We start from the raw sequence: 144,179 nt of genomic DNA, 5'->3' as shown, positions 1-144,179 counted from the left end.
GAGGTTTCTTCCTGTTAAAAGGGAGTTTTTCCTTCCACTGTGGCCAAGTGCTTGCTCATAGGGGGTCGTTTTGACCGTTGGGGTTTTTCATAATTATTGTATGGCCTTGCCTTACAATATGGAGCGCCTTGGGGCAACTGTTTGTTGTGATTTGGCGCTATATAAGAAAAAAGTTGATTGATTGATTGATTGATCAGGGAGACAGACACCCTCTCTACTTTTAAGATTAGGCTTAAAACTTTCCTTTTTGCTAAAGCTTATAGTTAGGGCTGGATCAGGTGACCCTGAACCATCCCTTAGTTATGCTGCTATAGACGTAGACTGCTGGGGGGTTCCCATGATGCACTGTTTCTTTCTCTTTTTGCTCTGTATGCACCACTCTGCATTTAATCATTAGTGATCGATCTCTGCTCCCCTCCACAGCATGTCTTTTTCCTGGTTCTCTCCCTCAGCCCCAACCAGTCCCAGCAGAAGACTGCCCCTCCCTGAGCCTGGTTCTGCTGGAGGTTTCTTCCTGTTAAAAGGGAGTTTTTCCTTCCCACTGTAGCCAAGTGCTTGCTCACAGGGGGTCGTTTTGACCGTTGGGGTTTTACATAATTATTGTATGGCCTTGCCTTACAATATAAAGCGCCTTGGGGCAACTGTTTGTTGTGATTTGGCGCTATATAAAAAAATTGATTGATTGATTGATTGATCTTAGGGACCTCATAGTACCATATCACCCCAATAGAGCGCTTCGCTCTCAGACTGCAGGCTTACTTGTAGTTCCTAGGGTTTGTAAGAGTAGAATGGGAGGCAGAGCCTTCAGCTTTCAGGCTCCTCTCCTGTGGAACCAGCTCCCAATTCAGATCAGGGAGACAGACACCCTCTCTACTTTTAAGATTAGGCTTAAAGCTTTCCTTTTTACTAAAGCTTATAGTTAGGGCTGGATCAGGTGACCCTGAACCATCCCTTAGTTATGCTGCTATAGACTTAGACTGCTGGGGGGTTCCCATGATGCACTGAGTGTTTCTTTCTCTTTTTGCTCTGTATGCACCACTCTGCATTTAATCATTGGTGATTGATCTCTGCTCCCCTCCATAGCATGTCTTTTTCCTGGTTCTCTCCCTCAGCCCCAACCAGTCCCAGCAGAAGACTGCCCCTCCCTGAGCCTGGTTCTGCTGGAGGTTTCTTCCTGTTAAGAGGGAGTTTTTCCTTCCCACTGTCACCAAGTGCTTGCTCACAGGGGGTTGTTTTGACCGTTGGGGTTTTACGTAATTATTGTATGGCCTTGCCTTACAATATAAAGCGCCTTGGGGCAACTGTTTGTTGTGATTTGGCGCTATATAAATAAAATTGATTTGATTTGAATTTCTAGGCGCAGCCAGGGTGTAGAGGGGGTCTGGTTTGGGAACCACAGAATCTCGTCTCTGCTGTTTGCGGACGATATGGTTCTGTTGGCTTCGTCAAATCAGGACCTTAAGCGTGCACTGGGGCAGTTTGCAGCCGAGTGTGAAGCGTCCGGGATGAAAATCAGCACCTCCAAATCCGAGGCCATGGTTCTCGACCGGAAAAAGGTGCTTTGCCCTCTTCAGGTCGGTGGAGTGTCCTTGCCTCAAGTGGAGGAGTTTAAGTATCTCGGGGTCTTGTTCACGAGTGAGGGACGGATGGAGCGTGAGATCGATAGACGGATCGGTGCAGCATCTGCAGTGATGCGTTCGCTGTATCGGACCGTTGTGGTAAAGAGAGAGCTGAGTAGGGGGGCAAGGCTCTTGATTTACCGATCGATCCACGTTCTGATCCTCACCTATGGTCATGAGATTTGGCTCATGACCGAAAGAACGAGATCGCGAGTACAAGCGGCCGAGATGAGTTTCCTCCGCAGGGTGGCTGGGCGCTCCCTTAGGGATAGGGTGAGGGCCTTGGTTACTCGGGAGGAGCTCGGAGTCAAGCCGCTGCTCCTCCACGTTGAAAGGAGTCAGTTGAGGTGGCTCGAGCATCTTTTCCGGATGCCCCCTGGACGCCTCGCTGGAGAGGTGTTCCGGGCACGTCCCACTGGGAGGAGGCCCCGGGGAAGACCCAGGACACGCTGGAGGGGCTACATGTCTCTGCTGGCTTGGGAACGCCTTGGGGTTCCCCCGGAGGAGCTGGGGGAGGTGTGTGTGGATCGGGAGGTCTGAGCGGCTTTGATTGAGCTGCTGCCCCCGCTACCCAACTCTGGATAAAGCGGAAGAAAATGGATGGATGGAAGATGATATCCTTTTCAGCAGCAGTCTCAATTATCTAGCACCTCTAATTGTAAATGAGTCCTGTAGAGGACAGCGCACATCCACAGTGCGCTGTCCTCTACAGGCTTTGGATGAAAAATATATATCAAAAAAATATTTGACCAGGGTTCAAAGATGTTTTTCTTTGAGGTTGTGAACCTCATTTTGCATATACCTAATGTGAAGAACTTACTCATTGTGCTTCATCGTGATCCTCCATCCCACAATAAAAAAAAACACAGACTGCTCTGATCTTCTGTTAGTATCGATATATTCAACACACACTGTTGTAGTATGTTCAGATTAATACAGTCTGCATTGCAGAGTACTCATTAAATGGTTTAATATTTCTTAGGTAACATGTATGATTGACAATGCTGAGCAAAACAGGAAGCACAGCAGATTCTCTGACAAGGGAAGTGTTCATGTCCAGCCTTAACGTGTCCACTGCAGTCTGTAAGGTGTCAAGATTTGTTCCAGTGACAAAATGACAATAAAAGCTCTTCTCTCTCCCTCTCCCTGAAAAATTTTCTCTGCAAACAGGACACTAATTTGAGAAGCAGAATGACGTGTAATTATTAGGGGTGGGCAAACATAAAAAATCTTAATCGCATTAACTCAATGACTTTCTGTGATTAATCATGATTAATCGCATGGTATATGTGAAACCCAAAAATGAATTCAAAAGCTGCTTAAAAGCACAGTTTTATTTGAAAATGTAAATGAACATTGTATAAATTTGAAAATGTAAATTTCAACTGAAACACACTAATGAAATCAAATATAAAACCACTGGCAGGTCATTTGTTATCCTGTTTCATATCAAAATAACAATATTCATGTCCATGACTAAATGATCTAAAACAAATACGTCACAATTGTACACATACCACAATTTGATATGTGTACAATTGTGATGTATTTGTTTTAGTATATTTAGATTTTGTTGTGATTTGGCACTTTATAAGCCGATTAAACTGAATTGAAATTGAACATTTTATTGAGTCTTAAAGTAAATAAATATGAATTTGGTCACTGGATCCTTAAACTTTGTACATAATGAACTCTACATGGTGAATCCTTGATCTCTGGACATAAATAGGAATAAACAAAATCTGTAGTTTTTGTCAAAAGCATTTCTTTCAGACATTGGCATGAATCAATCAATCAATCAATCAATTTTTTTTATATAGCGCCAAATCACAACAAACAGTTGCCCCAAGGCGCTTTATATTGTAAGGCAAGGCCATACAATAATTATGTAAAACCCCAACGGTCAAAACGACCCCCTGTGAGCAAGCACTTGGCTACAGTGGGAAGGAAAAACTCCCTTTTAACAGGAAGAAACCTCCAGCAGAACCAGGCTCAGGGAGGGGCAGTCTTCTGCTGGGACTGGTTGGGGCTGAGGGAGAGAACCAGGAAAAAGACATGCTGTGGAGGGGAGCAGAGATCGATCACTAATGATTAAATGCAGAGTGGTGCATACAGAGCAAAAAGAAAAAGAAACAGTGCATCATGGGAACCCCCCAGCAGTCTACGTCTATAGCAGCATAACTAAGGGATGGTTCAGGGTCACCCGATCCAGCCCTAACTATAAGCTTTAGCAAAAAGGAAAGTTTTAAGCCTAATCTTAAAAGTAGAGAGGGTGTCTGTCTCCCTGATCTGAATTGGGAGCTGGTTCCACAGGAGAGGAGCCTGAAAGCTGAAGGCTCTGCCTCCCATTCTACTCTTACAAACCCTAGGAACTACAAGTAAGCCTGCAGTCTGAGAGCGAAGCGCTCTATTGGGGTAATATGGTACTACGAGGTCCCTAAGATAAGATGGGACCTGATTATTCAAAACCTTATAAGTAAGAAGAAGAATTTTAAATTCTATTCTAGAATTAACAGGAAGCCAATGAAGAGAGGCCAATATGGGTGAGATATGCTCTCTCCTTCTAGTCCCCGTCAGTACTCTAGCTGCAGCATTTTGAATTAACTGAAGGCTTTTTAGGGAACTTTTAGGACAACCTGATAATAATGAATTACAATAGTCCAGCCTAGAGGAAATAAATGCATGAATTAGTTTTTCAGCATCACTCTGAGACAAGACCTTTCTGATTTTAGAGATATTGCGTAAATGCAAAAAAGCAGTCCTACATATTTGTTTAATATGCACTTTGAATGACATATCCTGATCAAAAATGACTCCAAGATTTCTCACAGTATTACTAGAGGTCAGGGTAATGCCATCCAGAGTAAGGATCTGGTTAGACACCATGTTTCTAAGATTTGTGGGGCCAAGTACAATAACTTCAGTTTTATCTGAGTTTAAAAGCAGGAAATTAGAGGTCATCCATGTCTTTATGTCTGTAAGACAATCCTGCAGTTTAGCTAATTGGTGTGTGTCCTCTGGCTTCATGGATAGATAAAGCTGGGTATCATCTGCGTAACAATGAAAATTTAAGCAATACCGTCTAATAATACTGCCTAAGGGAAGCATGTATAAAGTGAATAAAATTGGTCCTAGCACAGAACCTTGTGGAACTCCATAATTAACTTTAGTCTGTGAAGAAGATTCCCCATTTACATGAACAAATTGTAATCTATTAGACAAATATGATTCAAACCACCGCAGCGCAGTGCCTTTAATACCTATGGCATGCTCTAATCTCTGTAATAAAATTTTATGGTCAACAGTATCAAAAGCAGCACTGAGATCTAACAGAACAAGCACAGAGATGAGTCCACTGTCCGAGGCCATAAGAAGATCATTTGTAACCTTCACTAATGCTGTTTCTGTACTATGATGAATTCTAAAACCTGACTGAAACTCTTCAAATAGACCATTCCTCTGCAGATGATCAGTTAGCTGTTTTACAACTACCCTTTCAAGAATTTTTGAGAGAAAAGGAAGGTTGGAGATTGGCCTATAATTAGCTAAGATAGCTGGGTCAAGTGATGGCTTTTTAAGTAATGGTTTAATTACTGCCACCTTAAAAGCCTGTGGTACATAGCCAACTAACAAAGATAGATTGATCATATTTAAGATCGAAGCATTAAATAATGGTAGGGCTTCCTTGAGCAGCCTGGTAGGAATGGGGTCTAATAAACATGTTGATGGTTTGGATGAAGTAACTAATGAGAATAACTCAGACAGAACAATCGGAGAGAAAGAGTCTAACCAAATACCGGCATCACTGAAAGCAGCCAAAGATAACGATACGTCTTTGGGATGGTTATGAGTAATTTTTTCTCTAATAGTTAAAATTTTGTTAGCAAAGAAAGTCATGAAGTCATTACTAGTTAAAGTTAATGGAATACTCAGCTCAATAGAGCTCTGACTCTTTGTCAGCCTGGCTACAGTGCTGAAAAGAAACCTGGGGTTGTTCTTATTTTCTTCAATTAGTGATGAGTAGAAAGATGTCCTAGCTTTACGAAGGGCTTTTTTATAGAGCAACAGACTCTTTTTCCAGGCTAAGTGAAGATCTTCTAAATTAGTGAGACGCCATTTCCTCTCCAACTTACGGGTTATCTGCTTTAAGCTACGAGTTTGTGAGTTATACCACGGAGTCAGACACTTCTGATTTAAAGCTCTCTTTTTCAGAGGAGCTACAGCATCCAAAGTTGTCTTCAATGAGGATGTAAAACTATTGACGAGATACTCTATCTCCCTTACAGAGTTTAGGTAGCTACTCTGCACTGTGTTGGTATATGGCATTAGAGAACATAAAGAAGGAATCATATCCTTAAACCTAGTTACAGCGCTTTCTGAAAGACTTCTAGTGTAATGAAACTTATTCCCCACTGCTGGGTAGTCCATCAGAGTAAATGTAAATGTTATTAAGAAATGATCAGACAGAAGGGAGTTATCAGGGAATACTGTTAAGTCTTCTATTTCCATACCATAAGTCAGAACAAGATCTAAGATATGATTAAAGTGGTGGGTGGACTCATTTACTTTTTGAGCAAAGCCAATAGAGTCTAATAATAGATTAAATGCAGTGTTGAGGCTGTCATTCTCAGCATCTGTGTGGATGTTAAAATCGCCCACTATAATTATCTTATCTGAGCTAAGCACTAAGTCAGACAAAAGGTCTGAAAATTCACAGAGAAACTCACAGTAACGACCAGGTGGACGATAGATAATAACAAATAAAACTGGTTTTTGGGACTTCCAATTTGGATGGACAAGACTAAGAGACAAGCTTTCAAATGAATTAAAGCTCTGTCTGGGTTTTGGATTAATTAATAAGCTGGAATGGAAGATTGCTGCTAATCCTCCACCCCGGCCCGTGCTACGAGCATTCTGACAGTTAGTGTGACTCGGGGGTGTTGACTCATTTAAACTAACATATTCATCCTGCTGTAACCAGGTTTCTGTTAGGCAGAATAAATCAATATGTTGATCAATTATTATATCATTTACCAACAGGGACTTAGAAGAGAGAGACCTAATGTTTAATAGACCACATTTAACTGTTTTAGTCTGTGGTGCAGTTGAAGGTGCTATATTATTTTTTCTTTTTGAATTTTTATGCTTAAATAGATTTTTGCTGGTTATTGGTAGTCTGGGAGCAGGCACCGTCTCTACGGGGATGGGGTAATGAGGGGATGGCAGGGGGAGAGAAGCTGCAGAGAGGTGTGTAAGACTACAACTCTGCTTCCTGGTCCCAACCCTGGATAGTCACGGTTTGGAGGATTTAAGAAAATTGGCCAGATTTCTAGAAATGAGAGCTGCTCCATCCAAAGTGGGATGGCTGCCGTCTCTCCTAACAAGACCAGGTTTTCCCCAGAAGCTTTGCCAATTATCTATGAAGCCCACCTCATTTTTTTTTTTTGGTACAGCTGCTGTGCTGAACTTCAGGATGTAATTTGAAAAGAAAACACAGCACGTTTCATTTTGGGAGGAAAAAAAAACCTTTTAGACGATTGTAGTTTCTTGTCTGTATTACATTTGGAAAGAGGTGTCATTTTATTTAAAGCGGTGATTCATTTTGAAGTTATTAATTCCGACCGGACTCTGTCTCAGCCACGCAGCGTTTCAAGCTGTGTGAACGGAACGGAGGACGATTCTCGTTTCTTGACAGCAATCAATCAATCAATCAATTTTATTTATATAGCGCCAAATCACAACAAACAGTTGCCCCAAGGCACTTAATATTGTAAGGCAAGGCCATACAATAATTACGTAAAAACCCCAACGGTCAAAACGACCCCCTGTGAGCAAGCACTTGGCGACAGTGGGAAGGAAAAACTCCCTTTTAACAGGAAGAAACCTCCAGCAGAACCAGGCTCAGGGAGGGGCAGTCTTCTGCTGGGACTGGTTGGGGCTGAGGGAGAGAACCAGGAAAAAGACATGCTGTGGAGGGGAGCAGAGATCGATCACTAATGATTAAATGCAGAGTGGTGCATACAGAGCAAAAAGAGAAAGAAACAGTGCATCATGGGAACCCCCCAGCAGTCTAAGTCTATAGCAGCATAACTAAGGGATGGTTCAGGGTCACCTGATCCAGCCCTAACTATAAGCTTTAGCAAAAAGGAAAGTTTTAAGCCTAATCTTAAAAGTAGAGAGGGTGTCTGTCTCCCTGATCCGAATTGGGAGCTGGTTCCACAGGAGAGGAGCCTGAAAGCTGAAGGCTCTGCCTCCCATTCTACTCTTAAAAACCCTAGGAACTACAAGTAAGCCTGCAGTCTGAGAGCGAAGCGCTCTATTGGGGTGATATGGTACTATGAGGTCCCTAAGATAAGATGGGACCTGATTATTCAAAACCTTATAAGTAAGAAGAAGAATTTTAAATTCTATTCTAGAATTAACAGGAAGCCAATGAAGAGAGGCCAATATGGGTGAGATATGCTCTCTCCTTCTAGTCCCCCATTAGCAACAAGACAAGAGTCCCAGTGAGTGACTTTAATCCACACAAAAGTGCCTGACGATATTTTAATGGCTTTGCGAGGGGTTAAGAAGCGGCTTGCCGTTTCTGAAGAGCAGTGAATCAAAGAACCAACGAGCTACTGGATCAAAGCATTGCTTCAATGGTTCATGGTTTCAAAGTGGAGCCGCACTGCAAAAATAGTTTATTACCAAACCCTGAATATCCGACTTTATTTGTACATCCGTATGACTCTGAAACTCGGAAAAATCCGTATAATTTACAGACTATAGGTTGACATGAAAACCACCGAAAAGCTGTGTTCACTGCGGGGATACTTTCTGCTATTCAAGATTATTCAAGATTTTTTTTTTTTACCGATAACGAACGATGCGTAAAAAAAAAAATTTGACCGATGCAGCTGCATCGGTCCAAACCGGTCTGGATCCGGGCCTGATCCTGTAGAACTTTGTACCAAAAATGTCCATTCAAAAGTTTGGCGTCTTTCTGCATTTTGTTTTGTTGTGCATTGCATAGCCTGTACTTTTCTCGATCCTCGTGTCATTTTCTGTGTGAAGTCAGCTATCAGCAGGAAGCAGCAGCATAAGCTCGCCCCGACTGACGCTTTCAAAATAAAAGGCAATGAGCAACAGTCATAAAAGGCTAAAAAACAAAACAAAACAAAAAAAAAAACGCAGCGTTAAGGGGAGGAACAAAATTGTCGGCGATAATGACCTCAATAATTAACGCAACGTTAGCACGTTAACGTTGCCCAGCCCTAGTAATTATGTAATGTACAATAAAACAAAGTAGGAAGAATACAATTCAATGAAAATTGTCATGCTTTGTTTTTTGGTTTCCACAAAAACAAAGCTCGTGCAAGGTGAGGATATGGCCCCAGATTAAATTAAAGCAATTTCCCCAGAAATAGGATGATATTTGAAAAAGCTATTGAGAAAAAAGCTGAAATTTGGGCCTCTGGCTCCTTACTGAACCCTGATGTTGGGATTTTTCCCCAAAAAGAAACCTTGTGCAAAGTGAGGATATAGCCCCAGACTGAATTAAAGCAATTTCCCCAGAAATAGGTTGACATTTGAAAAAGCTATTGAGGAAAAACATGAAATTATGGCCACAGCCTGCTAATTTCACCATAATTGTTGTGAAAGTGTAGTGACACGGACCCACAACAGGGGGCGCAAATGAACGGCCAATAGATGAGCCAAAAGGTAACAATTTAATGTTGTGAAATGTGCACAACGAACATACAGACAATCTCAGAATATAATTACAGTCAATCCACAAAGGTGACGTGTGGGCAGGCTCGAGGATAGAAGACGTCTGTCCTGAGAAGAGCCGGAACCACACGATTTCCGCCATCACAGAACCTGGTGAATACTGGAGCCGCCAAGTCCCGAATTCCCAGGTGATCACCGTCCCCGACTGTCGGATCTGGTACTGCTGGCGAGAACAAAGACAGTCAAGTGTGGGTGTGTGTACACCCAGTAACAACAACGGTGGGAATGCCACCTCCACCTCTCACTCAATAACTGCAGAGTACTGTAGATTCCTCAGGGGAAAAGAGTGCCTTCAACGCTCTCTCAGCTTTCACCGACGGAGGTACCAGTACTCCTGCAAACACTCACAATATACAAATATTGCAATCACAAATGGCTGAGGATATTACCTCCTATGAAGTATGATATCTCGGCAACGAGGTGGAGATGACGTCTGGTCTTTATGGAGTGAGATGATGTTGAGTAGATGGGTGACAGCTGTCAAGAGGTAATGAGTGACAGCTGTCACCCCCGGCTGTGTCCATGGCGGCAGCGCCCTCTCGTGCCTGAAGCCCGCACTTCAGGCAGGGTGCCCTCTGATGGTGGGCCAGCAGTACCTCCTCTTCTGGCGGCCCACACACAACAATAATAGGCTTGTTCCCTGGCTCTATTTTGATGGTGAAATATAAGCATATTGCCACCGATAATGAAGATATTGCATGGGCGTTCTGATGAAAACTGGAAAACCTTTTGAAAAAGAAAAAACAAAAAAAACAAGACAATAAAAGTTAGGCCTAGGTTGCACATTTGTCTGCTTTGCAAAGGGTCTGAAATATGAACAGAACCTCGACTTTACCTGCCAGACCTCTGTCATGAAAACTGGAAAAACTTTTGTAAAATTAAAATTATCTCCAAAACATTTTCTGGGCCAAGCTTAATATTTCTACATTCCAATAAGAATTTGTTTTTATCAAATGGTGGGGGTTTTCAACTTTGTTTTTACATTTTAAACACAGCACATGCTTATTTATTGGGCAGTGAATAAAATACAGTTACCAAAACACATTAAAGAAAAATACTCGCTGATTGTTAGATTTACACTTTTTTTGAAGAGTTTCAGTCAGGTTTTAGAATTCATCATAGTACAGAAACAGCATTAGTGAAGGTTACAAATGATGTTCTTATGGCTTCGGACAGTGGACTCATCTCTGTGCTTGTTCTGTTGGACCTCAGTGCTGCTTTTGATACTGTTGACCATAAAATTTTATTACAGAGATTAGAGCATGCCATAGGTATTAAAGGCACTGCGCTGCGGTGGTTTGAATCATATTTGTCTAATAGATTACAGTTTGTTCATGTAAATGGGGAATCTTCTTCACAGACTAAAGTTAATTATGGAGTTCCACAAGGTTCTGTGCTAGGACCAATTTTATTCACTTTATACATGCTTCCCTTGGGCAGTATTATTAGACGGTATTGCTTAAATTTTCATTGTTACGCAGATGATACCCAGCTTTATCTATCCATGAAGCCAGAGGATACACACCAATTAGCTAAACTGCAGGATTGTCTTACAGACATAAAGACATGGATGACCTCTAATTTCCTGCTTTTAAACTCAGATAAAACTGAAGTTATTGTACTTGGCCCCACAAATCTTAGAAGCATGGTGTCTAACCAGATCGTTACTCTGGATGGCATTTCCCTGATCTCTAGTAATACTGTGAGAAATCTTGAAGTTATTTTTGATCAGGATATGTCATTCAAAGCGCATATTAAACAAATATGTAGGACTGCCTTTTTGCATTTACGCAATATCTCTAAAATCAGAAAGGTCTTGTCTCAGAGTGATGCTGAAAAACTAATTCATGCATTTATTTCCTCTAGGCTGGACTATTGTAATTCATTATTATCAGGTTGTCCTAAAAGTTCCCTAAAAAGCCTTCAGTTGGTTCAGAATGCTGCAGCTAGAGTACTGACGGGGACTAGCAGGAGAGAGCATATCTCACCCGTGTTGGCCTCTCTTCATTGGCTTCCTGTTAATTCTAGAATAGAATTTAAAATTCTTCTTCTTACTTATAAGGTTTTGAATAATCAGGTCCCATCTTATCTTAGGGACCTCGTAGTACCATATCACCCCATTAGAGCGCTTCACTCTCAGACTGCGGGCTTACTTGTAGTTCCTAGGGTTTGTAAGAGTAGAATGGGAGGCAGAGCCTTCAGCTTTCAGGCTCCTCTCCTGTGGAACCAGCTCCCAATTCAGATCAGGGAGACAGATACCCTCTCTACTTTTAAGATTAGGCTTAAAACTTTCCTTTTCGCTAAGGCTTATAGTTAGGGCTGGATCGGGTGACCCTGGACCATCCCTTGGTTATGTTGCTTTAGACGTAGACTGTGGGGGGGTTCCCATGATGCACTGTTTCTTTCTCTTTTTGCTCCGTATGCACCACTCTGCATTTAATCATTAGTGATCGATCTCTGCCCCTCTTCTCGGCATGTCTTTTTCCTGGTTCTTTCCCTCAGCCCCAACCAGTCTCAGCAGAAGACTGCCCCTCCCTGAGCCTGGTTCTGCTGGAGGTTTCTTCCTGTTAAAAGGGAGTTTTTCCTTCCCACTGTGGCCAAGTGCTTGCTCATAGGGGGTCGTTTTGACCGTTGGGGTTTTTCATAATTATTGTATGGCCTTGCCTTACAATATGGAGCGCCTTGGGGCAACTGTTTGTTGTGATTTGGCGCTATATAAGAAAAAAGTTGATTGATTGATTGATTGTAGTCACGTACTTTTTCGACGGTCCCTAAATTTGCCGTTGGCTGAATGTCTGAATATCGAATTTCAATCTAACTTCACCGCGGTCTGATTTTGTGCCTTCTGTCTTTGTGTACACCAAACAAAGTCAGAGACCCGAGGCAAAGATTGAAAGGTATGGATAGCCATAACCCCTCTACACGATACTCGAAGTAAGAATATGAAAAAAGTTAATTTTTTCCTTTAATAAAATATTCAAAGTGAAACTAATGTATGATCTTGACACGTGGCATGCACTGCAAGAAGTTTGAAGCCTTATTAAGGCAATCAAAAGTAAAACAAATAAAAGCATCAGATATCTTGCATTGCATGCAGTGATGCCGGCGTTACACTAATCTGACCACTTTTTTTTAGTAACGAGTAATCTAACGCGTTAATCTTTCCAAATCAGTAATCAGATTAAAGTTACTTCTCCATGTCACTGTGCGTTACTATTATTTTTCATTGTGGGTCGATAGCAGCATTAAACTTGGTCTGTGGGCAGGAGGTCGGGGTTCGACTGAACTGCCCACTTTAAGCAGAGCTGTGAGCTTTTCATCCGCGGTTTTTTGCAGCTGCTCGACTCGTCCTCACCTCTTAAAGCGCGGTGATCAGCACACCTGCACTGAGCTTTACAAAGACATTTTTATACTTTTTTCCCTCCTTTATTTAGAATTCTGAGCTGAGCTGCTCCGTATCTGCACGTTAAAACAGCTGATCCTCCGCGACGCGTCAACAACTAACACTATTTTCCACTCAAATGCACCTAAACTCTCTTTCTGAGGACCACATGATGTGAAAACGCAATAAAACTTTCTTACCTGTAATTCTGGTCCTGTTTTCTGCATAAATAAATGTTATCCATTCTTTGTGCTCAAACGTCAAAGCAGGGGCGAATCCAGATGGAATGGGGACGTGGGGCAGGGATGTGCCCCCCTCACAACACCCCTAGATTAAAGGTCCAGTTTTGAAGCCGTTTTTTACTACAACTACTAAAATTGCTTAAAATAATTTCGACAAGTAAAATGTTTAGAGAGAATTTAAATGTTAGAAAAATGTTAGAATTTAATAGTTACATTTATAAACAATGTAGGTTTGAAATGGCAAGTTTTACTGTTACAGTGCTGTCAACAGTTAAATATGAGGTCAAGAAAGAGGTCTTTATTTTACTTTTTATAAAACAAGTATTTATTTTCATTGAAGTCAAGAAAGGGTGACTAAAGTGAGTTTTGGCAAAACAGGTATCATTGTCATGTTGACGTGGGTTGTTGTCGGCAGCTGGGGAAAGTAACTAAAAAAGTAACTAGTAATCTAACTTAGTTACTTTTACAATTGAGTAATCAGTAAAGTAACTAAGTTACTTTTTCAAGGAGTAATCAGTAATTGGATTACTTTTTCAAAGTAACTGTGGCAACACTGATTGCATGTCATGAGTTTTTATTGCATGCTATGTGTTTATACCGAACATTAGTTTTTACTTTGTCACTGTCATTATTTTAGGTACCATTGGAAAAGGAGGAGAGATGACAGGGCAAACAAGCCACCAGTTCAAATTGGTCCCCATGACACTCCAGAAGAACCAGGAGAATCCAGCATGGAACACTGCAATGGTAATAACTTATTTTTCATATAACTAACTGATTGTGAGGGACCTAATGGTTGTGTAATTCCAAGAAAGTTAATGAATTAAATTTAGAATTCCTTTTCTTAAAATGGTTTGGAATTACTGTAACCTATTGTTTAGCAAAAGATGTATTCAATCAGTTGGTTGTACACTCCTTTTGTCCAACTTCATCTAGTCATCTATCTAGATTACTTACTACTATTATCTAGATTGTCTCTAGATTACTATCATCATAGTAATCTGTACTAAAATGTCTCTAGATTGCTATCATCATAGTAATCTAGAAACATTTTAGTACATTTGGCAGTATATATTATGCCAGATAAAGTAAATTATGTCAGGAGTATCTCTTAAATACTAAGATGTCCTACATTCTGCCATATTCAAGACAGCATATTTTTCTGACCCACATCCCCAGATTCATAACAAGACTAATAAGTTAGGACCAATCACAGATCAAGAACAGTACAGAGAGTACAAAGTAGTATGTCCCTCTTTTATGGGATCAAATACTCCATTTTGTACTTTTTTTTTTTTTTTTTCCAGACTCTAACTGTTCCCTTTTATTTTCAAGCACAAGAAGACATCCCCAGTTCCAAGGAAAGAATATGATGATCTCAACATGAGGCACCATCAACTTCAAGAGGAATATGTCAACCTGCAGCAGGACTTCGGCAAACTGCAGACTGAGAATCAAAAGCTTAAAGAGGAGCTGGAAAGATTGACGTTTTCCTATGCAAACGTTAAGTCCAACATAGCAAAACTAATTTTTTTCACAGGACTAACATCTGCTCTGTTTCAGTGGCTGCTAACAATAATATCAGATAGTGTAGAGAGAGTAAGCCAGAAAATTAGTAAGGAGGACCACTTATTGATTGTCCTAATGAAATTACGGTTAGGCTTAAGTAACATTGACTTGGCTTTTAGGTTCAATATATCCAAAACCACCATATCAAATATTTGTACAAGCTGGATACCTGCCATGGCCATTATTCTCAAGCCGCTCATTAAGTGGCCAAGCAAGGGAGCCGTACTTAAAAATATGCCTAAAATCTTCAAGCGTAACTTAAAAGATGTCGGTGCATCATAGATTGTACTGAAATTTTTTATAGCCAGACCCAGTAATTTGACAGCAAGGGTACAGACATGGTCAAATTTTAAACACCACAACACAATCAAATATTTAATTGCCATCACTCCAGCAGGGGCAATTTCTTTTCTGTCTCCTGGTTGGGGTGGGTGGGTATCGGACAAACAAATAACTATGGAATCTGGTTTCTTAAAACTACTGGAGCCCAAGGACGATGTCTTAGCAGATAGGGGCTTTCTCATAAGAGATGAACTTGCAGCTCATGGAGCAAGTCTTCGTATTCCTCACTTCACAAAAGGAAAGAAATGAAATGCAAATGAAGTGGACACATCTCGACAACTTTCTCGTGTTCGGATCCATGTGGAGAGTGTCATTGGTCGGTGGAAAAACTTTAACATTTTGCAAACTGTAATACCATTGTCACAAGTTCATATGTTAGATGATGTTGTTGTATGTGGTACCCTGATAAACCTTTGTAAAACTGTTGTTCCAAAATAAGTTACATCTGAATAAGAAAGAATACAGAATTAACTGTTTGTACAAAGTTAGTTGGAGCCCTGTTACAGTTGTACCTTTCTTCCATGGATTCATGTCTGCATGATGCAAGTGTTTATTGTTAAAGGGATTTCCTGTAAGTTGATTATCTGAACCTGTGATCTGGCATCAGCCATAAGATTCATTATCTTTTTGCTAAAATTCTGTCATATGTATTGTATACATTAATGTAAATTAGTTTACTCCTTCAATATTCTTTTTTTTTTCTTTCTTAAAAATATGTTCTAATTCATAAACATGACTTGGACATGTAGTACATCAATGATTTTATAGTAGTCAATAACATTAAACATAAAATGTAATGAAATTATGTATTTATTTTTCCCCACAGTATAATAGAGGCAGGTCTATAGCACAATATGAATAAAATACATATTGCTACCAGAACATACAAAATTGATAACAGTATGAGGAACAGAAAATATATTTACCAACAGAACTTATGCTATTTGCAGTAGATGAAAGTAACTAATTACCATTACATCACAATAGTGAATAGATTTTTTTTGTGTAATTGTACTTTTGAGAAAACATTTCAGTCTGTACTTGTAATTGAGTAAAAATTTTAGCCTTGTAACTGTACTCTTACTGCAGTTTTACTTGTTCTCTTTCCAGTAGCAAAAACAATAAATAAATACATTTGTAATTTTACCATTGTGATCCATGGTTCTTATTTAGAGCAAAGAAGGCATTTTCTACATCAGCAAAAGAACCAGCAGTAAATTTGTGTTTTACTTAAAGAATATGACTATCATGAAGACACAACTGGGTATAAACAGTCAAAATATTTCAATTATGTTTTTGTGTAACGAACTGATCTAAAGTGCTGCTAAAATTAGGTGGAAAAGTACTAGTACTCAAGTGTAAATTACTTGACAAAATGCCAAAGTACATTTTCAACTGCTGTGCTAATAAGTAAAACATTTGCCATGCAATTGTACTTTTTCTGAGCAGACATTTCTATTCTCTCTCCACTGGGAATTTATCATTCATGTCTCTAGCATCCCCCACAGGACCATGTTACTTACTTTCTTTTGATATTTGTACAGCTATAATGGACGTTGTTGTTGCATTTGGCACAGCTGATCATGTTGCCAAAATCTGGCCTTTCACAAACCTTGCAGACTCTCAGAGATGCCAAGTCAGGGTCATACTGTCTTGTCAAAAGTTCAGGCAACACGTTTGAGATAAAAGTTTTCTGCCTTTAGCAACGTCTCCTGCAGAAACTCTTTGTTTCTGAGGATGCGTTGCACAATCATTTCCTCCTGTGACCATAACACAAAGTCACAATACTCAACATCACACACAAACATGTGGAGCTGTGTCTGATAGTAGTATGGGTGTGATTGTTTTAAAACGTCAGATTTGTCCAAACAAAACATTTTGTCTTCTGCACATCCATGGAAATTGTGACAGTATTTGTATGGGCAATTTATTTCCACCACACCTTTGCCACAGCAGGTGCAGCTTGCTATGCCATCAGGTGATGAGCCTAGGTGTGGCTCAGAAGGCAGCACTACTAAGCCACTGGACCTTACACAGAAATCTGCATGACTCTTGGACATAAAATCTGTGTAACACTGTCGTGCCACTTCCTCCATATTTTGTCCCCACATCACAGCTGGAACATTTAAAGTTTTTTGTTGTAATGCATTATATCCATCAGATACGTTTTGCTAAACTTGTCAGATGTGGCTGGATGATGAAATTTGGTGCTTGTGATCCGACCTGCCCTATGGATGTGCCACTCCCTGGACTTTGACTGTTGCCGGGTACACTGATGGGGCTTTAGTTTACTTTTTAGTCTGTGAAATGTTTTCTTGCTTTTGTCCTGTAATTCCTGAGGTGAGAGGTCCCTGTATGATGCATTAAATAAAGCAGTCAAGGGCTCAGGTAAGCCTGGATGCTCCTCTTCATCATTGCCGGATGAGGCAGTGTCCATGTCACTGTTCTCCAGACTTGTCAACACTGCAGCATCTGGAGCCACAACCTGCAGTTCCTGTATGTCCTCATCTGTCAGCACTGATAGAAGAGCAACAAATAGACTGTTATTATGCTGCATAATATCCACATTTAGAAGTGTGAGAAGAAATGTAAAAGTAGGTTTACAGACAGCCCCTACATAGGATATGTTCTGTCCCTAAATTTTGTGACTGCACATGAAAAATGATGAAACATGGAGGTGGTGTCTCAAAAAGATCTGCAATCTGCCCTTAGAGATAGTTGGTCAATGTATGTGGGGATCATAAAAACATAAATGAACTTTGCTCCTGGTAAAAGCTAGTCTGGAGCCCTAGAATGTTACATACACTGTAGCATATGTATATGACAAGTATCTAGCCTCTGTAATACATGCCTCTGGGTGTGATGATCTTCTGAGCAAATTTTGAAGCTGCTGGAAACTTCCTGGCTAACGTCTTTGGTTTGTGGAAGCTTATCTCCCTCAGTGGAGCTGGTGTGACTTCTTTCCTACTCTGTTTCCACAAGCACACACCAGAAGTAACTGCTGCTTTCTCTGTCTTTCCCATTCTAACACAAAGCTCTATTTTGAATAGTATTGCAGCTGCATGGCTGCAGTATGATGCAAGACTGTAATGTAAAAAGACATAAACAACATAGTATTCTCCATTATATATAATTTAATGTAATAATAAAACCATGGCTTGAAATTAACAAGTTCTTGAGTGTATCCTAACCACATTCAATCAGGTTCACATTGGAATATACACACTTGTTTTTCGTATGCCTTCTAAAATTTTGACAGCTGTTGGCTGGTATAAAGTGTATGAAAATAGTTTCAAACCCTGATTATCACCACGTTATCTGAACAATGATACATGATAATTTTTGTTACAGCAAAGAAAGTGTAATCAGCACAAAAATAATACTTACCCAGCCATACAGGTGCAGTTTGCTGTGTGTATGTAGTTCTCCACTTGGTTGATTATTACCCATGCCTCATACATCTTAGTCTTAGTTTTTTTGCTGGTTTACTAGTGTGCTTGGGGCCATTGTCTTGTTGAAACACCCATTTCAAGGGCATGTCCTCTTCAGCATAAGGCAACATGACCTCTTCAAGTATTCTGACATATCCAAACTGATCCATGATACCTGGTATGCGATATATAGGCCCAACACCATAGTAGGAGAAACCTGCCCATATCATGATGCTTGCACCACCATGCTTCACTGTCTTCACTGTGAACTGTGGCTTGAATTCACAAACTGTTTGTGGCCCTTGGACCCCAAAAGAACAATTTTACTCTCATCAGTCCACAAAATATTCCTCCATTTCTCTTTAGGCCAGTTGATGTGTTCTTTGGCAAATTATAACCTCTTCTGCACATGTCTTTTATTTAACAGAGGGACTTTGCGGGGGATTCTTGCAAATAAATTAGCTTCACACAGGCGTCTTCTAACTGTCACAGCACTTACAGGTAACTCCAGACTGTCTTTGATCATCCTGGAGCTGATCAGTGGGTGAGCCTTTGCCATTCTGGTTATTCTTCTATCCATTTTGATGGTTGTTTTCCGTTTTGTTCCACGTATCCCTGTTTTTTTTTTTTTTTTTGTCCACTTTAAAGCACTGGAGATCATTGTAGATGAACAGCCTATAATGTTTTGCACCTGCGTATAAGTTTTCCCCTCTCCAATCAACTTTTTAATCAAACTACGCTGTTCTTCTGAACAATGTCTTGAACGTGCCATTTTCCTCAGGCTTTCAAAGAGAAAAGCATGTTCAACAGGTGCTAGCTTCATCCTTAAATAGGGGACACCTGATTCACACCTGTTTGTTCCACAAAACTGACGAATTCACTGACTGAATGCCACACTACTATTATTGTGAACACCCCCTTTTCTACTTTTTTTACTAATAGCCCAATTTCATAGCCTTAAGAGTGTGCATATCATCAATGCTTGGTCTTGTTGGATTTGTGAGAATCTACTGAATCTACTGGTACCTTGTTTCCCATGTAACAATAAGAAATATACTCAAAACCTGGATTACTCTTTTTAGTCACATAGCACTACTATTATTCTGAACACTACTGTATAAATACATATATGGAACTACAAAGTACGAAGAAACTGCCAACATTTCTCTGACTCAACACACACACGTGGTTATAGATGTTTGCGGGTTTTGAAGTCAAAAGTTTGGGATATGGGTGATTTTTGTGCTGTGTCCTGTGTGTCAGAAGAGCACACCCACAGGTTCAGTGGAACATCAGCGTGACTGCTGATAACGTACAGTTTGACTGTGTGCTGCTGTCACATGGTCACTGAGTACAGAAAATGAGTCACACACTTAAAGTTCACAAACCATAATTTCCTTGACAGTATAACCAGCAGGTTGTCACACTTTCTCATTTAGAATGGTATTCTGACTTTAGACACATTTGCAGTTTGTTACCTCCACAAAAAGTTCTATTCCACCTTAGTAGAAGAAGAAAATCTTGGACCCATATTTAAGCCTGAACACGCTGTCTAAACCGTGGACTCCTAATGACACCAAACTTATATTGGTGAGTAAGGTAAGTCCCTTCGGCTTGGGACTCCGACGAGGGCAGTCGCATCTGCTCCACTCTCCCTTATCGCTCTGCTTTTAACCTTCAAGTCCCTACTCCACCAGACTGTGAATTCCTCAAAACTATATTGGATTCTGGAACTAGTGGACTACTATTGGATTAAACATGGAATTGATCAGCTGGTCTCTGAACTATTGACACCATTTTTTCTACAAGAAGATCAGGACTGGGGGATCCTGCCTGCCCAGATGGAACGTATCCTGCGGGCTATGTCCTCGACTCCTGGAGTTCCTGGCGTGTGGCATGCTTGGCGCCCTTCTCTGTTGAGGATGTTGAGGATTTATTCATTTTTGGTCTTATGGTAGCAGGGCTGGTACTTTTTGGCTTATGTGCTGCCCTGATCTACCGGAAAATTGGCAAGACGGCGGCATCAAGAACTATGGGCCCTCGCTTGTCCGTCATGATTAACGAGGTTGGCAAGGCAGTGCATTCTCAGACTGCGTTGACTCTTGAACTCAGACGCAAATTGGATGACACCTTGGAGCTGATGTGTGCCTTGCAGTTGAAGCTGAAGGTTTCAGAGGCCAGTGAATATTCTTTTCATAATTGGGAATATTCTTAATTCATAATTGGAATTTGGCTGTGCGAGTGGAAACTGTTAAAAGTGTTTTTCGCTGCTCGGCTGCAACACTACAGGCTATCTAGCATCAAGGTCAATTGCCCACTGTTTACCTCCAGAGGAATTTATCCAGGCTTTGGTGAGATTATTCGGCTCCATTCTTATCTCAACCCACAAGGACAATAAACTGACAGACTTACACATGGACCGAAGCATGCTCCAGTTTTCTCCTCTCACCTGGTCAGGAGGCGCGACTTGACAGTTGCAGCGGCTACAAACACACTCACATCGCCTCAATTGGGAAACGGACTGTTTCAAGTTTAGTGCACATAAACAATGTCAAATGTATATGTGTTGTTCTAATTCTGATGTGTGCCATTATTACGGTAAACAAGTAATAATTGTAGATCAATTGCTGTTGTATCTGGAATGTGAGTGCGGAAATCTCGTTGTTGTAATGACAATGATAATAAAAGCTATCTATCTATCTGTCTATCTATCTATCCCTTGTTTGCACTCGGGGTCCCCACAGCAAATGCAAGGTGGTGCTGCATGTTGAACTGGCATAGGTTTTACGCCGGATGCCCTTCCTGACGCAACTCCACATTACATGGAGAAATGTGGCAGGGGTGGGATTTGAACCTGGAACCTTCTGCACTGAAACCAAGCGCATTAACCACTTGGCACCACCCCTGCCTTATGTGGCGAAGTGGAGCCGGTGAGTAAATGACCATATTTTATGCCAGAAATGAGGTCCAGGTTGTTAAAAGCAGCATTTCACCTTTAATTCGGAGGTCTTATACACATGTTTAAGCTAACAGACAGCAGCTGGTTCATGCTCTGTTGGCTTATTCGTGCAACAGATAACAATCCTTCAAATAGTGATACAATAAAATTCAGCACAAATACACCTTAGACTTAGACACTTTTGAAAAAACCAACTGGCTACTTGAATTTTCAATAGGTAGTTAGGTAGGGGGTCAGAATTTTAAAATGCTCCAATCAAATTGAAAACTACACCACATTACTTGTCTTAATCATAAAGATTCCAAAAAGGTATAGTTTAGACTATATGACTGAATGCTTTGGGGTAAAAACAGCAAGAATGGTGATAAAAGGTCCATTTCAGTTTGTACAGGGGTCAAAAGTTAAAGTGGCTCGACTTCCGGTGAGGCAGCGCCATGTAAAGACGTGTTATGTTGAGCTCCATACAGGGACATTCTCTTTTAACGTCACTTGGCTTTAAAAATTTCAACAACGTTTTGAGCGGAAATCTGAAGCTGTGGTGTATCTATCTGATATACGTTCGTGATGCCTAAAAAACACCAAACAAGCCTGAACAACAAGTTGTGGAGGATGAGCCTCGAGTTGAAGCTAATGCTAACACTAGCATACCTGTCCCAGCCTGCTCGGACCAGGGCACAACGAGCACCAGCGACCATCAAATTCTTAATGCTATTGTCGTACTGAAACAAGAACTGTTCAAGAAAATAGATGAGAAAGCAACTGAAACCCAGGTAGAGCTGTGTAATGTCGTTGAGAAAATCAATACGAGGCTGGATAGCATCGAGAGTCGGACTACTGAGCTGGAAATAGGAGTGAGTGTGCACTCGGACATTATCACAAGCTTGGAATCTGATGTACTAAGAATGAAGAAGGATCTTGCTACACTTAAGGCCAAATGTGAAGATTTGGAAGCCCGTTTTCGCCGCTCGAACCTCCGCGTGACCGGGGTCAGAGAGGGCCGGGAACACAGCAAACATCCGTCCGAATACATAGCCGCCATGCTCAAACAGTCACTGGGTCTGGATAAGCTGCCATGTCTGGACAGAGCACACAGGACCACCCGGGCGAGACCAACTAACGATGACTCCCCTCCGCGTGCTTTCGTGATCAAATGCCACTATTTCACTGAGAAAGAAATGCTTCTGAAGAAGGCCACGGAGGCTGGAGTGATAACGACCGTGGATGGAGATCGCATTCGGGTCCTGCCCGACTTCACTCAGGCCGTGAGTAAACAGCACGCAGCATTCACAGAAGTGAGGAATCTGCTTCGCGGCTGTGTGGGAGTCCGCTACGGCTTAATGTACCCTGCCATACTAAGGATCACTACGTCGGATGGCCGTGAAAGCAGATTCAAAGACCCAAAGACAGCAAAGGAATTTGTCCTGAAAGAATGCAAGACTGCTTGACTGGGACAAAAGGTGAAATTTCCAACTACTTTGGCTTTGTTTTAATGCACCTTAGTTTCCTATTATCCATGGCCAGGTGAAATTGACTGCTGAAGTAATATTTAATGTTGTTGGTTCCCACTGTAGCCAAGTGCTTGCTCACAGGGGGTCGTTTTGACCGTTGGGGTTTTACATAATTATTGTATGGCCTTGCCTTACAATATAAAGTGCCTTGGGGCAACTGTTTGTTGTGATTTGGCGCTATATAAAAAAATTGATTGAATTGATTGATTGGTTGGGCTCTACATGTATGTATAGCAATATATATTTTTATTTAGTGCCCGGTTCCATTAGAGTAGTTATATTTTTATTAGCATTTCACCTTCCTAGTCAAGAAGGATGTCTACCTTTTTATTAACATTATTGTTGTTGTCGAAGTTACATTAAAATTACATTATACATTAATGATTAAAGTAATAGTAATTTAATAATGTAATTATTAATAATATGGCTAATAAGGCTACAATCTGTCCCTGTATAGGGTGACATGGTAAGCATTTTGTTACTTGTTATGGAGTGTGATTTAGAGTTTATACATGGGAAGTATTTCGGTCCATCTCTAGGACTAGACCTGATTCGTTTTTTTTGTTTTTGGGGTGTTGTTTGTTTTGTATGTTTTGGAAGACAGGTGCTCTTTTTTTTTTTCTTTATTGCAGATGCTACTTTTCTTTACACTTTCTTATTTACCCATCGTCAATGCCCTTACATTGAACTGTCACAATGTTGTCTGGTAAAAGTGTAACTCCTACCACTGTGGTCAGCTGGAATGTTCGTGGACTGAATCACCCAATCAAACGCAACAAAAATATTTTCACATTTGAGTAAATTACACAGTTGCATTGTTTACTTGCAGGAGACAAATTTGTTGAACAAGGATAATTCTAGACTTCTTAGAGGAGGGTTCACTCAGTGTTTTCACTCAAATTTATCAGTAAGAGCAGAGGAGTAGCTATTTTGCTCCACAGAGATGTACAGTATATGGAGACCAAAACCATAAGAGATAAAAACGGACGCTATGTTATTATGCAAGGAAAATTATTTAATAGACCTGTTATTCTGGCAAATGTCTATGCCCCAAATTGGGATAATGCAAATTCCTTTATAAGCTTATTCTCCCTCCTACCAGATCTTGATTCACATGACCTAATACTAGCTGGGGACCTGAATTGTGCCTTACACCCAATTTTGGACCGCTCCAGCCCTAAAGTTATCACACCAAACAAATCAGCCCAATGTATTAATGAGTTCTTAGATGCTTATGGAATAATAGACCCGTGGAGATTCAAGCACCCAACATCTAAACAATTCTCCTTCTTCTCCCCAGTGCACCAAAGCTATTCTAGAATTGATTATTTTCTTGTTGACCAAAAATTACTACCCTTGATTTCTAACATAGAATATGGCAGCATTGTGATTTCTGATCATGCAGCTGTGATTTTGAAAAATAATTTTCCAGATAATGTGACCTCATCCTTTCCATGGAGACTTAATTCGAGATTGTTGTCAAACCAGAGGTTTGTTGAATTCATCAATTCGCAAATAGATCTCTACATGGAGTTCAATGAATCCCCAGAGATAAGTTATTCTATACTCTGGGAAACCCTAAAAGCTTATCTAAGGGGACAAATAATCTCTTTTGTTGCAGGGGAGAATAAAAAAAGAAATAAACGAGCCTCAGAATTGATTGCATTAAAGAAATCGATCAACTACACTCGATATTACCTTCTGATGATCTTTATAAAAAGAGAACTCTACTCCAGAGTGAACTTGATGAGATCACCAACGTTAAAGCTATTGAGCTTCATCTCAGGTCCCGTGCAACATACTATGAACATGGAGACCGAGCCAGCAAGCTTCTGTCACACCAATTAAAACAATCAACAACAGATGGCTTTATAACTGCAATTAAAGATGAACAAGAACATGTACATACTGACCAGAAAAAAATTAATTTAAAATTTAAATCATACTATGAAAAACTATACACCTCTGAAACCAATGATATAACACTGATAGAGATTTTTTTCAATGAACTATCATTGCCCACTGTAGAAGATACGGACAGACATAGGCTAGAGTCAGACATATCACTATTAGAAATAAGCAATGCCATCAAAAAGATGAGGTCTCAAAAAAGTCCTGGCCCAGACGGTTATCCAATAGAATTTTTTAAAACATTTGCCCTCAAATTAGTCCCTCTGATGTTAAAGGTTTTCAGAGAAATATTGGTCAAACAAGCTCTTCCCACAACAATGACACAAGCTTCAATTTCCCTATTATTGAAAAAAATCTAAAGATCCACTGCTTTGCAAATCATACCGTCCCATTAGTCTTCTCAACTGTGATTATAAAATATTAGCAAAGGTGTTGGCAGGAAGACTTGAGACTGTTCTTCCAAAATTGGTACACCCAGATCAAACTGGGTTTGTGGTGGGAAGGCAAATATCAAGTAATCTCCGACGGGTATTCAGTGTTATCTATCAACGCAATGAAGCAGTTCCAGAAATAGTGATCTCCCTACATGCGCAAAAAGCGTTTGATAGGGTTGAATACAATTTTTTATTTACTACACTAAAAAAGGTGGGATTTGGTCCTAATTTTTGTTCTTGGATCAATATCTTATATTCGACACCTCAGGCATCTATCAGAACAAACAAAATTGTGTCTGACTTCTTTCCCCTCACTCGTGGGACAAGACAGGGTTGCCCATTGAGCCCAATCTTGTTCGATATTTCTACTGAACCTCTGGCAATTATGATTAGGGAGTATGTGCAGTTGGCTGGGATTCAGAGAGGAGGACAAATTCATAAATTAGCCCTATATGCTGATGATCTCCTTCTCTTTTTGTCCGACCCACACGCTGCTATTCCTGTTGCTCTTGAACTCATAAACAGATTTGGGCAAGTATCGGGGTATAAATTAAACATGACTAAAAGTATACTCTTCCCAATAAATAAAAAAGCTCAACAATTAAATTTCCAGGGCTTCCCCTTTACAATTAACAAGGACGCCTTTAATTACCTAGGTGTATCTGTTACCTACAATTATCATTTATTATATGAAACAAATTTCACAAAAGCTCTGGAAAAAGCTAGGCAAGACGTGGATAAATGGTCAAAACATCCCCTATCACTGGCAGGAAGAATCAATTCTGTTAAAATGATAGTCATGCCTAGACTTCTATATTTATTTCAAATGATACCAGTATTCATTCCTAAAGCCTCCTTTAAAGAACTAAATAAGCATGTGTCCATGTTCATCTGGAATAAAAACATTCCCCGAATCAGAAAGGAATTTCTAGAAAGATTGAAGGAGGATGGTGGGCTATCTCTACCTAATTTTCTATATTACTATTGGGCAACTAATATCCACAAACTTCTGTTTTGGGCCACAGATGGATTGGGTGCTGAATCTCCATCATGGGTGCACCTAAAGCAACATTCTTGTAACCCGGTCTCACTCTCGTCCCTCTTATGTAGTCCACTTCCATTGAGTAAGCACATGCTGACTAACAATGTTATTGTCCAGGGTACTTTAAAAATATGGTCTCAATTTAGAACCGATTTTAAACTCCGACAGTCCCTAATCTCAGCCCCTATTCAGCAAAATATCAACTTCACACCTTCCTTAATTGACCCATCTTATCAACAGTAGCATAGAAGAGGACTAAGATGTGTCAAAGATTTATTCCAAAATAATATATTTATATCTTTTGAACAGCTAAAGACTGACTTTGACATCCCACAAACAGACTTTTTCAAATACCTTCAATTACGTAGTTTTGTTAAGAAGTTCTTTTCATTAACCATGCCTTCAAAATCATGGCTTGATGAGTGCTTCGAACTGGATCTATTTAAGAAAGGTCTGATGTCAGTCATTTATAATAAAATACAATGTGAAGCATCCCCATCCCTTGTCCACCTAAAACTCAATGGGAAGAAGAACTTGGTGAACACTTAACCGAAAATACCTGGCAAAAAGCCATTTCAAAAATTCATTCCACATCTATTTGTGTTAGGCATGGTTTACTACAGTTTAAGGTACTGCACAGGTTACATATGTCACCAAGCAAGATAGCCAGACTTTACCCTGAGGCTGATCCTTCCTGTAGGAGTTGTGGGCATAATTCATCCAATCTTAGTCATATGTTTTGGCTCTGTCCAAAGCTAAGCGAATATTGGGAGAAAATATTTAAGATAATTTCACATATGTGTAAAAGAAATATTTTGCCAAACTCAGCTACTGTTTTGTTTGGGATTGTTCCTCCAAATGTGTCAGTGACCCCCCATCAAGCAGATGCAATAGCCTTCATGACATTGCTTGCAAGACGCATAATACTGTTTGGTTGGAAAAATGCAACTGCACCATCTTTTAAACATTGGGTTGAAGATATTATGTCTCATTTGAAACTTGAACACTTTAGGTATACTGTGAATGGATCAGAGCAAAAGTACTACAAGATTTGACAGCCATTTCTTCTTTATTTCAAATCTGATCTGTAGTTTCTTTAAAAAAAAAATTTTTCATTCCAGCAAGCAGCCAGTATTGATATACTAAAATGCATCTTTTCATGGGTCTGAAAACTAATATTTAACTTTTTTTTTTTCATTTGAACCACTTCAGAAACATTTGTATTTTTGTGCCTGTATTCCATTTGTTTTGTGTTTGTATGTATTGTATATGTTTTGAAAAACCTTTTGAAAATTCAATAAAAAGAATTTAATATATAAAAATTAAAGTGGCTCCAATCTTTGTAAAAAGTGATACAAATTATTGGTTGAGCTAATAGGATTAATAAATGGAATAGTTTTGACTGTGTAGCAAAGTGGAGATGAGTTTGTTATTCTGATTAAAAAGTGTAATTTAATTTTAGAGAAAAGGACCGACAGCGCCACCTGGGGATACGGGTCTGGGACCATTCAAAGTCCAATTTGTTTCAAAAAGGCTGCGCTAGGTACAGGAAACAGAGAGGTGTGTTTATCACAAGGTAGATGTATTCTTCACAATTGATTTAAAATATATAAAACATATCACAAATTACACATTTAACATTTCATAGCACCACTTTTTCACTTTATATTACACGTTCTCATCAGGCATTATGTTGCACTTAGCACAGTTAGATTGTTCACCTTTAACCAGTTTTTATATTTCACTTAGCAAAAAAGTTAAATTGTTCACCTTTAATCCTGATTAATATGGACTGAGCAAGGGCCCAACTCAGGCACAAATTAAAAAGAACAAACTAAACACTGCAGAGAAAACCACACACACACACAAAAAAAGAACCAACAAAAGAACAACCAAAACATGCATAAAATTAGGGCCAGAGAATTCTCCCAAAAGGGAATAGAACCCTTACCTCACCATACCAATCAGGTCAGGTAGGGTGTCTCTGCAGAGCCAGAGGCTGGTCGTTTACGGCTGCACTCTCGAGGCAACACGCGTCTTCTACTGACATCGATTCAGAGCATTGTTTATAGACAGCGCCACCTAAAGTGCAAAACTTTGGATTCCACTGCGCTTTTGTCATGGTGAAAGACGGCCACAATGCATGTAGTGACTGAATTGTTTTATGAGTTAAACCTGAGACAACAAATTAACATTTCTCAATAACAACTTATAATTGCAGATTATAAACACTTCGGATTTCGTCATTTGTGCGTTAGAATCGTTGACAACCAGTTGAAAAACTACCAGAAGTTATGCCCTCGTTTGACAGTCAGTGATTTGGGTGGGTGTAAACGCTTACATCTGAAAAATCCCAAAAATTATATATTTTTTTCAACTTGAAATTTGATGACCTTTTGGTAAATTAGTATTATGGTCCAATTTATCCTACAGTAATTCTGACATTCAGCCACAGAGTCCACACATCACTGAAATGTGAGAATGCTTGACTTGTTTTTAATTAGCTGACATGCCAAGGCATGTTTTCTTCGGTGGAATGCATGACCTGTGACCCGATCTGCCCCAAAATGGCAGCATTATCAGGGCCAGTATTTTTCTCAGACCAGCTGAGATTTTCTTGTCTGTCAATTGTTTCCAGTGAAGTGGACGAATCTGGCAGACGACTGGACACAGAATTAAAGAAAGAAGGAAGACAATTCTGGTGGTAGGTGGGGCTCACTTAAAAAGGGGTATATTGGCATGAACTGTTACAAATGAAAATTATTAGGCCCATGAAAGTGAAAGATGGAGAGTTTATCGGATATATTAATGCTTAGCCTGTTTATAGACATACTAATGTCTGTCTCTGTGTCTGTCTCAGGAGGCTCTGAGATGAGTCTGAGGAGCTACTTTAGTGATGTCCACATACCTTGATGCTCTTCCAGCATTTTGGATCAGCGTGTGTGTGTTTTAAGCTTTTATTTTGGTGTAATGATGTAAAAATAAATCTAAATATCTGCCTCCAGCATTGTCTTTGTTTCTCACCTTGTTCAAAACTTTCAAACTGTGCTGTTGTAGATCGAGAGAACGGTGACCACACCATATGATTACATTATTAATTTACCTGATTATAACAATATATTGCTACACATTTTGTCCCAATGCATGAAACAAAGGGAATTTTGGTATTGATCCGATACCACGTAAATACAGGCCCAGTATCGCCGATATCCATACCGATACTTTTTCATATTTAAGCTTCATAGATCCAAAGGATCCAAAAGTCCAAGGATAGAATTTCGCCAAACGTACGTGACAACAAAACACTTTATTATCACAATCAACATTTTTGTTTAAAAAAATATCACTCAACACAAAACAAAATCTCTTGAGGTAGAGGGCTGACAAACCACAATACAAGGGTGCGCTGTGCTGTGTTGTGTGTGACAGCGCAGCGCTGCTCTTACAGACAGAGAGTAGACCTTGATGAATCTGCGTGCGCAGCAGTCAGTGCATGCTGGAGAGGAAAAAAGCTTGAGTATCAATCTTTTTACACGAGGATCGTTCAATATCAATACCAGCATTGGTATCGATATTAGGATCAAATCCACCCACCTGTACTCGTGCCTAAATGAGAGACATTAATATAATTAAACAAATCCACTGCTACATTAACCCTGCCCATATGGTTGGTGTCTTCCTGCCGGCTTGGAGCGCGCACCCGCAGACAGCAAAAGGAGGAGGAGGAGAACCGGCAACCACTCAGGCTCTAAAGCAGAATTTGACAGCTCTGGCACAGCACGCAAAGCCGGCAAGACAGTGAACAAACTTAGCTCTTGCATGGTTCACATCATACCTAACCAGTCATCCTCGTTAACATTTCAAAGCCTTAGAGGGAAGCTATGGAGCAGTATATCACAGACTCTTTGGCAGCAGGCATCATTCAGTCATCATCCTCCCCACTTGGAGCAGGTTTCTTTTTTGTGGAGAAGAAAGATAAAACACTTGGACTGCGTAATGATTTCTGAGACCTCAATAATATCACTGTTAAGAAAAAGTATCCACTGCCACTAATCAGCAGTCTTTGAACCCCTGCAGGGAGCCATCATTTTCTAGAAGCTGGACCTATGCAAGGCATACCACCTGGTGTGCATTTTGGGGGGGGGGGGGGGGGGGGGGGGGACAGCTTTCAATACTTGTCTAGGACATTTAGAATACCTGGTGATGTCATTTGGGCTCACAGATGCCCTAGCAGTCTTCCAAGCCCTCATTAACGACATCTTCTGAGATTTTTTTTAACCCAGTTTGTGTTTGTCTATTCACAATGCATTCAGAAAGTATTCACAGCGCTTCCCTTTTTCCACATTTTGTTATGTTACAGCCTTATTCCAAAATTGAGTAAATTTATTTTTTCACCCTCAAAATTCTACTCACAAGAGCCCATAATGACAACATGAAAAAAGTTTTTTTTTTTTTTAATTTTTGTAAATTTATTAAAAATAAGAAAACTAAGAAATCACGTGTACATAACTATTCACAGCCTTTGCCATGAAGCTCAAAACTGAGCTCAGGTGCATCCTGTTTTCACTGATCATCCTTGAGATGTTTCTACGGCTTAACTGGAGTTCACCTGGGGTAAATTCAGTTGATTGGACACGATTTGGAAAAGCACACACCTGTCTACATATAAGGTCCCACAGTTGACAGTCAGAGCACAAACCAAGTATGAAGTCAAAGGAATAGACTGTAGAGATAAGATTGCCTCGAGGCACAGATCTGGGGAAGGGTACAGAAAAATTTCTGCTGCTTTGAAGGTCCCAATGAGCACAGTGGCTTCCATCATCCATAAATGGAAGCAGTTCGGATCCACGAAGACTCTTCGTAGAGCTGGCCGCCCGTCTAAACTGAAAGATCAGGGGAGAAGGGCCTTAGGGAGGTCAACCAAGAACCCTATGGTAACTCTGTCAGAGCTCCAGCATTCCTCTGTGCAGAGAGGAGAACCTTCCAGAAGGACAATCATCTCTGCAGCAATCCATCAATCAGGCCTGTATGGTAGAGTGGCCAGACGGAAGCCACTCCTTAGTAAAAGGCACATGGCAGCCCACCTGGAGTTTGTCAAAAGGCACCTGAAGGACTCTCAGACCTTTGCTTGAAGACGAGTAGGGCTTTGCCAGTCCCCCTTGTCAGAGGGGTGCAAGAAGGTGCTGTGCACGCATTCTGTTGTTCCAGGCTACATGTTTGGGCCTGCAGCTCAAATTCCCCTTGGCCTTGTTGGTAATATGTATATGTCGCGGACATGAACGAGCAAAGCAACCTGGACCTCATTTCTGGCATAAAATACGTCTGTTTACTCACCAATATAACTTTGGTGTCAAAGGAGTCCGTGGTTCAGAGAATGTGTTCAGGTTCAAATCTGCCTCAAAGATTTTTCTTCTTCTACTAAGGTGAATTAGAACCTTTTTGTGTAACACAGCGCCAACTACTGTACAGGAGGGATCTAACAATCAATGTGTGTCACCAATTTCAAAATGGGTCTTTTCAACCAGATGTGCGGTGCCGTGACATGTCAATCATCTGGGTGACACCTGGGGTGTCCAATCAGTTTCAGTGGAATCTAGTGCAACCCAATGTCACCCATGCCAGGAAGTGTTAAATATTTGACTTTTCCAAAGTCAAAGTTAACTTTATTATCCCAGAAGGGAAATTCAGATGGTCAAGGTGCGTATAGTACAGACAACTTCAGACGAGGTAAACAAAACAAAAACAGATAAATAAATAAAAGACAGATAAATACACCCCCCTCCCCATGCCTCTCTGGCTCCTCTTCACACAGCTAAGCTGCTGCATACCACACACACACACATACACACACAGTACTACAGTGTCAAGTCCCCTGCTGAGAACTGTGTCTTTCATTAACAATTCTGATTGGAGAGGGAACGAATGACTTGCTGAACCTGGTTGTTCTTATTTTCCTTTGTAGTAGCCTCCCCTTACCACGTTGGCTTCCCATTTCACTGTGGGCTCAAAATTTACACTTCCTGTTTCAGTCTCAACTTGCCACTGAATTCCCGCAATATCCCACGAGATCTTGTCTGCTGTCAATCCAGGAAGTGTTCAACATTTGACATTTCCTGTTTCACCGTGGGATCAAAATTTGGCACTTCCTGTTTGGGACTCAGCATACCATGAGCGAGCTTCACGCTGCTTCACTTGTATAAGTTGTACAGGTATTACAGACCATGTCTGGTAGTCAGGAAGAATGAAACGGAATTCTGGATGACTGCCAGAGTTCATTGCTACCCAGAATCTTGGTGAGAAGATTGACAGGGGCCTGTCTGGTGTTAGTCAGGTTCTTTATGTCCCCCAGGTCACATGGGTGTTTGTATGTATGATGTCTCGACGTCTGTGCATGTGCGTGACGTGTATCCAGGTGTTATAGTAGAGAAACTTGAATCTTCAACTGGACTGGGTTGCGTGATGCGAGGACATTTCGCTTCTAATCGCAGAAGCTTCCTCAGCTAAAATTCTTGCTCTGGTATTCTGACAGAAGACAGAAGTCAGACTACCAGAGCAAGAATTTTAGCTGAGGAAGCTTCTGCGATTAGAAGCGAAACGTCCTGTGTTCCACTGTAACATGTACAACCCCTGGCAAAAATTATGGAATCACCGGCCTCGGAGGATGTTCATTCAGTTGTTTAATTTTGTAGAAAAAAAGCAGATCACAGACATGACACAAAACTAAAGTCATTTCAAATGGCAACTTTCTGGCTTTAAGAAACACTGTAAGAAATCAGGGAAAAAAATTGTGGCAGTCAGTAATGGTTACTTTTTTAGACCAAGCAGAGGGAAAAAAATATTGAATCACTCAATTCTGAGGAAAAAATTATGGAATCATGAAAAACAAAAGAACGCTCCAACACATCACTAGTATTTTGTTGCACCACCTCTGGCTTTTATAACAGCTTGCAGTCTCTGAGGCATGGACTTAATGAGTGACAAACAGTACTCTTCATCAATTTGGCTCCAACTTTCTCTGATTGCTGTTGCCAGATCAGCTTTGCAGGTTGGAGCCTTGTCATGGACCATTTTCTTCAACTTCCACCAAAGATTTTCAATTGGATTAAGATCTGGACTATTTGCAGGCCATGACATTGACCCTATGTGTCTTTTGCAAGGAATGTTTTCACAGTTTTTGCTCTATGGCAAGATGCATTATCATCTTGAAAAATGATTTCATCATCCCCAAGCATCCTTTCAATTGATGGGATAAGAAAAGTGTCCAAAATATCAACGTATTGATGATGTAATGACAGCCATCTCCCCAGTGCCTTTACCTGACATGCAGCCCCATATCATCAATGACTGTGGAAATTTACATGTTCTCTTCAGGCAGTCATCTTTATAAATCTCATTGGAACGGCACAAAACAAAAGTTCCAGCATCATCACTGTTAAAGATTTTATATATATATATTTTATCACTGTTAAACATTTGTTCCTTTGTCTTTGTTCTGATGAAATGTTATTGAGCTGTTTTGCACCTGTCTTAACGTAACCCTGAGAATGTACTTGTTATTATTACACTGACAGCACAACCTTTGTTTCTGTAGCCACTAACGACTGGGAGTGAAGAGATGGAGGTTATTTTGACCTTATGCTGTACAAATGCTTACTGTTTTAAACAGGACACTCCAAGCTTTTGCAGAACAGATGATAAGTGCAAACAGAGGAGCCTGCAAGAACGAGATGTGCTGACCTTCAAAGATATGATTAAACAAAGGAACTGTTTTTCCACGCAGCTGCACTTATTGACGTATGTGTTTGTTTTACGGGAAGAAACTTGTCTCGCGCTCCCCCCCCCTTAGGACAAGTTTCACAATGTGGGTAGGGCTTTCTCCTAATAAAAAGAGTGAGCATGCGCAACAGTCCTTAGTGCTTTCAGTGGTACTACGTGTACGGACTGTTTGCACTCCTCGCGAGCTAAATTTGACTTTCTGTCTCACTGGTGTTTTTTGACTCTGTTTGTCTTGTTAAAGGTTTTAAGAATGTTTGGAGGAGAAAATACCCAACATTGACTGGAGGCTACGTCCGGGATCTCAACAATACCGGAGGTGTCCGGCGGGGGTCGCCAAGTCCAGACATAAATCCTTGGCCAAGGTCCGATCGATTGATCGTGTCTGCAATTGTCGACCGCCGGTGGCATCGTCTGGTTGACGAGATTTTCCCGAAGAAGACAGACAGGAAGTCGAGTCAGTGAGTAGAATTTCTTTGTAACAGTACTGAGTGAATGGTGATCAGATCACATAAACAGTTAAATTCCGCAAGCGATGATACAGAATCGTCTGTTAATGAAACACAGTTAAACTCTGTAAGGAGGTCGGACTCCTCTACGATGGCGAGGAACGCACGTAGTTAAATTCCGAAGGAGGGTGCGGACTCCTCTGTTTATATACGCGTACCGGTAGGGAATAAAAGTGTGATCACATAAACAGTTAAACTCCGTAAGCGATGGCGTGGAATCGTCTGTTAATGTAAAGCAGTTAAACTCCGCGAGGAGGGCGGACTCCTCTACGGTTGCGAGGGACGCACGTAGTTAAATTCCGGAAGGAGGGTACGGACTCCTCTGTTTTAATACGAAGTAATACCGGTTTTGAGAATAAAAGTGTGAGAGTGTAATACTTTGGACAACGTAAGTGACAACCGTGTGAGTGGAAGCAAAGGCAAGTGATTCCGCTTCCTACGGGGAGGTGAAAGGAATCAACCACACGACGGCAAATTAATTGTCACGTCCAAAGAAAGTGAAAACTTCAGATTTAGAACACCCTAGGTGTGCCCCCGTCTGAAGTCCAAATTATAACAAGGGATAATAAAAATGGGGGGTAAGACGTCTAAAAATAAGGGAAATTTATCAACTGACGACTGGAAATTTATGGAAGCAAAAAATCCAAAGGCAACTAAGAAATTGGAGACCTGGATAAATAAACATGACTTTGACGGACGACTGAACCTGACTAGTATTCAGAAGTTGAAGGAAAGGTTAGAAAAGGAACATAAAGGTGATGAGAGAAAAAAAAAAAAAACAGCAATAGGGGCAGATTTAGTGGCGTTTTGGGAGGAGGACGCAGAGAAAAGGAGACTAGAAAAAATGAGGAAAAAGAAAGGAGTAGGGAAAGCAGAGGAAGATGTAATAGTACAACAAGAACCACAAGAACCTCAGAAACAGGCGGCAGGACCGTCTGGAAAATCATTATATCCTCAGGTAGAGGACGAACCACAGCATTATGACTTAGCAGTAGGACCAAAAATAAATTATACTGAAATTACCAGGACAGCTCAGAAAGAAGGAGAGCCATGGACAGAGTTTAGATGCAGATTTGAGAGTGTATTTAAGGTCCACAGTGGCATAGTGCCACGAACACCAGTGTATGAACAACAGTTGAAAAACGCTCTGATCCAGCATTCCAACAAGGATATAAAAGCTTGGATACAGAAACATTGGATTGGACTGCCTACAGGCACATTGGAAGAAACACACCCATATTTCAGCGCACAGGTGGTGTTAACATGGTGAGAGAAGAAAGCGATGACCCCACATTCCACTATTACTATACATTTGACATTTCTGAAGAAGATGCTGCAGGATGGGGTAAAGATGTCGTCTTGCAAGCAACAGCCCTACTGAAACATCCTGAACAAAAGATGTCACCACCTGACCTGCATGTCACAATGTGGCATAAAGATCCTCCAGGTCCGGATGGTGACTATGAAAACAAATTGAAAGACAGTTCACCTGTGAAGCTGACAATGACAGATTTGATTCATGATGGCAACTCAACAGCTGTCATAACAGTGACAGGTGCCACTGAAGATGTTTTAAAATTGAGATTCACAGGTATGCCATTACATGTGTCACTTTGTAAACCATATTTGACAGAATGGCAAGATTTGGGACTGATAGTCATGACAGCTTTGTCAGCCACTGATTGGAGCAGAGTTGGACCACGAACGGAGTTCAGTCCATCAACTAAATTGTATAAAGTGCCAGTTAATGTCTCATTGGTGCTGACAGCTGGAACACACATTGATGTGTCCACTTCACAATCCTGAGTGTTTCAGTTGAGTCCTGGAGAAGATGATCTTCTTTCTTCAGTACCATCAGGATTGTGGACAACAGGTCCTTCAGACGTAGGACTGATTAAAAATGCACAACCTGTAGTTATAAGACCAAAAACAGAATACAGACCATGTGTAAGACAGTATCCATTGAAACCTGATGCAATTGAAGGAATCAGGCCAGTAATAGAGGATTTGTTAACAGCAGGAGTAATAGTGCCATGCCCAGATTCACCATGTAACACACCCATATTTCCTGTAAAAAAGGCTCCGCCCTCAGTGGGGTGGAGAATGATTCAAGATCTGCAGGCAGTAAATGCTGCTGTGATTAAAAGAGCACCATGTGTTCCAGATCCACACACCTTGTTAAATTCGCTGAGACCAAATTCTAATAGTTTCTCAGTAATTGACATAAGTAATGCATTTTTCTCTGTGCCAGTACACCCAGATAGTCAATTCTGGTTTGCTTTTACCTTTAAAGGACAACGATATACATTTACCAGATTACCGCAGGGTTACGCAGAGAGTCCAACTATTTATTCTCAAGTCATGTCAGCATGTTTAGCCAATTTCGTTCCACCGGCAGATAGCCAACTATTAGTGTATGTTGATGACATTTTGATTGCCTCTGACACACGAGAAAACTGCATAACTGACACAGTAGCATTATTATGTTTCTTATTTGATAATGGCCACAAAGTGAGTAAAAACAAAGTTCAGTTGTGTAGGGATAAAGTAAAATATTTAGGACATGAATTATCAGCCACAGGGCGCACGATCCTGTCTGACAGAAAGGAAGCGATTTTACATGCTCCGAAACCACAAACTAAAAGACAGATGATGTCATTTCTTGGACTGACTAATTACTGCAGGGCATGGATTCCTTGCTATGCAGAATTGACTAGTCCACTTTCTGATTTGATGTGCAAAGATGATATTTCAATGTCAACTGTGCTGGAATGGAACAAAGATGCTGAGGAAGCTTTTGTAAAAGTCAAACAAACATTAGTGTCATCCACAGTTTTGGCACTACCAGATTATAGTAAACCATTCATTCAAACAGTTGATTGTAAGAATAAGTTCATGACTAGTGTTTTGGTACAAGTGTATGGCTCAAAATTAAGGCCAGTTGCCTACTACTCATCTAAATTGGAAGCAGTGGCAAGTGCTCTACCACCATGCGTACAAGCTGTTGTTGCAGCCTCTATGGCTGTTCAAAGTAGCAGTAATGTTGTTCTATTCCATCAGCTGACATTGAAAGTTCCACATGCAGTTTCTGCACTTCTGTTGCAGACAAACATGAGCTTTTTGTCCCCAGCAAGACATCTTTCGTGCATGTCCTTGCTATTATCACAACCACACCTTACGGTAGAGCGATGTACAACATTGAACCCATCCACATTGATACCTTTACCTGAGGATGGTGAGCCGCACAATTGTCTTGATGTAGCAATAGTCTGTATGAAAGCACGCCCAGACCTCCAGGACACACCCATCCCAAACAGTACAATTGTGTATGTGGATGGATCCTCCACTAAAAATGCTTATGGACAAACACAATCTGGATATGCTGTTGTCACAAATTCAGAAGTATTGGATTCTACTTCATTGCCATCGTCATTCTCAGCGCAAGCAGCTGAATTAGTTGCTTTAACTGCAGCTTGTCATTTGTTTAAAGGAAAAGCTGTGACAATCTATACGGACAGCCAGTACGCTTTCAGCACAGTGCATGTGTTTGCAAAACTGTGGGAAGAGCGTGGGATGGTGACATCATCTGGAAAGCCAGTAACTCATGCCACACTCCTAACTGCACTACTGAAAGCTGTGAAATTGCCTAAACAAATTGCTATATGCAAATGTGCGGCTCACACCAAAGGCTCTGACAGTGTTTCAAAAGGAAATGATTTTGCTGACAGAGCAGCAAAGGAGGCAGCAGCAGCTTCTTCTATTTTTGTTGTACAGGAAACCACTCCAGATTTGCACTTAGGTCACATACTGCTTGCTGAGATGCAACAGCAGGCACCTGAGAAAGAAAGGCAGATGTGGTTACACAAAGGAGCTACATTCGCAAATGATTTGTACTTATGACCACAAAAGAAACCCATATTGCCAAAAAATATGTTTAAATGGGCAGCTATTATGAGCCATGGCGTGACGCATGTCTCATCAGGGGGTATGATATCGCAATTGCAATCTATTTTTTGTCTTTATGGGTTCGATGCATATGCAAAACAGCATTGTAGAGCATGCATGACATGTGCAAAACACAACTCACAAGGCAATTTGAGACCCCAAAGAGGCAAATTTCCAACACCACAATATCCCTTTCAAGTGATTCATATGGATTATATACAGCTGAGTAAACATGAAGGGAAGGAATTTTGTTTAGTCATAATTGATGCCTTCTCAAAATGGGTAGAATTGTTCCCCACAAAACATGCAGATGCACTTACAGTGGCTAAAGCACTGTGCAAAGACATCATTCCACGATTTGGAATACCAGAAACAGTCTATTCAGATAATGGAGCGCATTTTGTTAATACAATAGTGCAACATGTGGGAGAAGCGCTACAGATTAATCTCAAAAATCATTGTGCTTATCATCCACAAAGTGCCGGATTAGTAGAAAGGATGAATGGGACAGTAAAAAACAGACTTAGGAAGACAATGGAGGAAACAGGCAGACCATGGACACATTGTGTAGATTTGGTAAAAATGTACATAAACATAACTAGTACCATGGGGTTGACACCGTATGAAACATTGTTTGGCAGAAAATACCGATTGCCATATTATGGGCAAATTTGGGATGTACCTGAGGAAGCCAATTTGGCAGATTACATGAGGAAGATGTTAGAAAGACAACGAGGGAGAGTTTCAAACACTGATGATCCCATTTCTCCACAGGATGACCCTAAAGTGGTACCTGGAGACTGGGTGTTGATAAGAAGCATCAAGAGAAAACACTGGCATTCACCTAAGTGGGAAGGGCCCCATCAAGTACTACTCACAACACCCACAGCTTTGAAAATTGGGGAAAGAAGTACATGGATTCATTTAACTCACTGTAAGAAAGTCATTTCTGCAGACACAGGCAAACAGTAAGAACAGTAGGATAAGACTAGTAATAGTGTGTAATAGCTTGGTGTTAAGATCCAGGTTAGACACGAAAGCTAGCAGAAGACTTTAAGAAACCACTGTTCTGAACATAGGTGTGCTGTAGTGTGTAGAAATGACAAAAGTAAAAAACAAAAAGAACGAGGGTCCCTGGACCCCATGGACAGTCCTTATTATGCTACTTTTCTTTTTTGGATTAGGCTTATTAGTGAAAGCCATAAGTGTCGGACACGACAATACAGGACACATCAACAAACTAAATAGGCCAAAAAGAGAGGACAGAGGCCCCAATCCACTTATACCTGTAGGGCATCGATGTAGTAAACAAAGAGCATATCAATTTGGTGTACAGGCCTGCTTTCCCCGAAATGCTTCAGTAGTAATCAAAGTCCCTTTTACATCCTTGACACGGACACAGGATGATCAACAGGGATCATGGTATAGTGGCTATGATTGGTATATGACAAATGATCAACAGGATAAGAGATGGGAGACCTTGGTGGCAGATAAGTATGACAGATGGACGCCTAGTTGGGCTCAAACCGGGTGGGCTAAGTACCAAAGCCAATTCCTCAAAATGTATCAAACAGAGGATAGCTTGCTGATTGCAGTGGATACAAAAAACAAATCCATAATCCCACCAGGAACACCGGATCCAGAATGTTGGTTGTTTTTGTTGTGGGTCCACAAAACAGGGTCTGACCCCTACTTCTCCCTGATATTGTGTGAAGATAATATCATGGCTACAGCTAACAAGACATTAAAGCAACCAGTTATGACTGATCTCAGCAGGACAAAGGGTGCATCCATAAGAAATACAAAAGACATGAAAACAGATGACTGGTTCCTAGTAACTACAGGAATTAGTGGACAAAATAATAATTGGCTTTTAATGGCAGAACAAGCAGGACTAGCTACAAAAAGGGACTGTGTTGTATGTATGGGACCCAGACCTATATTACAGGTAATACCGGCAGCATTACCCAAAGACTGTCTGCTGACTGTAATGACACAGACATACATTGCAGCAAACAACAATTGTTCTAAGTGGGACAAGATCTATCCATTGACCAAATTGACTAAGATTAAACCTTTATTTTCAAGCAAAGTTGGGCATGCTAACCATACATGTGTAAACTTGACAGGGATAAGTAAGACTTTGGGTAGCTTAAACCACACTGCCTGGTGTAAGGATGTGGTCCATAGTAAGTCCACATTCAAGCCTGTCAGTAGGAGTGATGTATGGTGGTGGTGTGGTGATAACAGAATCTTTGACAGACTGCCAAGAAATGTGTCAGGTTATTGTGCATTAATATCATTATTGTTACCAGTTAAAGCTATACCCATGACCCCTGAAGACGTTATGACATATGCAGCCTCTCTTATTCCTGAAGACTGGCAGAAAGGCATAGCCAGACATAGAGTAAAAAGAGATTGGAAAGGAGTGGGAGATCCAACATATATTGATGCGATAGGAGTCCCCAGAGGAGTGCCTGACGAGTATAAACTGGTTGATCAAATAGCAGTTGGATTCGAATCCTCCATCTGTTGGTGGTGTTCAATTAATAAGAACGTAGACAGAATAAACTACATCCACTACAATGTGCAGAAATTAGGAAATTGGACTGAGGAAGGATTTAAGGCTGTCCATTCACAGTTAGAAGCCACGTCCCTTATGGCCTTCCAGAACCGTATTGCTCTGGATATGTTGTTGGCAGAGAAAGGAGGTGTTTGTGCCATGTTCGGAGAACAATGCTGCACATTCATTCCCAACAACACAGCTGCAGATGGCAGCCTCACTCAAGCCATCGACGGGCTGAGGACGTTGAACAGGAAGATGAAAGAGCACAGTGGAGTAAACACCGAAGGCTAGGATTGGTGGCTGGAAGGGATGGGAAAATGGAGGTCTTTGATTTCTTCACTATTAGTGTCTATAGCAGTATTTGCTGCGATTCTAACATTGTGTGGATGTTGTTGTATTCCATGTCTTCGAGGCCTTGCAAATAGAATGATAACCACAGCAACAGGTCCAGGACCAGGAGGGGGACCAGCTTCATATCCACTCCTGGGGCAAAACGACGACGAGGAGGAAGAGGGCTCTCATGACCTGTACCCAGACCAATGGAAGTATGATGACCCAGACACCGATGATGATGACATAACCTCTTGGGTGTAAGCCTGTAGAACATACCATGATGAACCTCTTAGTGAAAATCTCAAAAGAAGTGCTAAGCTAGGTGATGCCTACTATATGTTTAACAAGCGATAACAGGAGGGAAATGTTAAAGATTTTATATATATATATTTTATCACTGTTAAACATTTGTTCCTTTGTCTTTGTTCTGATGAAACGTTATTGAGCTGTTTTGCACCTGTCTTAACGTAACCCTGAGAATGTACTTGTTATTATTACACTGACAGCACAACCTTTGTTTCTGTAGCCACTAACGACTGGGAGTGAAGAGATGGAGGTTATTTTGACCTTATGCTGTACAAATGCTTACTGTTTTAAACAGGACACTCCAAGCTTTTGCAGAACAGATGATAAGTGCAAACAGAGGAGCCTGCAAGAACGAGATGTGCTGACCTTCAAAGATATGATTAAACAAAGGAACTGTTTTTCCACGCAGCTGCACTTATTGACGTATGTGTTTGTTTTACGGGAAGAAACTTGTCTCGCGCTCCCCCCCCCCCTTAGGACAAGTTTCACAATGTGGGTAGGGCTTTCTCCTAATAAAAAGAGTGAGCATGCGCAACAGTCCTTAGTGCTTTCAGTGGTACTACGTGTACGGACTGTTTGCACTCCTCGCAAGCTAAATTTGACTTTCTGTCTCACTGGTGTTTTTTGACTCTGTTTGTCTTGTTAAAGGTTTTAAGAATGTTTGGAGGAGAAAATACCCAACAATCACCTTGCCCAATGCAGATTCGAGATTCATCACTGAATATGACTTTCATCCAGTCATCCACAGTCCACGATTGCTTTTCCTTAACCCATGGTAACCTTGTTTTTTCTGTTTAGGTGTTAATGATGGCTTTCGTTTAGCTTTTCTGTATGTAAATCCCATTTCTTTAGGCGGTTTCTTACAGTTCGGTCACAGACGTTGACTCCAGTTTCCTCCCATTCATTCCTCATTTGTTTTGTTGTGCATTTTTGATTTTTGAGACATATTGTTTAAGCTTTCTGTCTTGACGCTTTGACGTCTTCCTTGGTCTACCAGTATGTTTGCCTTTAACAACCTTCCCGTTTTGTTTGTATTTGGTCCAGAGTTAAGACACAGCTGACTGTGAACAACCAACATCTTTTGCAACATTGCATGATGATTTACCCTCTTTTAAGAGTTTGATAATCCTCTCCTTTGTTTCAATTGACATCTCTCGTATTGGAGCCATGATTCATGTCAGTCCACTTGGTGCAACAGCTCTCCAAGGTGTGATCACTCCTTTTTAGATGCAGACTAACGAGCAGATCTGATTTGATGCAGGTGTTAGTTTTGGGGATGAAAATTTACAGGGTGATTCCATAATTTATTCCTCAGAACTGAGAGTCCATATTTTTTTCCCTCTGCTTGGTCTAAAAAAGTAACCGTTACTGACTGCCACAATTTTTTTTTCCTGATTTCTTATAGTGTTTCTTAAAGCTAGAAAGTTGCCATTTGAAATGACTTTAGTTTTGTGTCATGTCTGTGATCTGCTTTTTTTCTACAAAATTAAACAACTGAATGAACATCCTCCGAGGCCGGTGATTCCATAATTTTTGCCAGGGGTTGTAGTACAGTGATGCTGTGCACTGACTTCAGACTTCCATTAAAAAAAAAGACTTTGTGTCAGCGTTTTATGTGAACACATCTTCATGCATCCAGACGGCTTACAGCGGAGTGGATTTTGTGTGTGTGTAGCAGTGTCAGTTAGCTCAATCAAATCGTGTCCATGTGCGCGCGCACGCACACACGCGCAACCAGCTCAGTCAACTGTGTATGTCCTCATTGCAGCAAAAAAAAAAATCACGTCAGAAATGAGTCCAGCTTTTGTTCTTTCTTCCTGCTAACAGCCTCTAGGCAGCACAGTGGAGTTGTTTTGCGCACGCGTGCATGAGCATGTGTGGGCACGCATGTACTAGTGCACGAGCATGCATGCACATAAGAGTGCAATGGTATCAAACATATGGAACCAAATTTGCACTCCAAATGGAATCAAGCCGCACTCTAAATGCAATGCAACACAAATGGGACGAATTAATCCATGTCATGTGACATACAAGGCACCAATCAAATGACAAGGGTCCACTCAGCTGTTATATAATTCCAAATAATATGCTGATGTGATGTTAAAGCTCTCTCCATAACATGCTGCCACACTAACACACTGATGCAGGCAACATTATGTGTTGTGACTGTCAGTATATAGTGTTACTGCCAACGACATGAGTGATGGCGTTTATTGAGAGACACGTCTAAATGTTGCACTCAAACAACACTTATACTGCATTAAACTTTAGTGGTTCTTCTTGATTTATCGCTCAATGCTCTGCAACAGCAATCCACCCACACCACGCCTGAGCACAGCTGACAGGTGGCACATCATGTTGTGAAACCAATCTGTTGAGACAGAGAGACCAAAAGGCAGGGAGCATCATGGGAAATTGCCCATATTGGAAACCCAGAAATGGACGATGCACCGTGTTGTTTACTGTGTACGGGAAAAGTAAAGTAACACTGCTGTGTTTCCAGCAGATTATTTTTACAGCTTTCATACCATCCATCATCTAACCCTGTTAAAATTTTGGAGTCGTGTTGTCAAAGGTCAAGGAAAACATCATCCAAAAACAAAAATTGATTTATGTTTATTTTTGTAAACCTCAACAAACAAGCAGCGTAAATGGATAATCAAAAGCATATATTGATCAGCAAAATATGTTGGGTATAAATGATGGGTACAATTAAGTTTAAAGTGAAGTCAGACAGTCAAAAAACACCATTACAGACATAATTATGTTTACTTACACATTTATATCATGGTGTGTAAACAGTGATGAAAGTGGGCCATGGGGGGGGGACTGAAAATATTTGGCAAGGGTCAAAGGCCGGAAGCCCCTGGCAGGGGGTCTGGGATGCATTCTAGTGCATTTTCAGGTCCACCCCCCCAAAAAAAATCTCCAAAAAGAAAAAAGTAAAAACTTTTTGTTGGGTCAGGTCATTTTTTTTCCACCAGTCTTTTCACGCAACTTGTATTGTGCTACCAGCCTTTAATCCAAAAAACACTGTAGTTCAGAAAACTACACTGTAAAACACATGACAATTCAAAGAACTCAAAAATAATAACTCTCAGTATCAATTCAAATTGAACAATACGAGTATTTATCGCACATTAATGCATCAACTTGTTCAACCTTTTTACTCATTTCTGAGTTTTACTACGTAGTTTTAGCAGGAGGTTTGGAGCTATTGATTATCTCTGTTTTCAAATTCTTGGCCCCCTTAAAATCTTTACAAATGTGTTTTTACTTCAACATTAATTTCTGATTACTGTACATTTTGAAGTTAAAAAACTTTTCGGACATGAGAAAACTATTTTTAGACAAACAAAATAGCATTAAAAGTAATGTGTACATGTAGTAATGGTACATTAATTCATTCATTCAGCAAATGTATGTTTCTGGTGTGGGTCAAGAAATATATTTCTTACAATATAAAGAAATATGAAACAGCACTGTACTATTTTCTTTGATTACTTGATGGTTAAAAAAAAACTTTAAATTAAAAAAAAATCTAAGTTATTTAAAGTTGAGACTGTTCTTGTAGTTACAGCAGTAACAATAAAAACTGTGTAGTTTTATTTGGTAAAAATAAAAATAGGTCAAATACCCAGCTCGACAGTCCAGCAGCTAAAAGCTAATTTAGCTGATAAACTTAAGCAGAGCACTAACATCATGTATCATTTTCAGTCACTAACCTCAGACAAATTTTTGTCCGTTGCTCAAACTCAATCTTGTGGTTTTGACTCGCAGACTAAGTCTCATCGGAATGCTAACAGCATTAGCATTTTTAGCAGCTGAAGGCTCCACCCGTTAGCTCCACTTAATGTATTACTGGAGGAAAAGCTCATGACTTTTAATGTCCACAGCAAAGTAAATTAGGAAAACAACAGGACAGTCTTCTTCTTCTTCTAATAGATTCCGGCAGGCTGTACGCTGGCGTAGCATAATGCTGCCCCCCACAGGTAATAGTTAAATACTTTATCTTATGTTAGACTCTCAAATAGAGGTTGGTGGAATGGAGGAACTTAATCACAGCTTTGTCCACTAAATTGACCTAAAAGAAAAAATTGACCTAAAAGAAAACACAGTCAATCCAAAGTCTGACAAATCTTTAAACAATTTCCGCCTATCACTAGAATACGTGGTGTGTCCATAAAGTAACGGTCCTTTTTATTTTTTTTAAAAACTATATGGATTTCATTCATGTTTTTACGTCAGACATGCTTGAACCCTCGTGCGCATGTGTGAGTTTTTCCACGCCTGTCGGTGACGTCATTCGCCTGTGAGCACGCCTTGTGGAAGGAGTGGTCCCGCCCCCTCGTCGGATTTTCATTGTCTGGAAATGGCGGCATGAAAAGGACTTTTTTTTCCATCAGAATTTTTTCAGAAGCTGTTAAGAGACTGGCACCTGGAAACCATTTGAAAAAGTTATCTGGCTTTTGGTGAAAATTTTATGGGCTTCACAGAGAATAAGGACTTTAACTACAGCTTTAAGGACCCCTTTAAGGACCCCTTTAAGGACGGTCGGTGCGCCGTGCTCCGAGCTGCAACGTCGCGGCACAAACCACTGGATCATTTCTAAGCTGATGGCTCTGTGGATACGAGACCGTCGTGTGCTCTTTCTCTGGTTATCACAAGAGCTGGACATCAGCCATTTTCCGGCAGATTTCACTTTTAACAAGAGATTTTGTCATGGAAAGCCGCGCGGAGGCTTCGCGCGTCACAACCGATTCGCCGATGAAGCGAGACAAAGGAACACCTCCGTTTCGGAGTGTTAGAGGACAAGTTTGGACATGTCTTTCTCGGCTTTCAGTGCTTACCAGTCGAGTGAGTATAAGAGAACTTGTGGAGAGCTGGACAATATAGACTAATAGTTAAAATTTTATTAGCAAAGAAAGTCATGAAGTCAAACCACTGCGGATCCACCCCGTGTTTCATGTTTCCAGGATCAAACCGCACCACACCTCACCCCTCTGTGCTCCCGGACCGGCGCCACCTCCTGCCCGGATCATCGACGGGGAGCCCGCATGGACAGTCCGCCGGCTCCTGGACGTCCGTCGTATGGGCCAGGGGTTCCAGTATTTGGTGGACTGGGAGGGGTATGGACCCGAAGAACGCTCCTGGGTGAAGAAGAACTTCATCCTGGACCCGGCCCTCCTGGCCGACTTCTACAACTGACACCCCGACAAGCCTGGTCGGGCGCCTCCTGGCGCCCATTGAGGGGGGGGTCCTGTTGTGTGGGCCGCTGAAGAGGAGGTACTGCTGGCCCACCATCAGAGGGCACCCTGCCTGGAGTGCGGGCTTCAGGCACGAGAGGGCGCTGCCGCCTCACAGGACAGCCGGGAGTGACAGCTGTCACTCATTAACTCCTGACAGCTGTTACCTATCATCAACTCATCAACCACTCCATAAAAGCCGGACAACATCTCCACCCTGCTGCCGAGATATCGTTTGCCTTTGAGGTATTTTCTCAGCCGTATTCAGTTAAGTAGTAGGTGCTACTGTTAATTCTTACTGTGTTCCTGTTTCGGAGGTGGAGGTGTTTTACCCACCATTGAGGAACTGTAGCTGATTGTATTGCTGGGTGTACACACACCCACACATAACTGTTTCTGCTTCCTGCCAGCAGTACCAGATCGGACAGCCGGAGACGGTGGCCACCTGGAGACTTGGAACTTGGCAGCTCCAGTATTCTCCGGGTTCGGTGGCAGTGGAAATCGTGTGGGATCCGGCTCTTCTCTGGACGGACGTCTTCTATCCTCGAGCCTGCCCACACGTCACCTTAGTAAATTTGACTCTGTCCAAATTCTGCATTTGTCTATATTTCGTTGTGCATGCTTCACAACAGTAAAGTGTTGTATTTTTGGCTCATCTATTGTCCGTTCATTTACGCCCCCTGTTGTGGGTCCGTGTCATTACACTTTCACAACACCCAGTGTTCAAATGCCAACCTAAATGTGCCCCTAGTGTTGAATTACATCACAAAGTGAGCCGTCAGTGTTCACAATCACTGCCCTGAATTGTCACCTAGTGTTCACAATCACTTACTTCAATGTGGCCCCAGTGTTCACAATCACAGAACAGGACCAACCTTATTACTGTGCAGGTGTCGTGGTAAGCCTTTGCCCTGCCTCTCGCTCCTTCCCATTTTACCCTTTGTGTAGTTCTGAGTTTTTTCCCCCAGATGGCGCACACAGAGCCGAGTCTCACCTGCTGTGCATCGCCGCTCATCACGGCCATTTACACTGTTATATTTATATATTGATGATGAACCTTGCTTGCCTCTACTAGTGGTTGGCTCTCACTGCGGTATTGTATCACTTCCTGTTCCGGAGCACAGCGGTGTTTTGCTGTATCTGTTAGCTGTTTAATCTACGCAGTTAGATTGATCTAGTTAACTAGATAACGATTTGTTTCACAGTGTAATCTTCACGTGCCTTAACTAAAGCACCCCCTCTGCTGAATCACCTCTATATTATTTACACGTTATTCACTTTGCGTGTTTTTAGGAATCCGCTAGCTTAGCGCAGCTACTAGCTCTTAGCCGGTTTAGCATGGCGGCTGCTCTGGATGTGAAATGTTTAGTTATTCCTCGGCCTCCTTTAGTAGTAATGGTACTTGTAATAAGTGTAGCTTATTCGTAGCTTTGGAGGCCAGGCTGGGCGAATTGGAGACTCGGCTCCGCACCGTGGAAAATTCTACAGCTAGCCAGGCCCCTGTAGTCGGTGCGGACCAAGGTAGCTTAGCCACCGTTAGTTTCCCTCTGGCAGATCCCGAGCAGCCGGGAAAGCAGGCCGACTGGGTGACTGTGAGGAGGAAGCGTAGTCCTAAACAGAAGCCCCGTGTACACCACCAACCCATTCACATTTCTAACCGTTTTTCCCCACTCGGCGACACACCCGCCGAGGATCAAACTCTGGTTATTGGCGACTCTGTTTTGAGAAATGTGAAGTTAGCAACACCAGTAACTATAATCAATTGTCTTCCGGGGGCCAGAGCAGGCGACATTGAAGGAAATTTGAAACTGCTGGCTAAGGCTAAGCGTAAATTTGGTAAGATTGTAATTCACGTCGGCAGTAATGACACCCGGTTACGCCAATCGGAGGTCACTAAAATTAACATTGAATCAGTGTGTAACTTTGCAAAATCAATGTCGGACTCTGTAGTTTTCTCTGGGCCCCTCCCCAATCGGACCGGGAGTGACATGTTTAGCCGCATGTTCTCCTTGAATTGCTGGCTGTCTGAGTGGTGTCCAAAAAATGAGGTGGGCTTCATAGATAATTGGCAAAGCTTCTGGGGAAAACCTGGTCTTGTTAGGAGACGGCATCCATCCCACTTTGGATGGAGCAGCTCTCATTTCTAGAAATCTGGCCAATTTTCTTAAATCCTCCAAACCGTGACTATCCAGGGTTGGGACCAGGAAGCAGAGTTGTAGTCTTACACACCTCTCTGCAGCTTCTCTCCCCCTGCCATCCCCTCATTCCCCCATCCCCGTAGAGACGGTGCCTGCTCCCAGACCACCAATAACCAGCAAAAATCTATTTAAGCATAAAAATTCAAAAAGAAAAAATAATATAGCACCTTCAACTGCACCACAGACTAAAACAGTTAAATGTGGTCTATTAAACATTAGGTCTCTCTCTTCTAAGTCCCTGTTAGTAAATGATATAATAACTGATCAACATATTGATTTATTCTGCCTTACAGAAACCTGGTTACAGTAGGATGAATATGTTAGTTTAAATGAGTCAACACCCCCGAGTCACACTAACTGCCAGAACGCTCGTAGCACGGGCCGAGGCGGAGGATTAGCAGCAATCTTCCATTCCAGCTTAATTAATCAAAAACCCAGACAGAGCTTTAATTCATTTGAAAGCTTGACTCTTAGTCTTGTCCATCCAAATTGGAAGTCCCAAAAAACAGTTTTATTTGTTGTTATCTATCGTCCTCCTGGTCGTTACTGTGAGTTTCTCTGTGAATTTTCAGACCTTTTGTCTGACTTAGTGCTTAGCTCAGATAAGATAATTATAGTGGGCGATTTTAACATCCACACAGATGCTGAGAATGACAGCCTCAACACTGCATTTAATCTATTATTAGACTCAACTGGCTTTGCTCAAAATGTAAATGAGTCCACCCACCACTTTAATCATATCTTTGATCTTGTTCTGACTTTTGGTATGGAAATTGAAGACTTAACAGTATTCCCTGAAAACTCCCTTCTGTCTGATCATTTCTTAATAACATTTACATTTACTCTGATGGACTACCCAGCAGTGGGGAATAAGTTTCATTACACTAGAAGTCTTTCAGAAAGCGCTGTAACTAGGTTTAAGGATATGATTCCTTCTTTATGTTCTCTAATGCCATATACCAACACAGTGCAGAGTAGCTACCTAAACTCTGTAAGTGAGATAGAGTATCTCCTCAATTGTTTTACATCCTCATTGAAGACAACTTTGGATGCTGTAGCTCCTCTGAAAAAGAGAGCTTTAAATCAGAAATGCCTGACTCCGTGGTATAACTCACAAACTCGCAGCTTAAAGCAGATAACCCGTAAGTTGGAGAGGAAATGGCGTCTCACTAATTTAGAAGATCTTCACTTAGCCTGGATAAAGAGTCTGTTGCTCTATAAAAAAAGCCCTCCGTAAAGCTAGGACATCTTACTACTCATCACTAATCGAAGAAAATAAGAACAACCCCAGGTTTCTTTTCAGCACTGTAGCCAGGCTGACAGTCAGAGCTCTATTGAGCCGAGTATTCCATTAACTTTAACTAGTAATGACTTCATGACTTTCTTTGCTAACAAAATTTTAACTATTAGAGAAAAAATTACTCATAACCATCCCAAAGACGTATCGTTATCTTTGGCTGCTTTCAGTGATGCCGGTATTTGGTTAGACTCTTTCTCTCAGATTGTTCTGTCTGAGTTATTTTCATTAGTTACTTCATCCAAACCATCAACATGTCTAATGGACCCCATTCCTACCAGGCTGCTCAAGAAAGCCCTACCATTATTTAATGCTTCGATCTTAAATATGATCAATCTATCTTTATTAGTTGGCTATGTACCACAGGCTTTTAAGGTGGCAGTAATTAAACCATTACTTAAAAAGCCATCACTTGACCCAGCTATCTTAGCTAATTATAGGCCAATCTCCAACCTTCCTTTTCTCTCAAAAATTCTTGAAAGGGTAGTTGTAAAACAGCTAACTGATCATCTGCAGAGGAATGGTCTATTTGAAGAGTTTCAGTCAGGTTTTAGAATTCATCATAGTACAGAAACAGCATTAGTGAAGGTTACAAATGATCTTATGGCCTCAGACAGTGGACTCATCTCTGTGCTTGTTCTGTTAGACCTCAGTGCTGCTTTTGATACTGTTGACCATAAAATTTTATTACAGAGATTAGAGCACGCCATAGGTATTAAAGGCACTGCGCTGCGGTGGTTTGAATCATATTTATCTAATAGATTACAATTTGTTCATGTAAATGGGGAATCTTCTTCACAGACTAAGGTTAATTATGGAGTTCCACAAGGTTCTGTGCTAGGACCAATTTTATTCACTTTATACATGCTTCCCTTAGGCAGTATTATTAGACGGCATTGCTTACATTTTCATTGTTACGCAGATGATACCCAGCTTTATCTATCCATGAAGCCAGAGGACACACACCAATTAGCTAAACTGCAGGATTGTCTTACAGACATAAGGACATGGATGACCTCTATTTTCCTGCTTTTAAACTCAGATAAAACTGAAGTTATTGTACTTGGCCCCACAAATCTTAGAAACATGGTGTCTAACCAGATCCTTGCATTTACGCAATATCTCTAAAATCAGAAAGGTCTTGTCTCAGAGTGATGCTGAAAAACTAATTCATGCATTTATTTCCTCTAGGCTGGACTATTGTAATTCATTATTATCAGGTTGTCCTAAAAGTTCCCTAAAAAGCCTTCAGTTAATTCAAAATGCTGCAGCTAGAGTACTGACGGGGACTAGAAGGAGAGAGCATATCTCACCCATATTGGCCTCTCTTCATTGGCTTCCTGTTAATTCTAGAATAGAATTTAAATTCTTCTTCTTACTTATAAGGTTTTGAATAATCAGGTCCCATCTTATCTTAGGGACCTCGTAGTACCATATCACCCCAATAGAGCGCTTCGCTCTCAGACTGCAGGCTTACTTGTAGTTCCTAGGGTTTGTAAGAGTAGAATGGGAGGCAGAGCCTTCAGCTTTCAGGCTCCTCTCCTGTGGAACCAGCTCCCAATTCAGATCAGGGAGACAGACACCCTCTCTACTTTTAAGATTAGGCTTAAAACTTTCCTTTTTGCTAAAGCTTATAGTTAGGGCTGGATCAGGTGACCCTGAACCATCCCTTAGTTATGCTGCTATAGACGTAGACTGCTGGGGGGTTGCCATGATGCACTGTTTCTTTCTCTTTTTGCTCTGTATGCACCACTCTGCATTTAATCATTAGTGATCGATCTCTGCTCCCCTCCACAGCATGTCTTTTTCCTGGTTCTCTCCCTCAGCCCCAACCAGTCCCAGCAGAAGACTGCCCCTCCCTGAGCCTGGTTCTGCTGGAGGTTTCTTCCTGTTAAAAGGGAGTTTTTCCTTCCCACTGTAGCCAAGTGCTTGCTCACAGGGGGTCGTTTTGACCGTTGGGGTTTTACATAATTATTGTATGACCTTGCCTTACAATATAAAGCGCCTTGGGGCAACTGTTTGTTGTGATTTGGCGCTATATAAAAAAATTGATTGATTGATATTAAACAAATATGTAAGACTGCTTTTTTGCATTTACGCAATATCTCTAAAATTAGAAAGGTCTTGTCTCAGTGTGATACTGAAAAACTAATTCATGCATTTATTTCCTCTAGGCTGGACTATTGTAATTCATTATTATCAGGTTGTCCTAAAAGTTCCCTGAAAAGCCTTCAGTTAATTCAAAATGCTGCAGCTAGAGTACTGACGGGGACTAGAAGGAGAGAGCATATCTCACCCATATTGGCCTCTCTTCATTGGCTTCCTGTTAATTCTAGAATATAATTTAAAATTCTTCTTCTTACTTATAAGGTTTTGAATAATCAGGTCCCTTCTTATCTTAGGGACCTCATAGTACCATATCACCCCAATACAGCGCTTCACTCTCAGACTGCAGGCTTACTTGTAGTTCCTAGGGTTTGTAAGAGTAGAATGGGAGGCAGAGCCTTCAGCTTTCAGGCTCCTCTCCTGTGGAATCAGCTCCCAATTCGGATCAGGGAGACAGACACCCTCTCTACTTTTAAGATTAGGCGTAAAACTTTCCTTTTTGCTAAAGCTTATAGTTAAGGCTGGATCAGGTGACCCTGAACCATCCCTTAGTTATGCTGCTAGACTTAGCTGGGAGGTTCCCATAATGCACTGAGTGTTTCTTTCTCTTTTTGCACCACTCTGCATTTAATCATTAGTGATTGATCTCTGCTCCCCTCCACAGCATGTCTTTTTCCTGGTTCTCTCCCTCAGCCCCAACCAGTCCCAGCAGAAGACTGCCCCTCCCTGAGCCTGGTTCTGCTGGAGGTTTCTTCCTGTTAAAAGGGAGTTTTTCCTTCCCACTGTCGCCAAGTGCTTGCTCACAGGGGGTCGTTTTGACCTTTGGGGTTTTTACGTAATTATTGTATGGCCTTGCCTTACAGTATAAAGCGCCTTGGGGCAACTGTTTGTTGTGATTTGGGACTATATAAATAAAATTGATTTTTTTTTTTAATTGAATTGAATATATGCTGCAATTATTTCATTTATTGATTATTTTTGGCCATTTGTTCACCACAAATTATTCCAAGCTTTAAATTTTGGTAAATAAATGAAATGCCTGCTGATGTATTTGTTGTCAAGTTGTTCAGAATCTGCTTAATTAAAAAAAAAAAGAAAAAAAAGGTTGATTCGAGGCTGACGTTTATTCCTATTGATATAATCAGACAGAGGAGGGGGGTTTGAACACGTGATTATTAACACCCAGCCGCACATCCTTAACCACTACACTACGCAACTGGGTGGTTGGAAAGCATCAATACATTATATTTATCCTTAATAAACTTGAAAGGGCATTTCAGTTGAAAACATGTTGAAATTGTTAAACAACATTAACTTTTATCTACCATTTAAAAATCGGCAATGCACATCTGTGTGAAAAAAAAATTAAGGAATACTGTTTAAAAACTTTGTAAAAATAGATAGGTAGATGTCCATATAAGGCTTTATTTCTTGTAATGATGTTATACTTTATGTTAGCGTAGCAGGAAAAGCGTGTGCTTTGTAACCCCCTTCGCCGCAGGTTCGAGACTCGGCCAATTCTTTTTCAACAGCGTGAAAATTTAAATAGTCGCCCTTTGAATTCCCACATTTCCACTTCATTATTATTATGATTATTATTGCAAGAAGGCGCCACTACACGCAGAATAACTCAATCAATCAATCAATCAACTTTTTTCTTGTATAGCGCCAAATCACAACAAACAGTTGCCCCAAGGCGCTCCACATTGCAAGGCAAGGCCATACAATAATTATGAAACACAGTCTACGTCTAAAGCAACATAACCAAGGGATGGTCCAGGGTCACCCGATCCAGCCCTAACTATAAGCCTTAGCGAAAAGGAAAGTTTTAAGCCTAATCTTAAAAGTAGAGAGGGTATCTGTCTCCCTGATCTGAATTGGGAGCTGGTTCCACAGGAGAGGAGCCTGAAAGCTGAAGGCTCTGCCTCCCATTCTACTCTTACAAACCCTAGGAACTACAAGTAAGCCCGCAGTCTGAGAGCGAAGCGCTCTAATGGGGTAATATGGTACTATGAGGTCCCTAAGATAAGATGGGACCTGATTATTCAAACCTTATAAGTAAGAAGAAGAATTTTAAATTCTATTCTAGCATTAACAGGAAGCCAATGAAGGGAGGCCAACACGGGTGAGATATGCTCTCTCCTGCTAGTCCCCGTCAGTACTCTAGCTGCAGCATTCTGAACCAACTGAAGGCTTTTTAGGGAACTTTTAGGACAACCTGATAATAATGAATTACAATAGTCCAGCCTAGAGGAAACAAATGCATGAATTAGTTTTTCAGCATCACTCTGAGACAAGACCTTTCTGATTTTAGAGATATTGCGTAAATGCAAAAAGGCAGTCCTACATATTTGTTTAATATGCGCTTTGAATGACATATCCTGATCAAAATAACTCCAAGATTTCTCACAGTATTACTAGAGATCAGGGAAATGCCATCCAGAGTAACGATCTGGTTAGACACCATGCTTCTAAGATTTGTGGGGCCAAGTACAATAACTTCAGTTTTATCTGAGTTTAAAAGCAGGAAATTAGAGGTCATCCATGTCTTTATGTCTGTAAGACAATCCTGCAGTTTAGCTAATTGGTGCGTATCCTCTGGCTTCATGGATAGATAAAGCTGGGTATCATCTGCGTAACAATGAAAATTTAAGCAATACCGTCTAATAATACTGCCCAAGGGAAGCATGTATAAAGTGAATAAAATTGGTCCTAGCACAGAACCTTGTGGAACTCCATAATTAACTTTAGTCTGTGAAGAAGATTGATTAACTGAAGATATGAACACTGTAAAAAAAATGAGAAGTTCATTTTAATGAAGGCTCACATGTATTCTGTCACATTAGTTCATTCATTATACTTAACAAAAGTTACCCACCTGGAGACCTGCCTTGACCTGCGCTGTATGAACTCCCTGCTGTGTTTCACCTGATGCTGAAAGTCAAACCCAGGCTCTGTGATGAGGGATTTTAAGGCTTCTGCTGGCCTCTACGTCTGCCTTAAGGTAAATAAGTTGTGTCCCAAGACCTCTTTTACCCTTTCAAGAATTTTTGAGATAAAAGGAAGGTTGGAGATTGGCCTATAATTAGCTAAGATAGCTGGGTCAAGTGATGGCTTTTTAAGTAATGGTTTAATTACTGCCACCTTAAAAGCCTGTGGTACATAGCCAACTAATAAAGATAGATTGATCATATTTAAGATCGAAGCATTAAATAATGGTAGGGCTTCCTTGAGCAGCCTGGTAGGAATGGGGTCTAATAGACATGTTGATGGTTTGGATGAAGTAACTAATGAAAATAACTCAGACAGAACAATCTGAGAGAAAGAGTCTAACCAAATACCGGCATCACTGAAAGCAGCCAAAGATAACGATACGTCTTTGGGATGGTTATGAGTAATTTTTTCTCTAATAGTTAAAATTTTATTAGCAAAGAAACTCATGAAGTTATTACTAGTTAAAGTTAAAGGAATACTCGGCTCAATAGAGCTCTGACTCTTTGTCAGCCTGGCTACAGTGCTGAAAAGAAACCTGGGGTTGTTCTTATTTTCTTCAATTAGTGATGAGTAGTAAGATGTCCTAGCTTTACGGAGGGCTTTTTTATAGAGCAACAGACTCTTTTTCCAGGCTAAGTGAAGATCTTAAATATGACTTTATAAACTTTAAGTCCAAAACAAATGAACCTTTCTTCTTTGGAAATTATTGGCGGCTTGCAAACCAACACGGTGCATTACTGCCACCAACTGTTTGGGCGTGTAAGTGAAATGAACTGAATGAATGGACTCCGACCTATGTTGTCAAAAATAACCCGCAAACGCTCACCACACAAGTAAAAACCCTGATTTCCGGCAATTTCTGGAAAACGTTTATCACTGGTAAAGCACACAGAGAATGCATCAACGCCCTGATGCCTTTCATCAAGTTTAAAGCAGATGTGTTAAACTACTGTCCCATGCGCCAAACAGAGTAACTACTGTGCAGTAACTGGGTCACACTGCAGATGTAAAAACACCACGTGGATGAGCACTCCTAGAATGTTGAATGAATGAATAATCAAAACCTTCCTTCTTCAGAAAAACTGATACATGAGTTATCACTAGTTTAAATCATCTGTGACAAATCTGAGGCCAGAGACCTTTGGGCATGTAGGACAGCGTCACCTGGTGTCTAATAGCAGTAAACACTCAGCAAAAATCTAAACGTGTACCTGATAAACTGTTCAACTGAAGCCAAGAAAATTCAAAACCACTGTGACGAGAATTTTATGATTTTCACAAACAGAGAACAAGCAACATAGGTGATGGTACACACACTTAGACCCTGTGCACTGTATTTTGCTTTTCAGTGGATTTGAGGTTTGTTTTGCTTAACAAAAACAGGTTAACTTTTTTTAAAACGTAGAACTTAATGAAAGACAGTCTACGTTCTGCACATCTACTATGACTTAAAAGTTGAATATAGCGACACAACAATGACTTCATTTGCAGTAATCTTATTTCCTTCATTATGCCATTTGCAAAAATAAATTGGAAGATGTGAGGCTGAGGGGGGTCCTTGATGTGCAGTAACTCAAGGCTACACCACCACAGAGGTCAGACTGAGGTCACCCTCAATCTCCAGGTTGTTTATGTGCTGCAGAGGAGTGTAACGGTGGTTGAAGGAGTGCGTCTGCACCCCGTTGACCATAATCTTGAAGCAATGATTCTCACAACGGATGGTCAGCTGAAAAAGAAACAAACAAATGATCAGCAACTTCATCGTCTTACGGCTACCCCCATTAGGTGTCGTCACAGCAGATCATCGGTTTCCAACTCAACCTGTTCAACCACCTGCACGTCCTCCCTCACCACATTCTTACACAGGTTCACCTATGGAAACCTTGTTACGACTTTTACTTCCTCTAGATAGTCAAGTTTGATCGTCTTCTCGGCGCTGTGATGATGATGTCATCAGCAAGCGACAGGCAGCCAGTCTGCCACAAACACACAACAGATGGACTAAAATGTTTGATCTTAGGGTCTACAAACATTTTTGACAGGTTAAACTTTGCTCACTTTACCAGCAAAAAATGTTAGCGGACTGAAAGTTATCGGAACTAAATTTATCAGAAGATAATTGGTCCACTGATGGTTTTAAAAGTTATCTAATCCACTAGCAAAAACATTTACTTTGATAATTATCAATTATCGGATTAGCTGAACTGTGCCCACCACTAGCTGTACTCCCATCCAATCTGATAGAACTTGAGAGGTGCTGCAAAGAAGAATGGGCAAAACTGCCCAAAGATAGGTGCACCAAGCTTGTGGCATCATATTCAACAAGACTTGAGGCTGTAATTAATGCCAAAAGTGCATCAACAAAGTGTTGAGCAAAGGCTGTGACTACTTTCTTAGTTGAATGACAGCATGCGTTTCATATGCTGTCAGTGTTCCTGGTATTTGCTGGGATGATCGCATTAAATGTTTTATTGTGAAATGCTGTGAGCAACATGAACTATCTGATGTTGTTTAACTTTGCTACCAGTAAAATCGGTGAGCCACGCCATCTTGGAAGCATGAATTTTACAATATTAACCAAAAATAAAGGTTTCAAAATTAAGGTTTAGAAAATTTGCTCCCAAAGTTTTCATAATAAAGGATACACATCATTGTGCTGTATGCAAGCCATATCTGAAAGCTGAGACTAATCTGACAAATAGAGAGATATTCAAGCCACATACTCGCACTCATACAGGCGCTTCTTGCTTAGTGATTGTGAATGCTTTGAAATTGAGCTCTTCAGGACCCTGGATGTTTGGTATGTTTATGTATTTTGTGTCAAGGATGAATACTGTGAAAACAGAAAGGTGACAGAACTAATGCTTTTGGAGAAATTTTGGGATTAATATCAGCTCTGCCAGGTCTTTGGGTTTGTCCAGTGTGTGTGTGTGTGTGTATGGATAAGTGGCCTTTGTGTGTGTGCATGGCTTCGATCATGCAGAAACCGAGGAGAGCTGACATTTGATGTTTGGTATGTTTATGTATTTTGTGGCAAGGATGAAGGCTGTGAAAACAGAAAGTGGACAGAACTAATGTTTTTGGAGAAATTTGCGATTTTAGCAACCAGTAAACAATGGGCATTGTGCTGCAATGCACCATGGGAATTTGGGGTTTTAAATGTTGTTACTGTGGTTCATGTTATTTTAATAGTGTTGTTAATCAAAAATAAAGGTTTCAAAATTAAGATTTAGAAAACTCATTCCCAAAGTTTTCATAATAAAGGATACACATCATTGTGCTGTATGCAAGCCATATCTGAAAGCTGAGGCTGATCTGACAAATGCAGAGATATTCAAGCTACATACTCACACTCACACAGACGCTTCTTGCTTAGTGTTTGTTAATGCTTTGAAACTGTACACAATAGAGGTGGTGCTTCTACCTGTGCAAGTGTCTTTTTTACTGAACTTTGACTTTATGGACATGTTTTTGATTCCTTTATGGACATGTTTGATTCATTCATTTAAAGTTAAAATTATAAAGGGAAACTGTTTTTTTTTAAATTATAAAATAGTTTCTGTTTAAAGAGCCTTTGTTTTCTTTAAAAGCATAGCAGCAGGTGTGAGTTTTCAGAGACGACAGCTGCGCTAGACCCCCAGGACATTTAACCATATGAAGGTCTCCTCTGCAGCTTTGACCTCTTCATGGAGTTTTTAGAGACACTTTCCTTACATTTTGAATAGCAGAGATGATCTCTTTTTCTGTCTGGACCTCAGGTTTTGGTGTCCAGCTCCATCACAGGAAGTGCATCTGTATTTACAAGGTTCTCTGCACAGCAGTGAGGAAATATACAGTAAAACTTGCATTTAATGGATTCAATTGGACCACTTGAATTTGTCTGTTATAATCCAAACGTGTTATATGTATAAAACAGAGGCGCTGAACAATCGCCAGCACCAATTAGGCTTACATATTTCCTTGAATAAAAGCCTGACCTTGAATTGGGATGCCTCACTTAATGACAGAGTCCAAACATCATCTGAAAAAATTAACTCCTGCCTTAAATAAGAGCCAGGCATTATGTGCATTAGAAAGATTACATTTGGTCAACTCACTTTTTTTTTCTAAGTCAGCTGCACCGTGGTACCTTAAAATCCTAAAGCCTGAGTTAAGCTTCTATAACTCTGTGGCCATGCAGTGAAATTGACGTACGTGTGATCCTTTTAAAGTTCTCTGTTGCATCTTCATGCAATTTACTACAGGAACAGTGGCTTTTTCTGCATCAATTTGTCCCATAACAAGCTCCATTTCTTCATACAATCATCAACCTCCAAAGCAATGATACGTGTAATTTTACTCCATGAATTGTGGGTCATTTGAGCGTCTTTTTCGGACTTCTTTTTGTAAATTGGTCAAATTTGAGGACTTTTCTGCCAAACATATTTGATCCATGATGGAAATGTAATCGGTGTGCACACTGCAAAAACTGGAGAGGAAGGAATGAAACCCAAAAGTGACAAATCACAGTCCATTGCAGTCTCCATCACTGTGCAGGTGTGCGGGTTTGCAGCCAAGCAGAAGGCTTTGATTTAAAGCAGTTGTTTTTGGTTCGTCACCCCCAGTGATATGTGTGAAACTTAACGACATATTACAGTACAGGCAGCAAGCAGAATTTTGTTAATAATCACTGGCCTTGAATTACAGCCTGCCTCATTTAGGCACTGGGTCTGAGCATGGTTTGGAAAAAAATAAATGCTTTTAATCACAGAAATACAGTATCCACTTTCCTCGAATCAGCAAGTGTCAGTCCTGAACCATTTCGTACCTCTGTTACTGTTCTGTCCTGTATATGCGAGGGGTTGTTAATGGAAATGCATTACGATACATGGTGATGGTTCCTCACCAGGCTCCTCTCCAGCACTGTAGTGGAGAGGTTTGTGTGCCACTATGAACCGGAGAGCTGTGTTGAATGCAGCCTTTGTGCTCCTGGTTACGGTCTCCCATGGCAAATTGGTCTCAGGCGAGGGGCCAGACTAAGAATGGTTCACAAGACACCATGAGAAAATGGGGCAGAGGAAATATGACCCGGACGGAGGAAGCCTGGGGCCCCAGTCTGGAGCCGGGCCTGGATGGCGGGCCCATCAGCGAGCGCCTGGTGGCTGGGCTTCTATGAAAGTGGGCCAAAGCCAAAGCTGTGTTGGGTTGATCCAGAAAAGTGTGCCCACAGCCCTGTTTTGGTAACAGAGGAGCCAAGGATCTGCTGTGATGTGGTCAGTGATGTACTTATTCATACCGTGAAAGGCTGTCCCCGGTGGAAGGGCATTCCTCCACTCCGCTCTTCAGAACCCCACTGCTCCCTCAGCTTGGAGTTCCGGACCACAGTGTTCTCATTGAAGCGTGGATTATAATGCAAAGCAATGCCAGAGTGTAAGCTGAGATTCACGTGGAACCTGAAGAAACATAAACAAGTGTCAAACAAGAAGTCAGTGTTCACAGCAGGGCTCTCCAACTCTGCTCCTGGAGCGCACATTCCCTGCAGATTTTCCATGTTGACAGGGCATATAAAATTCAGGGCAGACAGCTAGGAAGGTATTGGGTCTGACATCTGGACAGTGGAAGGCAGACAAAGAGACTTAGTAAAGTAATGAAGATGTTAAAGAAAGTATAATGAGGAAGAGGTTCGTGAAAAATAATAATAATAATAATGGGATAGTTGGAAAGATGATGAAAGTAGAAAGGTGTAAAGTAGACAGGAGATGAGGTGAAAGTGAAGCGGCGAAGGTAAAGGAACGGACATATAATGAGCTGTACATGAAGTTGAACACTAAAGAAGGAGAAAAGGACTTGTACAGATTAGCTAGACAGAGACTGAGCTGGAAAGGATGTACAGCAGGTTAGGGTGATAAAGGATGCAGCTCTGTTGTGCTGGCAGGCAAGGAGAGTGTGCTGAGAAGGTGGAAGGAGTATGCTGAGAAGCTAATGAATGGAGAGAAGAATGGATGTGGAACGCATCAATCAGAAATTGCAGGGAGGACAGCTATGAAGAGGATGAAGAGTGAAAAGGCAAATGGTCCAGATGACATTCCAGTAGAGGCGATCACAGTAATGTTTTTAACCCATTATTAAAATCTTGAAAAGTGAGAAGACACCTGAGGAATGGAGAGGCAGGGTTCTAGCTACGGTGGGCAGTGCCGCTCAGTACTGCAAATTTCCGCCCGGCTCTCGCGTTCAAATTGGTTGTCCCGCCCACCACGGATTTTCCAAAAAATGAACTGAAATGTTGCTGAAAAATGTACCAATTCGATTGCATTTCAAGCTTATAGAGTCATACTATTGTTTTATTTGGCTATTTCAACCAATTAATTAAAGAAATAAGAAATACATTTCTCATTCCGCACTCCGCTCTGACTTAAAGGGGGAAAAAATCTGATAAAAGGGGGAAATCTGACTTGAATCTGACTGGACACAGATGACTGACATGTCACGGCACCACAGGGCTGGTTCAAAGAGCTGCATTTTGAAATCAGTAGCAAGCTTTCTTTTTTTTGCGCTGGCATGTTTATCCTCTGTAACATCTTTGTGTAACTTTTTGTTTGTTTCAATTTTAAAAAAGAAAGAAAAAAAAGAGATCTTGTCCGAGTAGAGGAGATCTCGCGGGAATTTAGTGGTACGTCGGCACCGAATCAGGAAATGTCTAATGTTGAACACTTTCTGGAGCAATAGTACAGGACATCTCCCGCTAACATTGGAAAAGTCATGCAAATTAAGTGGACAGTCGACACTGAAATGAAACATGTCAAATGTTAGATGCTTCCTGGAGTGACAATACAGGAGATTTTGCACTGAATCAGTGGGTGGTGGACAATGATGCCGTGAACGTGAACCTGAGATGCAGTGCTCACCTTGACACATCCTGAGGTCAGTAAGTGACTATTTAGTGTGTAAATTACATATAAAAATATTTGAATGTTTGGAATGAAGTACATTTCTCTAACCTGAATATTCAAAACTGATAAATCTTGCATTATGTATTGAAGAAAGGCTGTTATCATGCACACAGCTGTGACTGTCAATTTTCTGTTATTTTGTAATGTAATCAAAAGCATTAAAAAATCTAAAACTACGTTAAGAACTGTTGAAAAACTGGTTCATTTAAGTTAGTTGTGATTCTCAATGAATTCAAGACAGGCTGCTGTCACTTATGTAGTTGTTCAAAATGATGTCGTCAAATAGGATTATGGTTATCTGTGGCAACACGGCCACTTTATTAAATGGCAAGAACATTATCATTCATGATGTGCCATCTGATGGCAGTTGTTTATTCCATTGCTTGTCACTTTCCCACCATGGTAATTTTGGTCAAAGTGGAAATTTGAGGCACTCAATCTGTTCAAACATAGCTGACAACTGGTATCTATGGTCCAGTGAAGTCATGTTGCATCATGATCATCATTTTTTGCCAACAAGGAAAACCTATGTAAGGCAAATAGATCAGAAGAATGAATAGGCTGCAACCCCTGAAATAAAGTCAGCTGTTGCTACTCTCAGTTGTAACATTAATGTGTGGTTGCCACAGCCTCTCATTAACAGTGTAGCTGTGCAGTCATTCCAAGCAGAGCCTGTAAGGTCTCAGGAAATAGAACTTCTCTTGACGAACAATCACTTCAGGCTGTTGGTTCCTGTGGCTGAGTTTCAACAACAGATTTCTGCAAACATTCGCCCATCCTATGTTAGTGTATTGGCCTGCACTCCCCATGGCAACACCTCAAACACTTCTCCAGCCACATACCCTAAAGATCAATCTCCACTAAAGAGCAAAACAATCGGCAAGGATCCTACTCCAGTTCTGTCATACTGACCACTCTTACACAATTGATTATACATGTCCACTATCACCCAATGTGACCTCATTCAACCTACAACACCATACATATGCCACTTTCAAGAGTAAACCCAACCCACAGGACCATACCTATGCAACTTTAAATAGTCCATCAAGTAGTAATACAGACACAAACAACAGCAACGCCAACATTAACAACAGTACCACTCATCCTATGCTATCTAATCCCATACCATGTAGTCTCAACACACAGACAAGGAAAACAAAGACAAAAAAACTGTCTAATATAAGCTGGCAGCACAGAGAAAAAAAAAAAAACAGATTTCTAAAAAGAAACGAGTTAAAAAAGGCTTCAGATGTGACATCAACCAATTCTGTCAAGCCAACCAAATATGCATTTGAAGAAAAAGGAAAAAGTCTGGAAAACATGTATTTCAAATTTGCAGTTATGTATGTCCCACCCATACCAGATGAGTCCAAAAAAGTAATGTACAAACATTGCCAAAGAATGCACAGAAAAATTAAGCTACAGTTGAGCAAGCTTAAAAATTCTAACCATGAACGTTTTCCAAGTTTAGCTTACACAGAGCCATGTCAAACAGGTTTGGAGCTTGGATAATGAATTAAAAGAAGCACTTGCTACCATCAGGTCATCTGAGTTAAAACAATTACAGTACAATTTCAATTTGTGTAACATTTGTTACTAGTATAGAATATCTTCTAACTCTTAAAAAAAATGGCATTTGCAGACGATGCACTTCAGATAAATCTCACATCAAATTGTTTTCAAAGGAAAATAATATGGTCCCTGGTCCAGTCCCCCACCCCCCACCCCCCCAACTCTCAGATTTGACAGTAGTAGAACAAAACATAATATCTCGAATTTCCCTATGCATCAATATTCACATGCTCAACTATGGAGGCATTGCTTCAAATGGCCACTGTATCAGTTTCCCACAAGAGGTCAATGAACCTGCTCATATTCTTCCAAAACTACCACAAGATGTAAACATCATTAAAGTGAGGAGGTCACAATGACAACCACAAAGATTTAAAGTCAGAAGATACGTCATACAAAATGCCCTATTTTGGTTAAAGCAAAAATAATCCTGCCTATTTTGACATTATCATAGATGAAAATAGATTAAATATCTATGCAGTTGATGGGGAATTACCTGAGGCCAACACAGTTAACATTGATGAGAATTTCTGTTCCAAGGAAAATGACCAAGGACCTGCATATGACCAGATAGATGTTGATGGGGCGATGGCCAAAGTGTATCTGGTGTTCTTCTACCTGACCATCCTGAAAATCTAGCTGAAAGAATACAAAATATTGTACATGAATAAATCAAGATGCCTCAGTCACAACAGACCGACAAGGTCAAATAATACTTCCTTGGCTAACAAAAAATAACCAACCAGTTTCAGAATTTACAACCCATTACTTTTTTACATTAGCATTCCCAGCATTATTTTCTGACTCCAAAGGTGATTTTTTGTTAATTGATCGAGAACTTGTCAGAGTCTCTCTGACTGGGCTGATCATCTTATTTGATTGATTGATGGCAGATTTGCGAGGCATCCTTATTTTAAGTTTGTAGTTCACAATATGATTATGCGTAGGAAGAGTATTGAAATGGGTACATTTATTTTCAACAACTGTCTGTGGGAGACATTAAAGAACAGCTTCAACAGGGTGACAAAGGGGTAGGGAGCTCAGATCTTTGATTCAGTACAAAATAAATAAGGGGAGGGGGGTCTTCCATGCTATTTCTCTTGTGGTTCCTCTGCTGAATTTCATTTTCAGCCTTTGAGGAGGTTGCTTTCAATTTTTCTTAAAACATCCAGGGATCAATCCATAGACTGGAATAATAAAAGTCAGATGTTTAAAGTTGTACAAGAAAATTCACACATAGTGGCCCAGTATTTTGAATTGTGAACAAAATCATATTTTGAAAATGTCATGAAACCTGTTTTTGGGGTGGACACATACTGGTACAGGCAGGAATTTGCCAAGTCTAGGGGGATGGTCCACTGGCATGGCCTCTGCTGGGGGACGGGACTGCCAGCCACACAACATTCTCTTTGAAGCAGTACAAAATGGTCTGTTTGATGATCAAATTGCTAATGGACTGTCTCATTGGGTTCATCAGAGTTGGGGATGATTGCCATGCACCCTGCTGGCTCTGACAAAGCAGGAAACCCCAGGAAGGACCTCTGGCCTCCACGTGAGGGTACAGCACCATCCCCACCTGATGAACAGAATCCACTCCTACGACTGCTAATAGAAGTGAGTGTGTTAGGATTCTTGTCTAGTTTGGCGTTCCCGTGTCTTTAAATCTGTTTATCTGTCCTGTCTTGTCTCCTGTTCTTTAGTTCTGCATTGCTGTCATTGTCTTGTTTAGGCTTCACCCTGAGTTTATATGTTGTAGTTCTTGTTTTTGGCCTTCTCACTCACCCTCCAGTATTGTATCTGCTCTGGTGTTTGCTACTGGGTTTTTTCCTATATTGTCTTTAGTCTCAATTGTGTCTCAGTCTTGTGACACTTTGTATCTGCTTCCACGTCGTTTATATTTATTCTGGTTCTTTGCTGCCCCCTGGTGTCTGGTTAATTATTACATCCCTGTGTCACTTTCTGTTTCATCCATATTCATGTATGGCCTGTTCCTCTGCTGCCCCCTGGTGTCTTAGGCTAATCGTTACATCACTTCAGTTTGGTTCCAGCTGTAATGAATTTTAGATAAGAGATAAGAAAAGCCGTTATTCATCCCTCAATGGGGAAATTTCAGTGTCACATCGCAGCATAGAACAGTAGGAATAGACAGAAGGGCAAAAATAGACAGAATAGACAGAATTTACTCATCAGACCTTCAGTATGTAGTCTCACCTGTGTTTGTGTTTCTTGGGGGTTCATTGTTTGTCTTTGTCTACTGAGTGATGGTGTAGTGTTCATGTCTGCTCTTACTGGCTTATGGTTTTTTGGCTTGACCTTTTGGAATTCCTGGTTTCTCCACTACTCCACAGTTTGTAAGTAATTTATTATGTTTTTGCACTTCCCTAAAGATTGACTGCCTTAGTTTGGTCCTTGATGTCTCACGCGCTGGATTCCCATCTCCCTGAATGGAAGAAGATTGTATTTTTGTTGTTCCAACCCTTCACCAGTTTTTGTGCCCTGCACCCCTGTTGTAAATAAATTCTACTGTTTTGAAACTCATCCCATGTTTGGTCTGACCTGCATCTGGGGTACATCCTTGATTCTGTTCCTGGCACCCTTTAACATAACAGTGATTCGCAAGAAAGTCTCCTGAATGACTACCTGCTTCTCTCCAACAGAGTCTGCATTTACAGATGCTCAGATTTCTGTCTGCGCAAAGTCAGATCTGGCTCCAAACCCCTCAGATCTAAACCATCACTCGTACATGACAAGAACAAATGCCTCTGCCTTGAAATGCCAACAGATCATCCCCGTCTAGTTCAAAATTCACAATTCCATACACAAGGTTGGCGTGCCAATGGAGACATTTCCAAAATTGATCCACAAAACCTGTCAATATCTGATATTCTGTCCACAGAAAAAGGCAACCAACCCACAGGGGCAGTCCACACTTTATTTTCTACTGCGATCAACAATGCGCCTGATGTTGAGACCAAGGAGAAGTGTCAGCATTTCAAACACCTAAAACTAATTGTGGGTGGGACAGCTGGCTCTGTGAAGACATTCCTTATCAAATCATTCAGTTATATTTCACTAACAATGAAGCCGTAAATGTTCTTTGTCCAACAGGAAACTGTGCACACATCATATCCGGATACACCCTTCACAGCTTCCTCAAAGTTCCCACATCAAAAATAAATAAATAAATAAAATAAAATAAAGAGATGAAACAACCAGAAGGCACTACAGGCCAAATTCTCCAGAAAAATTGTCATAATTTAAAAGCTTTGCTTGTTGATGAAAGGTCAATGATTGGCAGTAATACACTGGGCTGGATGGAATTCATGTGCAGATATGGTGACACAGAATCAGAATTCAGAAATGTTTTACGCTCATTAAGAGAATACAAAGAATACAAACTTAATAGTGACCATGCTCAATGGTCAAAGTTTATTAAACCGTATTGATGACAAAGGCTTCTTTATCTTTCCCACGCTTGACAAAGAATGGTTGCACAACAAAAAGAAACTGCTTGAATGTAATCAACATAACCCCATGCCAAATTAGCTTCCATTTCAAATGGTCCCCATGCTCGCACATGTCCAACAGATAAGGCAGGGGGTTCCAGCCTGTTGGGTACCTCTGCAGTGGTGCAAAGATTACCCTCACCGTGAACCTCTGAGTTCAATATGGTTTGTACAATGGAGGCACCGGAACTGTCACTGACATTATTTACAGAGATGGAACAAGGCCTCCAGATTCCTTAACATATGTCGTTATGGTTAAGTTTCCAAAGTACTGTGGCCCGCCATTTCTTGAAGGTCAACCACAATTAGTTCCCATCATACCAATCGAAAGACGATTGGAAATGTCCCTGTCACAACTGTAACGTCTTGCTTGGGCAGGGACAATCCATCGTTGCTAAGGCCTTACAACAGGCAGTGGTGAGACAATTCGTTGTTATAGACCCAGGAACAACTGCATTTGAGTCAAGGAATCCTGGGACGTTGTTTGTTGCCCTTTCAAGGACAAAATCATCTGGCACTGACAACACTGATCCAGATTTTGCCTTCCACCTGCACATTATTGTGAACCAAGATAGGCTCTGCCAAATTGTAAAGACCCCAATCAAAATTGCTTGAGACCAAGAAAAAGCTAGGATCTTCAACATGCATCTGCACACAAGAGAACAATATCAATAGTTAATCAGCAAAAAGTCATATATTAACCTCATTACGTCACTCCTCCAATCACAAATCAACAACATAATTAGATATATTGCATTTTTTTGTACATCTACCCTGAGATGGAAGGCAAAATCAGGGCTCCTGGTTTTAGTACCAGATGATGATATCACCAGGAGCTTTATGACTCTTGGTTATACATTTGTGCAACAATTTTTATTTTTCATTACTATACAGAAAAAAAAAGTTTTAAGAAACCATTTGAAGAGTTCAGATGCAAAACCCAGTATCTCCAAAACCATACATTTTTAGTTGAGGCCAACATGTACTTGGCTGTCAAGGGGCCATCAGTGTGCAAAATATGAAAGAATTTGAACAAACTGATTTAATTTTTTGATGAAAATCTGTGCATTTCCGAATATGGTTTCCTTTAAACCTCCATTTTCAACTGCATTTTTCTCCATTAAAAATAAATAAATAAATAATTTACTGGGTTTTGCATCTGAACTCTTCATATGGCACTTGAGAGTTAGGTGCTTTTCTACAATTTCATTGTCTAAGTCTAAATAAGACTGGAAAAAGTGTGCTGGATTTATATGACCTTCTTGCTTCTTCAGCAAAATAATTTATTCACATTAAAGTTTAGAACAGTTAAAATGGTGGGGTGTTAACAGGGCCCTGGTTGGAGGGGGTTTGAGGGGAGCCAAGCCCCAGAAGCTGAAGGGATTTAGCCATGCTAATGCTCCCCAAAACCATTTCCCAGAAAAACAGTCTGAAGGACCTAAATGACATGGTTAGATGGCGAGGAGCTTTTCCAGGCATGTGAGGCAAATAAAGAAAAACGCTTAAAAAGGCGGGGAGGTCTGGGCGGAGGGCAGAGCCCCCCAGAAGCTGAAAGGATTTTGCCATGCTAATGCTCCCTGAAGCATTTACTCAAAAAAAAAAAGTCTGAAGGACCTAAATGACATGGTGAGATGCTGACGAGCATCGCTCGTTCATGTCTGCGACATATGCATATTAATGATAATAATAGTGTGTATATAATAAGAACACACACACACACACACACACACACACACACACACACACACACACACACACACACACACACACACACACAGGTGCGTCTGAAAAAAAATTGAATATTGTGAAAAAGTTAAATTTTTTTGTCAGGTATTTCAGAGAGCAAAAAATTCTAGTTTCAATATACAGAAACTGTATTTCAGAAACGTTTCAGTAATTTTTTTATTTGATAATTACAGCCTTTTGTTTAAAAAAAATCAAAAATGTTTATCTCAAAATCGAGTATTTCAGCAGATCAGTTTTTTTTAAAAAAAGGATTTATAAAACAGAAACATCTAACTTCTGAAAGATATGTTCGTTTGTGCACTCAGTACTTGATTGCAGCTCCTTCTGAATGAATTCCTGACATTGGAAAAAAATGACACGTGCTGAAGAGGTTACGATGTGCCAAAGAACATGCTGACTGGCCTAAAGGGAAATAGTGCAACATTTTGTGGACTGATGAAAGCAAGATTGTTGTTTTTGGGTGTAGGGGCTGCAGAAAGTTTGTCAGACGACTAACAAAAACTGAATTCAAGCCACAGGACACTGAAGTGCAGCATGGTGGAGCAACTATCTTGATATGTGGATGTTTCTCATTCTATGGTGTCGGGCCTTTTTATCGCATATTAGGGATCATAGATCAGTTTGAATACGTTAAAATTCTTGAAGAGGTCATGGTGCTTTATAGGGCTATTCCACAAAGCACTGTTCTTTCTCCGTTTCGTCCCGAACCACAAATTGGGGTACATTTTGAAGCATCAAAGTAACTTGGTCCATCTTTGTCAATCTTGAACAAACTTGGAATATATTGAGGCACCAGTTTTGGGGTCCAATTTTCGATCTGTTGAAGAATTTCATCCTGATTCACCAAATCGTTGCAAGTGCATGCTAACTTCCGGGTGTTCGTAGTCTCAACAGCTTCAATCATGTTCAGTTGTCCTTTAAATGGGGCGTTCCTAGTGAGTATATCGTGAAACTTGATCATACCTACAAGTCAGCAGGTCAAAGAGCCTTTTCGTATCGTGCACCCACCCTGTGGAACAGTCATCCTGCGACCGTGAGGTAGTCTGAGTCTGTGGACATTTTTAGGTCAAGACTCAAAACCTATTTTTATTCTCTTTCTTATGGATAGTTTTGATTTTTATTAGTTTTATTCTTTTACTTCTGTTTTTATTTATGTATTTGAATTTTTTATTCATTTTTAATTATTTAAGCAATTTTATGTTGACTTGTTTTATGTAAGGTGCCTTGAGACGGTTTTTGCTGTGATTTGGCACATTATAAGCTAATTAATTAAATTAAATTAAATACTCCATCGGGGTAAAAAATCTAAAACAAGAGCAGCCTTTGTTACGGTTCTGGCTGAGGACGCAGCTCCTTACTTTCATTTTTGGGCAGATTGCCAGATCTGTATTTTATAAGCCAACTTGTTAAGAGACAAGTCTCAGTAAGCCTTTTCCTCCCTTTTTTTTTTTTGCACCTTTTTTTGGATTGTGGCCAATTGTAAAAGAACAGCACCCTGTGGAATAGAGGTGTGATGCTGAACAGGGAATGCCCTTGAAATGGGTGTTTCAATAAGATAACAACCCCAAACACACCAGCAGGAGAGCAGCATCTTGGCTCCAGACCAACAAGATTAACATTATGGAGTGGCCAGCCCAATCCCTGGGCCTTAATCCAATAGAAAACCTGTAGGGTGACATCAAAAATGATGTTCTAAGGCAAAACCAAGAAAAGCAGAGGAATTGTTCCTAATGTTCTATTAAACATTAGGTCTCTCTCTTCTAAGTCCCTGTTGGTAAATGATATAATAATTGATCAACATATTGATTTATTCTGCCTTACAGAAACCTGGTTACAGCAGGATTGATATGTAGTTTAAATGAGTCAACACCCCCGAGTCACACTAACTGTCAGAATGCTCGTAGCACGGGCCGGGGCGGAGGATTAGCAGCAATCTTCCATTCCAGCTTATTAATTAATCAAAAACCCAGACAGAGCTTTAATTCATTTGAAAGCTTGACTCTTAGTCTTGTCCATCCAAATTGGAAGTCCCAAAAACCAGTTTTATTTGTTATTATCTATCGTCCACCTGGTCGTTACTGTGAGTTTCTCTGTGAATTTTCAGACCTTTTGTCTGACTTAGTGAAAGACGTGCGGATAGGTCCGCGCATCGGGACGCAGCCGGCGCGGTGCAGCGGCACAGGAAAAACACCTCCGTGTTGATAACATTTGTAAAATCAAGGTGGCTTTTGATGGCTTTCAGTGGAGTGAGTATATGAGAAATTGTTTAACAGCTGGACATGTTCCAACTTGTCCTTAAGGCTTTCCAACAGAGGTGTTTTTCCTGTGGCGGAGCGTCGCGGCGGCCTGCGAGCCGACGCTGCAATCCGCCCGCACGTCTTTCATTAAAAAAATTTCCTTTAACCAGTGGAATATCCGGAATAAATGCTGAAACCGACTTCTTCTGAACTTCTCTGTTCTGTCACGATGTCCTGGATCAATAGAGTCTGAATGTGGAGGTTTTCAGCTTTGAAACAGCCTGACGACGGCGCCTGAGAGTGCTGCCCGACGTCTCGCACCGTGGGAAGTCCTTAAAGCAACAGTATCACCTCAAAATCTCTCATCAGCTGTTAAAATTTTCACCGAAAACCAGCTTAATTTTTCGAACCGTGTCCACTTCGATGTGTCTCACAGGTTAGAAAAAATTTTGATCAAACAAGCGCCAGTCTCTCAGCAACTTCTCAGACAAAGGAATTCCGACGAGGGGCTGGGACGACTCCTCCACAAGGAGTGCTCACAGGCGAATGACGTCACCGACAGGCGTGGAAAACTCACGCATGCGCATGAGGGTTCAAGCATGTCTGACGTAAAAAACATATGAATGAAATCCATATAGTTTTTGAAAAAATAAAAAGGACTATACTTTATGGACAGCCCTCATATATGTGACAATATATTTTTACATAAAATACCAATACATTTGCCCATATCAATTGCAATACATGATGGCTGATATTTATAAACATAAAATTACATATACTCAACAAAATATAAACGCAACACTTTTGGTTTTGCTCCATTTTGTATGAGATGAACTCAAAGATCTAAACTTTTTCCACATACACAATATCACCATTTCCACCATTTCCATAGATAATTGGCAAAGCTTCTGGGGAAAACCTGGTCTTGTTAGGAGAGACGGCATCCATCCCACTTTGGATGGAGCAGCTCTCATTTCTAGAAATCTGGCCAATTTTCTTAAATCCTCCAAACCGTGACTATCCAGGGTTGGGACCAGGAAGCAGAGTTGTAGTCTTACACACCTCTCTGCAGCTTCTCTCCCCCTGCCATCCCCTCATTACCCCATCCCCGTAGAGACGGTGCCTGCTCCCAGACCACCAATAACCAGCAAAATCTATTTAAGCATAAAAATTCAAAAAGAAAAAATAATATAGCACCTTCAACTGCACCACAGACTAAAACAGTTAAATGTGGTCTATTAAACATTAGGTCTCTCTCTTCTAAGTCCCTGTTGGTAAATGATATAATAATTGATCAACATATTGATTTATTCTGCCTAACAGAAACCTGGTTACAGCAGGATGAATATGTTAGTTTAAATGAGTCAATACCCCCGAGTCACACTAACTGTCAGAATGCTCGTAGCACGGGCCGGGGCGGAGGATTAGCAGCAATCTTCCATTCCAGCTTATTAATTAATCAAAAACCCAGACAGAGCTTTAATTCATTTGAAAGCTTGTCTCTTAGTCTTGTCCACCCAAATTGGAAGTCCCAAAAACCAGTTTTATTTGTTATTATCTATCGTCCACCTGGTCGTACTGTGAGTTTCTCTGTGAATTTTCAGACCTTTTGTCTGATTTAGTGCTTAGCTCAGATAAGATAATTATAGTGGGCGATTTTAACATCCACACAGATGCTGAGAATGACAGCCTCAACACTGCATTTAATCTATTATTAGACTCTATTGGCTTTGCTCAAAAGTAATGAGTCCACCCACCACTTTAATCATATCTTAGATCTTGTTCTGACTTATGGTATGGAATAGAAGACTTAACAGTATTCCCTGAAAACTCCCTTCTGTCTGATCATTTCTTAATAACATTTACATTTACTCTGATGGACTACCCAGCAGTAGGGAATAAGTTTCATTACACTAGAAGTCTTTCAGAAAGCGCTGTAACTAGGTTTAAGGATATGATTCCTTCTTTATGTTCTCTAATGCCATATAACAACACAGTGCAGAGTAGCTACCTAAACTCTGTAAGGGAGATAGAGTATCTCGTCAATAGTTTTACATCCTCATTGAAGACAACTTGGATGCTGTAGCTCCTCTGAAAAAGAGAGCTTTAAATCAGAAGTGTCTGACTCCGTGGTATAACTCACAAACTCGTAGCTTAAGCAGATAACCCGTAAGTTGGAGAGGAAATGGCGTCCTCACTCATTTAGAAGATCTTCACTTAGCCTGGAAAAAGAGTCTGTTGCCTCTATAAAAAAGCCCTCCGTAAAGCTAGGACATCTTTCTACTCATCACTAATTGAAGAAAAATAAGAACAACCCCAGGTTTCTTTTCAGCACTGTAGCCAGGCTGACAAAGAGTCAGAGCTCTATTGAGCTGAGTATTCCATTAACTTTAACTAGTAATGACTTCATGACTTTCTTTGCTAACAAAATTTTAACTATTAGAGAAAAAATTACTCATAACCATCCCAAAGACGTATCGTTATCTTTGGCTGCTTTCAGTGATGCCGGTATTGGTTAGACTCTTTCTCTCCGATGTTCTGTCTGAGTTATTTTCATTAGTACTTCATCCAAACCATCAACATGTTATTAGACCCCATTCCTACCAGGCTGCTCAAGGAAGCCCTACCATTATTTAATGCGTCGATCTTAAATATGATCAATCTATCTTTGTAGTTGGCTATGTACCACAGGCTTTTAAGGTGGCAGTAATTAAACATTACTTAAAAAGCCATCACTTGACCCAGCTATCTTAGCTAATTATAGGCAATCTCCACCTTCCTTTTCTCTCAAAATTCTGAAAGGGTAGTTGTAAAACAGCTAACTGATCATCTGCAGAGGAATGGTCTATTTGAAGAGTTTCAGTCAGGTTTTAGAATTCATCATAGTACAGAAACAGCATTAGTGAAGGTTACAAATGATCTTCTTATGGCCTCGGACAGTGGACTCATCTCTGTGCTTGTTCTGTTAGAACCTCAGTGCTGCTTTTGATACTGTTGACCATAAAATTTTATTACAGAGATTAGAGCATGCCATAGGTATTAAAGGCACTGCGCTGCGGTGGTTTGAATCATATTGTCTAATAGATTACAATTTGTTCATGTAAATGGGGAATCTTCTTCACAGACTAAAGTTAATTATGGAGTTCCACAAGGTTCTGTGCTAGGAACAATTTTATTCACTTTATATATGCTTCCCTTAGGCAGTATTATTAGACGGTATTGCTTAAATTTTCATTGTTACGCAGATGATACCCAGCTTTATCTATCCATGAAGCCAGAGGACACACACCAATTAGCTAACTGCAGGATTGTCTTACAGACATAAAGACATGGATGACCTCTAATTTCCTGCTTTTAAACTCAGATAAAACTGAAGTTATTGTACTTGGCCCCACAAATCTTAGAAACATGGTGTCTAACCAGATCCTTACACTGGATGGCATTACCCTGACCTCTAGTAATACTGTGAGAATCTTGGAGTCATTTTTGATCAGGATATGTCATTCAAAGCGCAATATTAAACAAATATGTAGGACTGCTTTTTTGCATTTACGCAATATCTCTAAAATCAGAAAGGTCTTGTCTCAGAGTGATGCTGAAAAACTAATTCATGCATTTATTCCTCTAGGCTGGACTATTGTAATTCATTATTATCAGGTGTCCTAAAAGTTCCCTAAAAAGCCTTCAGTTAATTCAAAATGCTGCAGCTAGAGTACTGACGGGGACTAGAAGGAGAGAGCATATCTCACCCATACTGGCCTCTCTTCATTGGCTTCCTGTTAATTCTAGAATAGAATTTAAAATTCTTCTTACTTATAAGGTTTTGAATAATCAGGTCCCATCTTATCTTAGGGACCTCGTAGTACCATATCACCCCAATAGAGCGCTTCGCTCTCAGACTGCAGGCTTACTTGTAGTTCCTAGGGTTTGTAAGAGTAGAATGGGAGGCAGAGCCTTCAGCTTTCAGGCTCCTCTCCTGTGGAACAGCTCCCAATTCAGATCAGGGAGACAGGACACCCTCTCTACTTTTAAGATTAGGCTTAAAACCTTCCTTTTTGCTAAAGCTTATAGTTAGGGCTGGATCAGGTGACCCTGACGTCTATAGCAGTTATGCTGCTATAGACGTAGACTGCTGGGGGGGTTCCCATGATGCACTGTTTCTTTCTCTTTTTGCTCTGTATGCACCACTCTGCATTTAATCATTAGTGATCGATCTCTGCTCCCCTCCACAGCATGTCTTTTTCCTGGTTCTCTCCCTCAGCCCCAACCAGTCCCAGCAGAAGACTGCCCCTCCCTGAGCCTGGTTCTGCTGGAGGTTTCTTCCTGTTAAAAGGGAGTTTTTCCTTCCCACTGTAGCCAAGTGCTTGCTCACAGGGGGTCATTTGACCGTTGGGGTTTACATAATTATTGTATGGCCTTGCCTTACAATATAAAGCGCCTTGGGGCAACTGTTTGTTGTGATTTGGCGCTATATAAAAAAATTGATTGATTGATTGAAATATTGTTCACAAACCAGTCTAAATCTGTGATAGTGAGCACTTCTCCTTTACTGAGATAATCCATCCCACCTAACAGGTGTGCCATATCAAGATGCTGATTAAACACCATGATTAGTGCACAGGTGTGCCTTAGACTGCCCACAATAAAAGGCCACTCTGAAAGGTGCAGTTTTGTTTTATTGGGGGGGGATACCAGTCAGTATCTGGTGTGACCACCATTTGCCTCATGCAGTGCAACACATCTCCTTGGCATCATCTGTGAAGAGAACACCTCTCCAACGTGCCAAACGCCAGCGAATGTGAGCATTTGCCCACTCAAGTCGGTTACGACGACGAACTGGAGTCAGGTCGAGACCCCGATTAGGACGACGAGCATGCAGATGAGCTTCCCTGAGACGGTTTCTGACAGTTTGTGCAGAAATTCTTTGGTTATGCAAACTGATTGTTTCAGCAGCTGTCCGAGTGGCTGGTCTCAGACGATCTTGGAGGTGAACATGCTGGATGTGGAGGTCCTGGCTGGTATGGTTACACGTGGTCTGCGGTTGTGAGGCTGGTTGGATGTACTGCCAAATTCTCTGAAACGCCTTTGGAGACGGCTTATGGTAGAGAAATGAACATTCAATACACGAGCAACAGCTCTGGTTGACATTCCTGGTGTCAGCATGCAATTGCATGCTCCCCTCAAATCTTTGCGATATCTGTGGCATTGTGCTGTGTAATAAAACTGCACCTTTCAGAGTGGCCTTTATTGTGGGCAGTCTAAGGCACACCTGTGCATAATCATGGTGTCTAATCAGCATCTTGATATGGCACACCTGTGAGGTGGGATGGATTATCTCAGCAAGGAGAAGTGCTCACTATCACAGATTTAGACTGGTTTGTGAACAGTATTTGAGGGAAATGGTGATATTGTGTATGTGGAAAACATTTTAGATCTTTGAGTTCATCTCATACAAAATGGGAGCAAACCAAAAGTGTTGCGTTTATATTTTTGTTGAGTGTATTTTGGGATATATAAACCACATATATTATATATTCATGCTAAATATGTTGTAATATATGGAAAGCGGCAATCATTTGTATATTTTACAATATATTGCAATATATTTTGTGAATATATATGGTGTGTAATATATGTATCAACAATATATTAATCCTGTATTTACAATATATAATGTATTGGAGGTAATAATGTATTGAAATATATTTCAATATATTAAAGAAAATATATTGGAAATATATTTTCTTTTCGTAAGGGTGTCATGGTTTAAAATACTGCAGGGCAGCAAGGTCCCCCTGCTCAAGCCAGCACATGTCCAGGCCCGTTTGAAGTTCACCAGTGACCATTCTGGATGATCCAGAGGAGGCATGGGAGAAGGTCATGTGGTCAGATGAGACCAGAATAGAGCTTTTTGGAATCAACTCCACTTACCATGTTTAGAGGATGAGAACAACCCCAGAAAACCATCCCAACCGTGAAGCATGGGGGTGGAAACATCATACTCTGGGGGTGCTCTTCTGCAAAGGGGACAGGACGACTGCACCGTATTGAAGGGAGGATGGATGGGCCATGTATTGCGAGATTCTGGCAAACAACCTCCTTCCCTCAGTAAGAGTATTGAAGATGGGTCATGGCTGGGTCTTCCAGCATGACAAAGACCCCAAACACACAGCCAGGGCAACTAAGGAGGGGCTCTGTAAGAAGCATTTCAAGGTCCTGGAGTGGCCTGGCCAGTCTCCAGACCTGAACTCAATAGAAAAACCTTTGGAGGGAGCTGAAACTCCAACCTGAAAGATCTAGATAAGATCTGTATGGAGGAGTCGACCAAAATCCCTGCTGCAGTGTGTGAAAACCTGGTGAAAAACTACAGGAAACGTTTGACCTCTGTAATTGCAAACAAAGGCTACTGTACCAAATATTAACATTGATTTTCACAGGTGTTCAAATACTTATTTGCAACAGTATCATACAAATAAATTATTAAAAAAATCATACATTGTGATTTCTGGATTTCTTTTTTTTAGATTATGTCTCTCACAGTGGACATGCACCTAAGATGAAAATTTCAGACCCCTCCATGATTCTAATTGGGAGAACTTGCAAAACCGCAGGGTGTTCAAACACTTATTTCCTCACTGTATATGTATGTGTGTGTGTGTGTGTGTTAGACAGCACAAAGATTATGTGGCAAGCCCGGGGGGTTTGCTGCACAATCAGGAATCCAGAAGGATTATGCAATCATTGTTAGGTAAACCCAAAATACCTGTCTGTACGAGGTCCTGTCCAGAAAGTATCGTACCTTTTTATTTTTTTGCAAAAACCATATGGATTTGAATCACGTGTGATTGCATCAGCCAAACTTGAACCTTCGTGCGCATGTGTGAGTTTTTTTACGCCTGTCGGTTGCGTCATTCGCCTGTGAGCAGGCTTTGAGTGAGCAGTGGTCCACCCCTCTCGTCGGATTTTTATTGTGAATAAATGTCTGAACGATTTGGAGCTTTGCTGTATCAAATTTTTCCAGAAACCTGTGAGAGACCTCCAGCTGGACACCATTCGGAAAATTCATATGGCTTTCAGCAACGATTTTATGGGGATTACACAGATTAAGGAGTGGCTCCAGCCGGTTTCAAGACCGCCCACAGCGTCTGAGAGCGCGGCGCGCTCCGAGCGCCGATCGACAGGCTCAAACCCACTCAAACAACCAGATCATTTCCAACGTGAAGGCTTTGTGATCCGGGACGTCGTCTAACTTTCACAAAAAAGGCAGAAGGCGTGGACATCAGCACTTTTTTTTCGGCACATTCTACTGTTACAGGAGTTTTTTTTCATGGAAAGAGAAGCAGAGGATTGCGCCACCACGCCGCTCATGGCGCGGGAGTTCCTCCGCTCCTCTTCCATGACAAAAAACTCCTGTAACAGTGGAATGTGCCATTCATTTCTAAACTGGACGCTGTCTTGATCCGGTATGTCGTCTGACTAGCACAGGACTAGCGCAATCCTCCGCTTGTCTTTCCATGAAAAAAAACTCCTGTAACAGTAGCATGTGCCGAAAAAGTGCTGATCTCTACGCCTTCTGCCTTTTTTGTGAAAGTTAGATGACGTCCCGGATCAACAAAGCCTTCACATTGGAAATGATCTGGTTGTTTGAGCAGGGTTTGAGCCTGTCAATTGGCGCTCAGAGCGCGCCGCGCTCTCAGATGCAGAGGGCGGTCTTTAAACCGGCTGGAGCACTCCTTAATCTGTGTAATCCCCATAAAATCGTCGCTGAAAGCCATCTGAATTTTCCGAATGGTGTCCAGCTGGAGGCCTCTCACAGTTTCTGGAAAAATTTGATGCAGCAAAGCTCCAAATTGTTTCAGACATTTATTCGCAATAAAAATCCGACGAGAGGGGTGGACCACTGCTCACACAAAGCCTGCTCACAGGCAAATGACGCAACCGACAGGCATGAAAAAACTCATGCATGCACACTAAGGTTCAAGCTTGGCTGATGCAATCACACGTGATTCAAATCCATATGGTTTTCGCAAAAAATAAAAGGTCTGATACTTTTTGGACAGACCTCATATACTCCCAGAGGCACTTGAAGTACAAATTCCTCAGTACAAAGCCTTACATGTGTTGTATCATTTCAGCTATGGCAGTAAACATACAGCAGTAAAATTAGTGAAACCGCACCTGGTGGCACTGGATGCACGGTCCCCTGGATGGTGATGGTCCGGCCAGCATGAAGACCACCACTGATGACGCTCTTGTAGGGAACAACCTGCACAGATTAAAGCAGAGGAAGAGAGAAGAGATAGGTCCTATGTAGACAGCAAGGCCCATTGGTGCTGGTGTCGCTGACTGAATGGTCCCCCCTAAAAATCGGTCCGCCCTGCTTTCACTGTGCATATTGCATTTTGGAGTGTCAGCAGCAATTCACTGATTATCACCTCATTTGTGCATAAAATGCACTACAGTCAACATCTACCTCAGCGACAGATATCTGTAGCTTTTGTACAACAATCATTTCCACTAAATTCAGCATTATTTCATCACCTACGTCATTTCAGAGCATCAGCAGCAATTCCCCGACTATCACCTCGTTTCTGCTTAAAACTGAGTTTAGAATGATTAAGGTTTTACTTTGTCATCTGATGGTTAATAATCACATTATTCCCTTTGATCGCTTTGGGTGTAGAGAGTCAGACTCAGATGTGCTGCTGTGGTGCTCTGATTACCCATTATTTTATGACGAAATAATGCTGAATTTATGTGGCAATGATTGTTGTACAAAAGCCTTAGTTGCAGTGGCTTGCAAAAGTATTCAGCCCCTTGGTATTTCACACATTTTAATTTGTTTATGGCATTTCAAATACAAAAAGTAAATCAGGCTTCTCAATATAAAAATTTCTAAACTTTTCTTCCTTAGACCTCAACCTGAAAGTAATCTCTACAACTTGATATAAATTAATTAAAAATATAAAAGACCTCACACTACATCTCTGGGGTAGCCTTCTGCTCACTGCAGGACATCACTGCAGGACATTTAAACCAGAGTCCCACGTAGAACACACAACCTCATCAGGGATAGTACACAAACCCAACACTCACTTTTCACACTCCTACTACGAGGCAGACAGGAGTCTAAAGTCCAGGACTACTAGGCTGGTGAATAGCTTCTATCCACAGCCATTAGGCTTCTCAATAACTCTCTTACACACTGAGCCCTCCACCACCTGAGTGACTGTTATTCACTGTCCTTCCACTGTCGCCAAGTGCTTGCTCATAGGGGGTCGTTTTGACCGTTGGGGTTTTTCTGTAATTATTGTATGGCTTTTTGCCTTACAATATAAAGTGCTTGGGGTGACTGTTTGTTGTGATTTGGCGCTATATAAATAAAATTGATTTGATTTGATTCTTACTATCATACTCGAAGTATTTATTATAATAGCTCTGTTCACTATTTATGCATCCATGCACCTTACGACTCCTGCACAGCAGGAATGCTACTTAAAACTACACAATAGTGCACCAAAATTGCCAAAACTATATAAGCTGCACATCCACACATCCTCTAAAATGTACATCCTTTAAATAGTGTATATATACATTCTTCAGTCTAATAGTGTCTATTTTATAATGCATTTTCTTTATTTAAATCTTGGTTGGACCTTTCGACATGTACATTTTTGAAGGAGAATGAAGAGAGTAAGAATTTCATTGTGTTGGTATAACTGCTTGTTTTTAACTGTGCACATGGCAATAAAAAAAAAACTCTTAACTTCAGTTTTGTTGTGTGTCCAAGCAGAGTGGAATGTGCTACGTTAACCTATTTATTGTTTATGTGCAGACGCGAGTTGAGGAGCGCGACCAGCATCTGACTGAACCCCAGCGCTAAAATAACCAGAAAGCGGTTCCAAAAACAAAACAAGTTTGTTTCCCGTCTGTGCAATAATTGTGTACAGCATAAATGTGCGGTTTGTCTGGCAAGGTGAAGGACGGCACGCTCTCCAGCGCCCAAATGGATCGAAGCCCGACGCTTCTGGACCCAGACTCACCGCCGAACACCCCCCAGGTGGATATGACAAACTGACTCTGTGAAGGATGGAAAAGGTGAGTTAAGTCAACAGCTACAACAAATATCCTTCAAAGGCACACACTATCAGCAACACATTCAGGTCTGACTTTAAGCTTTATGTAAATGAGCAGCTTCTCACAACAGGTGGAGGATCATCATTCCGTACGCCACGGCAGTGAGAAGCGAGCTGCACAATTCTCATCAATGTTCAAATATACTGCATAACCAAAATACAAATTACTGTTAACACTTATTCAGACAATCATCACCTCTGATGTGTGCTGACAGCATGTGTCCCTCACCCGTTCCTCCTTCACAGGCACGATGTGTCAAACCCAGGCGCGGGTCCTCAGCGTCTCACAAACGAACGTCACAAGGTCGAGTTCACGGCAATCTGCTTGAACCACTCATGGCTTAAATGCAGAACGCCATCTCATTATCTGCTTCAGCTGAAAGTCTTTAAGTTTACACGTGAGCATCATCCACAGGTGCTGCAAGTCATCAGGCCTGCACGTGAACATCCTCCACAAGTGCAGCCAATAATGCTGATGAGGGTGAAGGACTCTTCTGCCAGCCCCTTCTCCCCAGACAAAAAAAAACCGTTTGCCTAGCACCTGGAGAGCAAAGAAAAGAAACAACACCGAAAATGTCCAGCTACACCCCCCAACACACACCAGTACCCACCCCATCAACGGGAAGCCTCCCGGCGACCCGAACAGACCAGGCCCCGAGAACAGCACCTCCCTCCGGGGTCCTCGTCAGGAAGCAGACGGCGTAACCGCTCCCAAGGTCCACCGCAGACAGCAGGACAGGGCACCGCGGCTGGAAAGGTCGGCTTGGCATCAACAAAAAACCCCAAAAAGTCCCATATACAACCCAACATACAAGAAAAAACACAAAACCCACCCAAACCCTCCCCATGGGGACCGTCCCCATCCAACCAGGAAGAAAAGAAAAAACACCCAAATCCAAAACACCCACATAGCCACAACAACCAATACCAACATAAATTCACAAAGAAAAATAACAAACAACCCCCCCACAACGACTTGCAGAGCCCAACACCCCCCAGAAGACCTTTACCGCCAGTTCCAGGAGTAACAGCCAAAGCCGGAATCCCACATTGGTCCCCCAGGTATTCATGGAGCAACAGCGCCCCCCAGAGGACCGTACCATCAACCCCAGGAGGCACCCTCCCCACAACCCAGGAACCCCAGACCCGGCCACACTTGGCTAGTTGGCCCCACAAGCCAGTTCCCCCCCAGAGGACCGTCTCATCAACCCTGGAGGTGGAACCTGGAAGGAAACATAAAAACACAAAATCCAACCCCGGCGGACTTCATTAACCACCTCGGGGGCAAATAAAACAACCGGCAAACCCTGTTACCCCCCCCCCCAGCACACCGAAAGACCCCAGATCACTCCCCAGAGCCTATCGTCAGCTCAATTTTGGCGAACGGCACAAAACTACCAAGCTGGGGAAGGAAACAGAAAAAACTAACCCAGTCCCATCCCTAAGCGCAGCGGGAAAAACCGGAAATACGTCCGGTGCCCCTAAACCGACCATACCACCAGCCCATCGGGAGGGGTGGAACTACCGAAATGGCGAACGGCACAGATCGGCCACACCACTCCGACGAGGTAGTTCCGCTGACCCACACCCGGTCACACAATGACGACCGGACAAAGGCCCACCGGAGCTGGAGTGGAACCGGGGATCAACCAAACACAAAAAAACGCCCCTGACAACCCCCCCCCCCAGGTGCAGAGGTTTCTGAGAAACGCTCAGCGTAACCAACCTGCACCCTACAACCCAAAAGACAAACGGTCTTAGAGCATGTGAGGTTGGGGTTAGGGAAACAGGGAAATTAAAACAACAAAACGACCCAATCCTCAAACAAAAATTACTTAACTTCAAATAATAATTACCTGAGTCCAGCCGAGCTCCGAACCGCCAGTCGTTCACTCCACCAGAACCGCCTCTAAATCCCCAAACAATTTATAACCCCTTACATGAAAATAAAAAAAGCCCAAATAACTAAACAACCAAAGATCTGCCCCCTTTTTTTTTTGTGTCCATTATTATGCCTGTCTAAGAACACCTGGAGATACGTCATTGTTCTCTTTCTTGACGCTTATGTGACCGGGGCAACATGGCGGCTTCAGCTCGTCCGAGCTGCATGGGCATCATCCGCAAGAGGAGCCAGAGGTCCCGTCGGAGGTGTCTCAGTGGGGCGAAGAAGAGGCAGCCCTGATCTGTGTCAGGGAAAGCCCCGAGACGAAAAGACCCGCTCTGATGTCCGCCCTCTCTGCGTCCACGCTCCTTTATCCGATCATCTAGACGAATAGCCAAAGATATCAGCTCATCTGAATCTTTTGGTTCGTCACGGACTGCTAGCTCGTCTTTTAATGAATCGTTCAAACCATCCAAAACACTCCTCTCAAAGCTGCGGAATTCCAACCGGACTGAGCAGAAAAAATTCGAAAATCCACGGAATAATCCGCGCACTCCGCCTCCCCTTGGTTGACGGAGTTATCTGCACTGGTATCAATGGTGCCGCAGCTGGAGCAGCAGGAAGCAGAACGGCTTGCGCTGCAAGCTCCGTAATGCGAGCATCTGTTTGTTTAATTTGATTTGCAAGAGGCCGTAAGCTCCCATATCTTCTCCAAGTATTCTTGAACTCTTTCAGCAAAAGGAACCGCTTCTGCCGCTGGGTCCATTTTGGAATGGCCGGGAACTACTGTTATGTGCAGACGCGAGTTGAGGAGCGCGACCAGCGTCTGACTGAACCCAGCGCTAAAATAACCAGAAAGCGGTTCCAAAAAACAAAACAAGTTTATTTCCCGTCTGTGCAATAATTGTGTACAACATAAATGTGCGGTTTGTCTGGCGAGGTGAAGGACGGCGCGCTCTCCAGCGCCCAAATGGATCGAAGCCCGACACTTCTGGACCCAGACTCACCGCCGAACACCCCCAGGTGGATACGACAAACTGACTCTGTGAAGGATGGAAAAGGTGAGGTAAGTCAACAGCTACAACAAATATCCTTCAAAGGCACACACTATCAGCAACACATTCAGGTCTGAATTTAAGCTTTATGTAAATGAGCAGCTTCTCACAACAGGTGGAGGATCATCATTCCGTACGTCACGGCAGTGAGAAGCGAGCTGCACAATTCTCATCAATGTTCAAATATACTGCATAACAAAATACCAAATTACTGTTAACACTTATTCAGACAATCATCACCTCTGATGTGTGCTGACAGCATGTGTCCCTCACCCGTCCTTCACAGGCACGATGTGTCAAACCCAGGCGCGGTCCTCAGCGTCTCACAAACGAACGTCACAAGGTCGAGTTCCCGGCAATTCTGCTTGAACCACTCATGGCTTAAATGCAGAACGCCATCTCATTATATGCTTCAGCTGAAAGTCTTTAAGTTTACACGTGAGCATCATCCACAGGTGCTGCAAGTCATCAGGCCTGCACGTGAACATCCTCCACAAGTGCAGCCAATAATGCTGATGAGGGTGAAGGACTCTTCTGCCAGCACCTTCTCCCCAGACAAAAAATCAGTTTGCATACCACCTGGAGAGCAAAGAAAAGAAAACACCACCAAAATGTCCAGCCAAACCCCCCAACACACAACATTTATGTTGCACCAATTTAATTCAATTTATTTCACTTATATAGCACCATATCACAACAATGCTGCTTCAAGGTGCTTTACGTGAGTAAGGTCTAACCTTACCAACCCCTGAGCAAGCACACAGGCGGCAGTAGTAAAGAAAAACTCCCTCTGATGATAAGTGATTGTAGGTTTAATACTACAACAATAATGTGCCCAAATTTGGACCAGGGTTTTGCTGGTCTAAAGCGTCCCCATTATACGCTGCTCCAAACAATTTGGGGAACACTGTTCCCCGAATTCACTGATCCTGAGTATTGGATCAATGATTCTTGGGCGATATGGCTCTGAGGACCAGCTGCTGTGGAGGGACAAAAAATCTCACTGGTTAGGAAAACTTGAGTGGAAAAGCTGAAGACAACACATGAAAATGTATTAGAATTCAATAAAACCTATCATGAAAATAGTAGATTAATATTCATTAGAATATAGTGATAATAAACCCAGTTACAGTGAGCTCAGTGCTGCAGAGGTGAAAATGTGGGCAACAGTGAGTCTGTGTCTTCATAACACACCGTGCAGACAATCAAACATCTATCTCAATACTCACAGGCATCGCAGGCTGAGAGGGGAATCCAGGCTGAGATGGAAATGCTGGAAAAGCTGGAAAAGCCGGCTGTGAGGGAAATGCCGGACAAGAAGGAAACGCTGGTTGAGCAGCAAACGCCGGATGAGCAGCAAACGCCGGCTGAGCAGGAAATGCCATGTGTCCAGGAAACTAAACATCGAGGAAATCAGAATGTTTTTAATCTGTTTGTCACAAGCCATCAAATGTAATTACACTATAATTAATCTGTGATGTTTATTATATACAGCAAGGATGCGACTGTTGGTCTGTTTGCTTGTTAGCAGGATTACTGAACAGCAAAGTTTTGAGAGAGTGGAATAGAATCACATTCTGAGGTCCATTCACATTTTATGATTTTTCTGAAGTATATAATTTAAAGTAGGCCTATTGGCAGAGGCATGTATCCAGGTACGTTACTAGCAGAGTACCTGGGCAATGACCACTGACCAGGTGTAAGATTTCATAGGCTCTGACAGTCCAGGTTTGTAGATGATAGGTCCCTTGTTTCAATCGTCTTCCCCAACATGTCTTGGTCACTCAAGGAAAAGATTTTGCCTGGAGGCCTATTTCACCAACAAATCATACCATTTGGAGCATAATTTTGAAAGAATATGACTTTTGATTATGAATTTTATGAATATGACTATGAATTTTAAGTCAAGCAAATTTCAAGAAATTTGTTGGAACTTTGTAGGATTTATTACAATTTTTATGGATTCTGTTTTTTGGCAGTGGGGGGGGGGAGGTGTCACCCTGTACATGCATAGATACATACAGCTGCCATTTAGGGCTGGGCGATATGACTTAAAATTCATACCATGATATAAACTGAATCCCTTCACGGTAACGGTATATACTGTGATACAAACGTAAGTGTAAAAATTATAATGTAAGTGTTTCTAAATGGGTCATATTGTCTATTAGCAAAGCTAAATTGATTACAATAAACAACAACAAAATAACAAAAACAGATCTAATTTTGAGCACCTGATTGGTTCTCTGACTTGTTAGACATTTATTTTGTGCATTGGAATGATCTCATTTTGCCATCCTGCTTCTGTCCAGCAGGAGGCAGTGTTAGTTTGTGTGCTTTTGGTGGCCTTTGTCCAGAACGTCCTCAGAGACCCGCCACATGGGTTGGTGATCCTGATTGGCTTATGTCATGGGGTTCCACCAATGATAAAGCGGAAGGCGTGGTTTCTTTTTTTTTCCCCACGCTCCTGTCCGAGAAGGAGCTCTCAGCTCAGCTGAATGAGACATGACCCTAGGTGACATGACAAAATTCCAAAGGATTCTGGGTACACTAACTAATTTAATTTAATTGAATTAGCTTACAATGCGCCAAATCACAGCAAAATCCGTCTCAAGGCGCCTCACACAAAACAAGTCAAACAAAAATTGAAAAATAATAAAAATGAATAAAAAATTCTTTATTAAATGGCAAGAACATTATCATTCATGATGTGCCATCTGATGGCAGTTGTTTATTCCATTGCTTGTCACTTTCCCACCATGGTAATTTTGGTCAAAGTGGAAATTTGAGGCACTCAATCTGTTCAAACATAGCTGACAACTGGTATCTATGGTCCAGTGAAGTCATGTTGCATCATGATCATCATTTTTTGCCAACAAGGAAAACCTATGTAAGGCAAATAGATCAGAAGAATGAATAGGCTGCAACCCCTGAAATAAAGTCAGCTGTTGCTACTCTCAGTTGTAACATTAATGTGTGGTTGCCACAGCCTCTCATTAACAGTGTAGCTGTGCAGTCATTCCAAGCAGAGCCTGTAAGGTCTCAGGAAATAGAACTTCTCTTGACGAACAATCACTTCAGGCTGTTGGTTCCTGTGGCTGAGTTTCAACAACAGATTTCTGCAAACATTCGCCCATCCTATGTTAGTGTATTGGCCTGCACTCCCCATGGCAACACCTCAAACATTCTCCAGCCACATACCCTAAAGATCAATCTCCACTAAAGAGCAAAACAATCGGCAAGGATCCTACTCCAGTTCTGTCATACTGACCACTCTTACACAATTGATTATACATGTCCACTATCACCCAATGTGACCTCATTCAACCTACAACACCATACATATGCCACTTTCAAGAGTAAACCCAACCCACAGGACCATACCTATGCAACTTTAAATAGTCCATCAAGTAGTAATACAGACACAAACAACAGCAACGCCAACATTAACAACAGTACCACTCATCCTATGCTATCTAATCCCATACCATGTAGTCTCAACACACAGACAAGGAAAACAAAGACAAAAAAACTGTCTAATATAAGCTGGCAGCACAGAGAAAAAAAAAAAAAACAGATTTCTAAAAAGAAACGAGTTAAAAAAGGCTTCAGATGTGACATCAACCAATTCTGTCAAGCCAACCAAATATGCATTTGAAGAAAAAGGAAAAAGTCTGGAAAACATGTATTTCAAATTTGCAGTTATGTATGTCCCACCCATACCAGATGAGTCCAAAAAGTAATGTACAAACATTGCCAAAGAATGCACAGAAAAATTAAGCTACAGTTGAGCAAGCTTAAAAATTCTAACCATGAACGTTTTCCAAGTTTAGCTTACACAGAGCCATGTCAAACAGGTTTGGAGCTTGGATAATGAATTAAAAGAAGCACTTGCTACCATCAGGTCATCTGAGTTAAAACAATTACAGTACAATTTCAATTTGTGTAACATTTGTTACTAGTATAGAATATCTTCTAACTCTTAAAAAAAAATGGCATTTGCAGACGATGCACTTCAGATAAATCTCACATCAAATTGTTTTCAAAGGAAAATAATATGGTCCCTGGTCCAGTCCCCCACCCCCCACCCCCCAACTCTCAGATTTGACAGTAGTAGAACAAAACATAATATCTCGAATTTCCCTATGCATCAATATTCACATGCTCAACTATGGAGGCATTGCTTCAAATGGCCACTGTATCAGTTTCCCACAAGAGGTCAATGAACCTGCTCATATTCTTCCAAAACTACCACAAGATGTAAACATCATTAAAGTGAGGAGGTCACAATGACAACCACAAAGATTTAAAGTCAGAAGATACGTCATACAAAATGCCCTATTTTGGTTAAAGCAAAAATAATCCTGCCTATTTTGACATTATCATAGATGAAAATAGATTAAATATCTATGCAGTTGATGGGGAATTACCTGAGGCCAACACAGTTAACATTGATGAGAATTTCTGTTCCAAGGAAAATGACCAAGGACCTGCATATGACCAGATAGATGTTGATGGGGCGATGGCCAAAGTGTATCTGGTGTTCTTCTACCTGACCATCCTGAAAATCTAGCTGAAAGAATACAAAATATTGTACATGAATAAATCAAGATGCCTCAGTCACAACAGACCGACAAGGTCAAATAATACTTCCTTGGCTAACAAAAATAACCAACCAGTTCAGAATTTACAACCCATTACTTTTTTACATTAGCATTCCCAGCATTATTTTCTGACTCCAAAGGTGATTTTTTGTTAATTGATCGAGAACTTGTCAGAGTCTCTCTGACTGGGCTGATCATCTTATTTGATTGATTGATGGCAGATTTGCGAGGCATCCTATTTTTAAGTTTGTAGTTCACAATATGATTATGCGTAGGAAGAGTATTGAAATGGGTACATTTATTTTCAACAACTGTCTGTGGGAGACATTAAAGAACAGCTTCAACAGGGTGACAAAGGGGTAGGGAGCTCAGATCTTTGATTCAGTACAAAATAAATAAGGGGAGGGGGGTCTTCCATGCTATTTCTCTTGTGGTTCCTCTGCTGAATTTCATTTTCAGCCTTGAGGAGGTTGCTTCAATTTTTCTTAAAACATCCAGGGATCAATCCATAGACTGGAATAATAAAAGTCAGATGTTTAAGTTGTACAAGAAAATTCACACATAGTGGCCCAGTATTTTGAATTGTGAACAAAATCATATTTTGAAAATGTCCATGAAACCTGTTTTTGGGGTGGACACATACTGGTACAGGCAGGAATTTGCCAAGTCTAGGGGGATGGTCCACTGGCATGGCCTCTGCTGGGGGACGGGACTGCCAGCCACACAACATTCTCTTTGAAGCAGTACAAAATGGTCTGTTTGATGATCAAATGCTAATGGACTGTCTCATTGGGTTCATCAGAGTTGGGGATGATTGCCATGCACCCTGCTGGCTCTGACAAAGCAGGAAACCCCAGGAAGGACCTCTGGCCTCCACGTGAGGGTACAGCACCATCCCCACCTGATGAACAGAATCCACTCCTACGACTGCTAATAGAAGTGAGTGTGTTAGGATTCTTGTCTAGTTTGCGTTCCCGTGTCTTTAAATCTGTTTATCTGTCCTGTCTTGTCTCCTGTTCTTTAGTTCTGCATTGCTGTCATTGTCTTGTTTAGGCTTCACCCTGAGTTTATATGTTGTAGTCTTGTTTTGGCCCTTCTCACTCACCCTCCAGTATTGTATCTGCTCTGTGTTTGCTACTGGGTTTTTCCTATATTGTCTTTAGTCTCAATTGTGTCTCAGTCTTGTGACACTTTGTATCTGCTTCCACGTCGTTTATATTTATTCTGGTTCTTTGCTGCCCCCTGGTGTCTGGTTAATTATTACATCCCTGTGTCACTTTCTGTTTCATCCATATTCATGTATGGCCTGTTCCTCTGCTGCCCCCTGGTGTCTTAGGCTAATCGTTACATCACTTCAGTTTGGTTCCAGCTGTAATGAATTTTAGATAAGAGATAAGAAAAGCCGTTATTCATCCCTCAATGGGGAAATTTCAGTGTCACATCGCAGCATAGAACAGTAGGAATAGACAGAAGGGCAAAAATAGACAGAATAGACAGAATTTACTCATCAGACCTTCAGTATGTAGTCTCACCCTGTGTTTGTGTTTCTTGGGGGTTCATTGTTTGTCTTTGTCTACTGAGTGATGGTGTAGTGTTCATGTCTGCTCTTACTGGCTTATGGTTTTTGGCTTGACCTTTTTGGAATTCCTGGTTTCTCCACTACTCCACAGTTTGTAAGTAATTTATTATGTTTTTGCACTTCCCTAAAGATTGACTGCCTTAGTTTGGTCCTTGATGTCTCACGCGCTGGATTTCCCATCTCCCTGAATGGAAGAAGATTGTATTTTTGTTGTTCCAACCCTTCACCAGTTTTGTGCCCTGCACCCCTGTTGTAAATAAATTCTACTGTTTGAAACTCATCCCATGTTTGGTCTGACCTGCATCTGGGGTACATCCTTGATTCTGTTCCTGGCACCCGTTAACATAACAGTGATTCGCAAGAAAGTCTCCTGAATGACTACCTGCTTCTCTCCAACAGAGTCTGCATTTACAGATGCTCAGATTTCTGTCTGCGCAAAGTCAGATCTGGCTCAAACCCTCAGATCTAAACCATCACTCGTACATGACAAGAACAAATGCCTCTGCCTTGAAATTGCCAACAGATCATCCCCGTCTAGTTCAAAATTCACAATTCCATACACAAGGTTGGCGTGCCAATGGAGACATTTCCAAATTGATCCACAAACCTGTCAATATCTGATATTCTGTCCACAGAAAAAGGCAACCAACCCACAGGGGCAGTCCACACTTTATTTTCTACTGCGATCAACAATGCGCCTGATGTTGAGACCAAGGAGAAGTGTCAGCATTTCAAACACCTAAAACTAATTGTGGGTGGGACAGCTGGCTCTGTGAAGACATTCCTTATCAAATCATTCAGTTATATTTCACTAACAATGAAGCCGTAAATGTTCTTTGTCCAACAGGAAACTGTGCACACATCATATCCGGATACACCCTTCACAGCTTCCTCAAAGTTCCCACATCAAAAATAAATAAATAAATAAAATAAAATAAAGAGATGAAACAACCAGAAGCACTACAGGCCAATTCTCCAGAAAAATTGTCATAATTTAAAAGCTTTGCTTGTTGATGAAAGGTCAATGATTGGCAGTAATACACTGGGCTGGATGGAATTCATGTGCAGATATGGTGACACAGAATCAGAATTCAGAAATGTTTTTACGCTCATTAAGAGAATACAAAGAATACAAACTTAATAGTGACCATGCTCCAATGGTCAAAGTTATTAAACCGTATTGATGACAAAGGCTTCTTATCTTTCCCACGCTTGACAAAGAATGGTTGCACAACAAAAAGAAACTGCCTTGAATGTAATCAACATAACCCCATGCCAAATTAGCTTCCATTTCAAATGGTCCCCATGCTCGCACATGTCCAACAGATAAGGCAGGGGGTTCCAGCCTGTTGGGTACCTCTGCAGTGGTGCAAAGATTACCCTCACCGTGAACCTCTGAGTCAATATGGTTTGTACAATGGAGGCACCGGAACTGTCACTGACATATTTACAGAGATGGAACAAGGCCTCCAGATTCCTTAACATATGTCGTTATGGTTAAGTTTCCAAAGTACTGTGGCCCGCCATTTCTTGAAGGTCAACCACAATTAGTTCCCATCATACCAATCGAAAGACGATTGGAAATGTCCCTGTCACAACTGTAACGTCTTGCTTGGGCAGGGACAATCCATCGTTGCTAAGGCCTTACAACAGGCAGTGGTGAGACAATTCGTTGTTATAGACCAGGAACAACTGCATTTGAGTCAAGGAATCCTGGGACGTTGTTTGTTGCCCTTTCAAGGACAAAATCATCTGGCACTGACAACACTGATCCAGATTTTGCCTTCCACCTGCACATTATTGTGAACCAAGATAGGCTCTGCCAATTGTAAAGACCCCAATCAAAATGCTTGAGACCAAGAAAAAGCTAGGATCTTCAACATGCATCTGCACACAAGAGAACAATATCAATAGTTAATCAGCAAAAAGTCATATATTAACCTCATTACGTCACTCCTCCAATCACAAATCAACAAACATAATTAGATATATTGCATTTTTTTTTGTACATCTACCCTGAGATGGAAGGCAAAATCAGGGCTCCTGGTTTTAGTACCAGATGATGATATCACCAGGAGCTTTATGACTCTTGGTTATACATTTGTGCAACAATTTTTATTTTTCATTACTATACAGAAAAAAAGTTTTAAGAAACCATTTGAAGAGTTCAGATGCAAAACCCCAGTATCTCCAAACCATACATTTTTAGTTGAGGCCAACATGTACTTGGCTGTCAAGGGGCCATCAGTGTGCAAAATATGAAAGAATTTGAACAAACTGATTTAATTTTTTGATGAAAATCTGTGCATTTCCGAATATGGTTTCCTTTAAACCTCCATTTTCAACTGCATTTTCTCATTAAAAATAAATAAATAAATAATTTACTGGGTTTTGCATCTGAACTCTTCATATGGCACTTGAGAGTTAGGTGCTTTTCTACAATTTCATTGTCTAAGTCTAAATAAGACTGGAAAAAGTGTGCTGGATTTATATGACCTTCTTGCTTCTTCAGCAAAATAATTTATTCACATTAAAGTTTAGAACAGTTAAAATGGTGGGGTGTTAACAGGGCCTGGTTGGAGGGGGTTTGAGGGGAGCCAAGCCCCAGAAGCTGAAGGGATTTAGCCATGCTAATGCTCCCCAAAACCATTTCCCAGAAAAACAGTCTGAAGGACCTAAATGACATGGTTAGATGGCGAGGAGCTTTTCCAGGCATGTGAGGCAAATAAAGAAAAACGCTTAAAAAGGCGGGGAGGTCTGGGCGGAGGGCAGAGCCCCCCAGAAGCTGAAAGGATTTTGCCATGCTAATGCTCCCTGAAGCATTTACTCAAAAAAAAAAAAGTCTGAAGGACCTAAATGACATGGTGAGATGCTGACGAGCATCGCTCGTTCATGTCTGCGACATATGCATATTAATGATAATAATAGTGTGTATATAATAAGAACACACACACACACACACACACACACACACACACACACACACACACACACACACACACACACACAGGTGCGTCTGAAAAAAAATTGAATATTGTGAAAAAGTTAAATTTTTTTGTCAGGTATTTCAGAGAGCAAAAAATTCTAGTTTCAATATACAGAAACTGTATTTCAGAAACGTTTCAGTAATTTTTTTATTTGATAATTACAGCCTTTTGTTTAAAAAAAATCAAAAATGTTTATCTCAAAATCGAGTATTTCAGCAGATCAGTTTTTTTTAAAAAAAGGATTTATAAAACAGAAACATCTAACTTCTGAAAGATATGTTCGTTTGTGCACTCAGTACTTGATTGCAGCTCCTTCTGAATGAATTCCTGACATTGGAAAAAAATGACACGTGCTGAAGAGGTTACGATGTGCCAAAGAACATGCTGACTGGCCTAAAGGGAAATAGTGCAACATTTTGTGGACTGATGAAAGCAAGATTGTTGTTTTTGGGTGTAGGGGCTGCAGAAAGTTTGTCAGACGACTAACAAAAACTGAATTCAAGCCACAGGACACTGAAGTGCAGCATGGTGGAGCAACTATCTTGATATGTGGATGTTTCTCATTCTATGGTGTCGGGCCTTTTTATCGCATATTAGGGATCATAGATCAGTTTGAATACGTTAAAATTCTTGAAGAGGTCATGGTGCTTTATAGGGCTATTCCACAAAGCACTGTTCTTTCTCCGTTTCGTCCCGAACCACAAATTGGGGTACATTTTGAAGCATCAAAGTAACTTGGTCCATCTTTGTCAATCTTGAACAAACTTGGAATATATTGAGGCACCAGTTTTGGGGTCCAATTTTCGATCTGTTGAAGAATTTCATCCTGATTCACCAAATCGTTGCAAGTGCATGCTAACTTCCGGGTGTTCGTAGTCTCAACAGCTTCAATCATGTTCAGTTGTCCTTTAAATGGGGCGTTCCTAGTGAGTATATCGTGAAACTTGATCATACCTACAAGTCAGCAGGTCAAAGAGCCTTTCGTATCGTGCACCCACCCTGTGGAACAGTCATCCTGCGACCGTGAGGTAGTCTGAGTCTGTGGACATTTTTAGGTCAAGACTCAAAACCTATTTTTATTCTCTTTCTTATGGATAGTTTTGATTTTTATTAGTTTTATTCTTTTACTTCTGTTTTTATTTATGTATTTGAATTTTTTATTCATTTTTAATTATTTAAGCAATTTTATGTTGACTTGTTTTATGTAAGGTGCCTTGAGACGGTTTTTGCTGTGATTTGGCACATTATAAGCTAATTAAATTAAATTAAATTAAATACTCCATCGGGGTAAAAAATCTAAAACAAGAGCAGCCTTTGTTACGGTTCTGGCTGAGGACGCAGCTCCTTACTTTCATTTTTGGGCAGATTGCCAGATCTGTATTTTATAAGCCAACTTGTTAAGAGACAAGTCTCAGTAAGCCTTTTCCTCCCTTTTTTTTTTTTTGCACCTTTTTTTGGATTGTGGCCAATTGTAAAAGAACAGCACCCTGTGGAATAGAGGTGTGATGCTGAACAGGGAATGCCCTTGAAATGGGTGTTTCAATAAGATAACAACCCCAAACACACCAGCAGGAGAGCAGCATCTTGGCTCCAGACCAACAAGATTAACATTATGGAGTGGCCAGCCCAATCCCTGGGCCTTAATCCAATAGAAAACCTGTAGGGTGACATCAAAAATGATGTTTCTAAGGCAAAACCAAGAAAAGCAGAGGAATTGTTCCTAATGTTCTATTAAACATTAGGTCTCTCTCTTCTAAGTCCCTGTTGGTAAATGATATAATAATTGATCAACATATTGATTTATTCTGCCTTACAGAAACCTGGTTACAGCAGGATGAATATGTTAGTTTAAATGAGTCAACACCCCCGAGTCACACTAACTGTCAGAATGCTCGTAGCACGGGCCAGGGCGGAGGATTAGCAGCAATCTTCCATTCCAGCTTATTAATTAATCAAAAACCCAGACAGAGCTTTAATTCATTTGAAAGCTTGACTCTTAGTCTTGTCCATCCAAATTGGAAGTCCCAAAAACCAGTTTTATTTGTTATTATCTATCGTCCACCTGGTCGTTACTGTGAGTTTCTCTGTGAATTTTCAGACCTTTTGTCTGACTTAGTGAAAGACGTGCGGATAGGTCCGCGCATCGGGACGCAGCCGGCGCGGTGCAGCGGCACAGGAAAAACACCTCCGTGTTGATAACATTTGTAAAATCAAGGTGGCTTTTGATGGCTTTCAGTGGAGTGAGTATATGAGAAATTGTTTAACAGCTGGACATGTTCCAACTTGTCCTTAAGGCTTCCAACAGAGGTGTTTTTCCTGTGGCGGAGCGTCGCGGCGGCTGCGAGCCGACGCTGCAATCCGCCCGCACGTCTTTCATTAAAAAAATTTCCTTTAACAGTGGAATATCCGGATAAAATGCTGAAACCGACTTCTTCTGAAACTTCTCTGTTCTGTCACGATGTCCTGGATCAATAGAGTCTGAAATGTGGAGGTTTTCAGCTTGAAACAGCCTGACGACGGCGCCTGAGAGTGCTGCACGACGTCTCGCACCGTGGGAAGTCCTTAAAGCAACAGTATCACCTCAAAATCTCTCATCAGCTGTTAAAATTTTCACCGAAAACCAGCTTAATTTTTCGAACCGTGTCCACTTCGATGTGTCTCACAGGTTTAGAAAAAATTTTGATCAAACAAAGCGCCAGTCTCTCAGCAACTTCTCAGACAAAGGAATTCCGACGAGGGGCTGGACGACTCCTCCCACAAGGAGTGCTCACAGGCGAATGACGTCACCGACAGGCGTGGAAAAACTCACGCATGCGCATGAGGGTTCAAGCATGTCTGACGTAAAAACATATGAATGAAATCCATATAGTTTTTGAAAAAAATAAAAAGGACCTATACTTTATGGACAGCCCTCATATATGTGACAATATATTTTTACATAAAATACCAATACATTTGCCCATATCAATTGCAATACATGATGGCTGATATTTATAAACATAAAATTACATATACTCAACAAAAATATAAACGCAACACTTTTGGTTTTGCTCCCATTTTGTATGAGATGAACTCAAAGATCTAAAACTTTTTCCACATACACAATATCACCATTTCCACCATTTCCATAGATAATTGGCAAAGCTTCTGGGGAAAACCTGGTCTTGTTAGGAGAGACGGCATCCATCCCACTTTGGATGGAGCAGCTCTCATTTCTAGAAATCTGGCCAATTTTCTTAAATCCTCCAAACCGTGACTATCCAGGGTTGGGACCAGGAAGCAGAGTTGTAGTCTTACACACCTCTCTGCAGCTTCTCTCCCCCTGCCATCCCCTCATTACCCCATCCCCGTAGAGACGGTGCCTGCTCCCAGACCACCAATAACCAGCAAAAATCTATTTAAGCATAAAATTCAAAAAGAAAAAATAATATAGCACCTTCAACTGCACCACAGACTAAAACAGTTAAATGTGGTCTATTAAACATTAGGTCTCTCTCTTCTAAGTCCCTGTTGGTAAATGATATAATAATTGATCAACATATTGATTTATTCTGCCTAACAGAAACCTGGTTACAGCAGGATGAATATGTTAGTTTAAATGAGTCAATACCCCGAGTCACACTAACTGTCAGAATGCTCGTAGCACGGGCCGGGGCGGAGGATTAGCAGCAATCTTCCATTCCAGCTTATTAATTAATCAAAAACCCAGACAGAGCTTTAATTCATTTGAAAGCTTGTCTCTTAGTCTTGTCCACCCAAATTGGAAGTCCCAAAAACCAGTTTTATTTGTTATTATCTATCGTCCACCTGGTCGTTACTGTGAGTTTCTCTGTGAATTTTCAGACCTTTTGTCTGATTTAGTGCTTAGCTCAGATAAGATAATTATAGTGGGCGATTTTAACATCCACACAGATGCTGAGAATGACAGCCTCAACACTGCATTTAATCTATTATTAGACTCTATTGGCTTTGCTCAAAAAGTAAATGAGTCCACCCACCACTTTAATCATATCTTAGATCTTGTTCTGACTTATGGTATGGAAATAGAAGACTTAACAGTATTCCCTGAAAACTCCCTTCTGTCTGATCATTTCTTAATAACATTTACATTTACTCTGATGGACTACCCAGCAGTAGGGAATAAGTTTCATTACACTAGAAGTCTTTCAGAAAGCGCTGTAACTAGGTTTAAGGATATGATTCCTTCTTTATGTTCTCTAATGCCATATAACAACACAGTGCAGAGTAGCTACCTAAACTCTGTAAGGGAGATAGAGTATCTCGTCAATAGTTTTACATCCTCATTGAAGACAACTTTGGATGCTGTAGCTCCTCTGAAAAAGAGAGCTTTAAATCAGAAGTGTCTGACTCCGTGGTATAACTCACAAACTCGTAGCTTAAAGCAGATAACCCGTAAGTTGGAGAGGAAATGGCGTCTCACTCATTTAGAAGATCTTCACTTAGCCTGGAAAAAGAGTCTGTTGCTCTATAAAAAAGCCCTCCGTAAAGCTAGGACATCTTTCTACTCATCACTAATTGAAGAAAATAAGAACAACCCCAGGTTTCTTTTCAGCACTGTAGCCAGGCTGACAAAGAGTCAGAGCTCTATTGAGCTGAGTATTCCATTAACTTTAACTAGTAATGACTTCATGACTTTCTTTGCTAACAAAATTTTAACTATTAGAGAAAAAATTACTCATAACCATCCCAAAGACGTATCGTTATCTTTGGCTGCTTTCAGTGATGCCGGTATTTGGTTAGACTCTTTCTCTCCGATTGTTCTGTCTGAGTTATTTTCATTAGTTACTTCATCCAAACCATCAACATGTTTATTAGACCCCATTCCTACCAGGCTGCTCAAGGAAGCCCTACCATTATTTAATGCTTCGATCTTAAATATGATCAATCTATCTTTGTTAGTTGGCTATGTACCACAGGCTTTTAAGGTGGCAGTAATTAAACCATTACTTAAAAAGCCATCACTTGACCCAGCTATCTTAGCTAATTATAGGCCAATCTCCAACCTTCCTTTTCTCTCAAAAATTCTTGAAAGGGTAGTTGTAAAACAGCTAACTGATCATCTGCAGAGGAATGGTCTATTTGAAGAGTTTCAGTCAGGTTTTAGAATTCATCATAGTACAGAAACAGCATTAGTGAAGGTTACAAATGATCTTCTTATGGCCTCGGACAGTGGACTCATCTCTGTGCTTGTTCTGTTAGACCTCAGTGCTGCTTTTGATACTGTTGACCATAAAATTTTATTACAGAGATTAGAGCATGCCATAGGTATTAAAGGCATTGCGCTGCGGTGGTTTGAATCATATTTGTCTAATAGATTACAATTTGTTCATGTAAATGGGGAATCTTCTTCACAGACTAAAGTTAATTATGGAGTTCCACAAGGTTCTGTGCTAGGAACAATTTTATTCACTTTATATATGCTTCCCTTAGGCAGTATTATTAGACGGTATTGCTTAAATTTTCATTGTTACGCAGATGATACCCAGCTTTATCTATCCATGAAGCCAGAGGACACACACCAATTAGCTAAACTGCAGGATTGTCTTACAGACATAAAGACATGGATGACCTCTAATTTCCTGCTTTTAAACTCAGATAAAACTGAAGTTATTGTACTTGGCCCCACAAATCTTAGAAACATGGTGTCTAACCAGATCCTTACACTGGATGGCATTACCCTGACCTCTAGTAATACTGTGAGAAATCTTGGAGTCATTTTTGATCAGGATATGTCATTCAAAGCGCATATTAAACAAATATGTAGGACTGCTTTTTTGCATTTACGCAATATCTCTAAAATCAGAAAGGTCTTGTCTCAGAGTGATGCTGAAAAACTAATTCATGCATTTATTTCCTCTAGGCTGGACTATTGTAATTCATTATTATCAGGTTGTCCTAAAAGTTCCCTAAAAAGCCTTCAGTTAATTCAAAATGCTGCAGCTAGAGTACTGACGGGGACTAGAAGGAGAGAGCATATCTCACCCATACTGGCCTCTCTTCATTGGCTTCCTGTTAATTCTAGAATAGAATTTAAAATTCTTCTTACTTATAAGGTTTTGAATAATCAGGTCCCATCTTATCTTAGGGACCTCGTAGTACCATATCACCCCAATAGAGCGCTTCGCTCTCAGACTGCAGGCTTACTTGTAGTTCCTAGGGTTTGTAAGAGTAGAATGGGAGGCAGAGCCTTCAGCTTTCAGGCTCCTCTCCTGTGGAACCAGCTCCCAATTCAGATCAGGGAGACAGACACCCTCTCTACTTTTAAGATTAGGCTTAAAACCTTCCTTTTTGCTAAAGCTTATAGTTAGGGCTGGATCAGGTGACCCTGACGTCTATAGCAGTTATGCTGCTATAGACGTAGACTGCTGGGGGGTTCCCATGATGCACTGTTTCTTTCTCTTTTTGCTCTGTATGCACCACTCTGCATTTAATCATTAGTGATCGATCTCTGCTCCCCTCCACAGCATGTCTTTTTCCTGGTTCTCTCCCTCAGCCCCAACCAGTCCCAGCAGAAGACTGCCCCTCCCTGAGCCTGGTTCTGCTGGAGGTTTCTTCCTGTTAAAAGGGAGTTTTTCCTTCCCACTGTAGCCAAGTGCTTGCTCACAGGGGGTCATTTTGACCGTTGGGGTTTTACATAATTATTGTATGGCCTTGCCTTACAATATAAAGCGCCTTGGGGCAACTGTTTGTTGTGATTTGGCGCTATATAAAAAAATTGATTGATTGATTGAAATATTGTTCACAAACCAGTCTAAATCTGTGATAGTGAGCACTTCTCCTTTACTGAGATAATCCATCCCACCTAACAGGTGTGCCATATCAAGATGCTGATTAAACACCATGATTAGTGCACAGGTGTGCCTTAGACTGCCCACAATAAAAGGCCACTCTGAAAGGTGCAGTTTTGTTTTATTGGGGGGGGATACCAGTCAGTATCTGGTGTGACCACCATTTGCCTCATGCAGTGCAACACATCTCCTTGGCATCATCTGTGAAGAGAACACCTCTCCAACGTGCCAAACGCCAGCGAATGTGAGCATTTGCCCACTCAAGTCGGTTACGACGACGAACTGGAGTCAGGTCGAGACCCCGATTAGGACGACGAGCATGCAGATGAGCTTCCCTGAGACGGTTTCTGACAGTTTGTGCAGAAATTCTTTGGTTATGCAAACTGATTGTTTCAGCAGCTGTCCGAGTGGCTGGTCTCAGACGATCTTGGAGGTGAACATGCTGGATGTGGAGGTCCTGGGCTGGTATGGTTACACGTGGTCTGCGGTTGTGAGGCTGGTTGGATGTACTGCCAAATTCTCTGAAACGCCTTTGGAGACGGCTTATGGTAGAGAAATGAACATTCAATACACGAGCAACAGCTCTGGTTGACATTCCTGGTGTCAGCATGCCAATTGCATGCTCCCTCAAATCTTGCGATATCTGTGGCATTGTGCTGTGTAATAAAACTGCACCTTTCAGAGTGGCCTTTTATTGTGGGCAGTCTAAGGCACACCTGTGCACTAATCATGGTGTCTAATCAGCATCTTGATATGGCACACCTGTGAGGTGGGATGGATTATCTCAGCAAAGGAGAAGTGCTCACTATCACAGATTTAGACTGGTTTGTGAACAATATTTGAGGGAAATGGTGATATTGTGTATGTGGAAAACATTTTAGATCTTTGAGTTCATCTCATACAAAATGGGAGCAAAACCAAAAGTGTTGCGTTTATATTTTTGTTGAGTGTATTTTGGGATATATAAACACATATATTATATATTCATGCTAAATATGTTGTAATATATGGAAAGCGGCAATCATTTGTATATTTTACAATATATTGCAATATATTTTGTGAATATATATGGTGTGTAATATATGTATCAACAATATATTAATCCATGTATTTACAATATATAATGTATTGGAGGTAATAATGTATTGAAATATATTTCAATATATTAAAGAAAATATATTGGTAAATATATTTTCTTTTCGTAAGGGTGTCATGGTTTAAAATACTGCAGGGCAGCAAGGTCCCCCTGCTCAAGCCAGCACATGTCCAGGCCCGTTTGAAGTTCACCAGTGACCATCTGGATGATCCAGAGGAGGCATGGGAGAAGGTCATGTGGTCAGATGAGACCAGAATAGAGCTTTTTGGAATCAACTCCACTTACCATGTTTAGAGGATGAGAACAACCCCAAGAAAACCATCCCAACCGTGAAGCATGGGGGTGGAAACATCATACTCTGGGGGTGCTCTTCTGCAAAGGGGACAGGACGACTGCACCGTATTGAAGGGAGGATGGATGGGGCCATGTATTGCGAGATTCTGGCAAACAACCTCCTTCCCTCAGTAAGAGTATTGAAGATGGGTCATGGCTGGGTCTTCCAGCATGACAAAGACCCCAAACACACAGCCAGGGCAACTAAGGAGGGGCTCTGTAAGAAGCATTTCAAGGTCCTGGAGTGGCCTGGCCAGTCTCCAGACCTGAACTCAATAGAAAACCTTTGGAGGGAGCTGAAACTCCAAACCTGAAAGATCTAGATAAGATCTGTATGGAGGAGTCGACCAAAATCCCTGCTGCAGTGTGTGAAAACCTGGTGAAAAACTACAGGAAACGTTTGACCTCTGTAATTGCAAACAAAGGCTACTGTACCAAATATTAACATTGATTTTCACAGGTGTTCAAATACTTATTTGCAACAGTATCATACAAATAAATTATTAAAAAAATCATACATTGTGATTTCTGGATTTCTTTTTTTAGATTATGTCTCTCACAGTGGACATGCACCTAAGATGAAAATTTCAGACCCCTCCATGATTTCTAATTGGGAGAACTTGCAAAACCGCAGGGTGTTCAAACACTTATTTTCCTCACTGTATATGTATGTGTGTGTGTGTGTGTGTGTTAGACAGCACAAAGATTATGTGGCAAGCCAGGGGGGTTTGCTGCACAATCAGGAATCCAGAAGGATTATGCAATCATTGTTAGGTAAACCCAAAATACCTGTCTGTACGAGGTCTGTCCAGAAAGTATCGTACCTTTTTATTTTTTTGCAAAAACCATATGGATTTGAATCACGTGTGATTGCATCAGCCAAACTTGAACCTTCGTGCGCATGTGTGAGTTTTTTTACGCCTGTCGGTTGCGTCATTCGCCTGTGAGCAGGCTTTGAGTGAGCAGTGGTCCACCCCTCTCGTCGGATTTTTATTGTGAATAAATGTCTGAACGATTTGGAGCTTTGCTGTATCAAATTTTTCCAGAAACTGTGAGAGACCTCCAGCTGGACACCATTCGGAAAATTCATATGGCTTTCAGCAACGATTTTATGGGGATTACACAGATTAAGGAGTGCTCCAGCCGGTTTCAAGACCGCCCACAGCGTCTGAGAGCGCGGCGCGCTCCGAGCGCCGATCGACAGGCTCAAACCCCACTCAAACAACCAGATCATTTCCAACGTGAAGGCTTTGTTGATCCGGGACGTCGTCTAACTTTCACAAAAAAGGCAGAAGGCGTGGACATCAGCACTTTTTCGGCACATTCTACTGTTACAGGAGTTTTTTTCATGGAAAGAGAAGCAGAGGATTGCGCCACCACGCCGCTCATGGCGCGGGAGTTCCTCCGCTCCTCTTTCCATGACAAAAACTCCTGTAACAGTGGAATGTGCCATTCATTTCTAAACTGGACGCTGTCTTGATCCGGTATGTCGTCTGACTAGCACAGGACTAGCGCAATCCTCCGCTTGTCTTTCCATGAAAAAAAAACTCCTGTAACAGTAGCATGTGCCGAAAAAGTGCTGATCTCTACGCCTTCTGCCTTTTTTGTGAAAGTTAGATGACGTCCCGGATCAACAAAGCCTTCACATTGGAAATGATCTGGTTGTTTGAGCAGGGTTTGAGCCTGTCAATTGGCGCTCAGAGCGCGCCGCGCTCTCAGATGCAGAGGGCGGTCTTTAAACCGGCTGGAGCACTCCTTAATCTGTGTAATCCCCATAAAATCGTCGCTGAAAGCCATCTGAATTTTCCGAATGGTGTCCAGCTGGAGGTCTCTCACAGTTTCTGGAAAAATTTGATGCAGCAAAGCTCCAAATTGTTCAGACATTTATTCGCAATAAAAATCCGACGAGAGGGGTGGACCACTGCTCACACAAAGCCTGCTCACAGGCAAATGACGCAACCGACAGGCATGAAAAAACTCATGCATGCACACTAAGGTTCAAGCTTGGCTGATGCAATCACACGTGATTCAAATCCATATGGTTTTCGCAAAAAATAAAAAGGTCTGATACTTTTTGGACAGACCTCATATACTCCCAGAGGCACTTGAAGTACAAATTCCTCAGTACAAAGCCTTACATGTGTTGTATCATTTCAGCTATGGCAGTAACATACAGCAGTAAAATTAGTGAACCGCACCTGGTGGCACTGGGATGCACGGTCCCCTGGATGGTGATGGTCCGGCCAGCATGAAGACCACCACTGATGACGCTCTTGTAGGGAACAACCTGCACAGATTAAAGCAGAGGAAGAGAGAAGAGATAGGTCCTATGTAGACAGCAAGGCCCATTGGTGCTGGTGTCGCTGACTGAATGGTCCCCCCTAAAAATCGGTCCGCCCTGCTTTCACTGTGCATATTGCATTTTGGAGTGTCAGCAGCAATTCACTGATTATCACCTCATTTGTGCATAAAAATGCACTACAGTCAACATCTACCTCAGCGACAGATATCTGTAGCTTTTGTACAACAATCATTTCCACATAAATTCAGCATTATTTCATCACCTACGTCATTTCAGAGCATCAGCAGCAATTCCCCGATTATCACCTCGTTTCTGCTTAAAACTGAGTTTAGAATGATTTAAGGTTTTACTTTGTCATCTGATGGTTAATAATCACATTATTCCCTTTGATCGCTTTGGGTGTAGAGAGTCAGACTCAGATGTGCTGCTGTGGTGCTCTGATTACCCATTATTTATGACGAAATAATGCTGAATTTATGTGGCAATGATTGTTGTACAAAAGCCTTAGTTGCAGTGGCTTGCAAAAGTATTCAGCCCCTTGGTATTTCACACATTTTAATTTGTTTATGGCATTTCAAATACAAAAAGTAAATCAGGCTTCTCAATATAAAAATTTCTAAACTTTTCTTCCTTAGACTCAACCTGAAAGTAAATCTCTACAACTTGATATAAATTAATTAAAAATATAAAAGACCTCACACTACATCTCTGGGGTAGCCTTCTGCTCACTGCAGGACATCACTGCAGGACATTTAAACCAGAGTCCCACGTAGAACACACAACCTCATCAGGGATAGTACACAAACCCAACACTCACTTTTCACACTCCTACTACGAGGCAGACAGGAGTCTAAAGTCCAGGACTACTAGGCTGGTGAATAGCTTCTATCCACAGGCCATTAGGCTTCTCAATAACTCTCTTACACACTGAGCCCTCCACCACCTGAGTGACTGTTATTTCACTGTCCTTCCCACTGTCGCCAAGTGCTTGCTCATAGGGGGTCGTTTTGACCGTTGGGGTTTTTCTGTAATTATTGTATGGCTTTTGCCTTACAATATAAAGTGCCTTGGGGTGACTGTTTGTTGTGATTTGGCGCTATATAAATAAAATTGATTTGATTTGATTCTTACTATCATACTCGAAGTATTTATTATAATAGCTCTGTTCACTATTTATGCATCCATGCACCTTACGACTCCTGCACAGCAGGAATGCTACTTAAAACTACACAATATTGCACAAAATTGCCAAAACTATATAAGCTGCACATCCACACATCCTCTAAAATGTACATCCTTTAAATAGTGTATATTATACATTCTTCAGTCTAATAGTGTCTATTTTATAATGCATTTTCTTTATTTTAAATCATCTGGTGTGAACTTTCGACATGTACATTTTTGAAGGAGAATGAAGAGAGTAAGAATTTCATTGTGTGGTATAACTGCTTGTTTTTAACTGTGCACATGGCAATAAAAAAAAAACTCTTAACTTCAGTTTTGTTGTGTGTCCAAGCAGAGTGGATGTGCTACGTTAACCTATTTATTGTTATGTGCAGACGCGAGTTGAGGAGCGCGACCAGCATCTGACTGAACCCAGCGCTAAAATAACCAGAAAGCGGTTCCAAAAACAAAACAAGTTTGTTTCCCGTCTGTGCAATAATTGTGTACAGCATAAATGTGCGGTTTGTCTGGCAAGGTGAAGGACGGCACGCTCTCCAGCGCCCAAATGGATCGAAGCCCGACGCTTCTGGACCCAGACTCACCGCCGAACACCCCCCAGGTGGATATGACAAACTGACTCTGTGAAGGATGGAAAAGGTGAGTTAAGTCAACAGCTACAACAAATATCCTTCAAAGGCACACACTATCAGCAACACATTCAGGTCTGAATTTAAGCTTTATGTAAATGAGCAGCTTCTCACAACAGGTGGAGGATCATCATTCCGTACGCCACGGCAGTGAGAAGCGAGCTGCACAATTCTCATCAATGTTCAAATATACTGCATAACAAAATACCAAATTACTGTTAACACTTATTCAGACAATCATCACCTCTGATGTGTGCTGACAGCATGTGTCCCTCACCCGTCCTCCTTCACAGGCACGATGTGTCAAACCCAGGCGCGGTCCTCAGCGTCTCACAAACGAACGTCACAAGGTCGAGTTCACGGCAATTCTGCTTGAACCACTCATGGCTTAAATGCAGAACGCCATCTCATTATCTGCTTCAGCTGAAAGTCTTTAAGTTTACACGTGAGCATCATCCACAGGTGCTGCAAGTCATCAGGCCTGCACGTGAACATCCTCCACAAGTGCAGCCAATAATGCTGATGAGGGTGAAGGACTCTTCTGCCAGCACCTTCTCCCCAGACAAAAAAAACAGTTTGCATAGCACCTGGAGAGCAAAGAAAAGAAAACAACACCAAAATGTCCAGCTACACCCCCCAACACACACCAGTACCCCCCCATCAACGGGAAGCCTCCCGGCGACCGAACAGACCAGGCCCGAGAACAGCACCTCCCTCCGGGGTCCTCGTCAGGAAGCAGACGGCGTAACGCTCCCAAGGTCCACCGCAGACAGCAGGACAGGGCACCGCGGCTGAAAGGTCGGCTGGCATCAACAAAAAACCCCAAAAAGTCCCATATACAACCCAACATACAAGAAAAAACACAAAACCCACCCAAACCCTCCCCAGGGGACCGTCCCATCCAACCCCAGGAAGAAAAGAAAAACACCCAAATCCAAAAACCCAACATAGCCACAACAACACAATACCAACATAAATTCACAAAGAAAAATAACAAACAACCCCCCCACAACGACTTGCAGAGCCCAACACCCCCCAGAAGACCTTTACCGCCAGTTCCAGGAGTAACAGCCAAAGCCGGAATCCCACATTGGTCCCCAGGTATTCATGGAGCAACAGCGCCCCCCAGAGGACCGTACCATCAACCCCAGGAGGCACCCTCCCCACAACCCAGGAACCCCAGACCCGGCCACACTTGGCTAGTTGGCCCCACAAGCCAGTTCCCCCCCAGAGGACCGTCTCATCAACCCTGGAGGTGGAACCTGGAAGGAAACATAAAAAACACAAAATCCAACCCCCGGCGGACTTCATTAAACCACCTCGGGGGCAAATAAAACAACCGGCAAACCCTGTTACCCCCCCCCAGCACACCGAAAGACCCCAGATCACTCCCAGAGCCTATCGTCAGCTCAATTTTGGCGAACGGCACAAAACTACCAAGCTGGGGAAGGAAACAGGAAAAAACTAACCCAGTCCCATCCCCTAAGCGCAGCGGAAAACCGGAAATACGTCCGGTGCCCTAAACCGACCATACCACCAGCCCATCGGGAGGGGTGGAACTACCGAAATGGCGAACGGCACAGATCGGCCCACCACTCCGACTGAGGTACGTTCCCGCTGCACCACACCCCGGTAACACCAATGACGAACGGACAAAGGCCCACCGGAGCTGGAGTGGAACCGGGGATCAACCAAACACAAAAAAACGCCCCTGACAACCCCCCCCCCCCTAGGTGCAGAGGCTTTCTGAGAAACGCTCAGCGTAACCAACCTGCACCACCCTACAACCCAAAAGACAAACGGTCTTAGAGCATGTGAGGTTGGGGTTAGGGAAACAGGGAAATTAAAACAACAAAACGACCCAATCCTCAAACAAAAATTACTTAACTTCAAATAATAATTACCTGAGTCCAGCCGAGCTCCGAACCGCCAGTCGTTCACTCCACCAGAACCGCCTCTAAATCCCCAAACAATTTATAACCCCTTACATGAAAATAAAAAAAGCCCAAATAACTAAACAACCAAAGATCTGCCCCCTTTTTTTTTTTGTGTCCATTATTATGCCTGTCTAAGAACACCTGGAGATACGTCATTGTTCTCTTTCTTGACGCTTATGTGACCGGGGCAACATGGCGGCTTCAGCTCGTCCGAGCTGCATGGGCTCATCCGCAAGAGGAGCCAGAGGTCCCGTCGGAGGTGTCTCAGTGGGGCGAAGAAGAGGCAGCCCTGATCTGTGTCAGGGAAAGCCCCGAGACGAAAAGACCCGCTCTGATGTCCGCCCTCTCTCGCGTCCACGCTCCTTTATCCGATCATCTAGACGAATAGCCAAAGATATCAGCTCATCTGAATCTTTTGGTTCGTCACGGACTGCTAGCTCGTCTTTTAATGAATCGTTCAAACCATCCACAAACACTCCTCTCAAAGCTGCGGAATTCCAACCGGACTGAGCAGAAAAAATTCGAAAATCCACGGAATAATCCGCCGCACTCCGCCTCCCCTTGGTTGACGGAGTTATCTGCACTGGTATCAATGGTGCCGCAGCTGGAGCAGCAGGAAGCAGAACGGCTTGCGCTGCAAGCTCCGTAATGCGAGCATCTGTTTGTTTAATTTGATTTGCAAGAGGCCGTAAGCTCCCATATCTTCTCCAAGTATTCTTGAACTCTTTCAGCAAAAGGAACCGCTTCTGCCGCTGGGTCCATTTTGGAATGGCCGGGAACTACTGTTATGTGCAGACGCGAGTTGAGGAGCGCGACCAGCGTCTGACTGAACCCAGCGCTAAAATAACCAGAAAGCGGTTCCAAAAAACAAAACAAGTTTATTTCCCGTCTGTGCAATAATTGTGTACAACATAAATGTGCGGTTTGTCTGGCGAGGTGAAGGACGGCGCGCTCTCCAGCGCCCAAATGGATCGAAGCCCGACACTTCTGGACCCAGACTCACCGCCGAACACCCCCCAGGTGGATACGACAAACTGACTCTGTGAAGGATGGAAAAGGTGAGGTAAGTCAACAGCTACAACAAATATCCTTCAAAGGCACACACTATCAGCAACACATTCAGGTCTGAATTTAAGCTTTATGTAAATGAGCAGCTTCTCACAACAGGTGGAGGATCATCATTCCGTACGTCACGGCAGTGAGAAGCGAGCTGCACAATTCTCATCAATGTTCAAATATACTGCATAACAAAATACCAAATTACTGTTAACACTTATTCAGACAATCATCACCTCTGATGTGTGCTGACAGCATGTGTCCCTCACCCGTCCTTCACAGGCACGATGTGTCAAACCCAGGCGCGGTCCTCAGCGTCTCACAAACGAACGTCACAAGGTCGAGTTCCCGGCAATTCTGCTTGAACCACTCATGGCTTAAATGCAGAACGCCATCTCATTATCTGCTTCAGCTGAAAGTCTTTAAGTTTACACGTGAGCATCATCCACAGGTGCTGCAAGTCATCAGGCCTGCACGTGAACATCCTCCACAAGTGCAGCCAATAATGCTGATGAGGGTGAAGGACTCTTCTGCCAGCACCTTCTCCCCAGACAAAAAATCAGTTTGCATACCACCTGGAGAGCAAAGAAAAGAAAACACCACCAAAATGTCCAGCCAAACCCCCCAACACACAACATTTATGTTGCACCAATTTAATTCAATTTATTTCACTTATATAGCACCATATCACAACAATGCTGCTTCAAGGTGCTTTACGTGAGTAAGGTCTAACCTTACCAACCCCCTGAGCAAGCACACAGGCGGCAGTAGTAAAGAAAAACTCCCTCTGATGATAAGTGATTGTAGGTTTAATACTACAACAATAATGTGCCCAAATTTGGACCAGGGTTTTGCTGGTCTAAAGCGTCCCCATTATACGCTGCTCCAAACAATTTGGGGAACACTGTTCCCCGAATTCACTGATCCTGAGTATTGGATCAATGATTCTTGGGCGATATGGCTCTGAGGACCAGCTGCTGTGGAGGGACAAAAAATCTCACTGGTTAGGAAAACTTGAGTGGAAAAGCTGAAGACAACACATGAAAATGTATTAGAATTCAATAAAACCTATCATGAAAATAGTAGATTAATATTCATTAGAATATAGTGATAATAAACCCAGTTACAGTGAGCTCAGTGCTGCAGAGGTGAAAATGTGGGCAACAGTGAGTCTGTGTCTTCATAACACACCGTGCAGACAATCAAACATCTATCTCAATACTCACAGGCATCGCAGGCTGAGAGGGGAATCCAGGCTGAGATGGAAATGCTGGAAAAGCTGGAAAAGCCGGCTGTGAGGGAAATGCCGGACAAGAAGGAAACGCTGGTTGAGCAGCAAACGCCGGATGAGCAGCAAACGCCGGCTGAGCAGGAAATGCCATGTGTCCAGGAAACTAAACATCGAGGAAATCAGAATGTTTTTAATCTGTTTGTCACAAGCCATCAAATGTAATTACACTATAATTAATCTGTGATGTTTATTATATACAGCAAGGATGCGACTGTTGGTCTGTTTGCTTGTTAGCAGGATTACTGAACAGCAAAGTTTTGAGAGACGTGGAATAGAATCACATTCTGAGGTCCATTCACATTTTATGATTTTTCTGAAGTATATAATTTAAAGTAGGCCTATTGGCAGAGGCATGTATCCAGGTACGTTACTAGCAGAGTACCTGGGCAATGACCACTGACCAGGTGTAAGATTTCATAGGCTCTGACAGTCCAGGTTTGTAGATGATAGGTCCCTTGTTTCAATCGTCTTCCCCAACATGTCTTGGTCACTCAAGGAAAAGACATTTTGCCTGGAGGCCTATTTCACCAACAAATCATACCATTTGGAGCATAATTTTGAAAGAATATGACTTTTGATTATGAATTTTATGAATATGACTATGAATTTTAAGTCAAGCAAATTTCAAGAAATTTGTTGGAACTTTGTAGGATTTATTACAATTTTTATGGATTCTGTTTTTTTGGCAGTGGGGGGGGGGAGGTGTCACCCTGTACATGCATAGATACATACAGCTGCCATTTAGGGCTGGGCGATATGACTTAAAATTCATACCATGATATAAACTGAATCCCTTCACGGTAACGGTATATACTGTGATACAAACGTAAGTGTAAAAATTATAATGTAAGTGTTTCTAAATGGGTCATATTGTCTATTAGCAAAGCTAAATTGATTACAATAAACAACAACAAAATAACAAAAACAGATCTAATTTTGAGCACCTGATTGGTTCTCTGACTTGTTAGACATTTATTTTTGTGCATTGGAATGATCTCATTTTGCCATTCCTGCTTCTGTCCAGCAGGAGGCAGTGTTAGTTTGTGTGCTTTTGGTGGCCTTTTGTCCAGAACGTCCTCAGAGACCCCGCCACATGGGTTGGTGATCCTGATTGGCTTATGTCATGGGGTTCCACCAATGATAAAGCGGAAGGCGTGGTTTCTTTTTTTTTCCCCACGCTCCTGTCCGAGAAGGAGCTCTCAGCTCAGCTGAATGAGACATGACCCTAGGTGACATGACAAAATTCCAAAGGATTCTGGGTACACTAACTAATTTAATTTAATTGAATTAGCTTACAATGCGCCAAATCACAGCAAAATCCGTCTCAAGGCGCCTCACACAAAACAAGTCAACAAAAAATTGAATAAATAATTAAAAATGAATAAAAAATTCAAATACATAAATAAAAACAGAAGTAAAAGAATAAAACAAATAAAGATAAAAACTATCCAGAAGAAAGAGAATAAAAATAGGTTTTGAGTCTATAGTATATAATATATAGGACTACAATGTAAGGAGTTCTTATATTGTTTAAGTTGCCTGTAAAAATAAGCCACCCCAAGTTACAAGGAGGTAAGTTTTATTTGAACTGTATTCAGTGTATTTACACCTATAGTGAGTGCATTTCCTGTATTTTTTCATTAGGACCATTAATGTATATGTATATTTAACCTGTACAAATAAGCTACTCCCACGTTATATTTATCTTTATTGAGTATGTATTTTATATGACTTTAGGAGCCTTCATTTACTAAATAATTTTCATGTGTCCCATCGAAATGAGTTCTACTGCACTTTAACAACTCACATGTCGAGTTTAGCAAAAAAAAAAAAAGGTATTAATTGTAAGTAAAATCACCAGTGTTAAACCAACAGTACCAGTGAACACATGGTCCCACTGTGGCCAGAGTAGGACCATATGTACACTGGCAGTGCCAATCCAACACTGATGATCCCACTGTGTAGGCATGGGAGGATATACATTTTTTTCTGTCAAGATTATCTTGGCCATTGGAATTGAGATTAACGATAATATCAGAATAATAAACACTGTACAAGTTTAAAAAGGCTTTAAAATGCTGGAATCCCAACAGTACATTTTAATGGAGGCTAAAACTAATATTGTACAGTTTTTCCACATTAACAATAATATCACAATAATTAATTAACACTGTACAAGTTTAAAGGGGCTATAAAATACTGGATTGACAACAGTACATTTTATTGGAGGCCAAAACTAATATTTTTATTGTACAGTTTTTCCACATTAACAATAATATCACAATAATTAATAAACACTGTACAAGTTTAAAAGGTCTATAAAATGCTGGAATCCCAAAAGTACATTTTATTGGAGGCGAAAACAAATTTTTATTGCACAGTTTTTCCACATTAACAATAGTATTACAATAATTAAACCTTGTTCATGTTTAAAAGGGCTTTTAAATGCTGGATTGACAACAGTGCATTTTATTGGACGCACTGTTCACAGTACTCTGAATGGGCAGCAGGTGGCACTGCTCTGCTGGCGACTCGGACTTTGCTGCTGCTTAATGCTTTAATGTTTGTTTCATGCCGCATTTTTGCTGGGTTGTGTTGTGATTGTAATTAAAATTTGCAATATTTGTTGGCAACCTTGGCAACCTTTGTAGAAGGACTGTTCCTTGTGCTAATTATTTGGATAGTGATTTTAACCTGCCAAACAATTTGTCACGTTGAGGCGGGGCCGCCGCTGTGCTATAGCAGAGATGCTCTGCTGTAGCACAGCAGAGCATCTCTAGTGTACTGAGCATCTCAGTACACTAATGATAAATAAATGTCTAGTTATTCATGCTGCACCATGACTGAATGGTCACTAAGAATTTAAAAACTACTGGTGGGCTCACTGTTACCAATTGCTGCATTTAGGGCAGCTTGTGAACAGCATTTGTGACACAATTCATGACATTCCCACAACATTTGTTCCTATTTGTTCCTTCTCCGTGGAGCCATACTAGGCTTTTTTATTATTATATATTATTTAGAGGGCTGTGCCTTCCTGGCTACAGTCAAAGGAATTTCCACAACCTCTTTTCTCATAATAGCAGGATAATACCTGCCCAGAGCCACCCTTAGAACTTTGCTTGCAAATGTGTCATCATTTCAGCTGCGAGTGGCGTTCGTCATCTGTGAGAGTGCCGCGCAGCATCTGCATACAAATCAGTAAGATCCTTGCACCTGTGAAAACCACACTCAACAGTTGCAACAGTGCCATGTGGCATTCCAGTGGCACTCACACAATATACAGTATGTGTGAGGACATTTTCTCTGGGAGTCCTTGTGATATTCAGCCCACATTTGGACGACGTGCTAAGATGTCATTAGTACCAATTCAGGGAGATGCCAACTGAGAATCTGCTGCTGATTCATGTATTTTGTTCCAAATTCACGTCTCCAGCTACTGTCCAACAGTCACAGCCCACTGACATACCACCTTTACTATTTTTTATATCATCCCACTACTGTGGTCACACACAAAACCCTGATTTGTATTTCAGAAATGTATTTTCCTGCTTTTCCTCTCGAAATGTTTTTTCCTGCTTTTCCTCTCAGTTGCCATGATAAGTTCACGTTTGAAGCGTCACGTGTATGTTTTCACGTGTTCTGCATTGATCATTTGTGGTTGAATGTGGGCGTGCAGTGGGCAGGACATGAGGCACATCCATGTGCACACAAGCCAAAGTAGTGTGTGACTTATTTATAAAGATGATTTTCCTTGCAGGTGTGCAAATGAACAGTTTGTTCACACACTGGTGTTGCCTTTTGTTTCAACAATTTTCATTGTTACGCAGATGATACCCAGCTTTATCTATCCATGAAGCCAGAGGACACACACCAATTAGCTAAACTGCAGGATTGTCTTACAGACATAAAGACATGGATGACCTCTAATTTCCTGCTTTTAAACTCAGATAAAACTGAAGTTATTGTACTTGGCCCCACAAATCTTAGAAACATGGTGTCTAACCAGATCCTTACTCTGGATGGCATTACCCTGACCTCTAGTAATACTGTGAGAAATCTTGGAGTAATTTTGATCAGGATATGTCATTCAATGCGCATATTAAACAAATATGTAGGACTGCTTTTTTGCATTTACGCAATATCTCTAAAATTAGAAAGGTCTTGTCTCAGAGTGATGCTGAAAAACTAATTCATGCATTTATTTCCTCTAGGCTGGACTATTGTAATTCATTATTATCAGGTTGTCCTAAAAGTTCCCTGAAAAGCCTTCAGTTAATTCAAAATGCTGCAGCTAGAGTACTGACAGGGACTAGAAGGAGAGAGCATATCTCACCCATATTGGCTTCTCTTCATTGGCTTCCTGTTAATTCTAGAATTTTCTTCTTCTTACTTATAAGGTTTTGAATAATCAGGTCCCATCTTATCTTATGGACCTCATAGTACCATATCACCCCAATAGAGCGCTTCGCTCTCAGACTGCAGGCTTACTTGTAGTTCCTAGGGTTTGTAAAAGTAGAATGGGAGGCAGAGCCTTCAGCTTTCAGGCTCCTCTCCTCTGGAACCAGCTCCCAATTCAGATCAGGGAGACAGACACCCTCTCTACTTTTAAGATTAGGCTTAAAACTTTCCTTTTTGCTAAAGCTTATAGTTAGGGCTGGATCAGGTGACCCTGAACCATCCCTTAGTTATGCTGCTATAGACCTAGACTGCTGGGGGGTTCCCATGATGCACTGAGTGTTTCTTTCTCTTTTTGCTCTGTATGCACCACTCTGCATTTAATCATTAGTGATCGATCTCTGCTCCCCTCCACAGCATGTCTTTTTCCTGGTTCTCTCCCTCAGCCCCAACCAGTCCCAGCAGAGGACTGCCCCTCCCTGAGCCTGGTTCTGCTGGAGGTTTCTTCCTGTTAAAAGGGAGTTTTTCCTTCCCACTGTCACCAAGTGCTTGCTCACAGGGGGTCGTTTTGACCGTTGGGGTTTTTCCGTAATTATTGTATGGCCTTGCCTTACAATATAAAGCGCCTTGGGGCAACTGTTTGTTGTGATTTGGCGCTATACAAATAAAATTGATTTGATTTCTACCTATATATTTTTTAGGAATCCTATGCAATGTTTTTATAAATGAGGCCCCTGAAAATTTGTATAGTATGATCTCTTTAACCCTCTGGGGTCCGAGGGCATTTTTTGGACAGTTCACTCGCCTGGCATAAATGTTTTATTATTGCTGTTAAAGTGGATATGGCACCTTAAAAAAAATAGGTAAAACTGATATAAATATCAGAGTAGTAAACATACAGTGTAGTAAGTTGAAAGTGGTTTTACTCATTATCACTGAGAAAGAAATTTTGTACAGCTTCTCAAAAGTATGTTTCTTGGAAAGCACGATGGCAGCATTCCATCAACGGTCACGTGATGCCATGATGTCACAGCCTGTAGAGGCCCATCTTTGTCTGTTCGACTGAAAACAAGAACAGATAGGCCTCAGCATGGACAGTGACTGACTCCTCTTCAAGTGTGGATTGTTTCTGTGAGGAAATCAAGACTGACTCGGATCCTGAGGATGTCGCAGCTGTGATTAGACCCTACAGATTCGAGTCGTATCTTTTGGACCAACATTCAAACCAGGAGCATTCTGACAGCCAAAATCGTGCCGACGGTGCTTATGGCGGAGCCGAAGTAGAGGCAAGAGACATGCCAATTCCGATGGATTTTGAAAGGCTGCAGAATATGGAATGGTAAGGGAGGCTTTGATTTTTGTTGCTGCTGTTAATTACCTAATTATAATAATATATTGCCGCATAGCGACCGGTTCACTACACTGCTCCGCAAACATACATGTATTTTTCGTGCTCCCGTGACGGAAATGAGTCAAATTTTCGTGACAGGTTTTTTTTTTTTACTCACTATTCCTAACCCTACACCCCCCCCATACACTTTTAATTACGTGCAGCCATCATGGAGTGAATTAGAATGAATTTGTGCTGCCGTGACGAAAATGAGGCGCTTTTCCTCACAATAAGATTGATGTATATTTCATGCTGCTGAATCACATCTTGCCGTGAGACTGGGTTGTGGATATTATGGTTCCAAGCAGGCATGCACATGTGACAAGACAGCACAAGACATGTGAAAATGTTTGCCACTGTCTCACTTAGACGAAGATTTGCGGTATGGAATTGCACCATGCACTGCGAAAGAACGCATTTGAATCCTAGTGCTCGAGACATACAAAATTCTACAAACCCACCTCCAATCTCTGCCGTTTCTCTAATGTAGCAGATTTTCTACGCTTCATAGGCTTTGCCGTGGACATCGATGTGCCGCGGGGAAAGATGCTTGGAACAGCCTCCAGCAACAAAACCTTCTTGTGACGTACATTTATCCCAAACTGCTCCTTCAAAGCTGGGACGGCGTCGAAACATCCATCTTCAAAATGTGCACAGCACAACAAAGAATACACGGTCGGCCTCCATAGCGTCCCCTTCATCAGACCTGATCTTGTATGACGAACTTGCTGAACCCACTTTTCGCGGAGATTTTCATCCTGTGGAAACTTGAAAAGGCTAAAACCTTTTGCCCTTGTGTTTGTGCAATATGCTGCGACACACTGGTCAGGCACATCGACAAACAAGTCCCTGAGAGCTGTGTTTAATCAAAGTTTCTGCCGCTAAAAAAAGTGTAAACAACAGCCACCAAGCGTGCAAGCCGATATGGTCTACAGACAGTGAGATATTTCCGGTTTCGTGCTTAGCGGGAAGCTGGTCACGGGGCGCACAGATTTTTCAGTGGCGGGACGTTCAGTTGCCGTATATAATGGGAGAACTGCGTCCACTTTCCCAAAACGCTTAGGTTGACTGTATTATATAACCTTTGTTACATGTAATAAGACTATGTTGTCTTTAAGTGTCATATCCACTTTAACAGCTCTCCCTGCATCCCACAATCAAGTTTTATGTCTCTTTTTTCAGGACAACCTGCACTTTCAGAATATATATGCCATAGTTGTGTTTTAGAAGTGTAATAAAGTTTTACAATTAGAAATAAGAAAGGAAAAAGTAAAGCGGAAAATAATTTTACACACACATTTAGTCAAAACACACAGTAAACTATAATACAACACTGTTTGACACTTTATAAAGGTAATCTGGGCTCTTGTGTGAAAGACTGTACAACAAAAAGATTCAAACAATAAACACAAATGCACATTTTGAACAATATATACAAAATGGTCTATGTGTTTCGTTTGTCTTCATCTCAAAGCAATTTCTATCTGCTATTACACAAAGGTCACATCACAAACTTCTACTTCTACTGTGTTTTTCTACTTTTCTCTCAAAAATTCTTGAAAGGGTAGTTGCAAAACAGCTAACTGATCATCTGCAGAGGAATGGTCTATTTGAAGAGTTTCAGTCAGGTTTTAGAATTCATCCTAGTACAGAAACAGCATTAGTGAAGGTTACAAATGATCTTCTTATGGCCTCGGACAGTGGACTCATCTCTGTGCTTGTTCTGTTAGACCTCAGTGCTGCTTTTGATACTGTTGACCATAAAATTTTATTACAGAGATTAGAGCATGCCATAGGTATTAAAGGCACTGCGCTGCGGTGGTTTGAATCATATTTGTCTAATAGATTACAATTTGTTCATGTAAATGGGGAATCTTCTTCACAGACTAAAGTTAATTATGGAGTTCCACAAGGTTCTGTGCTAGGACCAATTTTATTCACTTTATACATGCTTCCCTTAGGCAGTATTATTAGACGGCATTGCTTAAATTTTCATTGTTACGCAGATGATACCCAGCTTTATCTATCCATGAAGCCAGAGGACACACACCAATTAGCTAAACTGCAGGATTGTCTTACAGACATAAAGACATGGATGACCTCTAATTTCCTGCTTTTAAACTCAGATAAAACTGAAGTTATTGTACTTGGCCCCACAAATCTTAGAAACATGGTGTCTAACCAGATCCTTACTCTGGATGGCATTACCCTGACCTCTAGTAATACTGTGAGAAATCTTGGAGTCATTTTTGATCAGGATATGTCATTCAAAGCGCATATTAAACAAATATGTAGGACTGCTTTTTTGCATTTACGCAATATCTCTAAAATCAGAAAGGTGTTGTCTCAGAGTGATGCTGAAAAACTAATTCATGCATTTATTTCCTCTAGGCTGGACGATTGTAATTCATTATTATCAGGCTGTCCTAAAAGTTCCCTAAAAAGCCTTCAGTTAATTCAAAATGCTGCAGCTAGAGTACTGACGGGGACTAGAAGGAGAGAGCATATCTCACCCATATTGGCCTCTCTTCATTGGCTTCCTGTTAATTCTAGAATAGAATTTAAAATTCTTCTTCTTACTTATAAGGTTTTGAATAATCAGGTCCCATCTTATCTTAGGGACCTCGTAGTACCATATCACCCCAATAGAGCGCTTCGCTCTCAGACTGCAGGCTTACTTGTAGTTCCTAGGGTTTGTAAGAGTAGAATGGGAGGCAGAGCCTTCAGCTTTCAGGCTCCTCTCCTGTGGAACCAGCTCCCAATTCAGATCAGGGAGACAGACACCCTCTCTACTTTTAAGATTAGGCTTAAAACTTTCCTTTTTGCTAAAGCTTATAGTTAGGGCTGGATCAGGTGACCCTGAACCATCCCTTAGTTATGCTGCTATAGACGTAGACTGCTGGGGGGTTCCCATGATGCACTGTTTCTTTCTCTTTTTGCTCTGTATGCACCACTCTGCATTTAATCATTAGTGATCGATCTCTGCTCCCCTCCACAGCATGTCTTTTTCCTGGTTCTCTCCCTCAGCCCCAACCAGTCCCAGCAGAAGACTGCCCCTCCCTGAGCCTGGTTCTGCTGGAGGTTTCTTCCTGTTAAAAGGGAGTTTTCCTTCCCACTGTTGCCAAGTGCTTGCTCACAGGGGGTCGTTTTGACCTTTGGGGTTTTTACGTAATTATTGTATGGCCTTGCCTTACAATATAAAGCGCCTTGGGGCAACTGTTTGTTGTGATTTGGCGCTATATAAAAAAATTGATTGATTGATTTTGGAGTGTTCTGTCCTGCTCTGAAAGCAGCTTTGACACTTTGGCCCATTTACACTCTGAGGAGTGGCCCCTCCCTCCTTGCTCCATTGATATGGTAAACAGTGCTTTACGCCAGAGTGAGAGAACTTGACACAGGCTTATTCAATAACTTTCACAGGTAATGAGGAGTGGAGCATCTCTACAATTCACACAATCTGTGTTTGAGCATGTAAGCTTGTCATCAGAGTCCCTCCGTCTGCTCACTTTCACTGAGCGCTGTGCGTAATGGCGCAGGGAGCAAACAGCCAGATGGCTATTCAAACGGGCCAACTAGTAACACATCACTGCTAAAAAAACAATCTTTGGTTTATCACGAGATTTAAATCTGCCCTACGACTGAATTTTGGAAAACCATGTGACGGTGAACCAATTCCAATTGGACACTCATATTGCACACGTCCTCACACAGCTTCTATGAGGAGTACAAAGATGGCCGACGGCTGGCTTGAAAGTCTGCGGAGTTAACTTTTCAGCAAAATAAAAAAGTAAGTTTCTACAACCCCTGGCAAAAATTATGGAATCACCGGCCTCGGAGGATGTTCATTCAGTTGTTTAATTTTGTAGAAAAAAAGCAGATCACAGACATGACACAAAACTAAAGTCATTTCAAAGCTTTGCAGGTTGGAGCCTTGTCATGGACCATTTTCTTCAACTTCCACCAAAGATTTTCAATTGGATTAAAATCCGGACTATTTGCAGGACATGACATTGACCCTATGAGTATTTTTGCAAGGAATGTTTTCACAGTTTTTGCTCTATGGCAAGATGCATTATCATCTTGAAAAATGACTTCATCATCCCCAAACATCCTTTCAATTGATGGGATAAGAAAAGTGTCCAAAATATCAACGTAAACTTGTGCATTTATTGATGATGTAATGACAGCCATCTCCCCAGTACCTTTACCTGACATGCAGCCCCATATCATCAATGACTGTGGAAATTTACATGTTCTCTTCAGGCAGTCATCTTTATAAATCTCACTGGAACGGCACCAAACAAAAGTTCTAGCATCATCACCTTGCCCAATGCAGATTCGAGATTCATCAGTGAATATGACTTTCATCCAGTCATCCACAGTCCATGATTGCTTTTCCTTAGCCCATTGTAACCTTGTTTTTTCTGTTTAGGTGTTAATGATGGCTTTCGTTTAGCTTTTCTGTATGTAAATCCCATTTCCTTTAGGCGGTTTCTTACAGTTCGGTCACAGACGTTGACTCCAGTTTCCTCCCATTCGTTCCTCATTTGTTTTGTTGTGCATTTTCAATTTTTGAGACATACTGCTTTAAGTTTTCTGTCTTGACGCTTTGATGTCTTCCTTGGTCTACCAGTATGTTTGCCTTTAACAACCTTCCCATGTTGTTTGTATTTGGTCCAGAGTTTAGACACAGCTGACTGTGAACAACCAACATCTTTTGCAACTTGCGTGATGATTTACCCTCTTTTAAGAGTTTGATAATCCTCTCCTTTGTTTCAATTCACATCTCTCGTGTTGAAGCCATGATTCATGTCAGTCCACTTGGTGCAACAGCTCTCCAAGGTGTGATCACTCCTTTTTAGATGCAGACTAACGAGTAGATCTGATTTGATGCAGGTGTTAGTTTTGGGGATGAAAATTTACAGGGTGATTCCATAATTTTTTCCTCAGAATTGAGTGAGTCCATATTTTTTCCCTCTGCTTGGTCTAAAAAAGTAACCGTTACTGACTGCCACAATTTTTTTTTCCTGATTTCTTATAGTGTTTCTTAAAGCCAGAAAGTTGCCATTTGAAATGACTTTAGGTTTGTGTCATGTCTGTGATCTGCTTTTTTTCTACAAAATTAAACAACTGAATGAACATCCTCCGAGGCCGGTGATTCCATAATTTTTGCCAGGGGTTGTATCTCATATCATTAAAAAGTTATTTATAATTTAGTAAAGCTTGGTCTCAGCCGTCGTATACAACGGCGTCGGCCCCACAGGGTTAAAGATGCTCATAACCAAACTGTAGCGAGAGGTGTGTGAAAGTCATCAGGTCCCAGGATGAAGGTGGCGAGCACGTTATGATTCATTTATTTTAGCTTGTGGTATCACCGCTGACATATTAATGTGGGATTATTGTGTCAGTATCAGATTTATCAAACCACATTGAAGTTGTTCATCTGTTTGTCATCTTTGTAGGACTTTGCTGTGGTACTCACAGTGGGATTCTGGAAGGCAATGGTGGAAACCTCAACCTTCCCACGCACTGCGATGGTGTCCACTTGGTTAAACGGGATCCGGTGTCTGTACTCCATGAAGTGACAGCCGTTGATTGTCAGCTGAAGACAGGAAACAGGATTTGTCAGATTTCAAACTTTCCGCTGTGATGAAGATGGATCCACTCAAACCTCCTCACATTCACAGTGTCAGAGATGTGACAAGAGCAGATCTTCAGCACTTTCAGCTGTATGACCTTTACACCCAAATTCACAAAATACAATAAATGGGGACAAACCAGAGACCTTTCCTTCAATATAATTCTAAAATCATTCAAACACAGACACGTTTCACCTACTCACAAGTGTTTTAAACATCTTTTCTTTAATACCCTCAATGTCAACTTGGAGCATCAAATAAAACCAAATGATGTGAATATATCGATCTTACAATTTCTCCTTGTGGGACAAAGCCAAAAATGCTTTAAAAGTAACATCATCATCACCAAATTGAGCGTTTCAGGACTTCATATTGGTCCCAAATAGAAACCCTGATCTTAGTATTTTTTTTATTTTTTATTTTTTTTTTTTGCTTTTTCTCATCATAAAACGTACATAATTAGCCTCAAATAATCCCTTATAGAGGCCAACGTTACTCCTCAAGCAGACGCTTAGTTCTTGGGATCTCGTGTGGGGAACGTGACATAGTACAGAATAATGAATGTTTATAAGTGCAATGGTTAGGGGTCTTTCATATATAATACGATTGAGGCAGAATGGCGCACCAAGGAGGAGTCAAATGGCACTTGTGGGAAATCGGAGCCACACTCGAATGCCTCATACAGCAGTCACCACATTCATTCAGGCACAGCACATGCACTCTATATTCACGTGCCGCTCATGCCGGAAACCCATTTGAACGGCGGGCAAGATGAAGTCGCACTGCCATCTGTTCATGTTCAGAGCAATTGAACAGCATATTGTACGCAGGTCAGATGTATTGTGCCGCAGCCGAGCAGCTGCACAAAATCACTAGCCATGTCGAACCGTAGCTGAATAATGGCATCGAGGCAGCCTTCACACCAGCGGCCGAAAGTCATCGAATGTTGTGAAAGTGGCCATTCGACAGCGAACAGCCCCACATTTCCTTAAGAGCCTTCCTGCTCTTGCTTGCCTCTACTGGTGGTTGGCTCTCACTGCGGTATTGTATCACTTCCTGTTCCGGAGCACAGCGGTGTTTTGCTGTATCTGTTAGCTGTTTAATCTGCGCAGTTAGATTGATCTAGTTAACTAGATAACGATTTGTTTCACAGTGTAATCTTCACGTGCCTTAACTAAAGCACTCCCTCTGCTGAATCACCTCTAAATTATTTACACATTATTCACTTTAAACACTGTGTTTTTAGGAATCCGCTAGCTTAGCGCAGCTACTAGCTCTTAGCCGATTTAGCATGGCGGCTTCTCCTGTCTCTCCTGCACTTCTCTGCTCTCGGTGTGAAATGTTTAGTTATTCCTCGGCCTCCTTTAGCAGTAATGGTACTTGTAATAAGTGTAGCTTATTCGTAGCTTTGGAGGCCAGGCTGGGCGAATTGGAGACTCGGCTCCGCACCATGGAAAATTCTACAGCTAGCCAGGCCCCTGTAGTCGGTGCGGACCAAGGTAGCTTAGCCGCCGTTAGTTCCCTTCCAGCAGATCCCGAGCAGCCGGGAAAGCAGGCCGACTGGGTGACTGTGAGGAGGAAGCGTAGCCCTAAACAGAAGCCCCGTGTACACCGCCAACCCATTCACATTTCCCCACTCGGCGACACACCCGCCGAGGATCAAACTCTGGTTATTGGCAACTCTGTTTTGAGAAATGTGAAGTTAGCGACACCAGCAACCATAGTCAATTGTCTTCCGGGGGCCAGAGCAGGCAACACTGGAGGAAATTTTAAACTGCTGGCTAAGGCTAAGTGTAAATTTGGTAAGATTGTAATTCACGTCGGCAGTAATGACACCCGGTTACGCCAATCGGAGGTCACTAAAATTAAGATTGAATCGGTGTGTAACTTTGCAAAAACAATGTCGGACTCTGTAGTTTTCTCTGGGCCCCTCCCCAATCGGACCGGGAGTGACATGTTTAGCCGCATGTTCTCCTTGAATTTGAGTGTGTGCTTCCCCCTCACCCCCAGCAATTCTGCCAGTGTGTCATGTGTCTCCCCCCCAAACTGCAATCCAACAATGTGGCAGTGCAGCAGAGGTGGAAAATGCTCCAACAGTGGCCGGAGTGCAGTGCAATCGCTGTCCAGTGCAGTGTGCACATCTGGACGGCCTGTCATGTCCATGACTGAACATCATGTATCACATTCTCTCCCATTACACAAACTGGGACATTATGATCCTTTCAGCTGCTCGCAGCTGCGTGCCCACACGAGCTGATGAATGTGACAGGCTTGTGCACACAGCTGACCAGCATGTCGGTGCTGTGGAACGCCCAACATGTCATATTCTGCATGTCCCTCTGGAAGTGGGATCACCACGCAACAGTTCACACATGCCGGCACTACAGTTACAAATAAAAAATGCTCAGTCTGTGGCCATGGAGGGGACAGCCACGTGACACGCGGTCGCAACGTGGGGCTTTGAGTGACGGTGAGTGTGTCACTCAGATCATGTCAGCGAAGGCTCACCGACGCTGTCAGATGATAACAGGCATGCTGACAGGCGAAAGTGCGAGTGACAGTGATGTGTTCAATTAAAAGAAACAGTGGTAAAATAAAAACATACAAGCAATAAGGAGCTCATTCATGTGTGATGGCTTTGCTTCACTCTACAGATAAGGGGGTGTGTCCAGCTCAGACTTACTCTAGCAGCTGACACTGAAAGGGTGAACACAATGTGTTGAATTACAACAAAGAACAATAAAGAATTATAATAAAACAATGATCAGCATGTTATGAGAGCTCAGACACGCATGTGTATTGCTGTGGCATGTTATGAGTTGATGGCAGATATGTGTTCTGCCACTGTGACTTGCACCGAACAGGGAGGCATGTCACAGATGACCCTCAGCAGTTCAGCTCTGTGCCAACGCTGCTCACAGCTGGAGAACACATATCTTGCCATGAGGACCACCACTCTGAACAGTTCACTGCGAGGCATACGTGTCAGCACGCTTTCCTGAGGTGGTACTACATAAAAACACATAACGCCGTCAGCACCACTTCACTGCATGCGCTGGACAAGCTGGTTGATGTGTTCACAATCATTCAATCATGTCAGTTAATCAATTCCTCAGTGGAGGTCAGGGAGGTGTATTGTCTGCTCTTTATACCAGTGATGAAATATTTTACCAGACAAAATGCAATCCATTTGAGCAGTCATTTCCAACACAGACTGTCTCATCATAAGGCATCAATTACACATCATAAGAATAATGAGGGGAACTTTATTAATCCTGAAGGAAACTGTTTGGCCAGAGTGCCGAAACAGTCACAGTAAATTGTATTTTTTTGTTCTTTATTTTATTACAGTCAGAACAGAATCAGATTGTCTTACATTTACACGGTACATTAATTATTCTTATAATGTTCTGTGCTCTCTCATGAACTTAGACATTTTGTTTGATTTATGTACATTTGTACATCTAAGTCCTTCCGTTGCATGTGCATGATGTGGTCTCACACCTCTAACATGCTCACACTGTGTTCGTGCGCACACACGAGCATGCATGAAACCGTTGCCTGTCCAACCATGTGTCCCTCCAGACAGCAGGTGGAAATTTTCACGGCTCCCCAATTTGTTTGTTTTGTTTTTTTCACATTTTTTCGGCCGGTTCCTGCTTCTTTCGCCCAACTTTGTGTTATGTGTGAAGGGGCCATAAGAATATTTCATGGAGATGAAAGATGAAATGTTCCATTCAACGAGGCTCTTTCCATTAAACGAATGAAAAAACATTAATTGTTTGTTTTATATAACACCTATTAATTTATAAACAAGAGAAAAGGGACTTACATTTTGGTGTGCATCACTGGTCCTTTGATGCCAAGAGGTTCCAAACAGTCCAACACAAATCGTAAATAGCAGTGGGGGCGGAGTTAGCCTATTTTTAGGGGTACTCAACAAAAATATAAACGCAACACTTTTGGTTTTGCTCCCATTTTGTATGAGATGAACTCAAAGATCTAAAACTTTTTCCACATACACAGTATCACCATTTCCCTCAAATATTGTTCACAAACCAGTCTAAATCTGTGATAGTGAGCACTTCTCCTTTGCTGAGATAATCCATCCCACCTCACAGGTGTGCCATACCAAGATGCTGATTAGACACCATGATTAGTGCACAGGTGTGCCTTAGACTGTCCACAATAAAAGGCCACTCTGAAAGGTGCAGTTTTGTTTTATTGGGGGGGATACCAGTCAGTATCTGGTGTGACCACCATCTGCCTCATGCAGTGCAACACATCTCCTTCGCATAGAGTTGATCAAGTTGTCAATTGTGGCCTGTGGAATGTTGGTCCACTCCTCTTCAATGGCTGTGCGAAGTTGCGACGACGAACTGGAGTCAGGTCGAGACCCCGATGAGGACGACGAGCATGCAGATGAGCTTCCCTGAGACAGTTTCTGACAGTTTGTGCAGAAATTCTTTGGTTATGCAAACCGATTGTTTCAGCAGCTGTCCGAGTGGCTGGTCTCAGACGATCTTGGAGGTGAACATGCTGGATGTGGAGGTCCTGGGCTGGTGTGGTTACACGTGGTCTGCGGTTGTGAGGCTGGTTGGATGTACTGCCAAATTCTCTGAAACGCCTTTGGAGACGGCTTATGGTAGAGAAATGAACATTCAATACACGAGCAACAGCTCTGGTTGACATTCCTGCTGTCAGCATGCCAACTGCACGCTCCCTCAAATCTTGCGACATCTGTGGCATTGTGCTGTGTGATAAAACTGCACCTTTCAGAGTGGCCTTTTATTGTGGGCAGTCTGAGGCACACCTGTGCACTAATCATGGTGTCTAATCAGCATCTTGGTATGGCACACCTGTGAGGTGGGATGGATTATCTCAGCAAAGGAGAAGTGCTTACTATCACAGATTTAGACTGGTTTGTGAACAATATTTGAGGGAAATGGTGATATTGTGTATGTGGAGAAAGTTTTAGGTCTTTGAGTTCATCTCATACAAAATGGGAGCAAAACCAAAAGTGTTGCGTTTATATTTTTGTTGAGTATATATGCTTCTATACTACAATTTTTTTTAAACAACCTATTTCAAGCATTATGCCAAAATATGTATTACAAGAATACAGTAATTTGATCATCTCCCCTTCTTGGGCAAATTGTTCAATCTACGAAGCGCGCCGACATTCATCTCTCTCTCTCAATCCGCAACTGTGTCTGCTCTGGCATGTGTTTGTGTCGCGTGGTGCTGCTGTGGGTGGCACTAATTTAGCAGAGGCGCTGGCCCATGAGCGCTGGTGGTAACCTAGCGCAGCCACGCTGTCAAGTGATTGCCAGGCGACTGTCACATTTGCGAGGTATTTATTCACAGTTTATGTCTCTCAATATGAAGAGCAAGTGCAACTTTCTGAAAAGTGCTTATTTTACTCACCTAGCTAGCTATCGCAAAACACAGTATATTGATTTACAAATTAGTGCGCACTGTGCGTGGTCAAATGCAAGATTGATTCAGTGTTGTCTTTTTTTTTTCTCAACTAAATCCTCTTGTCAGCTACTAAATGGTGCTGCCCTTCGATCTGTGTAGCTTCCGTTAACAAATCACTCTCCTACATCAAATACCATGTACACAGATCTGACCTTAAATGCTTAGTTAAGGTCCCTAACTAAGCATTTCAGAATTAAGACAGTAAACTTTACCACAAAGTTTACTGCACAGCATGATAATAAGTGAATAATTTAAATTCCTGCTAAAAAGGCATAGATAATAAAACTCATTTTGTATTTTTATTTGTTGGCAGTAAAAGGCAAACCAAGCCTGCAGTGCAGTGATGGATATCAGAGCATTTTTTTCAAAAGCAAAAAAAGCTTCAGGTGAGGTTTGTGCGCTCTATAGACCTTATGTGATAGTAGATATGAACATTGAGAATAGCAAAGGATGGAAAGTGAAGCTCAGAGTAAATTGAATATGTGTATCAGACTGTGGAGGTGTCTTACTTGTGTTACTGGTGTTTTGGTATGAATTCTGATTTTTAAGTAACACATTTTTATTTTTCTTACTTTTAAGGACTTCATTAGATCTTGTCTGTCCTTTATATGCTTTGCTGTTAATTCAATAAATAATTCATATTCATATATTTCTTATCCTGAACCCATTTATGTGCAGTATACCATCTGTGTTCTCCATCCAGCCTTATACTGGAGTGCTGCTGTAGCTGTGCTAAACCAGGTCCTCCTGCACACGGCACTAAACCTCACTGATCATAACAACTGCAACTACTGTATTTTTATGACTTACAATGTGGATGTGCGTGCTGCCAGAAAAAAACGAGACATCAATCAGTTTGTAGAATAAATAAATGAATAGCCAAAACTAAAAACACAGTCTAAGTAATGCCTAAAACTGTCTAAATGTAATTGAAAAGTGATACCAGGGTGAGTGTTCTGTACTAACAGTAGAATGGGAGGCAGAGCCTTCAGCTTTCAGGCTCCTCTCCTCTGGAACAAGCTCCCAATTCGGATCAGGGAGACAGACACCCTCTCTACTTTTAAGATTAGGCTTAAAACTTTCCTTTTTGCTAAAGCTTATAGTTAGGGCTGGATCAGGTGACCCTGAACCATCCCTTAGTTATGCTGCTATAGACTTAGACTGCTGGGGGGTTCCCATGATGCACTGAGTGTTTCTTTCTCTTTTTGCTCTGTATGCACCACTCTGCATTTAATCATTAGTGATTGATCTCTGCTCTCTTCCACAGCATGTCTTTTTCCTGGTTCTCTCCCTCAGCCCCAACCAGTCCCAGCAGAAGACTGCCCCTCCCTGAGTCTGGTTCTGCTGGAGGTTTCTTCCTGTTAAAAGGGAGTTTTCCTTCCCACTGTTGCCAAGTGCTTGCTCACAGGGGGTCGTTTTGACCGTTGGGGTTTTTCTGTAATTAATGTATGGCTTTGCCTTACAATATAAAGCGCCTTGGGGCAACTGTTTGTTGTGATTTGGCGCTATATAAATAAAATTGATTTGATTTGATTTTACTAAGTACTATGACATAATAATCTGTTAAGATGAAATAAAAAAAATCTTCAATAACTATAGGCTCATACGACTAATATAAAAAGAAGGACAATATACTTTACTCAGCCTCTGAATATTTCAGACCTGCTCCTAAGTTGCAATTACTATTTGTCCTCACCACATTAGGAGATTAAATTGTTATATAAACTGCACCAGAATGCAGGAATTTTATGTATGGGCCGTTATCCATTGCTAATATACGGTTTGTTTGTTTTTTCATTTTGACAATGAATGCAGCTTTTACAAGAAATTGTTTTCACTCTGAAATCATGGGAAATTGTATTTCTGGACATCTAGATTTTAAAATTTTTTAAAATGTGCTAAGCACCCCTAAAACTGAAAGTCTAAAATCGCCTCTGAATAGCAGTCCAATCCAATCCAAAACTGTTCTCAGTCAACTTGCAAAAACAGTCATCGTTCAAAAACAATACCGATGATGTAGTCCATAGCTGATGCCATGCACTGCCTTCTGTGTATTTTTGACTGCTGTCTGCTTTTCTCAGTTCAGCAAAATTCCCAATAGAAATTTGTTGAGCTCTTCAAAACCCAAAACTTTATATTTTTTATGTTCCGGAACAAAGCAGCTATTTTAAAATAATGGTAACTGGTTAATATGATTGCTTTTTTCGTTCTTGGAGAGGTTTCAGTTTACAATGACCTGGTGAGGCTCACTTCCTGTTGTTCCACTTATTTTGGTTGCTGTTGGCAGGACAAAGTGTGAGCGTCCTGTGTTTCATGTTGAGAAACGCACCCAGAGCAGACAAACACTGAGGGACTTCGTTAGAAACACTGATTTTATTGGCATTATTATGCTTATTGAATTTTTATGGACTTTATTTTCAAGACAATGAATGCCTGAATGGAGTGCTGTGATGAAGGACTTCTTTAGAAATGCTGTGTTTTTCAGTAATTTCCATGATAAGGAATTAAAGTATTTCCCCAGACATCATCTTCCAAAACAAGGACATCGTATGGTCAGGCTGTGATGATGAATCTGACTGAAATGACATAACAGGTCAGATTAAGACTTTAGTCGGAACTGTATGAATGGTCGAGTGAGGACTTTAGCTGCTGGAGTCCATTATTTTGGTCTGCGAGGCAAAGAGCAACACAGCGACGTGTCTTTTAAAAAAATACATGAACACACTGCGTCACTTTAAATACACAATAAATATGTTTCAGATGATCAGTGCCAACCTCCTTTCTCTTAAAAGGCTTTATTTTATTCAGTGCCCCGCTTCTGTTGCCTGCTACAGCACGCTTTATTGTCTTCTTTTTCATGGAAGCATTACAGTGCCACATACAGGTCTGGCATATACAGTGTTTTCAGTGTCCCACAACTGACTTGGAACATTATTAACCAGTTCGGAAACTATATTTTTTTAATCTAATCGGTTCACGAATTTCAATTTTATGGTGAAACACAAAACCAGAAAAGTACTGTTTATGGTTGGAATGAACCAGTTGGAAAAAAAATATTCTGGTTCAAAGCCCTGCTGGAGGTAACGGACCAGGCTACCAACAGCTGCTAAAAACGCTAACACCGTTAGCATGCAATATTAAATAAGACGAGAGTTTCACTCAGTGTGACTATTACAACAGAGACCTCTTAGAAGATCCGGATGTTTCACCACACAAGTTGTATTATTCCAGCTAATTGTAATAAAATACTCCAAACAGAAACGTAAAGAATAACAGCGATGTTTAAGTCATCCTTTCTGTTTTAGTTTGAAATATTAGCAGTCACTTTACAGTATTATGTTTGACTCAAGCGCCAAAATATGTTATTCTTATGACTGGACAGTATTTTTTATCGGTATAGATGCTGTGTACCAGTGTGATGATACAGACCTGGTAGCTGTCACGGCACACGGTGATCACCAGGTTAAAGCTGGATCCGACAGGTAGCAGAGTGTTTGGTTTATGCTCTTCAGAGCCCCAGGTGCCATACTGGAAGGTGTTGGCAACCACATAGCCAGGATGGGTTTCATAGCGTGGGTTAAAATGTAAGGCAACGTCAGCATCAGCCTTGGAACCACACTGTAAATTCACATGGAACCTGCATGGGGGGCAACAAAAACATTTAGCACTAAAAGGAAGCTGCCAAGAAAATGTCAATCAAACCTGAAGCAATATTTTTTACAAAATGTTGGGTGCAGTGCCGTTTACTAGTTTAAATGAAAATGACTGATGTCTTAATACATCCATTTTCTATACTCGCTTACTCCAGTTAAGGGTCACGAGGGGCTGGAGACTAACCCAGCAGTCACAGGGTGTGAGGCAGGGTACACCCTAGATAGGATGCCAGTCTGTCGCAAGGCCACAAACAAACACATACACACTCACACTTACAGACAATTTAAAGTTTTCAATCCACCTAATCTGTATGTCTTTGGATGTGGGAGGAAGCAGGAAAACACAGAGAGAACCCACACAAACACAGGGACAACATGCAAACTCCACACAGAAAGGCTCCAGGTGGGAATCGAACCTACAACCTTCTTGCTGTGAGACAAAAACTATTAATAATTCATAGGGGAACATTAAATTCAGTACAATTAGGGAATGACCCTGTTGTGTCTGATGATTTGTGGATGTTCATGCTGGTTATACAGTCGCAAATTTAGCTTTACGGTAAAAAGGAGTTTTATGGCGACGTATTAGCAGAACCATAAAATGGCTATTTGCCATCGTGTAACAGCATGAACGTCCACAAATCATCAGACACAAGGGGGTTATTCCCATTCTAATTCAATTCTATTGTTTGTTTTCTGTAGGTAATTCGGTCAGTGAGGCTTACTGTCGAGTGGAGGCACCGTCGCTCCAGCAGCGGTCAGGGCGCAGAGTAATGCATCAAACATGAAAATCCATCAAATGTGAAACACTAACTCTGGATCATAATCCACATCGATACTTTTGTGTGACATCTTAAATTCACCCATTTCGGCGGCGGTACGCATCTTTCTCTCACTCTCAGCTAACAGTGCTAACAGCTAGCAGCGCTCGCGGCCGGTGTTCTGTCGAATTGTGCATCTTGTCAGTTCCACGTCCCAACAATACTGCACATGCGTGCAGAGGACAGGAATGACATTTGACAGGAATGAGATTTCGTCAGAACATTGGTCAGGGATCGGAGTAATACATCCAAATGTGAAATGGTTGAATATTTTGCCACCGTTACACCGATATTATACGGTCTGAAATCTTACACAATTAACCAATCAGATTTGTGGAAAAATGTAACTGGATTAGAATGTACAGTATATGTTTGATAGTTAAACAGCTCTGTGATAACTCACAGCTTCTGCTTCTACAGTTTAGCCTACCAACTATATTTGATTTCACTACTAACTAGTCTACATACTAATTACCTTTACTACAATCTTCTCCTGTGATGTCTTATCCTTCTTGTGTCTTATTACTTATTATATTATATATACCTTTTTCTTGAGCTGCTTGGGTGGGTAGGGAGAGTTCCCATGGGATAAAAAAGGTTTTTAACCTACCATCCCTGGTTCTCAAGACCAGGCACCTAAGTGGCTCTACTCTACTCTTTTCTACTCTCCTATTTTACTCTTCCTTTTTTAGATATACCTTTGTATACTGGCACAGTTCCACCTTAGAATTGGAATATAATATATAAGATATACCTGTCAGGACCTGCCCCAGCCTGGGGTTCATGTCTGGGTTTTCCCCTTATTTGGTCTAGGCTTCCACTGAGGGTTTTATAGTTTTACTTTTCATATTATTATATGTGGTCATGCGTAAGTCTTGGTTTGGTTCTGTTCGTTTCTGTACTTTGTGTAATGCTTCTGTTACCGGTTTTATTCCGTGCATCATTTATTTATGGTTTAGTCATTCATTGTATTACCTAGTCCCTGGTTTTGATTTGTTCATCATTTATTTCCTATTTTGTCAATAGTTTGTTTTGTCATGTTTAGTGTATTCACTTCCTGTGTCACGTCCTCTCTTTTTAGTTATCACTGGTCTGTCACTCCTGGACTTGCCACCTTAGTTTTAATTTTGCCCCTCTGTTTTGTTCGTGTTTATTATGGTTAATCATGTACGTCACATTTTGCACCGTTGGTTTTTCCGTCATTTAATTATCTTGCCCCAGTTCATGTTGCTTTTGCCTTACTGCACTCTCTTGCACTTACCTTTGTCTTCCCTGGTCACGCCCCCTTCCAGCACTCTCTGCACACCTGTTCCTCATTTCACACTCTGATTCTTCCACTAGTATTTAAGCCCTCACAGTCCCTCGCCAGATTGTTGCATGTTGCACTTTCCAGCCTCACGCCTTTGTCCTGTTTTGCCTTGTAATATTTCTGACCTTGCCTGTGTTACCGACTTCTGCCTCGTCTTATCCCTGAACTCTGCTCGTTTTTGACTTTGCCTCTGCCTCAGCCCTGTGAACTCCTGTTGCTGTGTATTTGGAACTGTGCTTCTTTTTTGGACTCCGCCTCAGCTTGCTACCTGCCTGTACCTCCACTACGTTGACTGATTTCCTGTGTACCGAACCAGTTGCTAGTTTACCAGATAAAGTTACTTTTTCCTTACTCCAACACCTGTGTCTGTGAGTCTGCATTTGCCTCCTACAACTTTCAGGGTCAAGCCACCACGAACCATGAACCCTCACATTTGCTTGCTTGCAAATTGCTTGCTTGCCTCTGCTGGTGGTTGGCTCTCACTGCGGTATTGTATCACTTCCTGTTCCGGAGCACAGCGGTGTTTTTCTGTATCTGTTAGCTGTTTAATCTGCGCAGTTAGATTGATCTAGTTATCTAGATTACGATTTGTTTCCCAGTGTGATCTTTACGTGCCTTAACTAAAGCACTCCTTCTGCTGAATCACCTCTAAATTATTTACACATTATTCACTTTGCGTGTTTTTAGGAATCCGCTAGCTTAGCGTAGCTACTAGCTCTTAGCCGATTTAGCATGGCGGCTTCTGTCTCTCCCGCACTTTTCTGCTCTGGGTGTGAAATGTTTAGTTATTCCTCGGCCTCCTTTAGCAGTAATGGTACTTGTAATAAGTGTAGCTTATTCGTAGCTTTGGAGGCCAGGCTGGGCGAATTGGAGACTCGGCTCCGCACCGTGGAAAATTCTACAGCTAGCCAGGCCCCTGTAGTCGGTGCGGCCCAAGGTAGCTTAGCCGCCGTTAGTTCCCCCCTGGCAGATCCCGAGCAGCCGGGAAAGCAGGCTGACTGGGTGACTGTGAGGAGGAAGCGTAGCCCTAAACAGAAGCCCCGTGTACACCGCCAACCCGTTCACATCTCTAACCGTTTTTCCCCACTCGACGACACACCCGCCGAGGATCAAACTCTGGTTATTGGCGACTCTGTTTTGAGAAATGTGAAGTTAGCGACACCAGCAACCATAGTCAATTGTCTTCCGGGGGCCAGAGCAGGCGACATTGAAGGAAATTTGAAACTGCTGGTTAAGGCTAAGCGTAAATTTGGTAAGATTGTAATTCACGTCGGCAGTAATGACACCCGGTTACGCCAATCGGAGGTCACTAAAATTAACATTAAATCGGTGTGTAACTTTGCAAAAACAATGTCGGACTCTGTAGTTTTCTCTGGGCCCCTCCCCAATCAGACCGGGAGTGACATGTTTAGCCGCATGTTCTCCTTGAATTGCTGGCTGTCTGAGTGGTGTCCAAAAAATGAGGTGGGCTTCATAGATAATTGGCAAAGCTTCTGGGGAAAACCTGGTCTTGTCTTGCCCCTCCCTGAGCCTGGTTCTGCTGGAGGTTTCTTCCTGTTAAAAGGGAGTTTTTCCTTCCCACTGTAGCCAAGTGCTTGCTCACAGGGGGTCGTTTTGACCGTTGGGGTTTTACATCATTATTGTATGGCCTTGCCTTACAATATAAAGCGCCTTGGGGCAACTGTTTGTTGTGATTTGGCGCTATATAAAAAAAAAATTGAATTGAATTGAATTTTCATGAAAAAACTACCTGATGTAATACTGATGGAACTAAGTCATGATGTCATGAATTTACTGTAATAAACAACAGCAAGTGAACATGCAAGAGTTTGAACTGTTAAAGCAACAGTAATTAATCTGACAAAATACAGGAATAATGAGTATATGAACTGCACTAATGTACTACATGGAAAAATAACACTGTCAGAAAACATTACTGAAAGTGAAATAAAGAACCATAAAAAACAGAAATGTTCAAACCCAACCTATCGACTCCATGTGGGACTCGCCCACTGATGGTGATAGTCTTCCCCTCCTGCAGACCACCGTGGATGGATCCAGTAAAAGGGATGTGCTGAAATACAATCAAATAATTGGCGTTCACACCAGGGTTGGGTTTTAGACAATCCAAAGCCTATTTTCACCAGGAAACTGGCAAAAGCCAGGTTTATCCAGTTTAATACATCTAAAACTGGCAAAAACTATAAACCCTTTGGAGAAAACCTATGAAGTCCTGCTTTAAACTTACATTTAAATTTCATATTCTCATTGTATACCCCTTTTTTGATGTACCACCGTCTGCACTCTGTTGTTTGATCACTGTAGTCTGGTTTACAGGCTATGTACCATATAACATGACAAAAACGTAGATAATGTGACAGAACAATAGGTTGGTGGTGAAGTATGGAGAAGTTGTTACCCATGGACTCCAAACAAATGCAGAATGATGGACAAGTAAGACACACTTTCCTTTTTTGGATTTTTGCACACCCATTTTAGAAGATTTGTTTTTATTGAAAAAGAGGCCTTTTTCTAATACTTTCCTTTAATCCTTTTTCCAGTAACTCAACAGCAACACAGAATGGTATTACTAATGTGTACAAATAACCGTGTGAATGGTGTGGATTTTAGCACACCTATTTTTATGATTTGTAATAATGAAAAATAGTCCTTTTACTAATATATTCCATGTTATGTGACCTGGTGATTCCAAACCAATACAGAATGGCATTCCAGCACCCCGACGTCCTTTGGACAAAGTAAGAGTCATTTTGAGTCATTCTGACCAAATACGGGGAAAGTGGCATTGATGATTCAAAAGCAATTAAAATCTTTGTGTAGGTAGACACTGACTCAAGTGTGCAAAATGTCATTTTTGGTCCTTTTGGGGCCCCTTAGAATGAGACATGGATCATGAGTTTTATAATTTTTTTTTTTTTTTTTGTCTGTAATTGTAATGCAAAATTACAGAAAAAGTTATTGAACAGTTTTTTCTGCAAAACACTGAAAAAACAAATTTTTGTCACTTCTGGGGGGGCAGCTAAGGGACCACAGGGAGTAAATCAGAAAAATCACCATAACCAGATAGTAACCAAAAGAATGTCTATCAAATTTCATAAAAAACTCATTGAAAATGTTTGAGAAAATCAGCAGATGGCAATTTTTAACCTTTATGGGTACCATAAGGGTCGTTAGAAAGATTCTGGGTCAATGAAAATTGTTTTGTATTTAGACACTGACTGCATGAATTGAAACTCAGAAGCCAGGAAAACTGAGTAGCTTTTCATGAATAAATTGTTTAGTGTGCAAAATGTCATTTCTGGCTCTTTTGTGGACCTAGGGGGAGTTTTTTGAAGGACGATGGTAAATGGAATTCATTTATATAGTGCTTTTCCATCTGCATCAGACGCTCAAAGCTCTTTACACGTCAATGCCTCACATTCACCCCGATGTCAGGCTGCTGCCATGCAAGGTGCCCACTACACACCGGGAGCAACTAGGGGATTAAGGACCTTGCCCAAGGGCCCTTAGTGATTTTCCGGTCAGGCTGGGATTTGAACAGAGGATCCTCTGGTCTCAAGCCCAATGCTTAACCACTAGACCATCACCTCCCCTAAACGATGACTTTTTTGTTTGTTTTATATAAATGCAGTCCATTTACCATTTTATGTCTGTTGGCAGCCTCCAAAAGAATCTTTATGCAAAATTAAAAGGAAAAAGTAATTGAACAGTTTTTGTACAATAAATCAAAAATTACATCTTTTGCCCTTCTTGGGGACTCTACTGGGGACAGATCAGTTTACCATGAATGGTCTAAATGCCTGCACGAGCATAACGTATTTCCATTGTAATCTCAAGGTGGCTGTAGGGTGCTACGCTACTATGGAGCGCCAGTCGCCAAAAACAATATAAACTGCTCTTTTTTGTCACTGTTGTCAATTTTTATTAGTTTGATATAGATCCACATAATACTACAACAACATACGTAGAAATGTACGAAAGTGTCATTTCAACGACAGGAGGACGGCGAGGTTAGCCTCCACTGCCATAATGAACAGTGTCAGCTTTATAGAACTCTGCTCTCCGTTTCTATATGCTATCAAAGACAAGGAAATAAAGAAGTGATCAGACGAGATAACATTACAGTTACAAACAACTCACGAGCTTGTAGCTGACATTTCCAAAGTACAGACCTGATTGAGCCTCTAACTCCAGATGTCTGAGAAACGGAGCCGTCCCAGTGCTATTTCAGTGAAACAACTTCAGCCTTCCAGCTCCATGGCCCAAAGTTTGGGAAAGAATAGAGCGACCCAACACACAAATAATGCAGACCGATGACCCGGCTGTGGACGTGGAATATTAAGACCACGACTGCTGCACCAGGACTAAGCCTACTGTGCTGGATTTGTCTCTTGACTACAACCAACAACTCCATCCACAAATAGTAAGGATCCGAAAACAAACCGAGGAGATAATCATTAGTAGCAAGTTGTGTCTGGAGCAATTTTCTGCTACTGATGAACCATTCAGCTAGTGCTGAATGGTTCACAAAACAGTGCATCAGTGTGCAACATTCACAATCATGTACATATCATGTGGCCATTACATAAGCATATTTTATATTTCCCTTCTTACAGTGTATATTTCTTTTTATTACATTATTACATTGATTGTTATATTCTATTGTTCTTACCAGCATGCTTATTTTATGCTATTTCATTTTTCCCCCACTTATATTTAGATATTTTATACTTAGTTTTATATATATATATATATATATATATATATACACACACACACACACACGAGGGTAGGCTGAAAAGTTCTAAGGCTCCCCATGAAGGAGTAATGCATTAACTGCATTATAGTGAGCCTTAGAACTTTTCAGCCTACCCTCGTATATATTTGGGCATCCAGTGTGGGCAGCAAAGTAAGAATTTCATTGCACAGGGAAACATGTTTCTTTACTGTGCATATGACAATAAAAGCTATGAATCTCTTGACATAAGGTTTTTCACAGGGTAAATTAACATATCTACTGTGTTTGTCAGATTAATATAGAAGTATTAGTGCTATAGAACAGTAGCATAGTAATTAACAATAAGGATGTTGACATATTTGCAGTTTAATGCTGAGTATGGACACTAAACGTATTAAGAGAACACATATGTCCCACAGATGCTACCGTCTTCTTCCACATTCAGTTGCTGACTGGAAATGTCACAACATCCTGATGTCAAAAGCAGAACTGATGCCTGCATTGAGCCCATAGACAGTTTCCCAAGGATTTTTTGCACCAAATTTCAGAAAAATTCATCTGAAGATTTAAAAAAAAAAAGTCCTCAGACAACGCAAGGCGCATCTTGCACTAATTGCACCCAATGAATGAATCTTGATGTTATTAATTCTATGAACCTCAAAAATCACCTCATTAAGACCTCAGACATGTTCTTATGTTGGCCTCGGTGACCCAGGGTAGGGTATGTTATTCTCCTTATTCCATTCACGTTTATTTTGTTCTAAGTTTTGGTTTTCAATTCCGGTTTGCTGTTGTGATAAGACTTCGGTCAGGAGCTTTGCTTTGCCAGATGTACCTGAAGAAACTAAGTTATTTTGGTTTGAAGTCGCAGTCACATCAGGATCTCATAATTATGAGAAAATATCTCATAATTATGAGAAAAGATCAGGTGTCTAAATTGTTTTATGTTTATACTTCCGTACTTCCAGTCCCTCAGTAAAGACGCGAGCTGAGCTCAGCCGATGATAACACACTATAATCAAACACAAAGTGTGGATTTTTCCCCTGAAGTGCTCCCGGATGAATGTCCATGGAGGAGCACGCACACACACACACACACACACACACACACACACACACACACACACACACACACACACACACACACACACACACACACACAGAAAATAAACAAATAAAAAAAATAGCTTGATCTCATAATTACAAGATCTTTTCTCATAATTATGAGATATTTTCTCATAATTTTAAGATCCTGATGTCGTAATTATGAGATCTTTTCTCGTAATTATGAGATATTTTCTCATAATTTTGAGATCCTGATGTCGTAATTATGAGATCTTTTCTCGTAATTACGAGATCAGTGTTCAATTTTTTTTTTATCCAGTGTATGCAATACGCTTCCGTATCTAAGTCATCTGATATGTGCTATTAAAAAAAAGGTTTAACTCAGACAGTAATTTATTGATAGTCCCTAGATTGCCTGGCACCAACATTCCTGATATTCCTGAAAGCAGGAATATCCAACCTGTGACTAACTTTACGAGGCTTTGTGTTGAATATCCATGAACTAACTCCTCTAGTTATACAGGCTGTGATCTGATTTGGCAACTAAAGTACAAGAAGATAAAAAAAATACATGAAACAAAAACAGCCGAGTATAAGACAAGAAAGCGTAAAACTTATTTTCATAGTTGTCCTGGGGGGGGGGGGCAGCAAAAAGGCGAACCAACAAATTAATTACATTTAAAAATGCTTTATTTTATGTTGTATATTACAAAGTAATTTTTTAACTGTTCCCACTGACCAGAATACACGTGGTACTCAGCGTTTGCACTTTGAAACATTTATTTGTACGACAGAAAAAAAATAAATAAATAAAATAACACTTTTGGGCGGAAAAAATGAAGGAACGGAAAACTTGAGATTGTACTTAGTTTCTTTACTGTGTTCGATTTGAGTTAAAATACGTTTACTTACAGGGTTATAAAAGGGCGTCTGCTGCTGGAAGGCCATTGTCTCAGTTGAAGAAGTTTGGCGGATGACGACGATCAGTTTTGCGGATAAAAAACTAAAAACGCTAAGGTTTCGATTTTCAGCAGTGGGCGTGGCTTCTTGTGTCCTCACTGCCACACGCCAAACGTCACTGATGGAGGAAGTTATCTCTTCTTTTACCGTTTTGTTTTATTTCCGACGACATAACTCTGGCATGTTGTTCTGTATATACGTGTTTCTTTTATAAAGTTAAAAAAAGTTTATGGAGGAAGTCCAACATTACTCAAAACTGCTGCGTGTTTAAAGGGGACATATTATCCAAGTTCTCAGACAAATGCTTGCTGTATTGCAGCTCATTAGATGTCTTAACACTGTGAAGGTTTACTTTTTAAACATAAAAATAATGGCTTCCAAGTCATTCTAATAGTTCACCAACTTACTTATGTCAAAAAATACAGCATAACAATAATTCAGTTGTGGTTTCTTCTTGGTGGGGCACAAAACATTTCAATCACCCATCGTTGTAAATCAAATTTTAGGGGACTGCGCAGTGGTTGTCGTAACGGTTTGGTGTCTGCATTAAAAGTTGTGAGCCACTTATTTTCTCAGTAATCATGCATTAATGGGACCTATGAAGCTACCAACAGCTCCTAAAAGTGCTAACACCGTTAGCATACAACATTAAATATCAAATCAGTCACCCCAAGGCACTTTATATTGTAAGGCAAAAGCCATACAATAATTACAGAAAAACCCCAACGGTCAAAACGACCCCCTATGAGCAAGAACTGCAAACAAATATGACAAGAACTGCACAAATATTGCAACAGGAACACCTTAGGTAATTTGTTAAGCCATTTCTCCACATAACAGTGCATATTATTCCAGGTGTTTGTCATAAAATACATCAAATGACAGACAGCCCTCCAAAACAGCTAGCAGCCACTGCCGCCAGCCAATGAGTTACTGACACAGCGAGAGTCAACTCAGCTGCTGCCACTCAAAGCGAACATGTCTCTAATTATACATAACTTTGTGGCTTAAAATGTCTTAAACTAAGATGTTAGAAAAACATTCAAACTACGTACAGTTGTCATTTTTTTGGCCGACATCACACACCAGACCAAAAACACAGTTTTTGGAACCTTACCAACACTCTGCAGATGTTAGCATGGTGACGTCACAGGCTGGTAGCTAGCTGCAAAACTCTGTTTCTTTTATGTGTAAATATATCCTCTTTGTCATATATTATGTAAAATATAGTGAGAACTAAACACTTATAAACCTGAAAACACTCTTTTTTAACCTGATAACACTTTTGTGCACACTAACTTCCGCTAACTCAAAGCTAACTTCCTATGGAGTTAAATTTGTCTCATTAGAGTTTTCAATCACGTGACCAATTTGCTGCAGGACAGGTGCCGGCTCCATTCTGGATTACAAGGAGGTTGGCGCGTGATAGAAAAATGGAGAAAATGTACGGTTATTACGATGCTTTAAATCCTCGAGATAAAGCTATTTATCGTGAAAGATGTGTAGCAGTTGGTTCAGTGGATCCGTATCTTATACCAGATAGTGAATTTAGTGGTGATGTAACAAACTGGCTGACAGTGTCACACTGCGATATTGTGAACTAGGAAGCTGCCGACAAGGTCAACCTCGCCGGCCTCCTGCAGATCATCACAGCGGAGCTCTGAAAGCGGAGGTCGTCTTGAAGTCCTGAGCGATTTCTCTCACCAGGCGCTAGAAGGGCAGCTTGCGGATCAGCAGCTCAGTGCTCGAGGACTCAATGTAAATAAGCATCCGTATTAGAAGCGTTCTTGTGTTATCCTCAGCAGTATTTTTATGCATTCTTATATAATTTTATTGCCGAATAAAATAAAATAAAATTCTGGTAGCAGTGGATTTCTGTTAGCGGCGGATCTCTCTCAGCATCACTGTGCCGTGAGGCTTCTTCACACCGACGTTGAACCTTCTGCAATTGTTCGACAAAGGCACGTAGCGTATCACAGCAGCCACCGCGTCGTAATCCAGAATGGCCGCGGGACACAAAATGATGTGACCGATACGTCACATGAAAACCCTCTATACCAGCAAATTCACAGAGGGTGAGCTACAAATATTCCTTGATTTGCATAACCATTTTTGTCAAAAGCTCATATACACACACACGCAAAGCCTCCTGCAGATGCTGTAAAAAATGTAAATATTGTTTTTGATTGACTGATTAATAGAGAGGCTTCATTAAACATTTACAAATTGTATGTAAGACAACCAGATGTTAATAATTAATTAGACAACTGCAAATCATAAAGAACACAAGGCTCACACAGCCGAGGGTATTTTTATGTAAATACAAAACTTACGAGGGTTTTCTTTGGTAGTGGAGCTCATCTCTGCGGGTGACCGTGTCCCCTCGAGATAAGCTCCGCCGCGTAAAGGTGGGCGGATCAATCCTAATATCGATAATATCGATAGCAACGCTGGTATTGATATTGAATGATCCTCGTGTAAAAAGATCGATACTTAAGCATTGACTGCTGCGCACGCAGATTCATCAAAGTCTACTCTCTGTCTGTAAGAGCAGTGCTGCACTGGTTCACACATCATGGAGCAGCGCACCCTTGTATTGTGGTTTGTCAGCCCTCTACCTCAGGAGATTTTGTTTTCAGTTGTGTTGAGTGATATTTTTTAAAAAGAAAAATGTTGATTGTGATAATAAAGTATTTTGTTGTCACGTACAATGTTTGGCGAAATGCTATCCAAGGTCTTTTGGATCCTTTGGAACTATGAAGCTTAAATATGAAAATGATCAGTATCGGTATCAATATCGGCGATACTGGGCCTGTATTTACTTGGTATCGGATCAATACCAAAATTCCCGGTATCGCCCACCTCTACCACCGCGCATCTGTGCATACGCACCTCACCTGTCGAGTTGAGCTCACCCACCGAAGAAAAGTAGAAAATCCATGCAAGTTGTGTCTATACAGTAATGTGTCTTTTCAATTTAAAAAAGTAAAGACTTGCATGTACACATGCTGTCTTTATAGTAGAATATTGTTATTAGATGACGGGGAGCTCATTTCAACGGGAAGATGCGCATGCGCAGTTACGCGGTAAAGAGAGGTAGAGAAACTCGACAGGGAAGGGGGCTGCTAAAGTCCGGGGTAGAGAGAACTGCGCATACGTGCACATGCGCAGTTGCGCGGTGGGTAGATCATCTCGTCGGGACACCAGGCTTGTGGCCTATGGGATTTACACACTTGGTTTAAATCCCAGATTGGAAAATTACTCAGGGATCGTGGGCAAGGTAATTTATGACCAAGGTGCTTCTGGTGTGCAGTTGAGCACCTTGAATTGGAGCACACAGTGTGTGGGTGAATGTGAGGCATCACTGTAAAGCACTTTGACCATAAAAACACTATAAATGCAGTCCATTTACCATTTTTGTAATTTTTCCTTTGCACATCACCACATTAGGAATGAAATGGAATGGTTATGTTATTAAATGGTTATGTTATTGTAGTGGAGACTTTCAGCATTTTCATTAGGTGTTTTAATTTAGGAATAATTCCGCTTTTCATGCACAGAATCTATAAGTAATTAGACAACGTAAATATTAAGAATATGATTCACTTTTATAGCCAGTTGTCTAAGACAAACTGAAGGATGTCAGGGGAATGGACAAATTGTTGTGTGGGCCGCTGAAGAGGAGGTACTGCTGGCCCACTACCACCAGAGGGCGCCCTGCTTGGAGTGCGGGCTCCAAGCACGAGAGGGTGCCAGACCCAGAGGAAGTGACAGCTGTCACTCATCACACCAGCTGTCACTCATCTACACCAGTACTTAAGCCAGACTGCAACTCCACCTCCCCGCCGAGAAATCGACTACCGAGAGGTATTTTCTCTGCTATCTGACACTTTGTGTGTACTAAACCAGATCTCACTTGCAGCCTTATTCTTGTGGACGTTGCCTTATCCGGGACTTCGGCGTGTGGCGTGACGACGACGACTGCGCCACACTCTCTGAACAGATAAGTGGTTAGACAAGAGCTGCACGAGTGTGTGATTCGGAGGTGGAGGTTCCCCTCCTGACTGTGTACAGACTGTGGACCACTGAGTGTAAGGACTTACACTCATTCATCTTGTCTCTGCTTTTTGCCAGCAGTACCAGGGTCGACAGCCGGAGACAGAGGTCACCTGGGGACTCGGGACTTGGCGGCTCCGGTGTTCTTCAGACCGTTGGTGGTGGAGGCCGTGTGGGACGCGGCCTCTCTCTCGTCGGGGTCTTCTATCTTCGAGCCTGCCCACACGTCACCTGGTGTTAATTGACTTTACAAATTCTGTGTGTTACGTTGTGTGTTGTCGCAACA

General features: G+C 41.4%; 2 protein-coding genes and 1 long non-coding RNA gene across 4 annotated transcripts in view; 1 reads left to right on the top strand and 2 right to left on the bottom strand.

The window, feature by feature from the left end:
- The window catches only part of LOC117508794, a 29,213-nt gene extending 10,859 nt beyond the window's left edge, over positions 1–18,354 (bottom strand). The window contains exons 1-2 of the long non-coding RNA XR_004560197.1: positions 18,241–18,354; positions 6,378–6,385 (exon numbers count right to left, since the gene is read on the bottom strand). This is a non-coding gene — a long non-coding RNA (uncharacterized LOC117508794). The remainder of the gene's footprint in view (positions 1–6,377; positions 6,386–18,240) is intronic.
- Positions 13,601–14,882, top strand: LOC117508793. The gene is made up of 2 exons (XM_034168623.1): positions 13,601–13,763; positions 14,352–14,882. Exons 1-2 carry the CDS (start codon positions 13,677–13,679, stop codon positions 14,865–14,867), a joined length of 603 nt encoding a protein of 200 aa, XP_034024514.1. The 5' UTR covers positions 13,601–13,676; the 3' UTR covers positions 14,868–14,882.
- A 38,224-nt stretch (positions 18,355–56,578) lies between the features above and the next one.
- LOC117508791 (galectin-9-like) lies at positions 56,579–139,939 on the bottom strand. Of its 2 annotated transcripts, none has more exons than XM_034168621.1 (8): positions 139,790–139,939; positions 135,039–135,127; positions 130,700–130,907; positions 121,633–121,752; positions 110,298–110,465; positions 104,164–104,252; positions 60,764–60,920; positions 56,579–57,214 (listed from the first exon to the last, which is right to left on the bottom strand). In XM_034168621.1, exons 1-8 carry the CDS (start codon positions 139,823–139,825, stop codon positions 57,068–57,070), a joined length of 1,014 nt encoding a protein of 337 aa, XP_034024512.1. In that variant the 5' UTR covers positions 139,826–139,939; the 3' UTR covers positions 56,579–57,067. The 2 variants fall into 2 exon arrangements, with proteins under 2 accessions (XP_034024512.1, XP_034024513.1); XM_034168622.1 differs by having other exon boundaries at positions 130,700–130,911; positions 135,043–135,127.
- Between the last annotated feature and the right edge of the window lie 4,240 nt (positions 139,940–144,179).

This window comes from Thalassophryne amazonica, chromosome 4 (assembly GCF_902500255.1).
Source record: "Thalassophryne amazonica chromosome 4, fThaAma1.1, whole genome shotgun sequence".
Lineage (NCBI taxonomy): Eukaryota > Metazoa > Chordata > Actinopteri > Batrachoidiformes > Batrachoididae > Thalassophryne > Thalassophryne amazonica.
Note: the sequence above shows the minus strand (reverse complement) of the source record. Positions and strands in the feature narration are given on the sequence as shown.

Coding starts and splice junctions, on each gene's coding strand:
- LOC117508793 (XM_034168623.1), top strand. CDS start 13,677: ATGACAGGGCAAACAAGCCACCAGTTCAAATTGGTCCCCATGACACTC. Junction 13,764..14,351: donor CAGCATGGAACACTGCAATG/GTAATAACTTAT, acceptor TTTATTTTCAAG/CACAAGAAGACATCCCCAGT.
- LOC117508791 (XM_034168621.1), bottom strand. CDS start 139,825: ATGGCCTTCCAGCAGCAGACGCCCTTTTATAACCCT. Junction 104,253..110,297: donor CCTCTCAGCCTGCGATGCCT/GTGAGTATTGAG, acceptor TAATCTGTGCAG/GTTGTTCCCTACAAGAGCGT. Junction 57,215..60,763: donor ACCGGGGACAGCCTTTCACG/GTATGAATAAGT, acceptor TTTCTTTTTCAG/CTGACCATCCGTTGTGAGAA.